Source organism: Diospyros lotus, chromosome 4, assembly GCF_014633365.1.
Source record: "Diospyros lotus cultivar Yz01 chromosome 4, ASM1463336v1, whole genome shotgun sequence".
Classification (NCBI taxonomy): Eukaryota; Viridiplantae; Streptophyta; class Magnoliopsida; order Ericales; family Ebenaceae; genus Diospyros; species Diospyros lotus.
In genome coordinates this window covers 31,394,854-31,539,032 of record NC_068341.1, presented here as the reverse complement: position 1 = coordinate 31,539,032, position 144,179 = coordinate 31,394,854, and the positions used below count along the sequence as shown (strand labels likewise).

General features: G+C 37.9%; 2 protein-coding genes across 3 annotated transcripts; both read right to left on the bottom strand.

Annotated features, from left to right (window-relative positions):
• Nucleotides 1–44,892: 44,892 nt before the first annotated feature.
• Nucleotides 44,893–47,237, bottom strand: LOC127799015 (pentatricopeptide repeat-containing protein At2g13600-like). 2 transcript variants are annotated; one of them, XM_052332693.1, is made up of 2 exons: nucleotides 46,815–47,237; nucleotides 44,893–46,692 (listed from the first exon to the last, which is right to left on the bottom strand). In XM_052332693.1, the coding sequence occupies exons 1-2, from the start codon at nucleotides 46,831–46,833 to the stop codon at nucleotides 45,017–45,019; spliced, it is 1,695 nt and encodes a 564-aa protein (XP_052188653.1). In that variant the 5' UTR covers nucleotides 46,834–47,237; the 3' UTR covers nucleotides 44,893–45,016. The 2 variants fall into 2 exon arrangements, with proteins under 2 accessions (XP_052188653.1, XP_052188652.1); XM_052332692.1 differs by having other exon boundaries at nucleotides 44,893–47,236.
• Nucleotides 47,238–48,300: 1,063 nt separating this feature from the next.
• On the bottom strand, nucleotides 48,301–133,580 carry LOC127799396 (SAL1 phosphatase-like). Its single transcript, XM_052333397.1, has 10 exons — nucleotides 133,368–133,580; nucleotides 107,694–107,769; nucleotides 82,708–82,781; nucleotides 82,113–82,318; nucleotides 57,979–58,189; nucleotides 57,802–57,900; nucleotides 57,581–57,734; nucleotides 48,835–49,009; nucleotides 48,588–48,663; nucleotides 48,301–48,494 (listed from the first exon to the last, which is right to left on the bottom strand). The coding sequence occupies exons 1-8, from the start codon at nucleotides 133,551–133,553 to the stop codon at nucleotides 48,843–48,845; spliced, it is 1,173 nt and encodes a 390-aa protein (XP_052189357.1). The 5' UTR covers nucleotides 133,554–133,580; the 3' UTR covers nucleotides 48,301–48,494; nucleotides 48,588–48,663; nucleotides 48,835–48,842.
• Nucleotides 133,581–144,179: the final 10,599 nt, after the last annotated feature.

The window sequence follows — 144,179 nt, the reverse complement described above, 5'->3', positions numbered from 1 at the left end:
TTCTTGAGAAATGTCTATGTAGAAAGCTTTGTAAATCTTCCTTGTTTATTGGTTGTTCTTGTTGAAGCCTCCTGGATCTTCAAATAGGGTTTCTTGTTAAGGTGTAGATCATGCAAGGGATTTGGTGTGGCTTACATGTGCTATGGTTGAAAATGTGTTGTATGCTTTGCAAAGCATTCTTTTGTTCAACATATGGCTTGAGGTTGTAGATCGTTCTCCCCCAAATGCACCATCGGTCAACAGATGGCTTGGGAGTTGTCCACTAATTGACCAAAAATGGGTGAACTGTCGACCATTTATTGTGGGCTGTTGATTGATGCTGTTATATTTCCACTATAAAAATCAAGTTGTTTCTTAAGTGCTTTCCCTCTTGATTCCACTTATTGGGTAAATGTTTTTAGGGGATAAATGTGCATGCATAGGCATGATAAAGAGCTATTTTTAGGCCATATGAAAGCTTGTGTATGGAAAACATTTCATGAGCATGTTTTATATATAATGTATTATGAATGATATTTGTGTGCAAAGGCTTTGGGTTGAGCTAATAGGCCTCAAGGTTTGTATATTGTATATGGGCATAGTCCTTGAGTTGAGCTAATGGGCCCCAAAGACCTCGTGGCATATGATATGGTAAGACTCTGGGTTGAGATAATGGGCCCCAAGGATCGTATGCTATTTATGGGCACAGGCCTTGGGTTTGAGCTAAAAGGCCCCAAAAGTCACTTGATATGTGCATATATGTGAGTTTTATGTGTTTTCAAAGATTTGCAAATCTTATTCATTGAGCACATGAGGATGGTGCATGGCATGAGTGCATATGATGATGTTAATGGGGTTGTGTTGCGTTGCTCCTCACTGATGAATCTATCCATTATTAGCTTGTGCTATCGTGTATCTCCATTCATTGTTGACTCATACCATCGTGTTTTACATCTATTGTGGACTCATATTGTTGTGTATTTTTATCTTTTGATGACTCCTATGGCTTCAAGTGACTAATGGTTTGGTATCGATTCATTCTATCTAATGCTGAAATTTATGTTCTCATGCCCTTTTACTTCATATTATGCTTGCTGGGCCTTTTGGCTCATTCTTGTTTTACATCATTCTAAGTAAAGACAAGGCTAAGGTGGAGGGTGATTCTAGTGAGGCATGATTCTTTTAAGTTAGATGTGTACGGAGCTCTATTGAACCAAGGATCTTGGGACATTTGTTAGTTTATGCCATGCCAATGGCTATATTTTCATCTTTAGGGCTTAATGTATATCTTCTGAAAAAGTCTAATGGGATGTGAAGAATGATGTGTATTTTGTCTTGAATGGAGAAATGGTTGTGGATTTTATTATCTTGTGTTGAATGAGTGATTGTTCTTAAATGAGTTTTATTCTATATCCACTCTTCTATGAAATCTCCTCTTAGACTTCCTAGTCATAGGGATTCCAAAAGTGGGGTTGCCACACATCTTGAGGGGCACGTTTGCTCTTTGGTTGTGTCTCTGAAAGACCTTCCAATCACAAGTGTTAGTATATAAAAAAATAGGAGTGTCATCCTACTGATGATTGCGCACTAGTTTGTAATCTCTTGAAGTAAGAATTGTGCACTTTGAGTGCCTGCATACCTGTGCACACACATATTCAAAGAAAATTCAACTCCCCAGTATGACTATCTTGGGGATGCTAGTTCATCCCAACTTCTTAGAGAATAAAGCAGTTGTATATGAAAGACTGCATAAGTAACGGATAAACATGTAAATGATGACTTTAATAAATGTACCCCTTGGACATGTTACGAGGTAAAGTGTCCCATTAAAAGTTTGAGGCTAGTGGGGGTATTATTGTTTTAATCACGACTGGGGGGATTGGTCACAACCCGTCTTCCCGGGTTGCCTTTAACTTGCAGATATTGTCATGGTTTACCAGATGTCGCCACTGTTCCTCAGCTTAATCATCGCCGAGGAGCTGGGAATTTGTTTATCCAGTGCGTAGTGCCTAATTCAGAATCGCAAAAACAAAATATGGATTTTCTCTTTGATTGCGGACGTAGACGTTACGTCAAACCGCAAGAATAAAATATTATTATTCTTTAATTGCGAACGTAAGCGTTAAGCCGAACCGCAAAAATAAAATATTATTCTTTAATTGCAGACGTAAGCATTATGCCAAACTGCGAAAATAAAATATTGATATTCTTTTAAAGTGAGAAAGTAGGCGTTATGTCGAACTGCAAAAACAAAATACTCTCGGATTGCGAATGTAGGTGGCATGCTGAATCGCAAAAATAAAATATTATTATTCTTTAATTGTGGACGTAGGCGCTGAGCCAAACCGTGAAAATAAAATATTATTATTCTTTAATTGCGGATGTAGGTGGTATGCCGAACCGCAAAAATAAAATATTAATATTATTTCGAATTACAGATGTCGCCCACATATATTCCAGCAAGCATATACACAAGAAATTGGGGAGCCGCAATATTATGGCAAAAAACAAAAGACCCGTTGCCCTGCTCATAGCCCGGCAACGAGGGAAAAACAACAAGCCCATTGCCCCGTGCATAGCTCGGCAACAAGGGAAAAACAAATCGTTATTCTTCTTATATATAGCTCGATAATAGGGGAAAAGCAAAAGGCCCATTATCTTGCGCATAGTCCAGCAATGAGGAGAAAATAAAACCGTTGTCCTGCGAGTAGCCCGACATCAATGAGGCATAGTCAGTGTACTATTCCCTTTGCCTTGCAGCCAAATGCAAGAGTGGGGAGCAATTGTTGTGTCATAGGTAAAAGGGTCAAGTAAGTCTAAAAGCCTAAAATGTCTTTTTGGGCTAAAATGCATAAATTTCCCATATGCGGGGGTCCCACATAAAGCGTGCAAACATAATAAGTCTGACATTTAAAAATCCTTTTAAATATTCCAAGAAGAGGATAGATAATTATCCATAGCGAATTCTAAATTCTGAAATGGTTATGAAATATTTGGATAAGTATTATCCCTAAGAAATTATATCCCTAAAAAGGATAAGATAAATATCATCTGTCAAGATAAGCATTATCTGTAATTCTGTTACATTTGAAATCATTATATATTTCTCTATAAATAAGGAGTCATTCATTCATGAAAGAGGGGAGGTCTTTGATACTATTTCAATACAGTTTCTTTCATCATATTCAGTGTCTAATTTAAGCGTCGGAGTGTTTGCGCGGGGACCTCCCCGCGCCCTCTGACTGTTTTCTTATTTTTGCAGGCTTATGCGGCTTGAAGACGACGTTTTCATTCTACAAATTTATTGTTGTATCCATGTCACAACACACCCTAACTTCTCTTTTAGACATCCAAGACTTGGGGGGTGTTCTCTGCAAATGATTCAACAGTTCCCCAACTCACTGGCCACTTAACTTTCCAAAATCGAGTTTTGAGACTTCGAGGCCACTTATGATCCATATTGGAATCACAAAAAGTACTTTTTAACTTCTCATAAAAGAATATGTAAATTTAGGGTATTATATATATATATATATATACACAAACATATCTGATCTTAGACTTAAAAACCCTAGTTGAAATGAAAGTTCCCGGCCGATATCACCAACTAATAAATAATTAGAACTACATGTACTATATATATATAAAGAATATATATGTAAATGTAGGGTATTATATATATATAGAATCATATCTCAACGTTATTATTCTTTCCTCGTTGGCCAAGCAGCAAATAGTGGATCCCATTTTGAAGGAGGTTGGGAGCCTAACATGTTATCGCAGTCAATATGGCAAAGATTGGATCTGATTGGTTCCCTTAAATAACTTTAAAGAATGGCACACCAACGTGCCCATCACAACCTTTTGTACATCAAAGTCAATAAGTACATATCTTCTTGACGTACGTGAGAATGCTGAATGCATGGAACTTTACCAATTTTTCTTTTAGTGGAAGTTACCAATTTTTTTGGTCATTGGCTTAGAAAGAAAATAAATTGAAAGAGAACTACAGGAAGTATGAATTTTATTGATCTTTTGGTAATTTTTTGTGAACTATAAATACTTTTGATAGCAACTTTTCTTTCTAAAAGTGATTATATGAAGTAATAACTATATATGTACCAGACCAGGATATATTCAATGCAATGGAGATTTCACATTATCGTGTTGATGTCTTATCATAATTTAATAATAATTTATCATGTGTTTTAAATTCTAAATACATTTCTAGGTGGTGGTTTAAATTTTAAAATAGAATTTATTCTCTTACCACATAATCATATTCATATATTTAAGATTTAAACACATGACAGGTGAATTTTTATTAGATTATCGTACAATAATATGAAATTGTGGTTGGATTGAATATTTTCTAGTACTAATATGTCTTGCAAACTTAGAAAGTCACAAGACCTAAAAGAGTCGCGAGACATGGACATGAAGCTCAAAGGCCCAACGGGTTGTAGAAGATCAATGAAACAAGCTGAAGGAGCAAGAGGTCGAGCCGAGACCAAGTGAGGAGGACCCACTCGGTTATGCCAAGTGGGTATGACACTGCTTTGATTTTTCAGGTATAACTCTCTCATACGAGCTCCAATTGAGTTGATTCAAAGTCCTATGAAAATCCAAGAGAATTATCTACAACTTTTGTGTTTTGAGTTTTGAGAGATTTAAGCTTCATCAAGGCTGAAATTGGACTTTAATTTGATGCACTTGTATTATTAAAGCTCATAGTCAAGTATTGGAGTGAAGATGGATCCAAACAAAGACAAAAGGAAAACGAGGCCCTCAAATCCAAGGGAATGAAGACCCACTCGGCCATGACTGAGTGGGGGGTCACTCGGTCATGACCAAGTGGGCGGCTGACCAATTTCCCCTCACTTTTCGTGACCCACTAGGTTATGCCGAGTGGGTACGACACTACTTTGATTTTAAAGGCATAACTCTCTCATACGAGCTCCAATTGAGCTGATTCAAAGTCCTATGAAAATCTAAGAGAATTATCTACAACTTTCATGTTTTTATTTTTGAGAGATTCAAGCTGAATCAATGTGTAAATTGAGAATAAAGTTGAAGTGCGAGAACTACTCAAAACCGAACCAAGGAAAAGGCAAAAGAAGGCATGACCGAGTGACCCCCCACTTGGTCATGATCGAGTGGGCTTGGGCCAATCTCTCCTCTTTTCCCTCTCGGATGGGCCGCAAAGTCATCGAAATGGACCGCGAGATTCTCGCCCCAATTGTCGCACGTCTCCTCTGTCTCCTCCACTATAAATAAGAGACCATGCTTTCATCACAAGGTACGCACTCTTGGGCCCCTCAACACAATTCCATACTTTTGGCTCTCAAGAACTAACTTAGGCATCGGAGGGTTTGCACACAGGGACCCCCACCCGTGCCCTAATGTTGCTCTCATTTTGTAGGCCACTCAATTATAAAGGGCCACTCGATTATGAGGGCCACTTGGTTATGAAGGGCCATTCGGTTATGAAGGGCCACTCGGTTATCTAGGGCCACTCGATTATCCAAGGCCATTTAGTTATCTTGGGTCACCTGATCATCGGACCCACTAGATCTACCAGATCCACCGGATTATCAGCCCAACCAAGTCATCAGCCCTACCAGACCATTAGCTCTGTTGGATCACCAGATCCGCTCGACTGTCAGATCTAATTGCTAGTCAGATTCTCTTGTTTGCCAAGATTCTCATCATTGAAGGCACAACTCCCAAGACTCTTACATCTGCCCACAATTAAAAATAGATTGTTGTATTTTGGAAACAACAAGTACTATTCATATAACACTGATTCAAATTAAGATATGATATATTTAAGATTAAGATAAAAATCAATTAAAACCAAATAAACCTAAATAGAAAGATAATCTTCATCACCAAGAATAATAATAAAGAATATGATAGGAAGTGATTAAAATAGTTAGCTCTCACTTCGTGCCAACTCTATTATGATGCTCATGTCCCACAACTTTCCTTTCCCATTTTATTTTTCTTTCAATAAAAGAGAAAATGCTACGCATATCCTTAATTCCTCTTTAATTGTTTGGGAGAGGTTATTGGCTACCCATGAGGGTGTGGTTATATCTCCATTTAAAATTTAGTTTGGCACTTGATCATCCATCACTCCTTAGTAAAACTCCTATCAAAGTCTACAATCATAGGCCTTCATCTAATTAAACTTGTAATCCATACCATCAAAGACATTAAATATATGAATTTCAAAGCCATAGTGAGTATGTATTGATGATGCACAAATTCGACCACCAATATATTTATAGAAATAAATGTACCTGATGGCGAGAAACATATTGAAAGGAAACGTCAACACTTGATGATTCATGCAAGAGTTTTAATTGACTTTCAAAACCTTTTCAAAAAACGACAATAAATGGCAACGGAAGAAACAAGATTACTTTGCAAGACCTTGTATCTGATAACTATATGCATCAAAATAAACCATCCATGGGGCATTAGGAATTTATACCTCGCTGGATGATTCGGATGGTGAAGAATGTGCTGAAAATGCAGTTGTAGCAGCTCCTGATCACATCGTATGTTCCAAAACAGTTTCTCAAACAGCCATGGATGCCTCTGAATCTACTTCCTCAAATGAACTAGTCCACCCTCGGTAACATAAGGGACCAAATCAATCCACAGTCCAAGTTACATTGGAATCCTATAAGAAGCTTATGTGCTAGTTCGAGATGATTCATCAAGGACCGATCGACCACCTTTATTCTCTCATCTCAACTTTCACTTAATTGCATTTAAGTCCACCATGAACTCTTAATAGCCATTTCATTAACTCTTAATGAAATCGAGACCCTCTTTAACTCTTAACGGCGTACCTGTTAACTCTTAACAATTGCTCCTGTTAATTAAACCAATTCCGCTAACTCTTAATAGTGTCTTTCATCATTAACCCTTAATGATGATCAATAATTAATTACAACAATACATTGCTAAGACAACGACACACCCAGATTTTTTGTGACATTCTAAGTTCACTATTAAGTAGCAATTGGGACACGTTAACAACTTTGACGTTGATCAAATAATTTGATCTACACGAAAATCTCTCCATCTCCTCGATGCATCCTGAGAGGTCTTGAGTGACAACTAGCATTATGTCAAAATGATACTATCAGTAATAAAGTCATAACTTCAAGTGAGCTTATTAGGGCTTTCGATTCCCGTGTACTATAATCCTTCCATCAAATAACATCCTAATCGAGCGATAGCCATGGAAAGATCAAACTCACAAAACTTGATAACTATGCCAAGATCTATCATGGTGTGATTAAGATAACACTTCAAAACTCTTTCCAACATTGGAAAGTCATTTCCAATCACGTGCACCTTGGACAAGGCACTATAAGAAAATTGTTGTTTAGAGACGGATTTTCGGTTTAAGACGAATTTTGATCCGTCACAAAAATGCTGGTCGAAAAATTTGAGACGAATTTTGAGACATATTTTTTCGTCTCAAATTTGAGAGGAATTTTGAGACAAATCTTCCATTTCAAATTTGAGACGAATTTAGAAACGGATTTTTTTCGTCTCAAATTTGAGACCGATTTTTCTGTCTCGAGATTCATCTCAATTTTGAGAGGGATTTTGAGATGGATTTTTTCGTCTCAAATTTGAGAGGGATTTAGAGATGAATTTTTTCGTCTCAAATTTGAGAGGGATTTAGAAATGGATTTTTCCGTCTCAAATTTGAGAAGGATTTTGAGACAAATTTTTTCTGTCTCAAATTTGATAGGAAATTTGAGACAGATTTTTCCGTCTCTAGATCTATCTCAAATTTAGAGACGGAAAAATTCCTCTGAAATTTGAGACGAAATTTTTCTAGATTTTGAGATGGATTTTTTCGTCTCTAAATCCGTCTCAAATTTAAATATAATTAAAAAAATCAATTTGATTTTCTTTTAAAAAAATTTAAAATTCAACCTGATAAACACATATACAAACTGAAAAAAATCATCCATACCATACAATAAATCCATAGAGTAATACACATTATCCATAAATATTAGAAATACATCGTAAAATCTATTATCCATACTAATAATACGTCCATAAATAGTAAAAATACATAATAAATTCTATCATCCGTACAAATAACGGATCTTTTTAATGATCTGAAGGATCCGGGGCAGTGATGATAAAGATAAAGGCGGGGGAGGCAACCTACCTTCAAGGGCTAACAGGCGATCGTGAAAGGGTTCAATAGCTATCCTAACTGCTTTTTGAATCTGCTCTGCCAATGAGCTCGAAGACGACGACAATGGCGATGGCGATGGTAGGTAGTATGAACTAGGGATGACATATGCTTCTGACCCCATCCCATAGACGCGACTCTTTTTCTTGCCGCCCGCAACCTCCAACCATATTGATCTTTCATCAATAGCTAGTTGCGAGGGCTGGACAATGTCATTATCTTCTGACTGGCCAAATGCCGATGCCTGTGATAATGCCTCGTGTTGTTGCGTTTGGAAGCATCATAGATACAAGAAATAAGTTGTATTATCAAAATGTCAGTTAACCATAATAGAATAATATAAAAAGACACAAATAATGTATACTTACATAAGTATCCTCGGACCTCCTATCAACAAATCCCGAACTATCTATCTTTCTGTGTGTCACGAGAAATAACTCAACCTGTGTGGGTGGGCGACCAAATTGCTTCGACTGCAAAGGAAAAAAAAAAGTGTTCATGCAAAAATTGATGTTTCTTAAAAAGTAATCAAGTAAAATAAAAATAATAAAAAATATCAAATATTATCAATCTTTTCTTATGCTTCGACATAGGAATGGAACCGCAGGTATGCCTACCCCCGACATCTGAAGCTCGATATTTCTTTGCCTTTTCAGACTTGTCCTTGAATTCTATAGAATTTCAGTACTCCTTTAGGGCTTCAAATACAGATGGATACATCCAACCTGGTTTTTTAGTCAAATCTTTACAGACACGAAACAATACGTTCGTCATACGGTTAGAGGCAATCTTTTCAAAATTAGTCCTAATTTGATGTTTCAATTCACTATCCCAAGATTAGTTCTTCTATAATGTTAAGACAAAGTAAAAGTTACAAAAAAAAAAAAAAACAAAAACAAAACAAAATTAAAGCAAGAGTTATTCCATAGTAAGCAAATCACTCATATAATACATGTGCTAAAAAAAATTCTCGAATAGAATATGAAAGACATCTATTTCTAAGCACTGACACAGCCAGACATACAAAAATGGATACAAGAATTAGAAAAAATATTCAAATATTGCACACTACCAACAGTATGAAGATATACCATTAAATCTATACTATTAATGACAAGAGTGTTGTTTTATTGTGAATATGAATAACTTTTTAAAAAGTCATAACCATATCATTCACTTGATTGCAAGTCAAATTAAATTTAGACATTACTAAAGCAAACCATTAATCATAGATATACTAAAGCAACACATTATCTTAAATTCACCAAACCACATTTCTCTGACAGTAGGGTTTGTCTTTTTTCAACTTGGATATAGCCCCTCAAACTTACTTTGGATGATTCGAGAAATATCTCGTTTGCACAAATTATTATCAAACAAGTTAAAATACATGTTTGTGAACTCATGTGCTAAAGTGAATTTTTTTTTGTTGAAGTAAAATTGATTAATAAAATAAAGAATATTTACGAGGAACCCTACTGACGTATCATGTGACGGTTTTGAGGAGTAGCCGTGGGCGTGGAAGAAGGCCTGCCATAGCTAAGGTGGGGTGTTTGTGGGTTAGGAGAATCAAATCTCATCTCGATCGACGAAGATGAATGTCCCCCAACAAAAATAAAAAATAAAAAAATGATTGTGAGAGGTTTGACATGCAAAGTAATAAATAAGCTATAGATAAGGTGTAAGGTGTACCAATGTGGTCCTCACCATCACTCTGTCTGAACTGGTGACATCGCATAGACTAGTCTCTGTGTGTCATATTCTGTCATACAAGACAAAGAATAATAATTTATGTTATATTCATGAACTCGTGTTTAAAGTTAAAGATATAATATTAAATTTCTTCTAATTATTCTATACATATAATATATAAATATATATATAATTAAGAATACTAAGATTAATTAATGCCAGGGTTATGATCTGCATCGGCGTGAGATAGCTATATGTGGGGCCTACTATCATAGATAAAGTTAAAGATTTTTTATCTATGATTAACTATAATAATAAAAGGCTGTATTGCCAGCCCCTCAACCATCCATCAATCACGCCCCCAAACGCACCCCATCTCTAGTTTTTTTATTGGAGATTTTTCTCCTTTATTATTTTTTTATTATTAACTTAATAAAGTAATCGTTTAACATTCATGCTACTGAAATTAGTTAAAATTTAGATAAAAAGAAGAGATTTGTTTTAAATAATCTGACTTATCAGTAAAAAATTATGAATTATTCCTTTTAGGGTAATTTCATGCGATATTTTTGAAATTTAGTAAAATAAATAAATAAATAAATAAAAGGTATTGAATGCTTATGTGTTTTAAAAAATAATACGGATTTCCCTTTAACCATAATGATTTTATAACACTTTTCCTCCGCTATTAGTTTACTATTGTTAAAATTTCTAAACAATAGTAAACTGATTAAATCAATACCTCACAATTACCTCTCGTGGAATTTATTCTTCTCTTTCACTTTGTCATCTTTTCCAAGTAAATGAAGAGTTCAGGAAACAGAGTAGGGTTGATCCATGAGAAAATTTAAAAAATATTATTAATTTTTGCTACTCTAGGCAGAATCTTCCTACGTACTCTAGGCAGAGTAGACTCACTATTCCACCCATTTTTGCTACTTCCCCAGCCAGTTCCTCTCTTTGTCTGCAACTTCATTATGAACCCAAATAGTTATATTAAATAAAAACAAAAAAAAAAAAGAGCTTCAATCTTTTAGCATATATATATATTTGTACAATTTATTATATTCTTGGTCACTAAAAATGCATAGAAGATGGGAGAATTTTAGTAATAGAGACGAATAGGACATAGAAGATGGGGGACATAGAAGAGTACCTGAAAGTTAGCCCGCAAAGTTAGAGGAAGAGGAACAAAGGCCGACCGATCTAGAGACTGAGGCGGATGAGCAAAAGTGAGTTCATATAGAGAAAGAGAAAGTGCGAGGTAGAAGAGGTGAGTGAGTTTCAATTTTTGGACAATGCAATTTGTCTCTCTTTCTCCCCCGCCCGCCCAATGCAATTTGTCCCCCACTTTCACACTTTTTAAAATTTTTAAAATATTTTTAAGAAAAAAAAAATGTGAGTTGGCAGCCCACAACTTAATGCACCATCATCATTAAAATCCATAATGATGATTTTGGCCCTAACAAAGAGGTGGAGAGATTCCTGCCTTTTTCTTATTTTTTATTTAATAATTAAATAAAAAAATATATAATTTATAAAATTAATATTAATAATTCATTAATTGATAAAAATAATATAATTTAAAATTATGATAGTTGACAAAAAAAATAATGATACACTTAATATATATTTTAATTTATAAATTTTTATATATATTAGTTTACATGTATATATACTTTATTTTATATTTGATGCACATGAAATATATTAATTTATATATTTAGAATTTAATTTTTATATCTATGGATAAAAATTTTACATTTTATAAATTAATTTTCATCTCAAATTTGAGATAAAATTTTGAGATAGAAATTAATCCGTCTTAATTTGAGACGGATTTTTTTCCGTCTCTAAATTCATCTATATTTTTTTCAGATCTTTTCCTTTTCTTCTCCTTCTTTTTTTCTTCTTCCCTGCATCTTCTTCTTTCTTACTCATTTGTTGCACCGACTTCCAGATTCACCGGTCGCTCCCGATCGCCGCGCATCATCAGATCTACGCCACTTTCCAAATCCATTGGCACTACCTTCCAGATCTACACCACTGTTGCTGCCTCCCAAATCCGCGCTGACAACCACTCAGGTCCACGCTCGCCGTCACTGTTGTCGCCTCCCAAATCTGCTATAGCAACCACCTAGATCACGGTGAGTTTCTATATTTTTTTGATTCTTTGGTTATTCGTTATTCCCGCCAAATCTATCTAGATCCAGCCTCCAAGTCTGTCCGTCTGTTTATCTGGCTTGATCTAGCCAGATCTATCCAAATTCAATCAGATCTGACCAGATCTACCCAATATTCGAAAAAAAAAACTAGAAGATCATGTCAGGACCAGATCTGCAAAGTCTTGAGAAGAAAATGTACCCAATTATATGTCTTTACCCCTTACTTCTTCCATGAAGAAGGACCTACTGATTTTACAGCCATCTACACGGTTTTTTGTGCCAGTAATGCCTCTAAGCTCAGGCTCAACTTCCAGTAAGTGACCGTTATGTGGATGTCATTACACTATTGTATGAAGCTCAAGCTAGACTTCAAGATCCCATTTACGGCTATGTTTCCTATATGTTTGCCCTCTAACAACAAGTTATCGATTTGCAATTTCATCTAGCTTTATTAAAGGAATTACTATTTGCGAACTCTTATACAAACCCTCATAATGTTCAAAATTGGTTTCACCTAGAAACTAGTTCAAACCCATATTATGACAATAGATCTTTCCTCATGAATGATCCAAACCCTATTTGGAATTTTGAAAACTTAGTCATCCAAGAAGAAAATGTGTCATTTTCTAATTTCCAAGAGGCTAGTTTACAATATTACCTAGTCGAAACTAGCAACAGCCAGTGGCCATTCCCAAGTGATATCAATGAACTTGGATTCGTTATATTCGGCAACCATCATCAGCACTGAGTATCGGCGAAATCCAAAACTATCAACGTGGGTGAATTAGATTATTGCTTTGTAGATTCTGTAATGATATTGTACTCCTCAAATATTCTATGATTACTTTCTCAGATGTTGTTTAATCTTGGATTTGTGGTTGGAATGATTAGAACGTAATTCTTTGACATATGAGCTGCAATCATTATTTCTTTGCCATTCTACATAAACTGATCTTTCATATTTTTATCATATTGTATATGTGGATTATGCTTGGTAAATGTCTCTCACGGGCTCTATTATTTCTTTGCCATTCTAGCTAAACTGATCTTTCATATTTTTATCATATTGTATATGTGAATTACAATGGGTTTTATTGTAAATTACCTAGAACCCATTATAATCTAAGTGTGTATCTAGTTTCCAAAGTGAAATAGTGTAGAAATTTGGTGATTTTGATTTAGTGGAACCCCAATGGTGGTTAGACATTGAGAGAGTGGATTAGGTGTGTGTGGAAACACCGAACCACTATGAATTGCGCTGTGCCTCATATTATTTATTCTTGTTATATTTTGTGACTTGCATTAATTATTAATCTCAAATATAATTTATTATATTTATTAAATATATATTCTTAAATAATTATTAATCAATAATATTTATTAAAATTGAAAAAAATTTAATCACTCAATTCACCCCCTCTCTTGAGTGGCCATACCTTAAGGGACTAACAAGTTTCACCCACAAACTGATCCAAATCCTACTTTAGAATTTGATCCAAACTTTACTGATATTTTTGGACTCATCTCGTATTGTGAAAATTGACCATTATTAAATGAATAAATTTTGCGATGATTAAGAATGTTAATAACTATTACAAATAGTTAATTATTATACACTTAATATATATTTTAATTTATAAATCTTTACATATATTAGTTTACATGTATATATACTTTATTTTATATTTTATGCACATGAAATATATTAATTTGTATATTTAGAATTTAATTTCTATATTTATAGATAAAATTTTACATTTTATAAATTTGAGAAGGAAATTTTTTTTTGTCTCAAATTGAGTTGGTTTAATTTTCGTTTCAAAAATCCGTCTTAAATTGAGATGGATTTTGAGATAAAAAAAATCCATCTCTAATTTGAGACGAAAAATTTTTCGTCTTAAAAATTCATCTCAAATTGAGACGGACATAGAAATGAAAATTAATCCGTCTCTAATTTGATACGGATTAATTTTCGTTTCTAAATCCGTCTCAAATTTGAGATGGATTTTTTAGATGAAAATTTTTTCGTCTCAAATTAAAGATGAATTTTTTTCCATCTTTACATCCATCTCAAATTGAGACGGATTAGTTTCCATCTCTAAATCCATCTCAAATTAGAGACGAATTTTTTTTCTATTTCTAAATCTGTGTAAAAAAATCCATCTAAAAAAATCCATCTCTAAACTGTTGTTTTCTTGTAGTAAGGGTTTAAACAATCACAAACCACAACTGATCACATGGGATGTTCGACTCATGATGGAGATCAATGGATCCCATTAGTAATCATCTGCCTCCATACGTTACTATATAGAGACCGCGCATAAAACATTTCCACCGCAATACTCGGCAATTTCACATAACAGAAAAATTTCTGACACCAACATACAAGACAATTGTGTTACCTACGGTCTAAGAACCAGTAACACAATCGAATCCTATAACAAATTATTAATCATCTCAAGCATATGATATGTTACTTATGTCATACTTAGTAAATGTTTAACTAACATCTACACACATGTCTAAGTATTTATCTTATGAATTATGGCATGTGACTCACCATCTTTTATTATCAACATATCATACTAATCAAAGGTAGTGTTAATGTTGTGTGCCCTTATGCTATATTTGGATGATACATTTGAGAAGCCCCTAGTCAAGAGGATGGATTTCATAAGCCCAAAAATTCAAACGAGGGTAAGGGGACAACAATAAATCTTTCCTAAATCAAAGCCCCAGGACCCGTCCTCTTGACCAGGAGCTCTCTCTATAAAATCCAAATAAGTGAATTCAATGTCCTCGAGGACACCTATTGCCTCTATCCTTTGACAAGCCCCTAGGTCAATTGGCGTGTTTGGCTTTGACACATATGGTTCCATGGACCAGTAGGCTTGTTAAGATCATTCGTTTCTTCTTTCAAAAATTCCTTAAGCAATATCTCATATCTTGTCACCCATGAAGATAGTGCATTTTCTCTACATACTCTCTCGAGCCAAGTAAAATCCATACTTTGTGAATCCTGAAACATATCTTTCTTTCTTCTCATAACACATCCAGGATGATCAGTACTCGTTAACTGTCTCAGCCTTGATGGCCTTAATGCTCATCCCCCCAAGCCGATCAGACAGCTCATCAGCCTTGTTGTAACGCCCAACTTTAAAATAGTATGCATCTTTAAGAGCCCTAGGAAGGTCAAAAACTCATGCCCCTCTACTTGCTGGTGCCCTAGTTGCACCAATCCCTGGTAGATAGGGCCCAAGTTGGGAAATAAGAACATGTGTGCCCTATTCTCTGAAGCCAACACTTTTCTTCCTGATCACTCTATCAATTGTGGAAAAGGTAAGTTGTTGATGACTCGATTTTGGCCATGGTGTTTCTCCAGCTCTGCTTGAACCTCAGCATTCTCCCTAGCTTCACATTGTTCTTGTGCAGCCTTTATAGTCGCTTGGGCCTCTAGTCTCAATGGGAGGGATAGCGAAAGGTCTATGGGAGAAATTGAAAAAATCCTCTGAAAGTGGGTCCATAGAAGTTCCCACCGAGCTAAGACCCTTTCCATCTGTCCTAGCCCTCTTATTCCTTCGGGCTTGTAACGTTTCTTACTCTGTAACACCCCCTCTCCTAGAACTGCTTGAGAAGAGGTGCTGCTGGGGAAAATAAAATAAACTAACTGATAACTGAAATTTGATAACATGACTAAACATCTCAATCAACTGGAATAAAAACTCTGAGTCAATACAGACTGAAAAGTACAAACTCTGTCTAAGGGACAATCCCTCAACTGAAATATAAAATAGATCTAAACTGATAAAACACTATAAACTCAACAGACTCCCAAACATCTTTTATCTTGAGCGACTCCACGTACACACACTATTGAATACTGCTGCAAGGCCCCACATCTGATACTCCCCTGCTAGAACCTGGAGGGGTGAAGAGTACAAGGTGAGCTACAAAGCTCAACAAGTAATAAGTTGGAAAGAATACTGAAGCTGAATTGAAGAATATCGATACTGATAAATAACTCACTGTATAATCACTGTCTGATTGCATTCATAAAAATGTAATGCACATAAACTGTAAACTAAATGCAGGTATGCAACTTTGGCTCATAGGCCCACATAATCTGATAATACATACATGTCTGAACTGAAACCTGCATACATAAAAATTGTAAGCACATACTGTGGGCAATATGCCCCTAGCCCCCTGGTGGCCCTTAGGTGGGCAACTCATAAACTGAGCTGAAACTGAAACTGATGGGATTTCCGCGGACAAGCCGCCTAATGCGCATAATGCAATGCAATGCTCACATAAATGCTGACACACGATATGTAGTGCTCCATATAAAGTCATGCTCAATGCTCATACCAAAATGTATGCACATAATCTCACAAAATAATGCTGATCATGTTATAATAATGCTGAACATGATACGATCTTCATTTATATATTAGAATACAAAGATTCAATGAACTATGATTTAGGGTATGGGTATGATTAACTTGTCATGTTCTGGCTTATGAATTCAATGTTGGAAGGTATTGAGTACATTAATTGAATTAAACTTGAATTAGCACTCATTGGAAGCTAAATTGGATTTCTGGAAAAGTCATCCGAATATCAGGAAAGATATCCGGATATGATGAAAGACATCTGGATATGAAGAAGGCTCATCCGGATACATTGACATTCAAAGCAGAAGCTATTCGGATATGCTGGGATGTATTCGGATATGAACTAGGACATCCGAATATGATTCTGGTCATCCGGATATCTCACTGAGGCATTCGGATGCCACAAGAGACTATTCGAATACGAATTTCAACTTTTGAGGGAGGCATCCGGATATCAGGCGAGACATCCAAATATTATCTTGACCTATCCGGATGTATAAACAAACCATTCGGATATCATACTCGAAGAACTTTAGATACATCCGGATACGATACAAGATATCCGGATATTAGAACTTAAAGGAATAGAACTTGCAATCCAAAATGGATAAGGATTAATGGAACTTGCAATCCAAAATGGATAAAGATTAATAGAATTTGCAATCCAAAATGGATAAGGATTAATGGAACTTGCAATCCAAAATGGATGAGGATTAATAGAACTTGTAATCCAAAATGGAAAAAGATTAATAGAACTTGCAATCCAAAATGGATAAGGATTAATAGAACTTGCAATCTAAAATGGATAAGGATTAATAGAACTTGCAATCCAAAATGGATAAGAATTAATAGAACTGGCAATCTAAAATGGATAAGGAGTAATAGAACATACTCGTAACTTCACTGTTATACGCATATATATATATGCGTCTCTGCTTACTGATATAAATATGAAAACTACAACGAAGAACTAGAATAATTTAAAATCAAAACTGATATGAACCTGTAATGGAAGGGATTACAGGAAGAATACTTGCCTAATAGAACTCTCTGATCGAACCCTGGAGCGATCCTGAAGACTCTAGCAAGCCTCTGCTATCTCTTGGCCTCTTGGTTCTTCACATGGCATGAAGAAAAGCTAAGCTAATGGGCTCTATATATAGACATAAAGCCCTAGATCACACTTCTTCTACAACTTGGATTCCTTCTCCAAATCTAACTAGGAGACTCTCAATCCAAATCCATCTCATACATGGATTCTCATTCTCCTTTAAATACATAATCTCACTTGATTAATAATAATACAAAAATTATTATTAACACTCTCAATTAAAAATAAAACTCCAAAATTACCTTCATGCCCTTGCATTTAATTTCCACAAAATAAATGACATTTAAATGCTATTTAAATACTATTCTCTCAATTAAAAATCTAAATTGCCACCTTAGCAAATTCCTTTAACTCCAACAATAAAAAGAAATAAATGCTATTATTTTCCTTCAAAATCTCTAAATTGCCACATTCAATAATTAATTGGAAAAATTTCTTAATCAAATACTTCAGCAATTAATTAAATAATTTTTGAATAATTACTGGGCCCTCTAACGGGTCGTTACATACTCCCTCAGCCTCTCCCAAAGGAAGGGCTTGGGTGGCCGGTAGCTGTGTCCTTTGAAGGGCCTCTTACACCCGTTGTTTTGATTCCTACTTCCTAGCCCATATCCCTCTCTGAAGACGCCTCATCTCTGCACATTCAATCAAATCATCAGTGCAATTATTGAATATTAATATTCAAAAAGCTTTAACTTGCCAGGTTAAAAGATAAAGAGTCAGGGTGAGCACCCCTAGGGTCTGACTCCTTTTCAAGCATTTCTTCCTCCTCTTCGGCTACATATGAGTCCCCTATAATATCCAACTCTTTGTCATATCCCTCATATTCCTCCTTTCTCTCTCTCTCTCTCTCTCTTTCTCTCTCATTATCATATAAAGAAAATGATGATGGGGACGCGACCGCTTGAGAATTGACTAGTTCTAAAGGACTATCGTCATTGCGCCCTTTAACAACTATCCATCCCATCTCAATAAGACGTGTATCATGAAAATAAAACAAGATCACTATGGGGCAAGTAGCGTAGTTCAAAATTTTTTGAACCTTACCTCGATCCCGGCGATTAGATCAACGTCGAAATTAAATCATTCACATACAAATAAAATAAATCTAACCTTTAGATTTTCGAGTCGTTCGTTGGCAATGAGAGTGGAATAGGAGTGCTGGCTCCTTCTCCTTTTCGCGGCTTGTGTATGGACAGAAAAGAACGCCTAAGTTTCAAATCGATGCTAGAAAGAAATTGGGAAGAGTGAACGGCAATCATTTTTCACTCTTGAAAAACCACATAAAATAATCTCTCTTATGTTTTGGACAACCCATAAAGGGATATTTATAAGGAGCTCTAGGATTTCTTAAACCCTATTGGATATGGGTCGGCTAATTTAATTTAGTCCAATTAGGAACTTAATTAAATGGGTTTATTCTAGTCCAACTAGAAACTTAATTAAGCGGCTCAAATCTAATTATAAGTTTAAATAAAATATTTTGGTTCAAATCTAATTCAAGCCCAAATATAATATTTAATTTAATATTTGACCCAAATTTAATTTAGTCCAAATATAATATTTAATATTTAATGTTTGGCCCAAATCCAATTTAGTTCAAATATAATATTTAATTTAATATTTGGCCCAAATCTAATTTAGTCTAAATATTAATTTAAGCCCAAATATACTTTATTTCCTATTTGCTACTCTAACAAATAGGAAATTTATTAAATTAGAAACTCCTTCCTAATTTATCAAGTGTCATTTTAGGAAACTCTTTTCATTATGACGACCCCTCGTCATATTAAAGTCATTACGTCCCTTTGTTCTTTTTCCGTGAGAACCTACCAGAGCACAATTTCTTATCGAAGTATCTCACTTAATCATACTTTCGCTCTCCTGGTTTAAGTTAGGGACCGTGCCTATTGCGTATAACTCATTAGGCTTCCGAATATGTTGGCAATGTGTCAATATGAACACATAAGACAAGATTGGCCTCTAGCAAGGCGTCATGCCTACCCAATTATTCAGAAGGATTCATAATCCACAAACAACCTTTCACGAGCATGGTTACCGTGTAATTTGATCATCTCGTCAATGTATCTTATGTGATCTCAAGTATGGCGATGTGTTGCTTGATTACAATCACATGAGTTTTTCTTCGGTCATCTAGATATCTTCACTTAATTGAAAGTGAATCAATAACTCATTATTGATCTCTTTCACCATGGCCATGGATTTAAAGTGAATATCCATTGAAGGTGCATTAGATACATCATCCTCTATCAAGAAATAAACGAGTCCTATCTTAGCTATACACCATCTCCATAAGCCTCATGATATGCCCAATGATCGCCCACGTACAGGTTTTATCTAGGCCCATCGAAATAATGTCAAAGCATATTGGTCTTCTTATGAGATGACTGTGACAACCTCAGGTCCAAAGATTAGTTACACCTATCTCGTATGAGAATTCCATCAACATATAACCAAAATAGATTCTCATGGCTAGTCATGTCCAATGATACGTTCTCCAACATTGATCACCTATGTATTTGTCTAGGCATCCACATGCCTATGGGTGTGAGACCCCCATTGTTATCACATAACAAAAACATAGTACATACAAGTCTTACTACAATTGTCAATGTCCATTCTTGACATTGCTATGACTTGGGACATTTAATGTTGTCTAGAAACTGTGATGCATCATCTCACATCTTTATAGATTAATCACAGTATACATCATATGAACTTCTATCTAATTTCATTTAGTCATTACAATAATAACAAGAAACTAATAGAATGACTTCTTGTGAAATTAAATAACTCCTTATTCAATAATAAATATGATTGCAGTTGTCAATGTACAACATGCCCAATCTGATTGGGTTTAGAGCACCTACACTAACATATCATTTATTAAATCTGATAAAACTACCAACCCTTTTTCGGCTAGTTTATTGATATCATCTTGGTGATCCTTTACCAATGAGTCTACTTCCACCCAATCACACCTTGCGCTCCTCCATCTCTCAGTGCGCCAATATCGTGATGACCCCCAATGTCCCACATGTGGTGTGACCACTATCCACCTAGTATAGAAATCATCTACCTTTTAAGGACCACCTCTAAATAGTTTAATCCTAAAATGCATACACTGGAGGGACACAAATTCCTTCTCCTCTCTAATAGTACGAGCGCAATAAAAGTAGTGCAATAAGCACGCCATGGGTTCCATCCTTAGCTTCTTACACAAAACGAAAAATCCTGCCAGCATGGCCCAACCATTCAGATACAACTAGGCCGACACTAATATTTCCTTCCTTAAAATTGCATTTCAAATGGGTGTAAGGGAATCCTAAGTCCTGCTCGCAAGCTATCTAAATGAATCGCTACATCTCCTCCTCTAACGGTAGCGATAAGTTATCCTTTCCTAGGACCACTTGGTTCCAAGACTCAGGGATGTAGAATAATCGTGCAAGGTCTTTAGCGTGTTTTCCCTTTACAACCGAGGGTCTCATTTGTGGGGAGATGATAATATCAATAGGAGATTGATCGAAATCCATTTTACCTCTAGGAGTTGAATTTTTTAGCAAGAGTGACTCTTTCGAAGAAGCAAAAAACTCTGGGGGCTGAGCAATGGTCTTTGGGACTCCAAGAAGTCTTTAGGAGCTCCGAATGACCCAAGCTCTTGGGGGTAAAATTATGGCCCATTTAGGACCACCATCTATTTATTATCACAGCCTTCGGTAAGCCAAATGCCATGATTCCCCTAGAGACTCTTCCCCAGTGAGCCATCAAGCACCCACTTTTATTTTACTTTTCTTTTTTCCTTTCAGCCCAAGGAAAGAGTAGGGAGCTATTGTTGTGGGGTGCCCTAAAATTCTCCTTAGTCTCAAGCAATTTTTGAATTTATTCTTCCCCAGAGAGTCTTCGAGATGGAAGCCTTCTAGACGCCTAATGGGTTCCCCGGGATCGGCCTAGCGTGTATCTTTTTTGCTCAAGTCTAAGGTCACCCTTTGGGGTCTCCCAAACCTAAGCCATCCGGTGGCCCGAAGCCTTCTTCGGGCCCACCTAGAGATAGCTATTGAGGTCCCTCACCCTGAAGACTTCTTTAGGCCCTATGGCCTCCTTAAGGCACTCCCCAGAAGAGTCTTCTGGCTCAACCGCAGGTCCCACCTTTTCATCTATAAATACTCACCTCTTCGATGGCAAATGGATCTGTAACACCCCGTCCCGCCGGGCATGCCACTATACGGAATTTACCAGGATTTTATTTTTCTTCCATACATAAGTTCAACACACGTAGTGTTTCAAAGAACAATCTTCAAATGCTCACAAAACCCCAAAACCCCAGTGTTGGCCCTTTAACTATCAAGATCAATAAACCTAAGCTAAACAAGGCATATCATTACAGAGCGAAAATAATAAACTTATTACCATAGATTACAACAGTTGTTCATACAACTAAATTCAAATCAAATAAAGATTACATGACTTTGAGAAATGAAACTAATGTCTATCATGCTCGTACTCCATCAGCTCTAATTGACCATGTTCTCGCCCCTACCGTAACCCTCGTCTGAAACGTTTGAATGTTCTAAGGGCATAACCCAAACTATATGCTGAATCATCTAAGAGATGGCATAAAAATAGTTTATAAAATGCATGTATGATCATGAGCATGGCATATGCAAATGACACAACACGTCAATTTGAGAAATCTCCCAAGCATACTCAATCTCCCATGGAAAATCCATTCCACACATCATTAGGATTGATCTTGCCGCGACATACTTAATCTTCGGGTGCCCAACAACGTCACCTGATGGCTGAGATTAACCTTGCCCCATTCTCAAAAGACCCCATCCCTTCCCACCAGACATCATAATAATGACATGATTTCAGATATAACAATGTTATGAAAAACCCACACGCCATACATTTAATAAACATAACCAGTTGATGCAATATTCAAGAAACTCGATATACACAATATGCTAATAAATCAAGAGTGATTCCGACAAAACATTTATACAAAACCAAATTAAGATTTTGGGATAGAACCACTCACCTTAACCTAGCCTCACAGGCTTTCTCAGTATCCGTGCCTTGACCTTGAAATGTGTGTCTGAATAATTTCTCAGCTTTGGCATGCTCTTCTAGCCCCAAATAAATTCCCTAGAATTTTATGGATTTTTTGGAGGCTTATTTCTTTTTTTTTCCCTATTTTCTTCCATTTTCTTTTTTCTTCTTTCTTCTTCTTCCTTGTTTCTTCCTCCCTACGCTCGACCTGCACTCACGGCCATGCGACTGTCGCCACTTGGCCCTCTATCGACCTCTCCCTGGCCCTCCACCGGCCACCACAACCTCTCCAAACCACTGCCGCCCTGCTAGGCCATCACCGTGGCCGCTGTTGGCTGTCCCTGCTCATTGCCCAGCCGCAACAGCTTGAGGGCATGGCTACCGTTTGCTGTTGTAGTCCATCCCGGCTGCCTCTGGTCATCCTCATAGCTCCCTCCGGCCACCAACACTACTCCATACTTTCTCTCTCTCGATCCCTCAAGCTCTTGTCTACTCTCTCTCTTGCTGCAACTCTCGACCACTTCTTTCTTTCTCTCCCTATTTTCCTTCAGTCTCTTCACCTACTTATAGCAAACCCACCCCCTCAACTTGCCTTGGCCACCATTCCTTAAAGCCACGTTATCCCCTAAGCTAGCAGAAGCTCCATCTCAAAGCTTAACAGAAGCTCCACCTTGCACACACGCACATGTGTATATATATATAACTATATATTACACTATAAGTTAAAAGAAATTACACATTAACCCCCTAAATTTCCTCTTAATTCCACTTGAAAAATCTCTAATCATAATTATATTCTCAAATCTCAAATTAATTTGCATTATAATACCGAAAACGCAAAATTAATAACTCCAAGATTACTTGATAAGGACGATTTTTTCCCAACGTCCTCACGAAGCTACTGTTTCATCCCGAAACCACCTCAGGGTTGTTCCTTATGAAAAATTGGAGCCCCCTCAAGGTTTCATTGATTTCCTGGAGGTCCCCTACAATGATTCAGTTTTTCAGCCTGAACCGAAGCTATACCAAAAACTGTCTCGATTCTGATTTCTTTTAATACCATAAATCCTATCTCGGAACGCTCGTTAATGAGATATCTTTTTCCTAGGGTATCTAGACTCTAGGGAAATCCTTGTAGTCGATTCAGTACTAATATCTATAAGAAATTATACTGAAGCCCCAAACCTTTTGAAAATTTCACCTATGGCCTAAGTTAAAATTACTCGAGTCCTTTGAAAATTCTCGGGTATTATAGGATCTTTTGGCTCAACTGATCCAATGGACTTTTTTCATACCTTTGCCCCAACACTCTCTCAAACCAGTTGGTCATCACTCAGTCTCTCTCTAGAACCCATCTAGGAACATAAATACCCATTCGAGACATGGAACAGAGATATAAACTTGCATTATACATTATACTTTGGACTATTGTCAGACTTTCACATCAGAGGGCCCACATAAGGGAGTCTCCCTCATGCCTTTTTGACTTCTATTTGTAACTGCAGGATAAGTCCCAACCTAGCTCATTCGAAGGACCAAAAGCCTTGCCTCTTGAAGACCCATCAGGGTTCCTTTCTTCTTAACTCCTCGAAGGCCCATTTGGGTAGCTCATCTGGAAGCCCCTGAGGACCTATCCGGTTACCTGCCTCTTCGGGAGGTATATTCTATCGCTAATTCCATCGCTAAATTTAAAAAAAAAATAAAAAGTTAGTGACAGAATATTCCGTCACAAATCTGTTGCTAAAATTTAGCGATAGAATATCTGTCGCCAAGACGTCTCTAATTAGCGAGGAAAAATTCCGTCGCTAAATCCGTCACTAAAATGTGTTTTTTTTTTTTTGTAGTGGACTCTGCTCTAGCTAAACCTAAGACAAATAAATTTAATTGTTGTAGTTAGGCAACAACAATTGTACCTCCATCTTTTCTGCTTTGTCTCGCCCACCAAAAAGTCCTCTCCACTGTTTATTTTAATCTACAAATTATAGAGAGATTTGCCACTTTTTTCTTTGGACTATTTTATCCTTACACCAATTATTATCATTATTATTAATATTATTATTATTCATTTATTATTTTTGAAAAAATATAGCCACTTGTATTTACTTATTAAAAATATGCTAAAGGGGATGCTTGATAAAATTATGGCACAACAATAGCCCCCCACTCTTTGCTTTGACTTTTAAGTTAAGGGAAGAGTATGATTCAAAGGTGCAACTTGAGATCCCAAAAAATAAAAAAATGATCCATTCGGGGAAAGACATTGGCACGCAGCTGAGGCTTGAAAAAGGAGCTTGAGGAATTATAGATCTTGCTCAAGGCGTGGCATAAGAACAATAGCCAAATGGCTAAAGAGTTGGAAATCCCATGGACATGACAAGGCGTGGGGTGCAAGCAAGGGCATAAATAGAGAGAGATTGGAGATGAGTGCTCAAGGGTCGTTACAACTAAGGAAGTTTACATAAGCGATTTCCCGCGGGCCCTCTGACTGTCTTCTATTTTGTCGACCCTACAGCTTCTATGATACTCTACCCCTCAGCACCCCTGGCCAGTGGGTCAAGCTCCCTTTACTTCTTATCTTCTCTGGTGGTGTCTAGCTTGTGCCTTCTCGCCTGAGCTCTATTTTGGTTGTTTCCAAGACAAATAAATTTAATTATTATAATTTAGTAACAACAGATACTTTAGTATCAAATTCTTAAGGTTCTCAATGCTATGGAATTTAATGGAAGAACATTTAAAGTACTTGTAATGTTGAATGTTTGTTGCTTGATAAGCAAAATCATTCTAGTATTGAATTTAATAGTATTTGATTAAGCTACTGTAAATTCTTAAGTTGTCAAGTGTTTTAAAGTAATAATGATTTCAATTTTAAATGTTTAATAATATGTGTATGATGGAAATCATATATATGCTTTATTTAACTTGTGTGTTTTTGTAAATGATGCTCAAGCAAGTGCATCTTTGTGTTATATGTTGTGTTTTGTTGTTGATTAATATATATTCTTGTAACACCCCGCCTTGCCGGGCATGTCACTATAAGGGTGTAATGCCCTACTTTTCCAAATACACAACAACGTGAAATACAAGCAGACATCACCTAGGGCGTTATGGAAACGCTTGCCAACGGAAGCACTAGATCGAATCTGAAAGCTTAACCAAAACAAAATAAATGGGGTTTCCACTCACTTATCCTTTACATGTACAAGAAACGTATACAACTTTCTTTAAATCCAAAAGACACAACTCACTACTTGTAATTATAACTGCAACTCATGCCCAAGCTAGCGAATAAAACCTCATCATGGTAGCTTCCCCATACAACATTTAAAGTGTGTCATGACCGCCACAACAGTACTGCATACCCCGTATACCCATTAATCTATGGTATTACAAAGGTACATCTTACTGTACATATACATAAGAATAACTGTAGGACACCCACACACACCTCTTACAATCTTGAGTATCCTAGCTACTATTTACAATACATCACTTGGTTTACATGGGTACATAATGAAATAAAGCCAAAGATGGATACAAAACCCAAAGCTAGCCCAACACCGCCTCTTTGCCCTTGCTCAAACTGGAACATGGATCACCGGCATGTTTGATATACTTGGGACGTTGAATGTCCCAGGGGTATGAAACACCTAAGTTAGATAATGACATCTAAGTGGGTGATTTAGAAAAGAAGAGTACGTGCGTGCAAATGCAATAATGCCATTATGAAATCCACCCCTGTGGTAGCAATGCTAAGGTGTTGCAATCGCCCCCACGGTCATCATAGTCACTCTTTGGCTCACCGTAAAAGCACGAGATCACCCATGATGTCCCAACAACTAGCCACAGTCACCAACACAAACATGATATATGACAAAGTAGAAGGAATATGCATAACCAAGGGAAAATATGACATGAAAGCCTTTAAGGCATGATATGCAAGTCAACAACCATGCACAAATGAAGCAACAAATGCTCAAGGTGTCACCGAAACATGCAAGAACCACTCACAAGTGAAGCAACAAATGCTTAAGGTACAAGTGAAGCAACAAATTCTCAAGAAGAAGCAAGAAGCATGCAAAAACCACTCACAAGTGAAGCAACAAATGCTCAAGGTACAAGTGAAGTAACAAATGTTTAAGAGGAAGCAAGAAGCATGCAAGAACCACTCATAAGTGAAGTAACAAATTCTAAAGGTACAAGTGAAGCAACAAATGCCCAAGAGGAATCAAGAAGCATGCAAAAACCACTCACCTTGACCAATTATCTTAGGAAGCATGGTTTACAATGAGCGGGATGGGTTTTCTCGCAGTTTTTCTTACTGTTTGGCATGAACTTTGAGAAAGACCCGATTTTCTCCCTTCTTTTTAGCAGCGTTTCCTCTCTCAAACTCCCTTCCTTTTCCTCCTTGCTTGGTGCCCAAAATGAATAACCCGAAAGCCCTTATTTATAAGAAACTCCGGCGAACCAAATCATGCCACGTGTCATGTTATCATTCCATCCATGAGCATCCAATCAAAATATGCCACGTGCCCCTAGAGATTTGTACCTCCACATGTTTAATTAGATTTTCAACATTCCCATCATTACATCCCACATGGTTAATTGAATTTTCTACATTTCCCATCATAAGACTTCAAATCCTATCTCCAAGTGGTGAATGAATGTTTGCCACATGTCCTTAAGGATAAGCTTTGGAGACTTTAGCAAACTTGGAGGCTAAGTAAGCTTTTCTTGGCTAATCACGCGATGCCACCTCAAGGGGTCATTATCAGCCATCATGTGACCTTATCTTATCTTCCAAGTGGCCAATTGTTGATTGCCATGTGTCCTTGAGGATAAGGTTTGGAGACTTTTGGAGACTAAGTCTTGGATTTCAAAATGATCTAACGATGGATTAAATGTTATTTGAGATCAGCAATCATGACTTAACTATATTGGAATAAGTTTGGAATCCGCAATCATTACTCCCAAATGGTTTAGTTGGCCCAATTCATTATTCCAATGATCTAGCTACAGGTTTCAAGAACTACACCTTAGCCCGAACTTTTCGGGTAATTTGCACTTAGGCCCTTGCAACTTGGTCCCCGGGCCATTTTTAATTACACTTTTTGATCTCCATAAAATGGATAAATTACGCTAATACCCCAAGATTTTTAGGTAAATTACACTTTTATCCGAACTTCAATATTTATGATTTTGCCACTAACTCAGAAACTGAACCTTTGTTTCAAGCCTTCTATAATCCCTTGAAATGATCTATTTCTTCAAGTATTAGAACCTAATAACCTCAGGTATTACATCATATTTGAGTTTAAAAATCTGGGATGTTACAAAGGGTTTACCGGGATTTTTTTTTATATACATAAGTTCGACACGCACAATGTTTCAAAGAACAATCTTCATATGCTCACAAAATCCCAAAATCCTAGTCTTGCCAATTTAGTTAACAAGATCAATAAACTTATGTTAAGTAAGGCGTACCATTATATAGTAGAAATTAATAAGACCTAATGTCATAGATTGTTGTAATTGTTCATACATAGTGTCTTCCAACCATAATAAGGATTATAGGACTTCCAAAATGTAAATAACGACTATCATGCTTGTACTCCATCGGCCCTCAACCAACCACTCCTTTGCCTTTGCTGCAACCCTCTTCTAGAAAATTTGAATATTCCAAGGGCATAACCCAAATTAGATGCTGAATCATCTTAGTGATGACATAAAAATAGTTTTCATAGAATGCATGTATGATCATGAGCATGGCATATATAAACAACATAACATGTCAACCTTGAGAAATCTCCCTAGCATACTCAATCTTTGGGGTGCATATTGACGTTCACTTGTGGAAAATCCATTCCACAACATACTTAATCTTCAGGGTGCACATTGTCATCACCCGAGGAAAATCCATTTCCACATATGGTTGAGATTAACATTGCCCCATTCTCAAGGAGACTCCATCCTACCCCAATAGACAACACAATTACATGAATTCACATATATTAACTCCATGCAAACCACACACCATGCATTTTTACAAAACATTTCTAGTTGATGCATCATGTAATAAATTCAATATGCATAATATGCCTATAAACCAATAGTATTTAGGGAAAACCATTCACATGCCAAAATCATTTGCATGAAACCAAATCAAGTATAGGGTTGAACCACTCACATTCGTATAACAATTCTTATCGTAACCTCGAAATATGTGTTGACCTTGAACGTCGTGCAAATCCTCAAGTCTTATGGCCAAACCACATCTGACCAACAATTTATCTAAGAAAATTAATATTTCTGACTTTCCTAATTTTTTCATAATTTTCTCATATTTTTCATAAATCCCTTTTCCCTTTAAAATTCCACAATAAATATTTTTCAGCTATTTTCACCAAATATTTTCACAGAAATTCCTAAAATAATTTCCTAAAAATAAAAAAAATTAATTTTGGATTTAAAATGTTCCTCACGCGCTAGGTGCGTGTCCTACGAGTAGGATTCGCGCGTGTACTACATGCACATCATCTTCTCTGTGAACACTTCGCCGCCACTGACTGTAACAATCTCCGATGGTCGATTTGATCCCACCACTTTGAAGTACTCTTCAAGCCGATCCTAAGGGTGCCCTTTGTTGCGCAAAAACATCACTGAAAGTGCCCTAAAAGACTGCTTACAGGCTCAGCTCTGGTGACTCTCGATTTTTCGACGATTCCTTTAAAACCCTCTCAAATCTATACCAAACATCTCCAAATTCTTCAGAAATACTCTCCAATACAAAAGGAACAAAAGCCTCTTATCCACAACACTTGAATCACTCTAAAACACCACGAATTGAACTCAAACTTGAATAATAACCCTCAACATTGGATACGCTATTTATAGCCAAATTTTGGCCGAAATCTGTTAAATCTCGAGCTTACTTATTCCCTAAGGTTCAAATCTAGCCATAGTGTTCCTCGAGTAGCCTTCAATCATGCTACAAATCCCTCGATTCTCTGTCCAATTTTTTTGGTCACGTCCGCCATAAATTGCCATCAAATCACAATCGATCTCAGCTAATGGCCAGCACCAATCAACTCTTCATGGCCTGGAGGCTATTCTATAACCCTTGGGTGACCTTCCCAACAGTGGCAGGTGACTGGTCACCTATTATAGTGCAATGGTTGGCATTTTTTAGGTTTCCCACCTGACTTTTAAAAATTACACTTTAGTCCCTCTTTTAATTTTCAATTTCATTTTGGACCTTTTCTCGAAACCCCTAAGTTTCTCAACAATTCCTTTAAGCCCCATGAGTTCTAAACTCTTCATTTCATCCCCAAAGATTTAGAAAAAAAAAAATCTCATTGACCACCCTCGGTCAAGATTAAAATTTACACTTAGGCCCGAATGTATGTAAAATCGCGTTTTGATCCTCATTTCACGAATCCTTTGAGTTTATGAATCCCTAAATTTCTTTCCACATTTTATCCCCCAAGTTTCGTTCTACCACATTCGTTTCACCATTTTCGAGCAAGATTCATAAATTATGCTTTGGCCCTAATGTATGAAAAATTGCGTTTGGCTCGAAAATTCTACAAATTCCAAAACACTCTTAATATAAAATTTTGGGTATTATATATATTGTGCTCAATGTTTTTGCAATCTTCTATAGGTTCTATCTCAGTTAAGTAGCAAGTAAGCTATTTAACTTATGTGCGTTTCATGTGTGTGTATTTGATAAAGTATATGTGAGTGAATAGTTATTTGGATAATTATATTTCTACGAAATATGTTATGTTATGTGCTAAGTAGAATAATTTTTCTTTAATCAAGAAAGAAATATTTTTAGTTGAGTAACGTATATTGTTCTTAAGTTATTATCAAAGCCACATGCTTTAAAAATATCTCATTTATCTTCTAAGGATTTCTATGTAACCAACTGAATGCGATTGGAACTAACTTTCACAAACAACACTTGTGTTTTAAATATTTGAGCTTAATGTTTAAGTTTTTTATTAGATATTGATGTTAATGAGAAATTTGTTTTGATGATATTCAAAACAATATATTAAAGATGATTTTTGATAGACATTTAATCTAGTAAGTCATAGAATTAATCAAGTATATCAAATCCTTAACCGAGTAAGGCTTAAATCCAATCAAGTGTATCAAAGCATTAATCGAGTAAAAATTCTATGTTACTCTAGTAATCTATTGATCTAGATATTTGAGTCTATGATTCCTGAAAGTAAAGAAAAATCACTACAGGGCAAGCATCATTGTTTATAAAATTTTGAACCTTATTCCGATCCTAGCGATTGAATTAATGTTGAAATGAAAACAACTACATACATAATAAAATAAATCTAACATTTAGATTTTTGAGTTGTTTACAAATCTGAGCCGTTCAAGCATCTGGCCTCTAACTTGTGATATGCGGCATGCGTCTATTAGCAAAGAGAGCGGAATGAGAGTGCTAACTCCTTCTTCTTTTCGTAGCTTGTGTATGGACAAAAAGAACCTCTCGTTTCAAATCGATGCCGAAAGAATTAGGAGAGAGTGAATGGTATCAACTCTTGGAAAACCCACAAAAATCATTCGTTAATTTGGGCAACCCATAAAGGGGTATTTATAGAGGAGCAAAGCCTCATAGCATTTTCTAAACCCTAATGGATATGGGTCAGCCCATTTATCCTAGTCCAACTAGGAACTTAATTAAATGGTTTTATCCTAGTTCAACTAGGAATTTAATTAAGCGGCCCAAATCCAATAATATGTTTAAATAAAATATTTGGTTCAAATATAATTTAAGCTCAAATATACTATTTAATTTAATATTTGACCCAAATCCAATTTAGTCAAAATATAATATTTAATTTAATATTTGGTCCAAATTTAATTTAGCCCAAATATAATATTTAATTTAATACTTGACAAAAATACTTTATTTAGCCCAAATATATTTTATTTCCTATTTGCCACTCCAACAAATAAAAAATTGTTAAATTATAAACTCTTTCTTAATTTAATTAATTGTCATTTTAGAAAACTCTTTCCTTTATGACAACCCTTTGTCATATCGACTTTATTATGTCTATTTTTTCTTTTTTTGTAAGAACATATAATGGCACAACTTATTGTCGAAGTGTTCCACTTAACCATACGTCTGCTCTCCTGATTTAAGCTAAGGACCGTAACTATTGTGTATGACTCATTAGGCTTCTAAATATGTTGACAATGTGTCGGTATGAAAACATAAGACAAGATTGGCCTCTAGCAAGGCGTCATACCTACCCAATTATTGAGAAGAATTCATAATCCGCAAACAACCTTTCACGAGTATAGTTACCGTGTAATTCAATCCTCTCGTCAATGTATCTTATATGATCTCAAGTCTGGCAATGTGTTACTTGATTACGATCACATGAGTTTTCTTCGGTCCTTCGGATATCTTCACTCAATAGAAATGAATCAATAACTCCTTATTGATCTCTTTCACCTTGACCATGGATTTAGAGTGAATATTCACCGAAAGCGCCTTAGATACATCATTCTCTATCAAGGGATAAATGAGTCTCATCCTGGTTATGCACCCATCTCCATAAGCCTCACGATATGCCCAAATCACCCATGTGCAGCCTTTATCTAGGCCCATCGAAAAGATGTTAAAACATACCAGTCTTCTTATGAGACGACCGTGTGTTAGAGTTATGCCCCACAAGCCAATCATGTTTTATGTAATTGATCATATTTTTCATTAGGATTCTTTATTTTCAATCAATTATTATTGCAAGACATTATGTTTTTATTTGTCATTGATGGTTATCGTCATTATTTGTTGCAATCCATAATTGACAAAATCCATAGATCAAATAGGATCATGGAATATGGTTGTGCATAGAGATGACGATCATGAAACATACTCCTTTCTACCCTTGATCTTAAATGATCCTAGTCATAGAGTTATTAGGATTGGACACTAATAACTCGGATAGACTAGGACATATGATGCATGCTCAATCAGGAGAATGTCTTTTTTCATGGACATTAGTGTGAGGACACTAGTGCATATATGTGGGTGCTTATTATAAGAATAAGTACAATGAACTAACCCGCTACAAAATTCCTAATGGTAATTGTTTAATGTTGAATTGGAATTCTTGTGTTGCAATAGTGTAGGTTGGTCCTTAGACTTGAGACATCATAGTAGTCTTATATTTGACTAGTTACGCTTTGGTGCTTTCTGGATTCTAATGGAGTCATTGACAAACTATCACTGGGCGTGGCTTTATCACATATGAAGGCTTGTGAATGTCGAAATAGAATTCATGGCTTATCGTCAGGATGAGAGGATGTCCTATGTATTCCGATGATTTCATGACTGAGGAAATCCTTGGCCAAGGTGAGGTGGAAATCAAAACGCGTTTTGATTTCACCTATCAAGTCATAAATCTGGAATGGATACATAGTTATTGAATGATTAGGGTTTTGTCATAAAACCATACCCTAAATTCAATCGGGAACATAGATCGATGAAAGGATTTTACTGCACGGTAATTGCAATTGAAAAGGTCCGTGTTTTTCATCATTGGCTAGGTATCCATGGCATGTTGCTAGACGTTAACCATGATGTACGGTTTTAGAATTAATTTGATTAATTCTAAAACTATTAATTAAATAGTTTAATTAAGAAGCCCATGAGATGTGTTAATTAAAAAGCCCATGAGTTTAATTAAAGAGTTTAATTAATCTAATAAGTTGGGTCTTGATATAGCCCAATAGAATTGGCCCTACAACTAGTCTAATGGTGGACCTAAGGGGTCACATACTTAGATCGAGCCTATTCCACAATTAAAAGGAGAGAACCGACCCAATGTGATTAAGGGCCGGACCTAAAGTGTTTAAGGTTTTTTTTTCTCCATGGAGTGTTTAGGATTTTTATCTCTATATATATGCCGCTTAAGAAGATGGAAAAAAAAAAAAAAACAAGAAATTTCGTGTCTCTCAAAAAGGCGCCCATATCGTGTGCTAGCATGTATATGAGCATTGCATTATAGCATACGCGCTAGGCGGCTAGCCCGTAGATCCCACCAGTTTTAGTTTTAGCTCAATTTATGAGTTGCCCGCCTGATGGCCACCATGGGCTAAGGTCATATTGCCCACAGTATGTGCCTACAGCTTTTATGTTTGCAAGATTTAGATTAGTTAAGTATATATTATAGTTATGTGGGCTTATGAGCCAAACTTGCATACCTACATTTATTTTGCAGTTTATGTGCATTACATCTTCTAAATGCAACCTTACAGTGATTATTATATCTCTCAAATGCAAGGACAAATAGTATTTTTATGAGTATTAATATTTCTCGATTCAGCTTCATTTATTCTTTCCAGCTTATTACTTGCTGAGTTTTGTAGCTCACCTTGTACTCTTCACCATTCCAGGTCCTAGCGGGAGAGTATCAGACGTGAGGTCTAGCAGCAGTGGTTAATAGTGTGTGTATGTGGAGCTGCTCAAGATTAAAGATATCTGAGAGTTTGTTAGTTTATAATATTTGTCAGTTTAGTATTAGTTATATTTCAGTTGAGGGATTTTTCTTTAGACAGACTTTATGGTTTTCAGTTATTTAACTCAGAGTTTTTATTTTAGTTGATTGAAATATTCATTTATAGTATCAGATTTCAGTTTATCAATTAGTTTTATTTTATTTTCTCGTAACACCTCTTCTCGGGTAGTTCTAAGAGAATGAGATGTTACATTACATTATAACCCTAATCTTCTAAAGATTTCACTTACGACCTAAGGTAAATTTACACTTGAGTCCCTTGAACATTCTCAGGTATTACACTAAATAGAGTTTCTTTAACTAGCTTCTTATTCCTCCCCAAGGATGCATTCGTGTCGTCGACACTAACGAGTATCAATTAAAGTTGAACTAGTTGAACTTGGTATTAGGTGACATATACACTTTTGCAATTTAGTTTTTCCACCATTGGGTTAAGTATACAAGTATCCTTTGTTCCCATAGATGATGCCTATTGATGATGTACAAAATCGACTGTTAAGATATCTACAAAAAAAAAAAAAGAACATAGCTAATTGTAAGAAACATATGCTTGGTTGATAGGAACTAGTGAACTACAAAAGAGTCGATGAGATTGTCCCAAGAATGGTCGAGAAAATGACTCCAATGTCTAAGTTGGACGTGGAACAATAGAGAGCAGACAAATGAGGTAGAGGTAGCTTAAGATTAATATATTATAAATTATGTTTGCTGTGTCCATTATCGCATAATATTTTGCCAAGTTAATTGCATTAACACATATTTTGGTACCACTTTAAACTGCAAGTTTTTCTTTCACAGTAAGTAAAATTATATTATTTGAGACTTAAGGTGTGTTTGATTGCATTACTTAGAATTTAATATTGCCTAGAAAATAAAAACCACCTCACCCTCTTGGAAAATAAATTTTATAGAAAGAAGATTTAAATGCTTGTATCATACATATTTTTTCATAGAAAAATTAAAAGTATTTAATTATTTTTCATAAAAAAATGTGTAATAATTATTTATTTTTCATAGAAAATGTGTGCAATCAAACACACTCTTAGGTTGTGTTTGATTGCACTATTTAGAATTTAATTCTAGGTAATATTGCCTAAAAAACAAAAACCATCTCACCCCCTTGAAAAATGAATTTCATGGAAAGAAGATTTAAATGGTTGTACCATACATATTTTTCCATGAAAAAATTAAGAATGTTTGATTGTTTTCCATAAAAAAATGTGTAATAATTACATATTTTTCATGAAAAATGTGTGCAATCAAACACACTCTTAGTGTGAACACAATTCAAGTTTATAAAACTCAAACTCAAAATTATATACCAACTAGCATTATTACCTACCACTAACCTACAACTTAAATTTCTTAAGTGTTGTAGTTTTTAGTCTTTAGCCCTTAATCTGGTCTTATACCTTTCACCTTGTCACTAGCTTAATTTTAGGTTTAAACACTCATTTTGTAACATTTGCCTTTATTTCTGGTAGGATGTTAGTCAAATTCCAACTGCTTATTTTGGTGCAAGTCATGAAAGAAGTAACTTATTTTCAAATAGTGATTTAGGTGGGAATTCATATGTCATGATCAGTATGATACTTATCCATACTTATCGTGGATTTAAATTTTTTTATATTGTTTAGTATAAACTCTTTTTTTTTTTTTTTATAATTTCTTATGTATAAAAAAATTAATTTTTGTGTCTCGGGGCTCCACCCAGGGCAGCTTTAGAAAAAGAAAATAAAAACTTTAGTCTAAAAATTATTGGACAATGTTAACTTTTTAATGTGACTCTTGTCATGTTCAAGGTCAAAGTTTTACACGGCATCATGATGGGTAAATTGCATAAAGCGTTTTTGAACTTTGCAATATGATATAAAAAGAACATTGAATTTTAATTTGTATAAAAAATATTATTGAATTTTAATTTAATATATAATTTTATAATTATTATCAATTATCATTAAAAGAGATTAAAAAATATTAATATTTTTATATTTTAATATAAAATTTAGTGACTTTTTTATTCTTTGGTACACAGTTTAGTGATCTTTTTGTATTTTTATATAAACTTTAGTGATCATTTATGTTGTTTAGCAATCCACGTTGTTAACTACATCATCTCGTAGATTTTTTTAATAGTAATTGACTATAATTATGAAATTGTATACTAAATTAAAATTCAGTAACATTTTTATATTTTAATGCAAAATTCTGCAACTATTTATGTAATTTAACCGAGACTCCCATTAACATTTTTTCAAGCGGAAAATACTGAAAAAATAAACAAAATTTCTTCTTGGGTTATGGGTTGAGCAACACAACACAAGAAGCTCTTACTAGCGATCATGTTAGTCCTGCTCTCTTTTTGTTTCAAGGTGAGGAAGGCTTTGTTTGGGACAAAAAATAAATAAATAAATAAAAACAATAACTAAAGCATTTCTAATGGATGTTGAAGCAACGATTGCTCTCACATTAGATAAAAGTCAGGAACAGATCGCTTAAGAGAGAAGACACTAATCGGGAAGCTACATAGGAGAAAAGCTATAAGCTCCCATCCCATGTAGTTAAGACTATCATCCAGAGTTGACCGACCGACCTAGTGTTTAGCCTCGCCCAAAATATTTTCACGCAGCATGCATGCAGTTGACGGATGCTAAAGATGTTGAAGGGGTGACGTCTTGAGGTCCATGGAAAGATGAAAGCCATCCAAAGTCCAAACGATTTGGATCTACATCAGATTGAATTTTGGGTCCAAGTATGGGGGGGTTACGTTCGAGTATGATGACCTTAAAAAATGGAAGAAAGGATTGCTGAGTTCATTGACAAATAGGTCAAAGGCGATGCTGAATATTTCCAAACCATTAAGTGCTCGGAATCCACATTAAAGATGAAGAAGAAGGGATTCTGAGGCTATCCATCTCCTATGAAAGACTAGCAGACTGCTACTATAAATGAGAGAGAGTTAATCCTCACGCTGCCATGAAACGATGTATCAGAAATCGCCCTTAACACCCACCTCTTCGAGTCTAGTACATCAAAATTAGGGCAGATCATCTAGTGAGCTGTGTTGGCCTATCAGATTCAATTTTTTAGTGTAAAAACAAATTTTAATAGCAGCCCACTCCAAAATTTATGACGTGCAGCTCTCCACTTCTAGTCATAACCTTAATATAAACTTAAAAACAAACCCACTCAAATTCTATCATTAATTTCAAACAAATTCAAATAATAGTTTCCACATTCAATTTAATTCAGCACCAAGAGAGAAACTCAATACTAGTGAAGTGAACCGAATTCAACCACTTCGTAACAAAATAAAGAATGACTTGCTCGCTAATTGTATGATATTTTACATCGAAAAAAAATTTGCTCTCACAATAAATGTAGATTTCATTGTAAATGAACTTTTTATTTCAAAATTTCGTTAATCACAAGTTTAGTGAAAATTTGTTGTATTGACTTTTTAATTACATTAATTTTTTAAAATTTCAACCTCTCCCAACATAAATTCCTTAATCCATCTCTAAAGAGAAACATAAATGTTCCTTGGCTTGCTTTGTATTCTAATCATGGATAAGATTGAAAAAAGTTTCGGGCAAGGATGTAAGCACGAGGAGTTATTCCACACAATCCTGAGTCCTCCAACTGAGCTCAGGCAACCGATCTCGCAAGAACAAAGCCAGTTTGGAGCTGGTTCCAAGAGAAGGGCAGGAGAAAACACTAGAAAGACAAATGGTCATTGAAGTGATAACATTGTTAGCACCAACCCTATCCTTAGCAACATATAGCCTTTCAAAATTAAATGAGATTGGACTTTATCCCCTCAAAAGACACATTGCTCTGTTTGAAAGAAAGATTGAATCAAGACGAAGGTTAGGATGCTCTATTTCTAGCAAAGAATATGTCGGACTGCGAAGATACCATCGAGCTGGTTTGCAAAAACAAGATCCAAAGGGAGGTATGATTATAAACATAACCTCCAAACTCTTTGTTGATCTCCAGATTTAGAGAATAAGTTCCAAAGTGGTGCAAATGACAGAAATGAAAGAAAGTCTGGCTGCATTGGGGACCGACCAACAGCTACTTGCTCAGGATGGTACAAGAAAGGAAGTTAAAAAGCTAGACGAGTCGCTTCCCTCACTATTCTCGATCCCTTTGAATCCAAACAAAAAAAAAAGAGGAGGAAAATATATGATCTGGTTGTGAAAGCTTTACATTAAAACTATTTGGAAGATAAAATGGTCATGATTTTGGATATGCACTATACGGACTAGATGCATCACGCTCACTTGGAAAAGGAGTTGAAGCTTGAAGGAACTCGTGTGGAGTCAATAATGGTTTAGGAAGAAACGGAATTCCAGATGACCCAAGTGGCTATGGCTCGTAATAAAGAATCAGGTACCAGTATTGTACTCGGTTAAGAAGAAAGCATGCAAGCGTTCATTCTGAAAGAAGAAAGGGAAAGTTGTGAGCGGGATGCCCTTTACTGGTTTGTTGTTAATGTGTCCAAGAAAGTGGGCTGAAGCCCAAAAGGAAAGGCCTAAGAAAAGAGCCTAAAAGGACCACTAGGAGACCTTCCCAACAACTCTAAAGCATGAAAATGGCTTGAGACGTCGTTTTGACATTTTCAAATCGTTTCCTATTTCAGAAATGGGAAAGATGGCTTAAAACATTTTTCAAGTCGTTTCTATAATTTGTGAAACGTCTTAGGGAGTTTAGCAAATTACAAAAAATGGCTGGAAAAGCATTTCTAGCGACCGATAAGTTCCAATGTTTAGTCTTCTTTTTCTTTCAATTATTTGCATTTCCGAGTCCCAAAGTTCCTCGTTGTGCATTAATGCTTGTTGCTCTCTCATCATTCTCTCACTTCTAGTCACCGTTGTTTCTTGCTATTCATATATATATGTATGTGTGTGTGTGTGTGAGAGGGGGAAAGAGAGGGATGGAGGCCGAGAGAGATTAATCAAGAAAGAGAGTTGTTGTGTTATTGGACAGACGGAGAAAAATGAAAGAAGAAGCAAAATTGGAGGAGCGGAGAAAGGAGATTAAGGGTGCCAAGACGGTTGTCTTTTCCTTAATATACAATATATTAATAATATAGTATAACATACATAATATATATTTACATGTAAATCTCGGCAGCCAAGAGGAGAACAATTCCCCTTTATCCAATTTCTTCATTGCAGGCAGTAGCCCATCTCCTCCATTGTTTTTTATTCCTTTCAATTTGATTGACAATTTTCAAAAGCACTTTGCAATTAATTAATTAATCCTTATAATACAATATTTGTATAACAATTATACACAAAATATTATACGAGAATTAATTACACACTAAGAACATTTCTCATAATATTAGTTATACATGCAGTACCAAAATAAAATTCTACATTAACTTTAATATTATGTATTTTTACTTAAAATCTCTTAAATAACTATTTTTTTATAATTTTCTATATTAAAAATTATATTGACAAAAAACCCTATATTTTTTCAATTTACACTTTACTCCACATTTCTGTTTCCTATTGTTTTTGAAAAAAAATGTCGTTTCTCTTTTTTTGTTTCGTATTGAAAACGTTTTTCGTTTTCGTGCAATCTAGCCAGACAAGACAATTCGTGATAGACACTATAGCAACCTTTCTTGGGTGACACTAGAAGACCTTTGCAAGGTCTCCCATTAATGCCCCCGAGGGACCCTTCATGGAAGCCTCTCTTCAATATTCTTAGGAGACATTGTTAGGAGCCTCTCTTGAGTCTTAGAGATGTGGTCTCTAGGAGACCTTTCGGACTATGAATTGATGAGAATGTGTCAACTCACCTTAGATATCTATGCCTGAAAGTTTGAAACAAATGATCCTGAAAGCTATGGATGCTCTTCCACCTTTTAACTATAATTTTTATAAATAAAGAGTGATTCCTATGATCGATGTATGACCAAAACTCTACTTAAACTATATTTCTACTATTTCTTATGCTCAAACTGCACACTCTTCTGATTAGACTAACTTAAGTATTGGAGGGTCGCGCTAGAGACACCCTGTGCCCCTCACTTTATTTTGTTTTACAAGATTCCCAAAGACTAGAGACTCAAGGTGAACACTCTCTCACAACTATAAATTCATTGATGTATCTCAATAATAACAATTGACATTGTTTGTGGGAATTAGATTAAGAAGCCAAAACAAATAATCAATGGCATGCGCAAGGAACACCACAAATCGACATGGCTAAGAAGGACTAGAAGTATAGTCCTCTACGAACCCGGCAAAACCTCAAGAGACGCTCCAAGCAGGTCTCCTAGAGACATAGTCACTCAAACACTTTCAAAGGCTCCGTGAGACACTCTCTTTCATTCTCTCAAGGACCTCGAGCTTGACTCCTCTGATAGTGCCCCTTGCTAACTATGAAGCCCTTCGAAGACAACACAAGAAAAGTATGCAAGCTCTTCGGGAGGTGGCAACACTATTGCAAAACATCATACCTCGTGTCTCTTTGTCGCACACCTTGTGGAATCTTGTGCTAGCCCCCAATAACTCTATTGGAAATAACGAAAGAGAGACTTCTCCTAGAGTCACCACACCTAGAGAGACTTTCCCAAGGTTAGCTCTTCTGTAGGAGACTCTATCGAAAATAATCCCATCTCAAGAGAAGGAAAAAGTACACCATAGACCGATAGAGAGCTCTTCCAAAAGAAAAAGAAAAAATTGAAAATGGTGGAAAGTCCAATCACTAGAGAAAGCCTAGGTCCCTCCTAGAGACCAATCGAGGAGGACACAAGAAATTGATAACTTGACATTCAATACTAGGGAAATGTGATGCGAAATCCGGAGCTCTAATACCAACTGATGTGAAATGCAGGTGCTCTGATACGAATTGATATGAACTCGTAAGGGAATGAAACCGAAGGAACCCACAAAAGATTGAAACGAACCCAAAAAAAGCAAAATCGGATATAAGGCAAAGAATTCACGACCCATTGATTCACGAACCAAGAACTTATATTATATTAAAATATAGACTCATTGATATACGGAAACAAGAACAAAGAATTGTGTTGTTGAATGCCACAAAGACTGTTTATGTAGCGACCTGTAAATTGTAATTTAATTTAATTATTCGTTATTGGGGTAATTTAATTTAAAAGGAATATTAATATAACTTGTTGTTATAAATAATAATAAATTATGTGGTTTTAAGGAAATAAGAAATTAGGGTAATTAATTATTTATTCTAGAATATTTTTGGGAATAGGAAAAAAATCGAAATAAATTAAATTGTGTGATTTTTGGAAGTTTTGGGCATAAATCTAAATATATTAGGGGTGTGTGTGAGTATTTTGGAAGATGGGGGGGGCGCTGGTGCGCTTTCGGAAAGAGGGACCAAGGGTCCCTTTATATATTAATGCGCGCGCTATATGTATGAAGGTTGGGCTAGCGTGGGTGGCACGCGGGCGTGCAGAGGCGAGGGTGGACCCAAGGTTCGAGACGCGGGGCATACGCGTGAGGCTGGAGTTTGGCTAATTAAAAATCAGCCTTTAGGCGTCCAAAACGACGCCGTTTCGGTTGAGGCGGTGGCCTCCCAGCAGCTGCCACATGGCTCCCTCTCGTCCTCTCATTTTTGCTTTGAATTTAAGCCCAATTTTGGGCGCTTTTGTTGCAACAGAAGCAACAAACAATTGGAGAAAAAGGCAGTGTGCGTGTGCGAAGAAATTGGGAGATTTTGGTGAGGAAAATCAAGATTAAATCAAGTTTAATCGAAGTTTTAATTAGTCAGGTAAGTAGAGAAGCTAGTAATAAATATTCTATAAGGTCGAAATTTCGTTTAGAGTCCAATTTTGTTAATTTTAGCAAATTATTGGGATGTTACAGTTTGTATAATTTTTATCGCGTTGGGTCAAAACAAGCCTAAGGATATCTTCGTTAAGGCAAGTTCTTTATTCCCTTTGTGATGTTTCATTCGTTGTCAATTTATTTAACCTTCATTCGTTCGTTTCGGTCGTTTAACTAATTATGGAATTTTTAGTTGTTCGATTAAAATTTAAATTATTAAGCTGGCTTCGAGGATTGTATTTGTTGATTGCTTACGGGGGTTTGTGCCACCTCCATGTCTATGGGAATGATGTCATACTCACTCAGGGAGTAGGTTCTTAGATGTTGGGTATAATTACAGTTTCTTGGTTGTTAATAGGCTAGAGCTGTTGGGCAATGGGGGCAAGGGTCGGCTGTTTGGTGACATTAGAGTGACTACTGTACTGTCTTTCGTAGGTTGTCGGTCGGTCACTCCTATTCACTGACTGTTGACCGATGCCAGGTGCTGCTGACTAGCTCTGCCGTTACATGATTATAGCATGACTTGTTACATTTTATTCTTGTTGTATGGTTTGGTGTGCACATGGGTACGGGCTGTATGTTGGGGTTTTCATGATCTGGTTATGCTTGGATACAGACATTCTAGCTTGGTTATGTTGCATCCAGTACGGGTATATGCATCGCGTGTGGTTTACTATGTGAACAGAGCATGACCTGATGCCTGATGTATGGGTGCTAGTGTATCATGTTGATGCTCACTATGCCATTGCATTTTTATGTGCATTGCATGGTTACTGGTAGTTATCAGTTCTCAGACGAGAGGATCGTTCCGAGGGAGCCTATGGCTCGGGTATCGGGAGTACCGATACGGACACACGGGTGACGGGAAGTACCGACCCGGGACAGCGCGCGTAGGTTTGTTGGAGATTTATGTTGCCTCTCAGGGTAGCGGCAAGTTGGTATGGGACTTGGGTGTCAGGTGTCTTGTGTGGGCCCCAAGGACCAATATGTGTTTTTTTTATGCTATGCTGTTATGTTGTAGTGTCTCATGGCTTGTGTGTATGTATGAGACTATGTTTGGGGTGATCTCCTCTTCTATTCACTTTATAGCCTTCATTTTCTTATAATTTGCTGAGTTTTGCGAATTAACTTGCTTTCCATCATTCTAGGTAAGGGTGAAGTGAAAGTTGAGGGCGAGGATCGCGCCACCTAGTAGCCAGCCGTGTGGTAGGGTGTACAAATTGCTTGCCCCCGTTGTCTCTGATATTTTGTTAGGATTTCTGTCTCTCATTTTTTACTGTGCCGGGTTGTTCCTTGTATCTTCTATTTGTTGGCACAGGTGTTGTATATATTTTTATATATTCTGCGACTGCTGTTCCAGCGGAGTACTCGTGGGTATGCATGTGTGTAGTTTTGCTTTCGGTATTTTATTTCTTAAATATGCATGCCAGGGTAATTTTTGTCTTATATTTAATTCTTTTTCCCTTCCGTAAGCGCTTTCGTTCTGATAGACCGGGTGGTTGGGATATTCGAGCGAGGGTGCTTACAGTTTAGATCTTTGATAAGTTCTAGTCTTGAACGCCACAAAGAAATCAATCATTTGATAAGTTCAAAGTTTTATTCATTGAAGAACAAGATATAAAAAGAGAAATCTCTCAAATTCAATTCATAATCTTCTTTTTTCCCCCTTTGTTTATAATGGAAAAGCCTTTAAATAGGTGAAAATAGTTAAATCCTAATTCTACTTGAAAACTAATAAAAATCCTACACTTAATCGTAAACCAAATCCTAAACCTAATAAGTTTAGTTATTCTAATTCAACTACATGTTGGAATAATAAAACTATTAAAAATTTCAAATTACATAGGAAATAAGTAAATAACTTGCTAAACAAGAATCCTAGTAAAAAAGGAATTAGAAGTCATACAATTAGACCTCTAAATTAAAAAGGAAACAAAAAATCTAGAAAAATAATATTTTTTTGCCAAAATAATTAAAGTGCCAATTTGACACCCTAAACGACGAAATTTGGCTAAAAGCTAGTGGGCTCATGGGCCCATGAGTTCTTTTCAATGGCTCATTTTTGTTTGGAAGACATACTATTCATCCAATTCCGACATGGTTGACTGGATTGACCGATCCGATTGTGTCATTATTAGCCGGTCTTCCAAAATTCTCGTGAAAATGACTAATATGAAGAAAATAATAAAAGAGATTTTGGAACAAAAGAAGTTGATGCTTTCACAAGAAGACCAGCCAACGAGAAGAATCCCATTTGCTTTTGAAATAATGGAAAAATCTCTTCCCAAAAAATTTAAAATACCCCAACTAGCTACGTAGTCAAGGAAGGGAGATTCCCACGATCACGTTTAAAACAATAAGTCTCTAATATCGTTGCATGAATAGGAAGATACAATTATGTGTCGAGCTTATACTTTAACATTAATAGATCATGCCCATGCTTGGTTCAATAGTCTTATTGAGGGATCCATCTCCTTAAAGAGAGGAGAAGAAAGAGACGATTTAATTACCAAAAGGGCCCTCATATTTGGAGAAATATCACTAAGGACCTAATAGTAAACTAGTTGTGCATGTTACCTATCCTCTTCATCCAACACCTTTTATTCTTTTAACACTGATCCAACGATCAATGAGCATGTGCACCGATACATCATGTGTACCCTAGAATTTTCCAAAAACATGCAACTATGCAAGAGAGAAAAGAAAACTCCTTAAAGTGATTTTCCAACATCTTTGGTTCATTTTCCAAAAGGGCGGGGTGGAATATGAGCACTCCTTAAAGCGATTTTCTATGGTGACCATGATTAGCAAAATCCTTTATCACTAGTATTTACTTCCAGGGGAACTCCCAATAATAGTTAAAAGGACTTGATTTCTCATAAGCTTTCTAATAGCATTCCAATTGCGTTTCCCAGTAAATGATTTCAAGTATGTTTGAGCAGATCCCCTTGCAATTGCAAATTTGTACATCCAATAAGATCAGGATATTACAACATCTTCAGGAGAAAATACAATGTCATGAAGATATCCAGCACCCTTCATCTGATCTGCTAGTTTGTGAAGTAACTCATATATCTCCCCTATCCTGTAATGGAACCTGTCTTTGGTGACAAAGTGGTGTCTCGTACTCCTCACCTCAATCCAACTATTACCAGCTTCCTTAGTCAAACCCTTCGTCTCCATTAGCACTCTCACTTTCCGAGCATCATCCCATTTTCCTGCAGCGACATATATGTTAGACAGCATAACATGTCTTCCAGCGTTTTTAGGTTCCAACTCCAACAAAGTTGCGCCTGCCCTACAAGCAAGATCCAAATTGCCATGGATCTGACAGGCACTCAAAAGCGCACCCCACATCCCAACCTGATTCAATCCTTTTGGAGCTCTCTCTATTAGCTCCGTTGCCTCCTCAAGTCTGTTTTTCCTTCCAAGCAAATCAATCAACATAGTGTAGTGATCTGATCTTGGGCTTATAGTATAATACCTTTCCATCGATTCCAAAACTTGGAGTCCTTCATCTACCAGACCTGCGTGACTACAGGCAGATAACACGCCAAGAAATGTGACATGATTAGGTTTTATTCCTGCTTCTACCATCTTCTTGAATAGGACAAGTGATTCACGGCCATTCTTGTTTTGAGCAAATCCAGTTATTAGGGAGTTCCAAGAAACAATATCCTTTCTGGGCATCCCCTTGAATAATGTCCAAGCAGATTTCATGTCTCCACACTTGCAGTACATGTCAATTAAAGCATTGAATAGATACAAATTAAACTTGTCTCCACCACTATTACTCCTAATAATGAATCCATGAAGCTGTTTCCCTCTGTCAAGAAATGCAACATCTGCGCAAGCACTCAGAACACTAACATACGTAAAAGCATTAGGCTGGATACTTTCTTCCTGCATTTGGCTGAAGAGATCTAGGGCTTCATCAGGATGCCCATTTTGGGCAAACCCTGCAATCAAAGCAGTCCAAGTAACCGTGCTCTTGACGGGCATTTGATCAAAAACCCTACAAGCATCTGCCAATCTTGATGCCCGGGCATAAGCGACAAGCATGCAAGTCCAAGACACAACATCCCTTTCCACCATCTGACTAAAAATAAAAAACGAGTTATCAGGAATCCCACATTTCCCATAAGCATCAATCAAAGCATTATATACTGCAACATTAAATCTCACACCAATCACCAAAGCAACTCCATGAACTTGGCGCAATAACTGCAATGCACCCAAACATGCACAACTGCCCACTGCACTAACCACCGTGAACTCATCCATAACCACCCCATTATACTCGTTCTGCAGTCTTCTGAAGACAGCTATTGATTCCTTGTAAAACCCATGGTGGCTTAGACTAGAAATCAACGAATTGTAGCTAACAAGGTTTGGCTCAGGCATCTCATCAAACAAGTGGTGTGCTCTATCAAAACGCCCCATCTGAGAGTAAGCCGAGATGATCGTGTTCCATGAATGCGTGTTTTTGGTCGGAAGATCATCAAAAGCCTTCTGGGCACAACCCAAAGACTCGCATTTCGAGTACATGTCTACGAGACGATTGGCCAGGAAGACGTCGAGAGCGAGCGCGGTTTTGATAAGGTATGAGTGCAGGATCTTCCCCAGCCTGAGGTTTCGGGTTCTGATACAGTGTGCTATCAGGGACGCGCAAGGAGGGGTAGGAATAGGATCAATAGAAGAGATGATCATTTGCAGCTGGGTTTCTACGAATTTGAATATACATAAGAGAGAAAAGGCATCAGCTGAAGTCTCTTACCTTTTTTAAGAATTTGCATCAGCTGTAACGATGACAATTAAAATTAAATTAATTCTAATCTCAACAAGAGGATCTGATGCTCCACCTGCAGTGCTCAACCATCAATAGAGAGAGAGAGAGAGAGAGAGAGAGAGAGAGAGAGAGAGAGGTTCTATTCATCCTATCCCGATCATTGGCAACAAAACTTCAAAGGGAAAGGGAGGCTCCACTCAATCTACTTGGTCTGCTGGTTTAGTGATCATTGACAAACTTTAACCGGATGCTCAACTCAAGTCTTTTTCTTGCTAAACCAAAAAATCAAAGATTGCTGGGAAGGAAGAATGGACAAATTCTACTTTGTGTATTATTTTGTATCAATTTCGTTGGTGGCCTCCACTGCAAGTTGTCCTGCCCACCGATGGCAGCTGTAACTATTGAATCTGGCCGATCCTTCTCTTTTTGGGACCAAAAGGTGAAATCCTTCGTCCCGATCAGCTCTTCTCCATTGATAGGTGATGGTGGAAGGAAAATGTAGTGTGAATTACATATACTCCTTATAAGAAAACTAATTCCAACAAAAGTAAAAATATATCACGTGATCATGAGAAAATATTTTTCATAAAAATTTTAACCAATCAAACACCTCAAAAGCTAAAATTTAAGTAAAAAATAAATATTGTCTATAAAAAAAAATAACCAATCAAACAGATCCTTTATGTATTATTTTTTATCAATTATGCTACTAACAAAATTCACCTCAACATACCTTTGAGTTTAAAATATATAGTTTTAGGATAAATAGATCTATCTCTTATGTTCTAAATAAATATTTGAACATTAATTCTTTTAGTGATAATTAAATAAGATTAAATTAAATCTTACATAAACACACACGTAAAATAATATCATAACCACTAACTTATAAATAAAATAAAATATAATAAAAAACCAATCATTACTGTATTTTTCTTCTTGTTAAATTTTAAGAGTATATCCCCATGGGTGTCCTAGAAAGCAATTGTTGTAGTTTACATTCAAATGTCTTTACCAATTGTCTCATGCATTGGGATAGATTTCTAAAATTTCCTTCTTCCAATTGTTTTATTTGAATTCCTAGAAAACAATTTCAGTCACCCATAGTGCTCCTTTTGAATTCTTTTTGCATGCGACTAGCAAACACTTCACACATATTGCTTGTTTATGACGTTGATATGATGATGTGATCAACATATATGGACACATTTTTATCCTTACTTTTTATGTATAATATAATATAACACATGATATGTTACTTTTAGATTATTAATACTTAACAAATGTCGATTATGAACATAAAATTTCAATTTTAAAGCATTTTTTTACTCAAATACCAACCACTACAATGTTACTTTAAAATTAGAATTTTTACTAAATGTGGCAATCTTATCTTCCCAGTAATAAAATTCCCATGAATGACTATCCAGTAATATTATTCCGGCGAAAATAAGAGGGAAAACACCAAACACCATATTGCAAACCTGGAGATAGTAGAAGATGGCATTTAAGCATAAAAATTACAGAGGAAAATGGGTTGGTTTTACAACTTCTCTCAATTTCTCATTCTTAACTTGTTCAAGCCATCTAAGACCACTGCTCACTCTTGTCACTGTGACCATGAGGCCCATGCATATCAGCTTTTGATCCTAATTATTTTGCTTCAATCTGCCAACAAAAAATAAAGAAAAAAGATCGAATAGACCGACAAAGGTGGCACCGGACCGGGAAAAAGAAAAACAAAGAAAAGAGAAAACCTGCCATTTCAGTTCAGCATGGATGAAGAAGACCCCAAAGTTTCTACTCTCCAGCCACCCTGGAATTTTGATTGTCGCAGCTGCATCATGCATCCATCCGTTCAACATAGAAATACAACGGATGGCAAAAAAAAAAAAAAGAAGACATTTTTCCCGACTTGACAGCCAATTTTGTAACAGAAAAAGGCATTGAGAGAATGAAATGTCGACCAAAGGGGGAAGGCAGAAAGCAAAGCTTAACATAATCACACCTTTGAAGTCACAAGGATGAAGAAGCCTTCTCGTCAAGCGATTCTCTCACGGCCTTCAAGAGCGAAGGCATCAATTTTGGATTGGTAACAACTATGCCCGTGTCAAGATCAAGATATCTGCCCTTGGAGAAATCCAAAGGGTTTCCTGCAGCATCGGTGACAACACCCCCAGCTTCTGCAAAATGGGTTGATCGATTAGCTAGGGAACTAATAAATGAAGGCCAACTTCAATCTATAGCGCTGGCTACCATTAACTAGCAAAACAAAGGGTTTAAGACCAATTGGATTGACAAGAAGAGCCGGGACTGACAGAAGAAATTAGGTCCGAAAGGAACACAGATTTAAAAGGGTTCTTTGAGTAACACACGCACAAAACTTAAAAAGGGTATATCCAGGGCATGCATCTAGAACAAAAACAATAGATAACCGCATCCCAAATCTACATCATTGATAAACTAACGATTCCATAAATCTTATATTCATTCATGGCATAAGATTATGAGACAAGAGAACTTATATTGACAGGATTTTAAAGCTATACAGGGAGAATGCTTGGCCACTCAACATAGACTAATGTTCTTAGGCATCCATGTCAAAAACTGGAGAAGAAATGATTCATAAAGAAGCCCAAGAATCAGGTGGTGAGATCTAAAGGTTAAGACAAGTTGTTTTCAAGGAAAAAAAAAGTGTGAGAAAAGGATTTGACTGAGGAGAGAAGCACGGTTGAAATGGCTACACTATTAGAAATATGGCAGAAATGGTTCGAGGAGAATCGAAGGAAAAAATCTCAAGTCAAAAAGAGTCTTTGGGGTGGAATTAAGACATACAAGAAAAAATCAAAACTAAGAGAGCTTACACAAAGCCTTTATATAAATGTCATAATGAAGAAAACCTAAAAAGGAATATTTTGGCTTAAAAAAGAAGCAAAGAAGGTAGAAGTAAAAACACTTACAAAAATTTACACCAACGACTTGACAAAAAAAGATATGTATGCATCCATGCATGCATATATATATATATATATATATAAATAAACACTAAGGGAAGAGGAGAAGAAACGAAGGATTTGAGCCAACTGAAATGCATAAATGACAAAAAAAGGAGATTAGTAAATGGGGGGAAGGGAAGGGGGGGGGGGGGGGGGTGTTGATATTAAGGAGAGGTTTCACAATGTTATTGAATGAAGATGGAGAAATAAGTGTCATGGTGTGGGATATCTTAGTAACTTTAAAGAAGATAAGAATTACATGTTTTATAGACTTATATGTCCAATGAAATAAAGCAAAAACATTGAAAATGGTGAAGATTAGACCAGAAAATATATCCTGGTAGAAGCATGGAAATGCATGGGAGAGTAGAGAATTCTTTTAATTAATGAAAAAAATAAATGTGATCCTTAAATCAAGAAGGATGTTGAATCAATGGACTTAAGTGCCTACTTATACGAATAAAGGAGATGTTCATAGTTGTGAAGATTATAGAGGAATCCACCTAATGAGCAAACATTAAGAAGAGAAATAGTGTCTGAAAACCAATTTGGTTTCATGCTTGGTAGGTCAACAATAGAAGCATATATTAGCTAAGGTGTTTGATAGAAACATATAGCGATAAACAAAAGATCTAAGATGGTGTTTATAGATTTAGAAAAACCTTATAACAAAGTTCCTAAAGAAGTCTTATGAATGGATTTTGAGTAGAAAGGGATTTGTATTTGCATATATACTGGTTATTGAAGACACATTATGGAGAAAAACCCATGTCAGAACATGTGGGGAGAGATATTGAGGTTTTCCAATTACAATTGGACTGCATCAAGTATATACATTTAAACATCATCTCTTTGCCCTAGTAATGGATAAACTCAATAAACCTATCCAAACAAAGGTGCCTTGGTGTATGCTATTTGCAAATGACATTGTTATAGTGGAAGACAAAATAAGGCATCAATACCAACTCAAGATATGGCGATTTTAAGCCAGGCAGATTCAAAATTGAATACATGGAATGCAAGTTTAGACTTTGTTAAAAATACAAGTGGATGATATTATAGCAAAACTTGAAGATCAAGTCACCCAAGATAAGATTAGTTCAATTACCATGCATCAATCATTCAAAAAGATGGAGAAATTAATGAGGATGCTATAATGGAAATGAGGCAGGATAAAAAAGATTCTATTGAGCATAAAAAGAACATTTTATAAGACAATTATAAGACTAACTTTGTTGTGCAACACATAATGTTGGGCAATAAAGCACCAACATTGCAAAATATATAAGCAACAGAGATGAGGATGTCATGATGGATGTCCAACAATATAAGAAAAGATAAAATTAAAAATAAAATTATTTGCAATAAGGTTAGAGCGGCTCCTATTGGAGATACGATAGATGGGACATAATTAAAAAATTGTTTGGTTATGTAAGAAGAAGACCAATCGAGGCTCTTCTAAAGAGAGTGGATAGAATCAAACAAGTCCTTAACAATAGAGGTAGAAGAAGACTAAGAAAGATTTGTAAGAGACTCTTTAGCATGATATGAATCATCAAAGCCTTACAGAAGATAAGGCCATAAATAAAAATAAGTGTGCTATTATTCATGTAGTTGACCCTATACAGTATGATTAAGGCTCGATATGTTGTTTATTCCATGGAAAAATACTATAGGAATTATGAACAGTATGATTTTGGAAAAATAGAAGCTATACAAATTCAATGTAATTGACTTTTTTTTTCCTAGGAAAAGCTAAATAATCCAATCATTATTGCACCAGTCAAACCAAAATTTTCACCATCCATTCCCTTGATATGTTCATTAGAAATTGAAATTATAATGCATTGAATTCTAGAAAGCAAGAAGTTCTCATGTGACAAAGTGTAAAGAGAGGTCATAATCTCCTAGGTATGTGCTCTATAAGATTTATTTCATGAATGGTGGTAAATTCTACCGTATGCTATATTGTTTGAGAATATGTTCTCAAGTTTACAAATTCATTACATTTTGATAAACTAATCTATAACCTAGCCCCTATTTCCTCACTATTTGATCATGTAAAGACCCCAAAAATTTGAAAGAAATTAAAATTTTTGAAATTGAAATTTCATGGATTGAATTGTTAAAAGTGGGGAAAATAAAATGGTAAATTTAAAATTTGAAATCTATTCGATAAAAAAAAAAAGATAAGAAAAAGAAAGGAAATTGGGTTGGTTGAATGTGAAAAAACAGGTTACGATCTACTATGAGGAAGGGCTCGACTTGTGCCTAGTTGGACCACAAGTATGGTATAAATTAAGAGGGAACCTTAGGGTTCTCTCTATTCTTTGTGGGCGCCGCATGGCAACACCAGCATCTCCCTTATCTGATCACTGCAATCCACCATTCACCCCTTATTCCCTTTCACAGAGAAGCCACCACTACAAACCACCAATGCCACCATTTCTCACTGCCATCGCCACACCTCGCTAGCACAAGCCACCATCTCTAGTGCAAGTTGCCTCCTCCTCCTTTCCATTCTTTGGCAATGGTTACTGCCTAGAAACACTGCCTCTGCCATTGCTGCCACTACCTTGCACCTCACACCGCCGTGACCCTCAAACTGCCATTAATTTGGGGTAAATCTCAACTTTAAACCTAGATCTACTAAGATTCAACTACTAGTTCTTTTTGACTTTTGATTATGTGGGTCACTGACATGAGAGGATTCTTATGGTTGGTTCTAATCATCTGAATACTTCATAGGCAATGGCCAACAATGGTTTTATTCAAAAAATGGTAACCTTAACTGAAAAATTAATTTTTAGATCCATTAAAATCTGATCATGGATCGCTTTAATCTTTTGATTGTTAATCACCACAAGTGGGGGATTCCGGTGATCAATTCTGATCACTGAAACCATTGGCCCCTAGCTGGCAATCGACCGTCAGTAGTGATGCCACCATGAAACCTGCCTTTTCTTTGTTTTCAGCTAAGGGGCTATTTGGCTATGTTAATTGAGTTTTGGGCTTCATTTTGAATTTTAAATTGGGCCTTAGTCCTTTTAAGTTAAAATGGGCCGTAAAAGTTTATAAGATTATGACTTGGTCCCTAATTTATAAAAATACGAATTGACCCCTAAGTTCTGAAATTATGATTTGGACCTTAAACTTCTAAAAAATTATAGAATTGGCTCTTAAACAATCACTTGATCTTATTGAATTTATGAACAAATTTTCAAGGAATCCAAATGTAATATGTTACAGGTATATAATAGATATTTAAATGGTAATCTTATTTAGAGTTACAAGCCTAAGCTAAAAGAAAGTTTGGGATATTTTTTGTAAAACTTACTATTTAGTACAAAAGCAATCCTATAAAAGGGGTAAATTTATAATGTTTTAGACTTAGTTATCATAGGCTTATGCAACCTAATTTGGTGCTATTGATTTGATTGTATAGGTGATCCTTAATTTCTAGACTTCAGGTTAACTGAATATAAACCAATACAACAACAACAACAACATATCCAGCCTTTATCCCACTATGTGGGGTCGGTTACATGAATTCTAGACTTCCATGTATTTCTGTCTTTTGTCATATCCTCATTTAGATCCATATATTTCATATCAAATTTTAATATCTCTCCCAAAGTCTTCTTGGGTCTACCTCTACCTCTTTTTGTGACTAATTGTTCTATTTCATCAACTCTCCTCACAGGAGCGTCTCTTAGTCTTCTTCTCACATGACCAAACCATCTTAGTCTAGTCTCTCTCATCTTCTCCTCGATTGGCACTACTCCGACCTTATTACGAATAACTTCATTTCTAATTTTATCATTTCTTGTATGTCCGCACATCCATCTTAACATCCTCATCTCCGCTACACTCGTCTTTTGCTCATGCTAGTATTTGACTGCCCAACATTCTGAGCCATACAGCAAGACTGGTCTTATAGCTGTCCTATAAAATTTTCCTTTCAATTTTAATGAGATTTTACCATCACATAACACCCCCTATGCATTTCTCTATTTTAGCCAACCTGCCTTAATTCTATGTGCAACATCCTCGTGGATTTCTCCATCTTTTTGAATCACTGATCCCAAATATCGAAAATGGTATTTTCTTTGTAAGATTTGGTATTCTAATTTTATTATAACATCATCCACTCTTGCATTTTTACTAAATTTGCATTCCATATATTCTGTTTTCTTTCTACTTAATTTAAATCCCTTAGATTCTAAATTGTTTCTCCACAACTCAAGCTTAGTGTTCACTCCTTCTTTTGTTTCATCTACCAACACTATGTCGTCTGCAAATAGCATACACCATGGCACATCTGTCTGAATATCTTTAGTGAGTTCATCCATTACTAGGGCAAATAAGTATGGACTTAGTGCAGAACCTTGATGCAGTCCTATTGTAGTTGTAAATGGTTCAGTATCCCCTCCGCATGTTTTGACCCTTGTCTCTACACCATGATACATGTCCTTAAGGGCTTGTATATAGGCTATTTTGACTACTTTCTTCTCTAAAACCCTCCATAATACTTCTCTAGAGACCCTATCATAGGCCTTTTCTAGATCTATAAACACCATATGTAGGTCCTTTTGATGATCTCGATACCTTTTCATTAGACGCCTCAGTAAATATATAGCTTCCATTGTTGACCTACCAGGCATGAAACCAAACTGATTTTCTGACACCTTTGTTTCCTTTCTGAGCCTCTGCTCTATTACTCTCTCCCAGAGTTTCATGGTATGACTCATTAACTTAATTCCTCTATAATTTTCACAGTTTTGAACATCTCCTTTGTTCTTATATATAGGAACCAAAGTACTCTTCCTCCACTCATCTGGCATCTTTTTTTATTTAAGGATGGCGTTAAATAGTTGCGTTAGCCAGGAGATGCTCTCTTCTCCCATGCATTTCCATGATTCTATTGGTATATTATCTGGTCCCATTGTCTTATGATTTTTCATCTTTTTTAATGCTTGCCTTATTTCATTTGAACTTATGCGTCGATAGAATGTGTAGCTCACATTCCCTTCGGAGTTACTAAGATGTCCCAACCTAACTTTTGTGTCACCACCATCATTGAATAATTTTGTGAAATACTCCTTCCATCTCTCCTTAATCGCTCCCTCATTTACTAAAACATTTTGATTATCATCTTTTATGCATTTCACTTGATTTAAATCCCGTGTTTTTCTTTCTCTTGCTTTAGCTAATTTATATATATCCCTTTTTCTATCTTTTGTATCAAGTCGTTTATATAGATTCTCATATGCTTTTGACCTTGCTTCACTAACAGCTCTTTTTGTTGCCTTTTTTATTTCTTTATAATTTTTTTGATTTTCTTCATTGTTGCATTGATATACCGCCTTATAGCAAGTTTTCTTATTTTTAATTTTTAATTGTACCTCTTCATTTCACCACCAAGACTTCTTAAGGTTAGGGGCTCTATCATTTGTCTCTCCAAGGACTACCTTTGCCGTGCTTCTCAGAGCATTAGCCATTTCTTTCCACATTTGGTTTGTTTGTCTTTCTCCATTCCATTCCCTTCTACCCCTTAATTTTTCTTTGAAGATTAGTTGTTTCTCCCCTTTTAAATTCCACCATCTGATTTTTGGATTTTGTTTTATGTGATTTTTTCTCTTCCAATTTCTTACTTGGACGTCAAGTACTAGAAGTCTATGTTGAGTAGTCAAACACTCTCCCGGTATCACCTTACAATCCCTACAACATAACCGATCCTCTTGTCTCATGAGGAAGTAATCTATTTGGGTGCTTGAGGTGATATTTTTATATGTGATTAAGTGTTCGTCCCGTTTTTTGAACCTAGTATTGGTTATAATGAGCCCATATGCCATAGCAAAATCTAGGATAGATTTACCCTCATTATTAATTTTCCCGAATCCATACCCTCCATGTACCTCTCTATATCCGTTTCCGTCTCTATCCACGTGCCCATTTAAGTCACCTCCTATAATCACTTTCTCTCCTATAATCACTTTCTAATTATGACCTGGTGTCATCCTGACAATCCCGAAAGATTTGAACAAGATACTAGAGAGCTAACTTAGGTAAGGCTTAGATGGACTAATTGTTCTACCTACCAGGCAAGTACTTTGGACACATGTAAAAGTAATTATGTTCCGACGTGCTATCTACACCATGATACACGAATGCCATGTTCTACCATTATACGTTGTTTATTACATGAAAAATCACGTTATGTCATTTGCATGTGGGATTAGTTTGAAATAACCTTGGATGCTCACAGTAAGGATCTATGAGCCTTGGTGTACCATGTATATGCATCTGCTTAGTCCTAATGGCTGGCGTGTCTACATTTCTATTACCCAATGTTGGGTTTCAATGGCCTGGGGAGCCTAGCATTGGAATCAATATCACTATTGTTTACACATTCATCTGATTTTATTCCATTTTATTTTATTGTCATGACTATTTTTTGATATTGCATTATATTACATTGTTTTATTAACATGCTTGTTTACTATTACAAGATTAATCATTCAGTTTCTGATATTGCATCAAATACTAAAAACCATTACTATAGACTTTTGGGGAATGAGCACCCTGTTTGTGGACTCATAAACAGTTGAAATGACACTGTACTGCCTTAATTGTGATCCTTTCTCTGAAGCTTTTTTTCTTACATGACCTAGTTATTATTGCCTATATTATTATTAAATCATTTATGTTATATCTATATCAAAACTATCTACAGAGTGTCTACATTTCATGGTATTTGCATCCTTTCCAATGGTCATGGCATGCCTTTGTTGCTTGTGGGTCCCTTGTGGGCTCACCGTTGATATTAACATTTTTCAGGTTCTCTTTGACAATGTCGTGCAACTAAACCAGCCTCATCAGTTTTGGGCATATTCTCTTCCTAGACACTTCGTGTGGACAAACTAACACTTAGTCCAACATCAAGTTTTGTATTTCTTTTCTCTTAGCGTGATATGAATTTATGTTTCATATAAAAGAATTAGATTTAATTGTAATTCTGTTACTGGTTATTGGACATAAAAGTGACTGATTGTATTCCATAATTTTATGTTAATTCTATATAAGCAGCTTGTTAGGTCTCAAAGGTTAGGGTTACTTTAGCATTGGGATCAACATCGGTCACGGACCCATTTTTTGAGTCGTGACATGTCTATTAAAGAAATTGAAATTATAATGCATTAAGTTCTAGATAGCAAGAAGTTCTCATGTGACAATGTAAAGAGAGGTCATAATTCTCCTAGCTATGCACTCTACAAGATTTATTTTTTGAAATAATGCTAAATTCCACCATATGTTATATTGTTTGAGAATATGCTCTCAAGTTTACAAATTCATTACATTCTGATAAACTAATATGCTCTCAAGTTTACAAATTCATTACATTCTGATAAACTAATCTGTAGTCTAGCCCCTGTTTCCCCACCATTTAAATCATATTCCTGTTCCTCCTTCAAAAACAATCTCTGTTCCAGGTAAAATAAACTTAAACAACAATAAGATATCACAAACATAAAATCAGTTACCCTATCACAATCACCATTCACCTCTCCCTCTCACTCCTAATAGTTATTACAAAGGGTAGATATACTTCGAACATATTTTTTATCTTTGGTTCACCAAGTAGAACAGATAATTTTCAGAACACTATTTTGAAGAACAAGTGACTTTCTATTCACATGACAACAGTATGGCACAGAATTCCGACACTAGTGTCAGACAACGAGAAGGATTTATTACCTGTCACAACAACAGCTCCTGCTGCATGGTCCCATATCTTTTCACGATATCCTTTGTGAGGAAAACGCAAGTATATTGCTCCATCTCCTCTGGACAGAGCACCGTATTTTGCCTGGCTATCAATTCTGACAGGTGGTGCTTTGACACCCAGTTTCTGTTTTTGCATTAAAATAAGAAACTGTTTTTCTAGAAATTAGTAGACTGATAAAGAGAGGGAGCACCTTTGCAATTGAGCTAGTTAAGTCACGCATAGAATGTGCTGCTTCAAATGATTCAAAGAAAGATGCTTCTTCAGGGTTCTCTGTAGCACTGACATGAACCTGAAGGAATATGTAAATCATCATCTATTAGCGTTACAATTGAATATCAGCTGCCTATTACTGTATGGGAGCATCAACCTTTGCTGGTGAAGAGCCATCTAGAGACTGCATTTCAGTTCCAGCTCCAACTTGAGCAAAGAAAAGACAACCGACTTTGTCATCAGAAGGAGGCTGATCCTGGATACTAACGGGCATTACAGGAAGATTTGGACAAGCAAGGACACCCAACACGACTTTTCCTTCATCTAGCAGTGCCAGTGCTATTGCATATTGGTCTCCTCTCAGAAACCTATACAATACAGAACATCAGGCTACAAGCACGTCCCAAAATAGTACTGAACCTAATCACACACACACACACACAGAAATTTGATCGTGGAAAACTAAATGGAAAAACAACCAGCCATAAACTAAGCAAAAGCACACCATGAATTTCAGGCCCCCAAAATAGAACTGAATTAAAAGAAAAAGAAATAATGTGCAGTTAATTGCAACATGTGTAGTAAGAAGTAAATAGTGCAGAGGGATTCAAAAACAAGCTAGACCATTGACTAGCATTGACTAACGAGTACATGCTCACTATATAGTCACGTAATCTGTTAACAAGCAGCCAGCATCCAGAAAAGGTAAGCATTCCAACGCAATAACTTACACGCAGACCAAATAATTCATAATGTCTCCACCCAAGAGTAGGCCAGTGAGAGACAAGGTGGACCCCGACAAGGAAGAAGCCATTTTGGTCCCTACCCAAACCAGTATCCTAACGTTCAAGAATTCAGTAAATTCTAAAGTAAGCTTATAAAAGAGAACCAGCTGCTCCCAATTCTAGAAAACTCACACAAGAGTAGGCCAGATAAAGACCCTAGGCCTAGCAATATAAAATTTCTGGAAATTTTGCTTTATCGTAATCTCAAATGTTCCAAACTAAGTCAAAAGAGCATTACGACAAAAATCATTCCAAGAATTGCAAGTCTTCAAGGAATGGATCCGTTCAAGTTTTCAAAGCAAAACCATCAACCTGGTACTCCCACCACACCTCAGCAGACCAAATAATTATCCACTTTGCAAGCCTCTCCTCAAAACAATTAAAAATTGATGTCCCATGTTAAAGATGTCCCAGAAATATGATTACAAGAACGATGCAACTTAACCAAATAATTATAATTTTCAGCTTTCATCTTGTTTTTCCATAAAGAAACAGATTCTTAAGCAAGTATAGTAGCTCACACCAGTTGTTTAATCAAATTTATGTACAGAAAGCCCTATATTCAACCACAAAATTCTGAACAGTCTCTTAGTTGCTGAATTCCTTTTGAGCTGCTAAAACATATTGCACATTAATGACATTAGACAACAAGCCTTGTTCTTTTATTGCAAGAGACAATATCAATGTTTTAAGAACCAAACCAGGCATTGAACCAGAAACAAGAGAGGATCAAGGGGTAGTGGTTGGACTGAGGTTAAACCTGTTAAGAGAACTGATATTGGTAAGGTGAAGCATCAAACGGTGCCGTTTGAGCTTGGAGATAGGAAGGCCACGTGTGGCAACCGCAGGTTGCCTTGTGGCACCAGTAGGATGGCCACACGCAACAACCATCCCTCACTCCATCAGGCGCCCGGTTGCCTTTCCGTTGGAATAATTGATCGTGTTGCACGTTCTGATCTCAGCCGCTCATCCTATCTTTATGAGTCTCTATCTCAGTCGTCCAGCACTGATATTTATCTCTTGCCTCAGGATATGAAGAGATAGACAAGAAAAAGGGGGAAAAGGGAGAAAGGGAGAGATTGTTGTCTTCGGCCTAGGGTTTTTGGGGGTTTTCTCTCAGGTTTGCTTTGTAAATGCTCTGTATATGTTTTTCTTTATTCTCTGGTTCGATAGGGATAAACCTCTAATTTGTATTTGTGATTATTGGGCAATTTTGTTAGTGAACTAGTGATGTACAAAGAATGTTTGTGAGTTGATTGTGTGGGTGTAATCTCCGTTTATCATATAGTGCAGTGAGCTCTTCTCACCAGAGCTCAACATGGACGTAGCCCTAAATTTTGAGGTGAACCACGGTAAATCCTCGGCCTCTTCTCTTTCCTTTATACTTTCAGTTTAAGTTTATATTCCAAGTTTGTGTGTAAGCTTCCAGCCAGAAAGGTAAGTTTCTATGATTGAACTTGGTCTGTTTTTTCCCTAGAGTGTTTCGTCTATTTGTAACAAGAACGAATCAAGCGATAAAGAAAACTTGGAACAAAATCACACACACAAGATCGAATTTATGTGGCTCGGCAAAGAATGCCTACGTCCATGGTCACACTAGGTGTTTTTTCACTATTTGAAAATGTTACAATTACAAGAATCATACCCATGTATTTATATACGAAGACTAGGGAAAAAATAAAACTCCTAATTTGGGCCTATTTAGGTCTCAGGCGTATTTAGATTTTGGGCTTGTTTAGGTTTTGAACTTGTACCTGACTCTACATAGGTGTCATAAATTGGATCAGGCTCCACATCTCCAACAATCTCTCACTTGGAAACTGATCTTCAAACAGTAGCAAACGCTTGTGACTTTGCTTCTTCCTTGTAACCCAAATGCTCCTAGTGTGGTGCCTAGTACCTCTTCATCATTAACCATGGAGGTCGGCTAAAGTAATGCATAGCCTCAGCTTATCAATAACCTTGGTTAACATGTTTGTTGGGTTCTTCGATCCAGGAATCTTCTTCAATGGCAATATCCCATCAAATATCAGCCCACGAATATGATGATATCTTAGTTGAATAGCACTTACATGGAACGCTAGATTCTTGGCAAGATGGATAGCACTTTGAATGTCACAGAAAAGAGCACACAGCTATCCTATTTCTTGCCCAACTCTTTCAAGAAATTCTTCAACCAAATCATCTCTTTGCTAGCTTTTGAGATAGCCATATATTATGCTTCGATGGTTGAGAGGGCAACACATTTCTGTAGTCAAGGCATCCAACTAACAGTACCACCCAAGGTACAGACATAGCTAGTAGTACTTTCCCAACAATCCAATTCACCAAGTCTGCATCAGAAAATCATTGTAAAATAACACTACTCTTCTTAAAACAAGGTACCATACCTGAAGAACCTTTCAGATATCCTAAGAGCCACTTTACAGCTTTCAAATACTCCTTTCCTTGCTTTGACATGTATCTGCTAACAACTCCCACTACATGTGCTGTGTCAGGCCTGGTACACACCGTAGCATACATTAAGCTTTCAACAATTGATGCATATGGTACTCAAGACACGTATTCCAATTCCTCATCCATCTTTGGTGAATGCTTCTTAGAGAGATTGAATTGATATCCCAAGAAAGAGCTTCTGATCTTTGCATCTTAAAGACTAAACCTGCTCAACACCTTCTCTATGTACTTCTCTTAAGACAACTTCAGTGTTCCTTCTGATTTGTTTCTTGCGATCCTCATCCCAAGTATATGCTTAGCTGGTCCCAAGTCCATCTCAAATTCCTTTGCCAATTGTTGCTTCACTTTGTTGATCTCCTTCATGCTAGACCCATTACCTTGGAGCCTGTTTCAAGCCATACAAGCTTTTTTGTAACTTGCATACAAGGTTTTCTTTGCCAGGAACTTGAAAATCTTCCGGTTATGCCATGTAGATGTCTTCCTCAAGGTCATCATGTTAGAATGAAATCTTCACATCTACCTGCTTAGATGCAAATTTTCTACAGCCACAATACTGGCACTAATCTAATAGTAGCCAACTTGACTACAGGAGAAAAAATCTTAGTGTAGTCAATTCTTCTTTTCTGTTGGAAACCTTCTGAAGATGATAAGAATATGGAAATTGAATCAAACTTTTATTCAATTAGTTCAAATATCCTTTACATACTCAATCCCTATTTAACATGTACATAGAGAACAAATATGGAAACATAAAATTAAACCCAAATAATCAGCCTAAACATTCTAAATATTGGATCTCATTTTGCCTCAATCTCAATCTCTTACCACAATCTCCTCCAAATCCTCTTCAAATCATTCAGGATTTCAACACTCCCCCTTAAGTTGGATCATAGATGTTGATCATGTCCAACTTGCAAATAAACTCTTCAAAGCTAGACCTCTGTAACCCCTTAGTGAATATATCTGCCAATTGTTCTCTAGTAGGGATATAGGTCACGTAGATTGTCCCTTTCTTAATTTTCTCATTTATAAAATGTCTGTCAACTTCTATATGTTTAGTCCTATCGTGCCAAACAGGATTATGGGAAATACTGATAGCAGCTTTGTTATCGCAGTAGAGTTTGATGAGGAATTCTACTGTGATATGTAGTTCCTCCAAAAGCTTTTGTAACCATAGTCCTTCACACATCCCTTGTGCAACAGCTCTGAATTCAGCTTCGGTACTACTTTTGACTACCACACTCTGCTTCTTACTCCTCCATGTTACTAGATTTCCCCAAACATAGGTACAGTAGCCGGTAGTAGACCTTCTGTCTTCTGCTGAGCCTGCCCAATTTACATCTGTATAGATCTCTATCTTCTTACTGTCTCATTTCTTAAAGAATAGACCTTGCCCTGAAGAGCCTTTCAGATATCTGAGAATCTTATATATCGCTTCTAGGTGACTCTCCTTTGGTGAATGCATATGCTAACTGACCACACTTATAGCGAAAGCAATGTCAAGTCTAGTGTGAGATAGGTAGATCAATCTACCTACTAGCCTCTGATATCTTTCTCTATCCACAGGCCTTCCAACGTCTTCCATTCTTTTCCCTGCCTCGATCGGAGTATTACTTGGCTTGCAACCAAGCATACTAGTCTCAGTCAAGAGATCAAGAACATACTTTTTTTGAGAGACACTAATTCCCATGTTTGATCTGGCGACTTCCACTCCCAGAAAATATCGCATTTGACTTAGGTTTTTTACCTCAAACTCTGTGGCTAAGACCTTCTTCAATCTCTCCACCTCTCCTATGTTATCTCCAGTGAGTATGATGTCATCAACATACACGATCAGAATGGTCCTCTTCCATCATTGGATTGTTTGAAGAACATAGTATGATCTGATTGTCCTTGTTGATATCCTTGATTCTTAATTACCTTCGCAAATCTATCAAACCACGCTCTTGGTAATTGCTTGAGCCCATATAGAGATTTCTTCAACCTACATACTCTGGTTTCTTTTCCTTGTAAAATCTTGGTGGTAGTGTCATGAATACTTCTTCTTCTAGTTCAACATTCAGAAAAGCATTTTTGAGGTCAAACTGATGGAGTGGCCAGTCCAAGTTTGCTTCCAAGGATAAGAGAACCCGTACAACATTCAGCTTTGCTACTGGTGCAAATGTCTCAGTGTAGTCAATGCCGTATGTTTGAGTGAACCCCTTTGCAACTAGGCGGGCTTTGTACCGTTCTACTGTTCCATCCGCCTTGTACTTCACCGTGAACACCCACTTACAGCTCATTGGTTTCTTCCCCCATGGCAACGTCATCTGTTAGTGTAGGTGCTCTAGACCCAATCAGATTGGGCATGTTGTACACTGACAATTGTAATCATGTTTATTATTTAAATAAGGAGTTGTTTAAATTCACAAGAAGTTATTCTATTAGTTTCTTGTTATTATTGTAATAACCGAATGAAACTAGATAGAAGTCCATATGATGTATACTGTGATTAATCTTTAAAGATGTGAGATAGTGCATCACAGTTTCTAGACATCATTAAATGTCCCAAGTCGTAGCAATGTCAAGAATGGACATTGACAATTGCGGTAAGACTTGTTTGTGCTATGTTTTTGCTATGAGATAGCAATGGGGGTCTTACACTCATAGGCATGGAGATGTCTACACAAGTATATAGGTGACCAATGTTGGAGAACGTGTCACTGGACATGACTCACCATGAAAATCATTTTGGTTATATGTTGATGGAATTCTCATACGAGATGGGTGTAACTAATCCTTGGACCTGAGGTTGTCACGGTCATCTCGTAAGAAGACTGATATGCTTTGACATCGTTTCGATGGGCCTAGACAAAGGCTTCACGTGGGCGATCGTTGGGTATATCGTGAGGTTTATGGAGATGGGTGCATAGCCAAGATGGAACTCGTCTATCCCTTGATAGAGGATGATGTATCTAAGGCACCTTCGGTGGACATTCACTTTAAATCCATGGCCATAATGAAAGAGATCAATAAGGAGTTATTGATTCACTTTCTATTAAGTGAGATATCCGAATAACCGAAGAAAAACTTATGTGATCATAATCAAGCAACACATTGCCAACTTGAGATCACATAGGATACATTGACGAGAGGATCGAATTACACGGTAACCATGCTTGTGAAAGGTTATTTGCGGATTATGAATTCTTCTGAATAATTGGGTAGGCATGATACCTTGCTAGAGGCCAATCTTGTCTTATGTGTTTGTACCGACATATTGCCAACATATTCGGAAGTCTAATGAGTCATACGCAATAGGCACGGTCCCTGGCTTAAACCGGGAGAGTGGACGTATGGTTAAGTGGGACACTTCGGCAAGAAGTTGTGCAGTCGTAGGTTCTCACGGAAAAAGAACAAATAGACGTAATGACGTCGATATGACGAGGAGTCGTCATAATGGAAAGAGTTTCCTAAAATGGCAATTGATTAAATTAGGAAAGAGTTTCTAATTTAATAATTTTCTATTTGTTGGAGTGGCAAATAGGAAATAAAATATATTTGGACTAAATTAGATTTGGGCTAAATATTAAAATAAATATTATATTTGGACTAAATTGAATTTGGGCCAAATATTAAATATTATATTTGGACCAAATTAGATTTGGGCTAAATATTAAATATTATATTTGGGCTTGAATTAGATTTGCGCCAAAATATTTTATTTAAACCTATAAAAGGATTTGGGCCATTTAATTATATTTCTAGTTTGACTAGAATAAGCCCTCTTAAGATTCTAATTAAATTAGAATTAATGGGCTAGCCCCATCTATTAGGGTTTTACAAACCCTAGGATATTTCTCTATAAATATCCCTTTATGGGTTACCCAAAATTGTAGTGAGTTTTGGTGTCGTTTTTCAAGAGTTAAAAAACGTATTGCCGTTCACTCTTCCCCGTTTCTTTTTGGCATCAATTTGAAACGTGGGCGTTCTTTTGCCGTTCACTCTTGCCAACGGAAGCGTGCCGCGTATCACGAGTTAGAAGCCGGACGCTTGGACGGCTATAATCCGCGAACGACTCAATAATCTAAAGGTTAGATTTATTTATTTGTATGTGAATGATTTGATTTCGACGTTAATCTAATTGCTGGGATCGAGGTAAGGTTCAAAATTTTGAACTACGCTGCTTGCTCCGTAGCAATCTTGGTTTACTTTCATCATCACCTCCCAAGTTCCATTTTTTTCTAATGCTCTTATTTCTTCCATCACTGCTTCTCTCCATTCTGGAATCCCCGAGGCTTCTTGAATATTCTTAGAAATCTGGATTCTGTCAAGATTAGACGTAAAAGCATGACACTTGACAGAAAGAGCATTGTAATATACAAATTTTGAGATAGGATGGAGAGTACATGAACGAGGTTGTTTCCTAAGAGCAATGGGTAAGTCATCAAGATTTTTTACCTGATCAGGATTGGATTTTGGCTCATGAGTAGTCGGAGCGGTAAATCACACCAAAGATCACTAAACTTTAGTGTGTTTTTCATTTTGGTCACTAAACTTCAATTCTTTTTAATGTGATCACAGAAGTTTAAAAAATTTTGTAATGTGGACCACATATAAGATTTTCTAACTAATATGGCAAATAATAAAAATTATTCTGCAATAACAAACAATCAGAATGTGCCACGTGTCAATATATAATAATATTATATTAAAATATTATTGCATAATATTTTTATTGTTTGCCACATCAGCGCCACGTCACCCACTCCGGCTATAAAGTGGCTGAAAAATCTTATATGTGACCACATTGCAAAACTTTTTAAACTTTTGTGATCACATTGAAAAGAATTAAAGTTTAGTGATCAAAATGAAAAACACACTAAAGTTTAGTGATCTTTGATGTGATTTACCCGTAGTCGGAGCTATCACCGGTTCAAACTCTTTTGGTGCTTCGGATGCGAGAGTCTCATTAGGCTTTGATTTAGGTCTCCTTGAGTAGACAAGTGTCTCCCTGTCTGTTTGTTTTCTCACACCTCCCCCTGAGTTGAAGATTTCTTCTGCGTTGGACAAAGAAGGAGAGGGTGTATTGTAAGGGGTAGACTCAAAGATCGCAACATCGAAATCTGTGTCTGAGGGTCGAGCTTCACTCAAAGACTCCCCCTAAAGCAAGTAGTAGGGAGTATGCTAAAAAAATGTGACATCTAGACTAACATAATTTATGTGAAAAAGAGTCATAACATTTGTAACCCTTCTAAGTAGGGGAGTAACCAAGGAAGACACATTTGAGAGTTCTAGGATCTAGCTTAGTATGTTGGGAGGCGTGAATGTGGACAAACACGATGGACCCAAAAACACGAAGTAGGAGAGATGAACTGAGCCAAGAATCAGGGAAGATCTCCTGGAACTTTTGGAGAGGCGTTGCAAATGAGAGAACTTGACTAGGCATTCGATTGATGAAGAATGCAGAGGTCAGAATGGCATCACCCCAAAAGTTATTTTTCATGTGAGAGGTGAACAGTAGGGCACGAGCTACCTCAAGAATATGTCGGTTCTTCCATTCAACAACCCTATTTTATTGGGGGGTGTGAACGCAAGAACTCTGGTGAATAATACCTTTGTCTTGAAGATAGGGGCTCAAAGAATGATTGAAGTACTCAGTGCCATTATTAGTACAAAGAATTTGGATTTTTGTGTGAAATTGGGTGTAAATCATAGTGTAGAAGTTCATGAAGACAGAACTAACCTCAGATTTATTATGTAGTAAATACACCCAACAGAGACGAGAATGGTCATCAATAAAGGTAATAAACTATTTTGTGTGGGTCCTATTGGGAACTCGTGAAGGCCCCCAAAGGTCACTATGAATCAAAGTAAAGGGCAGTGATGGTTTATAAGGAGATGAGGGAAAAGTAGTGCGAGGATGTTTTGCAAGTTCACAGACTTCACAATGTAAATCCAAGGGAGTTTTATTCGAACAAAGTGAAGGAAACAAATGTTTTAAATATTGAAAACTTGGATGGCCCATTCGTTTGTGCCATAACAAAAGGTCACTATCCCTAGGACTAGATGCAGAATTACAAATAGGAGGATGACACTGTTTACTCATGTGAGCGTCATCAAAGTAGTAGAGTCCCTCGCATTCCTTAGCACTGCCAATCGTCTTCCCAATGATAGGTCCTGGAAGACACAATGGGAAGACAAAAATGTAGCTGAGCAATGAGATTGGTTGGTTAGCTAACTAATAGACAACATATTGCAAGACAGATTAGGAACATAAAGAACAAACGCCAAAGTAAAAAATTCAGAGATACGGATATCCCCCTTGTCAGCTACTGGGGATAAAGTACCATCTGCAATTTTTACTTTCAAGTTACCAGCACAAGATGAGTGTGTGGAAAATAAATGATGAGTATCAGTCATATGGTCGGATGCACCAGAATCAATAATCCAGGGAGTACAGCGCGAAGTAGTACTAAGAGCAGTCAAAAAAGTACCATTGTGGGATAAGGAACCTGATGGCAGAGGAGTAGAAGACTGACTCGAGGCTTGAAAGGTCGAAAAAAGAGCATATAACTTCTCAAGTTGCTCGGGGTTAAAACCCCCAATAGAGGCTAATTGAGTGTGATGGGTTGTTTCTATTTGCTGTTTAGTCAAGGCCTGGTACCCATGGGATTTGTTGGGCTGTCTGGGCTTCCAGTCAGCAGGCTTGCCATGTAAAACCTAGCAAGTATCTTTGGAATTGCCCGATTTTTTGCAATGGTCACAAAATGGGCTTTTTTTTTTTTTTGTCTCAGCCCAGATCTTGTGGGAGGCCCACGGGTTACAAGGGCTAAAGCTTCAAGCCCAGATGCGATTTTCTCCTTCAACATCACCTTCCTTCTACTTTCTTCATGCCGAATTTCGGAGAAAACCTCCCGAATGGAAGGCAATGGCCGGCAACCCAAGACTCGGCTCCTCACATCATCGAGCTCTTTGTTGAGCCCAGCCAAAAACTCGTACACTCTCTCGTTCTCCATTCTCTTCTTGAATCACACACTATCACTCGTGCACTCCCAAGATTCTTCACAACTGAGGTCTAGTTCCTGCCATAAACCCAGCATCTCCGTGTAGTATTCTGTCACCTCTCTTTCTCCTTGCTTTATCTGCCACAGCCGAGTCTTTATCTCGAAGATTTGAGAGGCATTCTCAGCGTCGGAGTAGGTTTCGTGAACAGCTTCCCACGCGTCTTTCGCTGTCGGCAAGATCATGTATGTTTTGCCGATTGCTGGTCGCATGGAGTTGATCAAGTAGGAGGTTATGAGGGAATTCTCAAAACGCCATTTCTGGAAGGCCACGATTTCCTTGGAAGGTGGCTGTTTGATCTCGCCAGTAAGGAAGCCTAGTTTGCCTTTGTCGTCAATGACCAGCTTGATGGATTGGGCCCATTCTCGGTAGTTCTTACCATTCAGCTTTTCTACGGTAAGATAAATTAAGGAATTTTCAAACCCGCTGGTCGAACCCATGGAGGGGATTATCTCTTATTCTCCCTCTTGAGTTACCGACTCGGTAGATTCATGGCTGGTGGCCATGGCTTGCTAGGGTTTTCAGAGTGACCTGTGCTCTGATACCATGAAGACGATGAGAATATGGAAATTGAATCAAACTTTTATTCAATTAGTTCAAATATCCTATACATACTCGGTCCCTATTTAACATGTACATAGAGAACAAATATGGAAACATAAAATTAAACCCAAATAATCAACCTAAACATTCTAAATATTGGATCTCATTATTGCCTCAATCTCAATCTCTTAGCACAATCTCCTCCAAATCCTCTTCAAATCATTCAGGATTTCAACACTTTCACTACTAACCTTACTTTGAATCTTCTGCTACAATCATGCTCTTCTTTGACCCTGTACAGCCATTTGTTCTACAATGCTTTTTTCCTTTTGGTAATTTTGTTAGTGTCCATGTTTTATTCTCCTTGAAAGAGTTCATCTCATCTTTCATGGCTTAACTCCCACTTAACTAAATCTTTCATCTGCATTGCTTCATCAAAGTACTCTGTTTCCCCGACATCAATCAAAAAAGTATAACGAAGGAGAGTACCATTGTGGAGATCTACTTATTATAGTTCTCTATTCTCAGGATTCTCCTAAACCCTTTTAGTCACATCTCTCCAAGATCTCTTCCAGCACAGCCTTTCACATTCTTTTGTTTATTTCCCTACATTGTCAAATTCTGCTCCAAGCTGATCCTTATACATCACATTTTCATTAAAAGTGACATTCATGTGCCTTATGATCTTCCTATTCTGATCATCCCAGAACCAATAACGAAAATTGTTAGAACCATAACCAATGAAGAAACACTTTCTAGCCTTAGGATCAAGCTTATCTCTATCATCAAAACTCACGTGCACATCTGAAACACAACCAAAGGTTCTAAGATGTGAAAAGTTTACCTTCTTCTCGATCCAAACCTCTTCAAGTATCTTGAAGTCCATCAGAACTAAAGGTCCTTGATTTATGAGGTAGATTGCTATGCTAACTACATTTGCCCAAAATGCTTTTGGCAATCCAAAATGTATTCTCAAGCTCCTTGCTCTCTTGTTCGAGGTTCTGTTCATCTGCTCAGCAACACCATTTTATTCTAGTGTTCCAAGAACTGTCTTGATCATTCTAATCCAGTTTTCCGAACAAAATAACTCAAAAATCTCAATTGTCATACTCCCTACTGTTCGACCTCATACACTTGATCTTCAGAACAATTTGATTCTCAACTTTAGCCTTCCACCTTTTAAAAGTACCAAACACATCAGATTTATTTTTTAAAAAATAAACCGATACCTTCCTAGTGGAATCATTAATGAATGTGACATCATAGCATGAGCCTCCAAGGGAATTCACAGGGGTTGGCGCCCATACATTTGTATGCACCAATTCCAGCTTTTCTGCCTTTGATATCCTTCCGGCCTTTGAGAAACTAACTCTTTTCTGCTTCCCATAGATGCAGTCTTCACATTGACCGACATCAACAAACTTTAGGTTTGGCAATTTCCCCTTTGATGCTAACAGCTTCAGTTCTTTGGTGCCACAACGTCGAATCACCATAGTTAGTCACTGCTAGTGTCCTTACTTTCTGTAGTCAAGTACAGAGTTCCCACCTTACTGCCGCATGCCACAACCATATTTCCTTTTGTTATCTTCCATGATTTACTTCCGAATATTGTTGTGTATCCATCATCGTCTATTTGACTCATGGAGATTGGATTCCTCTTGAGGTGTGGAATATATCTAACATTCTGCAATTTCCATTGCATTCTGTGGGCAGTCTTTATGTGAACTTCACCTTGAAGCGAGAGCTTCACAATTGAAAGAAGAAGAACAAGAGATGAAAATACCTCAAGAGATGTTATTGAAAAAAATGAATGAATAATATGACAGTCCACCATCCTTATATACAACAAGCTAATAAAGCTGTCTAACCGCCTAACAAACCATTACAACAGTTATAACTGTTAAAATACATTCGTACTAGATTAGGGTTTGTAATGTAAGAGTGGTGTCATGTTTTATTTCCTGTATTAGTTCTTCTAGGAGGGAATGTTTCTAGAAGGCTGACCGGGTTTTGTTTTAACTACCATTTAGGGGTAGTCGGTGAAGAGGTTTCTCTTGCCTCTATAACTTATAAATAGGGGCCAAGAGGTAGGCTTTTAGTAGAGCTTTCAGTTGTGTTTTACAATCTATTTTGTGCGAATATGTGCTGTGTGAAAGAGGGGATATCTTTCAAGTTTACAACTCTGTATAGTTTTCAAGTTTATGAACTGTGAGAGAGTTGGGTTTGTGGCACATGTAATTGTGTATTGTTATTCAAAGATAGTGGAGAAAGCCAAGGGCAAAGCCAATTTGGATGTAGGTCTCATTCGAGACTGAACCAGGATAGTTTTCTGTTATTGATTATTTTCTTGTTAGGTTTTTGTTCTATTGTTGTGTTGCGGAACAGAGAAATTGCCAGGGAGTGTTTTGGGTGATTTTGTGATCATAGTGAGAGGTGAGATCTAGGCTAACAATAACAAAAATAATCAGCTGCAACTAAGAGCACAATTGCAGCCCGCTACCGACAGCTTATATCCTTCACATTCCCCCTCAACTCAAGCTACATAGATGAGGATGAAATAGATTCTACAGTACTTGTAGGAGGCAGATTTTCTGTTATAATAGCAGAAGGATCAGTGTTAGTGTTAGACATAGGTGACACCCAGCTTGGTACATAAAAACACAAATCTGTCCTTGGATTACCCTTTTGTAAAAATGTCAGCCACTTGATGAAGTGTAGGCACATACCGAATGTCAACATCTCAATTTTCAACCTTTTCTCACAAAATGCACACTCATCTCAATGTGCTTTGTTTTAGAATGAAAAACAGGATTCTCAGCCATACTTTTAGCTGCTAGATTATCACACCAAAGAACTAGAGTTTGAGTACAAGGATAGCCTAACTCTAATAGCAATGATATTAGCCACAAAATCTCGGTCACACCTTGGTCAACTGCCCTATATTCTGCTTCACCTACTGACTTGGCAACTACTGACTGTTTTTCTGGAACCCCAAATTAACATATTGAAGCCAAAGAATACACATAGCCCACTGGTTGATCTCCTGGTCACCTTACACCTTGCATGATCAGCATCAGTGTAGACGGTTAAAGACAGATTCATAGGAGATGGAGTGAATACTAGACTAAGATTAACAATCCCTTTAAGATACCACAACAATCTTTTACAAGCCAGCCAATGTTGTTGTTAGAAAACCGCGACCGTGCAGCCTTTGATCCCGTCTGTTTCCGATCCACAGAGACGCAAGTGCAAACTCCTCTAAGTCAGTCCACACGATCGGTCATTTCCATGATGTCCCAATTTGTGCTAGCAACTTGGACGGTTTTTGAGAGAGAACACGAAAATTTTCTTCTTCTTTCTAAGTGTTTAGAAGCAGCATATTTATAGAGCACAAAACCCTAATCCTGCCATAACAAAACCCTAAACGTTTTAGGGCCGGACCCTAATCATATTAGGGCCAGTTCTCTCCTTTAATTGTGAATTGGGCTCGATCCAACTGTGTGACCCCTTAAGTCCACCATTAGACTAGATGTAGGACCAACTCTATTGGGCTACTTTAGGGCCCAACTTATTGATTTAATTTAAACACATCCCATGGACTTCTTAATTAAACTCTTTAATTAATAGTTTTAGAATTAATTAAATTAATTCTAAAATTGCTACATATCATGGTTAACGCCTAGCAACATGCCATGAATACCTAGTCAATGGTGAAATATACGTGGACCTTTTCAATTGCAATTACCATGAAGTAAAATCCTTTCATCAGTCAATGTCCCGATTGAATTTAGAGTATGGTTTTATGTCGAACCCTAACTATTCAATAATTATGTATCTATTCTAAATTTATGACTTGTTAGGTGAAATCAAAACACCTTTTGATTTCTACCTCACCTTGGCCAATGATTTCTACAGTCATGAAATTATTGGACTGCATAGGACATCCTCTTATTTAGACGATAAGTGATGAATCCTTTATTGACATTCATAAGCCTTTATATGTGATAGGCCATGCCTGGCGATAGTTTCTTAATGATTCCTTTAGAATCCAAATAACACCAAGGCGTAACTAGTTAAATATAAGACTACCATGATATCTTAAGTTTAAGGACCAGTCTGCACAATTGCAAAACAAGAATTCCAATTCGACATTGAACAATAACCATTGGGAATTCTGTAGTGGGTCAATTCAGTGTACTTATTTTTCTAATAAGTACCTACATATATGCACTAGTGTCCTCACACCAATGTCCATGAAACAAGATGTTCTCCTGATTGAGCATGCATCATATGTGCTAGTCTATCCGAGTTATTAGTGTTCATTCCTAATAACTCTATGACTAGAAACATTTAAGATCAAGACTTATAAGGAATATGTTTTATGATCGTCATCTCTATGCACGACCATATTCCATGAGCCTATTTGATCTATGGACTTTGTCAAGTATATATTGCAATAAATAATGATGACAATCATTAATGACAAATAAAACATAATGCCTTTGAAATAACAATTGATTGAATAAAAAAGAATCACAATGAAAAGTACGATCATTTACATAAACTATAATTGGCTTGTGGGGCATATCACCAACAGTTGTTGCTTAGGAGAAGAGAGAAATTGACTTAACTTGTTGACTATAAAAGCTATATATGGCCGAGTGTAGGTTAGGTACTGAAGAGAACCAACAATAGTTTTGTAAAAAGATGGATTCAAAAATATCTCACCCTCATCTATCAAGGATATACCTGAAGTCATAAATGTGTCACATGGTTTACAATCTTGCATCAATGCCTTTTTCAACAAATCCAGTGTGTATTTAGACTGTGCAAGATATATACCAGTAGAATTTTGATATGCTTCAAACCCTAGGAAATAATTAATCGACCCTAGAGTTTTGAGAGCAAAATGTGTGTCTAGATCATGTATGCACCCTTGTAGAGCTAAAGAATATGAACCAGTTATAAAAATGTCAACAACATACACCAAAACAAATAGCACATACTTAGAGGTTCTCTTAATGAAAAGTGAAGCATTAGAAACTGCCTTCTTGAAACCCCAATCTTGTAAGGCTGATTTCAACTTTGTGTACCAGGCTCTAGGAGCTTGTTTAAGTCCATAAAGAGACTTTTTCAATCTACATGTATGTGTGGGAAATTCTGGATTAACAAATCCTTCCGGTTGAGTCATAAAAACTGCTTCATTTAGATCACCATTTAAGAAAGCATTATTTACATCAACTTGTTGAATGTCCCAACCAAAAGAGACAGCTAAGGAGAATAAAACCCTGATGGTAGGAGTCTTTATAACAAGCCTAAATATCTTAGCATAATAAATTCTAAGATTTTGAAGAAAACCCTTAGCTACTAGCCGAGCCTTATGCTTAAGAATGGAGCCATCAGGATTGTATTTAAGTCGAAATACCCACTTGCAATCAATCAAATTCATTTAAGAAGAAAATGGAACCAAGTCCCATATTTTATTTCTTTGGAGCGTTGAATACTCATCATTCATAGCACTAACCCATTTAGAGTCTAAGAAAGCCTCTTGAACAGAATTGGGTTCAGAAGAACTTACTAAGGCATGAGGTGAAGAAACAACCAAATGTTTTGACTTAGATCTGGTACAACAACATAACATATCCAGCCTTTATCCCACTATGTGGGGTTGGCTACATGAATTCTAGACTTCCATGTATTTCTATCTTTTGTCGTATCTTCATTGAGATCCATACACTTTATATCAAACTTTAATGTCTCCCTCAAAGTCTTCTTAGGTCTGCCTCTACCTCTTTTTTTGATTAATTGTTTCATTTCATCAACTCTCCTCACAGGAATGTCTCTTGGTCTCCTTCTCACATGACCAAACCATCTCAGTCTAGTCTCTCTCATCTTCTCCTCTATTGGCACTACTCCTATCTTATTACGAATAACTTCATTTCTAATTTTATCTTTTCTTGTATGACCGCACATCCATCTTAACATCCTCATCTCCGCTACACTCGTCTTTTGCTGATGTTGGTATTTGACTGCCCAACATTCTGAGCCGTACAACAAAACTGGTCTTATAGTTGTCCTATAGAATTTTTCTTTCAATTTTAATGGGATTTTATCATCACATAACACCCCCGATGCATTTCTCCATTTTAGCCAACCTACCTTAATTCTATGTGTAACATCCTCGTGAATTTCTCCATCTTTTTGAATCACTGATCCCAAATATCGAAAATGGCCTTTTCTTTGTCAGATTTGGTCTTCCTATTTTATTATAACATCCACCACTCTTGCATTCTTACTAAATTTACATTCCATATATTCTGTTTTCTTTCTACTTAATTTAAATCCCTTAGATTCTAAATTGTTTCTCCATAACTCAAGCTTAGTGTTCACTCCTTCTTTTGTTTCATCCACCAACACTATGTCGTCTGCAAATAGCATACACCATGACACATCTGTCTGAATATCTTTAGTGAGTTCATCCATTACTAAAGCAAATAAGTATGGACTTAGTGCAGAACCTTGATGCAATCCTATTGTAATTTTAAACGGTTCAGTATCCCCTCCGCATGTTCTGACTCTTGTCTCTGCACCATGATACATGTCCTTAAGGGCTTGTATATAGGCTATTCAGACTCCTTTCTTCTCTAAAACCCTCCATAATACTTCTTTAGGGACCCTATCATAGGCCTTTTCTAGATCTATAAACACCATATGTAGGTCCTTCTGATGATCCCGATACCTTTCCATTAGGCGCCTCAGTAGGTATATAGCTTCCATTGTTGACCTACCGAGCATGAAACCAAACTGATTTTCTGAGACCTCTGTTTCTTTTCTGAGCCTCTGCTCTATTACTCTCTCCCAGAGTTTCATGGTATGGCTCATTAACTTAATTCTTCTGTAATTTTCACAGTTTTAAACATCTCCTTTGTTCTTATATATAGGGACCAAAGTACTCTTCCTCCACTCATCTGGCATCTTTTTTTATTTAAGAATCGCGTTAAATAATTTCGTTAGCCAGGAGATACCCTCTTCTCCCATGCATTTCCATGCTTCTATTGGTATATTATCCGGTCCCACCGCCTTATGATTTTTCATCTTTTTTAATGCTTGCCTTATTTCATTTGGACTTATGCGTCGATAAAATGTATAGCTCACGTTCCCTTCGGAGTTACTAAGATGTCCCAACCTAACTCTTGTGTCGCCATCATCATTGAATAATTTTGTGAAATACTCCTTCCACCTCTCCTTAATCGCTCCCTCATTCACTAATACATTTTGATTTTCATCTTTTATGCATTTCACTTTATTTAAATCCCTTGCTTTTCTTTCTCTTACTTTAGCTAATTTATATATATCCCTTTCTCCATCTTTCGTATCAAGTCGTTTATATAGATTCTCGTATGTTTTTAACCTTGCTTCACTAATAACTTTTTTTGCTGCCTTTTTTTATTCTTTATAATTTTTTTGATTTTCTTCATTGTTGCACTGATATACAGCCTTATAGCAATTTTTCTTATTTTTAATTTTCAATTGCACTTCTTCATTCCACCACCAAGACTCCTTAAGGTTAGGGGCTCTACCATTTGTCTCTCCAAGCACTACCTTTGCTGTGTTTCTCAGAGCATTAGCCATTTCTCTCCACATTTGGTTTGTCTGTCCTTCTCCATTCCATTCTCTTCTACCCCTTAATTTTTCTTTGAAGATTAGTTGTTTCTCCCCTTTTAAATCCCACCACCTGATTCTTGGATTTTGTTTTATGTGATTTTTTCTCTTCCAATTTCTTACTTGGACGTCAAGTACTAGAAGTCTATGTTGAGTAGTCAAACACTCTCCTGGTATCACCTTACAATCCCTACAACATACCCGGTCCTCTTGTCTCATGAGGAAGTAATCTATTTGGGTGCTTGATGTGATATTTTTATATGCGATTAAGTGTTCGTCCCGTTTTTTGAACCTAATATTGGTTATGATGAGCCCATATGCCATTGCAAAATCTAGAATAGACTTACCCTCATTATTAATTTCCCCGAATCCATACTCTCCATGTACCTCTCTATAGCCGTTTCCGTCTCTACCCACGTGACCATTTAAGTCACCTCCTATAATCATTTTCTCTCCTCTTGGTATCATTTGTATGAGTCTCTCTAGGTCCTCCCAGAATTTTGGTTTTATCTCCTCACCTAACCCCGCCTGTCGTGCATATGTACTAAAGATATTCATAGTCATTCTTCCTAGAATAACCTTCACCATAATAATCCTATCCCCTATTCTCTTTACATCCACTACCTCATCTACTAAGCTTTATCCATAATGATCTCCACTCTATTTTTTGCTCGATCATTTCTGTGTACCATATTTTATATCCATTTTCTGACAAAGTTTTTGCTTTTTTCCCTACCCATCTCGTCTCTTGAAGGCACATAATATTAATCTTTCTCCTAATCATCACATCTACCACTTCCATAGCTTTGCCTGTTAATGTTCCTATGTTCCATGACCCAATCCTTAATCTATGATTTTGTTTTCGGCTTTGACTTTGAATTTGATTTTGTTTTCGGTTTTGGTTTTGATTTTGATTTTGTTTTTGGTTTTGATTTTGATTGTGATTTTGATGTTGGACTAACTTCTTTACCCACATCCGTCCAAGCAAATGCGGGAACCCTTGCTCATTTGTCACTACATCCGGGCGCCGATGCAGCGGCCCTAGCTCACTTGACACTACACGCGGAGAGATGATCATGGTAAAGGAAGCAACTTATTAGTGCAATTAGGTATTGAACAATCAACAGTTGTATTTCGAGGAGAGCCAACATGTGAAGAATCATTAGGAGTTAAGAAAGAGGACTGTGCTACTCGAGAGTTGGAAGAACTGCTAGGAAAGGACTAAATAGAACGAAGAACAAAAGTGACTGACCAGAGGATTTTAACTGAGGGGAGTGAGTGGATGAGTTAGGAAACAATTGAGGAAAGGGAAATTCATCGGCATTAAATTGAACATGTCTTGACACATATACCCTTCTCAAAGGATGCAAGCACTAATATCCAGCTTGAACATGGCTATAACCAATAAACACACATTTGGTAGAATGAAATTGAAACTTATGCTTGTTATAAGGTCGAAGAAAAGGAAAATAAGCACATCCAAAATGTTGCAATTGCATGTAATTAGGTTGTTTGTTAAAAAGAGTCTCGAATGGAGACTTAAACTGTAGAGTCGATGTTGGTAAGAGATTTATGATGTAGACAACAGTTTTAAATGCTTCTACCCAGAACTTTAAGGGCATGTGAGCATGAGCTAACAAGGTAAGACCCATTTCAGCTATATATCCATGTTTTCGTTCTGCTACACCATTCTGTTGATGTGTATGAGGGCAAGTGAATCGAGGTTGAATACCACAAGAGGTAAGATAAGGTAAAAAGGCCTTAAATTCACCACCATTGTCAGTTTGAAAGGCCTTGACTTTAGATTGGTATTGCAGTTCGGCAAATGTATGAAAGGTTCTGAAAACAGCTAAGGCATTAGATTTTTGTTTCAACGGATATAACCATGTATATCTAGTGCAAGCATCGACAAAGACTATGTAACACTTATACCCCCTTAGTAGAGAGAACTAGAGCAGGACCTCACAAATCTGAATAGACTAATACTAAGGGAGCATTTGTAGTAATTTGACAATTTGCAAAGGGAAGTTGATGCATTTTTCCTATTTTACAAGAATCACAAAATGATAGATGCAAATTTGAACAAGGAACACTAATTTTATTCAATATCAACTGAAGTACACGAGATGAAGGATGTCCTAACTTGGCAAGCCACTGTTAACCAATTTTATTAACATTTGAAGATACATGAAAGGAAGACAAAGAGGACAAATCTTGTCCTTTACATTTATTTGAAGAGATAACATTTGTAGAACTATTACTAGCAGTTGGTGTTCCTGACTCAACGGAGAAAACAACTCTAGAATCAACATGACCAAATGCTGGAGTGAGCTGATAAAGACCGTCTTTAAGAATCCCTCGAAGTAGCACTTGTCTTGATCTCTTGTCCTTAAGAAAGCAAGAATCAGAGAGAAACTCAATAATTAAATTGTGATCTTTAGTAAGCTGAGAAACACTAATAAGATTCTTTTTCATGTTAGGAACATGAAGAACATTAGGTAAAGAAATGAAAGATTTAGGAGTAGTTTTGAGTATACAATTGACTAAGGCAAATGTTAGAAATAAAAAGTTTTTTACCGTTGCCAACTGCAACCTTGTCACTACCATTGTAAGGAGAGTGGAGAGAAAGATTGCTAAGGTTAGAAGTAATGTGGTTGGTGGCTCCAGAGTCTACAATCCAAGAAGGTTCATTGTGATAAGATGATGTAGAAGAAAATTGAGAAGTTTATGAGGGTTGAGGCAAATAGCCATAGTAAGTTCTTGGATCAGACCCTAGCTCAATCAAGTAGGCTTCATTAGAACCTATGGGATGAGCTATAAATGATTGTGAACCAAATTGCGGCACACCTCCTCCTCTACCAAATTGTGAACCCCCAAAATTCTGCCTGAAAATCTACCACGTCCTCGTCCTCCTCTAGAATTACCTCCTCTACTCAATCCATTCTCATTTTTAGACTAATAAGAGGCTAAATTTACATTTACAAATTCAAGACCAGAAATAGAAGAGTTAGACCTATCATTGGCAGCAAGCCTTTGTTCATGCATCAGTAACAAGTATTGAACCTTTTCTAAGTTGATTTCATCCATTTGATATGTAACAATACTCACAATTGTCTCATAATCACTGTCCAATCTGTGTAATATGGCCATTAGTAACTCTTTTGTCATTTAAAAGTTCTCCAATTGCAACTAAGGCATGTCCTATTGTCTTGATTTTCAGCATATAGTCATTTATCGACAAGTCATTCTTTCTTATAGATCTAAGCTATTGTTTTGATTGAAAAGATTTGGCAACAGTTTGTTGTGAATAAAGATTTTCGAGAACACTCCAAACTTCAGCAGACGTTTCACAATGAATAATTTGTGCCAAAACTTCTTTATCAATAGTAGAAAGCAATTAGCCTAAAAGTAATTGATCTGACTTTATCCAGTTTAGATATTCAAGATTTACAACCTGAGCCTCATGATTGGAATTTCCTAGATCGTTGATGTACTTCAATAGTGCTATAGACTTGTTGATGTATGGCAACAAGTCAAATGCTCTGATCGTGGCCAATATCTGAGCTTTCCAGAACAAATAATTGTCGAATCGAGTTTGATTGGAACATAGTTAAAGGATTTTGCTACCGCAGTAAAGTCGGATTGAGATGCCAATGATAACATAGAAGAGGAGTTAGGTAATGAGGAGGAGGACGAACTGAAATCACGATTTGAAGCCATTGACGCTAGTCGTTAGGCTCTAATACCATGAAGCGAGAGCTTCACAATTGAAAGAAGAAAAACAAGAGATGAAAAACACCTCGAGAGATGTTATTGAAAAAATGAATGAATAATATGACAGTCCACCATCGTGAGAACTAACTGATCCTTATATACAACAAGTTAATAAAGCTGCCTAACTGCCTAACTAACCATTACAACAATTATAACAAAAATAATCAGCTATAACCAAGAGCACAATTGCAACCTGCTACCGACAGCTTATATCCTTCACACACCCTTCCCCTCACCAAAGGTTCATTATCTGCAAGATAGACCTTTCTGACTTCCCAACAACATAGTTATGTAATAACTCTTTGCATGGAGTAGAGTGAAATGACGCACCTAAGTCCAAAATCCAAGATTCAATAGGATTGTCCACATAGCAAATTAGGACATTAGCAATTTATTCAGAGGTTATATTTGCTGACTCATCATCCTAGTGCTGGTTCTTCTTTTTCTTCTTCAATGCCTTACACTGACTCGTGAAGTGGCCTTTCTTATCGCGATTATAGCAAGTGATATCTTAGCGATTCTTAGACTGACCCTATCCTTTTGACTTTAATACTCCATGGCCTTGATTCTAACCTCGTTGATGGCCCCTTCCTCTGCTTTCGATAATTTAAGCATAACCCAAAGCTTTAGTTGACTCTCTTCTGCGAATGTCCTCACCAAGAATCAAATCTCAAACATCATCTAGCTTCAACTTGGTACTCCCTGATGAATTGCTCACTATAATCATCGTTGCTAACCAACTTTCTGGTAGGGACAATAATAGAATTAGTGCTATGACTTCATCATTTAACGTGATCATCACTGAACTCAATTGAGTTGTAATCATGTTGAACTCGTTGATGTGATCTATAACTGATGCACCTTCTCCCATCCTCAGATTGAATAATCGATGCATCAAATAAACCTTGTTCAAGGTGGATGGTTTCTCATACATGTTTGATAATGCCTTCATCGAATATGTTGTGGTCTTCTCATTGGCGATGTTGAACGCCACGTTCTAAGCTAATGTTAACTGAATCACATCTAGTGCCCGGTGATCTAACGAGATCCAATCCTCTAGTTTCATCCCCTCTGGCTTCTTCCCAAGAAGGGTTGGTGTAGCTTCTTCTAGTATAGATAATCTTCAATCTACATCTTCCAAAACCTGAAATATTTGTCATCAAATTTGTCGATCTTGACTTGCCCTTCTTCTGATGCCATCGCTCCCAGTGTTCTTTGCCAACCGAAGCTCTAATACCAGTTGTTTGGAAATGAACCAAGTGATAAAGAAAACTTGGAACAAAATCACACACACAAGATTGAATTTACATGGTTCAATAAAGAATGACTATGTCCGCGACCACACTAGGTGTTTTTTCACTATTTGAGAATGTTACAATTACAAGAATTATACCCACCTATTTGTATATGAAGACTATGGAAAAAATAAAACTCCCAATTCAAGCATATTCAAGTTTTGAGCCCGTATTGGCTCTGCGTAGGTGTCATAAATCAAATCAGGCCCCACATCTCCGACATAATCGAGATGTAATTTTATTAAATATATATCATTAAAGTTATTATCTTAAATGAAAACAAATTAAAAATAATTATACAATTTTTAATATCATTATTTTATATTTGTAATTTTTTTCATCAATTTAGCCCAAAAAATCATCAAATATACACATATATATGTAAAGTATAAACACTCTCCAATGAAGTTATAACTTGTAAGTGCTAAAATAAAAATCAATGAAAATGCAAAAATGAAATAAACTATTGTGTCAAAACAAAATGAGTATGCATACCTACAAAGCGGTTGAACTAGACCTGATTACCCATTTAACTTTCGGTTCGTGGCTAAAATAATCAGTTTTTAATGAAGCCAATTTTAATTATTGACTTGAACCGGTTGGCAACCTAGACCTTAGTTGAACCGGTTTGTCTAGTCTGGTACTAATAAGATTGGACAATATAAGTAAAAATGCCTCATGATCAATGGACTAGTAATGTCAGAAAGAATAATTATGATATTCAAGCTTACCCTTTGGTACCATCTATGGGATCCAAAACCCAATGCTGACCATGAGGTCCTCCTTCAGATTTGCCACTATCAATGGCAGCAAGAACATCTTCTGCAGATAAAGGAGATGAAGAGTATGTTCCATCTGTGGCGAAAGTGCCATTCACAAGCTTTGTAATGCGTTGCAATGTTTCTTGAGCTTCTTCCTTTCGAAGATCTCTTGAATCCTAGAGAGATGAAAAGATATTTAGATTCATTAGATGAGAAAATGAGGAGGTTGATGTCTCAGCAAATTGCACATATCTTCCCTGATGTAGGACAGAATAGTAAATTTTAGGAATTGGTATTGTTTTTTTTTTATTTCTTATTTTAGTTTGTTTCCTAATTTCTTTTAATATCTTTTCGTTTCCTTTAGTTAGTAGAATCCTAATTAATCCATGTTAGGGTAGATTTTATCAATTAATTGTCTATAAATATTTATTTGGATTGTAATTGAAGGTAGCTTTTGATTATTGACATTGATTAATGAAATCAATTTGAGTAAACGAGTTTACTCGTGTTTTGTTTTGGGTACTGCATCATTCACAACTGAAATAAAAACAAGTAAAACATGTACCTCCTCTGCCACTAATGAGAATGACTTGGAAGAAAGTTCCCTTTCTAGGACAATGCTCACCACAGCTTGTGAGCCTGAGGTCACAAATAAGTAAATATCACAAAGAGGTAAGTCTATTTTTATTAACAGAATTGCTGGGAAAAAAAAAAAGAGTGGCAATATTGTTATATGTGAGAATCTGACAGCTAATTGTAGTTTATATCACTACTACTGTGTCTGCGGCAACAAGTAAAACAATAAAAAACAGCACGCCCCACTCTATGCATCTACATGGGCAGGATAAACAACTATAGTGGAAATCAATAATGTAGGTATCTACCAAAGTCCCATCTCAAAACCACCCTTAGATGGTTATCAATATTTGTAGTTCGACATCAAATACATCCAAGGAGAATCAAACTGTCTTCCTGATTTTGTATACAGTAAATATTTCACAGGGCAAACTGATGAAGGATTTTGGACAACAATGCATAAGCCCAAACATACAAAAGATTCTTACACCCCCAAGAGAAAAATATTTTATCAAATATGATAAGTCTTCTCAACCCTCTCTTATTACCTAATGTCTCCTCTTTCTCCATTGTATCAAATGGATCACTTGGTTAGCCCCCTCTTTTCCAAAGTCTGGCCAAAAAAACCCCATCCTACTGCCGTATGAAAAAAGCAGGACAGGTTCAAAAGCACCAAGAATTTCTAGTGACTAAATCTCAATTGTAAACCAAGTTAGATTGAGCCCGTACTAACAAAAAAATGCAAACAATTGTTAAAGAATTACAATATTTGGGATCAAGGAAGGAATCTAATATTGAAGCTTCATCCAATGACGTTTGACAACAAAATGATGTGGATTGTGTTACAGTAGCTAGTTGATTAGTATAAATAATGGTGTAACTGGGCTACTAGAATGTAAATGACCGTTAAGCATAGCTGGGGAAATGTTCCAGCATGCGGAAAACGCGTGAAGCGCACTTAAGCGCAGGCCAAAGCCACTTGTAAGAGCACATGGGCGCGGCCCAATTGCTTTTGGCACCCAAACTAGCTTGATCAGTATATATAACTGATCAAGAGCGCCTAAAGGGATATGTTGAATGAATTTGGAAATCAGTTTCCCTCCATCTCTTCTCTCAATTTGCTCTAATTCTCTCTCTATTCTGATCTCTCTCTCTCTCTCTCCCAATTACTTCTCCTAATACTGTTCTCGATTCCTCGAGACTCCACTGTAAATCTAACAAATTAGTATCAGAGCAAGCTCCTGCCTGATTGTACGAGATGAGCGAATCAATGGCGGATGTAACTAGGATGCGTCAGATGGAGATGCAACTTCAACAAGTAACGACGACAGTATCCGAGATGCAAGGAAGGGTAGAAACGGTGGAAGAAAGAATAGGATCGGTAGTGGATAGGAAATTAGAGGCTCTAGCCGATCAACTCAGGGGGGATATGTGCCTGCAAATCCGTGAGGAATTACAAGAAGTTCGAGATCAAGGAAATTTGATGCGGGATCAATTGCAGCAATTTGTGATGATGTTCACAAATCAACCACAGGTAAGGATTTCCCTTGATTTTTCATCGAGGGAACGAACAGAGCCAATTCTACAGGGAATTGGTATCCCACACTGTAATGCAAGAATAATTGAATCGAAAGGAGAGCCAACGGTAGGCGATGAACCGGTAACTGAGAGGAGACGAGGATTTCCAATGCCTAAATTGGAACTTCCAATCTTCGAGGGTACTCAGCCGCGATGGTGGTTGAGAAGATGTGAGAAATTGTTCGAAATCCACCGAGTACCTAAGAACCAGAGAGTGGCCCTGGCGGTAGCATATCTTCATGATGAAGGAGATGTGTGGTTCCAAGGGTGGTCTAAGGTAAGAGAGAACTATAATTGGGATGATTTCACCAGAGACCTTAATGAAAGATTCGGGGAACGAGGCCGGTTGGATGTAGTGCAGGAGTTTAATTGTTTGAGGCAGGAAGGTTCAATAATGGACTATCAAGCAAAATTCGAGGAACTCAAGTTCCTGATGCTTAACCGGAACCCGGCCTTATTGAAGATTATTTTGTATTGAGTTTCATAGGAAGACTAAATGAGGAGCTACGATCAGCAGTACCAGTGCTCTGACCAAGGACGGTCCTAGAAGCAGTGGAGGGGGCTTATCTACAGGAAATGAAGTTTGACGCTTTGCTAAGGAAATAGAAGGGACATATTAGAGGAGCACAAGGAGGGATGATATACCAAAGAGGAAGGCCATCGGGAAGAGAGATAATGAGGACGGGGCCTAACGTCAAGTATCCCACATTACCTACACCCCCTCTGAATACGCAGAGCAGAGACAAGATGATGGAACAAAGGAGGTTGGTGGGACTGTGTTTCAGGTGTGGTGAAAAGTACACACTGGGGCATCAGTGTAGGAAACAACTTCTGTTATTGGATAGAGAAGAAGAAGGGGACGGAACAGAAAAGCTGGTAGTGACAGAAGAAGAGGAGGAAGAAGGTAGTGGAGCCATATCATTACACGCCATAAAGGGGTGGCTAACAACAAAGTTATTAAGGTGGAAGGGAAGGTGCATGATAGTTCTCTCATGGTGTTAATCGATAGTGGAAGTACCCATAGTTTCATTGATGAAACCACGTCTAAAAGGATGGGGTGCCCAACAGCTAGAACACAACCATTAGCAGTCACGGTAGCTAATGGGGATAGGGCAATCAACAAATCAGCTTGCATGCGATTTTGCTGGGAGATGCAAGGGAAAGAATTCCAAGCTTATCTCAGACTACTCAGGTTGGGGGGCTACCATATTGTATTGGGGGTGGACTGGATGTGAGAGGTTAGTCCCATTAGTTTTGACTTCAATAATATGGAAGTAACGTTGGAAAGGAAAGGGAAGAGAGTGGTTCTACAAGGCCATATGGAGGTAGGGGCATGCAAACTGATGAAGGGCAAGAAGTTGCAAAGGATGCTTAGAAAGAAATGGGCACAGGTGGCTCATTTATTTTCCATTGAGTCCAGTGATCAGCGAGAAGAGAATTCTCATACAGGAAGCCCAGAATCACCACGACAGGTACACAAACTGACCCTTTTAGATTCACTGCTGAATGAATATCAGGATCTCTTCGTAGAACATAAGGCCTTACCTCCTAAACGCTCACTGGACCACACTATACCTCTCCTACCCCAAGCTGAACCTATTAACATCCATTCTTACCAGTACCCACCTAAACTCAAATCGGAAATCGAGAAAATGGTCAAAGAATGTTAGACCAATCCATTGTTCGTCCAAGCCACAGCCCTTTCGCTTCCCCTATCCTATTAGTCAAAAAGAAAGATCGTACTTGGTGCTTTTGTGTTGATTATAGACAGTTTAATGCCATTACCATTAAGGACAAATTTCTTATTCCCATCATTGATGACCTACTTGATGAACTTAAACATGCAACCATATTCACAAAATTGGACTTAAGGGCAGGATACCATCAAATTAGAGTTCATCCTAAGGACATCTTCAAGACAGCCTTCAAAACACATCATGGGCATTTTGAGTTTACAATCATGCCATTTGGCCTCACAAATGCCCCAACTACATTCCACTATTAGGAACCGGACAACCGTGTAGCTTCGATTCTGCCTTCTTTGATCCGTAGAGTTGCAAGCGCAAACTCCTCCAAGTCGGTCCACACGATCGAGCCTTTTCCACGACGCCTCGAGTAGTGCTAGCAAACCCAAAGCGCCTACAAGAGAGATCCGAATTTCCCTTTTTTCCTTCTTTTTTTTTTCAGCTTCTTAAGTGGCCTTTTATAGAGTAACCCTAATTATGCCTTTGAAAAAAAAAAAAAAACCCTAAACAATTTAGGTCTGGCCCATAATCATATTGGGTCGTATCTCTCTTTTAAATTATGGAACGGGCTCGACCTAAGTGTGTAACCCCTTAGGTCCACCATTGGGCTAGATGTAGGCCAACTCTATTGGGCTATATGAAGGCCCAACTCATTAGATTAATTAAACTATTTAATTAAACTCTTTAATTAATAGTTTTAGAATTAATCAAATTAATTCTAAAACCCTACATATCATGGTTAACGTCTAGCAACATGCCATGAATACCTAGCCAACGATGAAAAAAACACGGACCTTTTCAATTGCAAATACCGTGCAGTAAAATCCTTTCATCAATCTATGTCCCGATTAAATTTAGGGTATGGTTTTATGACGAAACCCTAATCATTCAATAACTATGTATCCATTCCAGATTTATGACTTGATAGGTGAAATCAAAACACCTTTTGATTTCCACCTCACCTTGGCCAAAGATTTCCTCAGTCATGAAATCATCGGAATACACAGGACATCTTCTCATCTTATCGATAAGTGATGAATTCTATTTCGACATCCACAAACCTTCATATGTGATAAGGTTACACCCAGTGATAATTTGTTAATGACTCCATTGGAATCCAAAAAAGAACCAAAGCGTAACCAGTCAAATATAAAACTACCGTGATGTCTCAAGTCTAAGGACCAATCTGCACTATTACAACACAGAAATTTCAATTCGACAATAAACAATTACCATTAGGAATTCTATAGCGGGTCAGTTCAGTGTACTTATTCTTGTAATAAGCACCCACATATATGCACTAGTGTCCACACACCAATGTCTATAAAACAAGACATTCTCCTAATTGAGCATGCATCATATATGCTAGTCTATCCGAGTTATTAGTGTCCAATCCTAATAACTCTATGACTAGGAACATTTAAGATCAAGGCTTATGAGAAATATGTTTCATGATCGTCATCTCTATGCACAACCATATTCCATAAGCCTATTTGATCTATGGACTTTGTCAAGAATGGAAATAATAAAGACAACTATCAATAACAAATAAAACATAATGCCTTACAATAATAATTGATTGAAGATAAAGAGTCACAATGAAAAAAAATATGATCAATTACATGTAAATATAATTGGCTTATGGGGCATAACTCTAACATCCACGCCCTCATGAACCAAATTTTTGAACCCCGCCTCAGAAAATTTGTGCTGTTTTTTTTTATGACATGCTAGTCTACAACCCTTCTTATGATCAACACCTTATCCATCTTAGGGCTACATTTGAGATCCTGCAATTTAATCAGCTATGTATCAAGCGGTCAAAATGTACCTTTGCACAACAAGTAGAATATCTTGGGCATGTTATTTTAGGGGCTAGCGTGGGGACTGACCCCAAGAAGATAGAAGTTGTTATGGCTTAGCCTAAATCTGCTAACATCCGGGCCTTAAGGGGCTTCTTCGGGCTTACTGGCTACTACTGGAAATTTGTGAAGAACTATGGCACCATAACCAAGCTTTTGACAGAAATGCTTAAAAAAAATGGATTCCAATGGAATACCAAGGCAGAAAAAGCATTCGAGCAATTAAAAGCAACCTTGGGTAGTGTGCCTACATTAGGCCTTCCTGACTTTGATAAGCCCTTCACTTTGGAAACAGGTGCGAGCAAAACTGGCACAAGAGCGGTATTGACTCAAGAAGGAAGACCTTTAGCCTTTCTCAGCCAAGCTTTAGCCCCAAGACATCAAGGCCTTAGCATCTACAAGAAAGAACTGATGGTAGTACTAATGGCTGTGGACAGGTGGCGCCATTATCTAGAAGAAGGAAAGTTTGTAATCAAAACAGACCATGAAAGTTTAAAATTCATCCTACAATAGAGGCTACACAACCAACTACAGAAAAAATGTATGTTTAAACTCAAGGGCTTATACTATGTGATCCAATTCAGGAAAGGAAAAGAGAATGTTGCAACAGATGCTTTATCTTGCTGCCATGAGGAAGGAATGGTTGTAGCTATCTCTACAATAGTGCCCAATTGGCTTCAAGAAATTACTGACAACTACCACAAGGATGGATGGGCCAAAGATCTCCTAGAGCAGTTAACCGTTAATGCTGCCAGCAAAGTAGGGTACTCGCTTACCAATGGAGTAATAAGATACAAAGGAAGAATGGTGATCGACGATTGTAAGGAATTGAAGGACAGAATAATTCATGCGTTGCATGGATCTCCCATAGGAAGGCACTCCGGTATCCAAAACACATACCACAAAGTCAGACAGTTATTCTTTTGGCCACAACAAAGGAAGTACGGATGGGAATATGTCTTGAGTTGTGAGGTATGTCGAAGATGCAAGCATGAAACAGTGGCTCACCCCGGCCTACTTCAGCCTCTAGAAATTCTTGATCGTGCTTGGACTAATGTCACTATGGACTTTATCAAGGGCCTATGAAAATCGGAAGGGAAGGATTGTATATTGGTAATAGTCGATAGGTTCACCAAATTTAGCCACTTCATAGGCCTAACTCATCCGTTTATAGCATAGGAAGTGGCTAGAACCTACTTGGATAATGTGGTCAAGCTACACGACATCCCAAGGTCAATTGTCCCTGATCGAGACAAAATATTTACTAGCCTTTTTTAGAAGGAACTTACGAAGAGCCTAGGAACCAAACTCTTAATGTCTACAGCATACCATCCAGAAACGGATGGCCAAATTGAACGCGTTAACTAGTGCCTGGAAGGGTACCTAAGATGCTTAAGTTTTGTGCAACCAAGGGGATGGCATAAGTGGTTAGCAATGGCGCAGTGGTGGTACAATTCGAGCTTTCACAGTTTAATCAAGATGACACCGTTCGAGGCCCTTTATGGTTACAAACCAGATTTACTTCCTGCCCTAGGAAGTCACACAACGATCACAACGGTTGAAGCTTACCTCCAACAGAGGCAAGAAGTGTTAAGAATGATAAAAGCAAAATTGGCCAAGGCGAGAAACCAGATGAAACAACAAGCAGATCGATAGAGGAGTGAACGAGAATTTTCGGTGGGAGATAAAGTATACTTAAAGCTCAATCAGCAACATTACAAAGCATTGACCAAACAAACCATTTCGAAGTTGAACCCCAAGTTTTATGGTCCGTTCAAGATTGTGGAGAAGATTGGAGCAATGGCTTATCGACTGGAGCTACCTGTAGATGCAAGGATACACCCGGTCTTTCACATCTCTCTTCTAAAGAAAGCCGTGGGCAGCCAAAGCTCTACCCCAAACTTACCTCCTATGGTGGGAGAAGCACCTCTAGACGCAATGCCAATTGCCATTGTGGACAAACGAGTGACACACCACAATGGCATTCCTATGATCCAAGTGTTGGTGCAATGGTCCTCCCTTCATTCTGACAACAACACTTGGAAGTACTTGCCAGAACTCCTGCAACAATTTCCCAACATGGCAAGCTTACTACATATTTCCTGCGGAGAAGAAATATTTTAAGGGGCCAGGACTGTTACAGTAGCTAGCTAATTAGTATAAATAATGGTGTAATTGGGCTACTAGAATGTAAATGACCGTTAAGCATAGCTGGGGAAATGTCCTAGCATGCGGAAAACGCGTGAAGTGCACTTAAGCGCAAGCCGAAGACACTTGTAAGTGCACATGGGCGCGGCCCAACTACTTTTGGCGCCCAAACTAGCTTGATCAGTATATATAACTACTCAAGAGCGCCTAAAGGGATATGTTGAATGAATTTGGAAATCAGTTTCCCTCCATCTCTTCTCTCAATTCGCTCTAATTCTCTCTCTATTCTAATCTCTCTCTCTCTCTCTCTCTCTCCCAATTACTTCTCCTAATACCGTTCTCGATTCCTCGAGACTCCACTATCAAATTTGAGAATCTGATAGATTGTTATGGTACTTTTTTAACAAATTTAAGATAGAAGATAACACAACTTCATCAAGCAACAATGATATTCTTTGATCAAGCAGATTCTTTTGGCAATAATATTACTATATAACAAAACCTCTTTTGACAAAGCATCACATGATTATAAATTCAGTGTTATTAAAGGTTTGGCACCTTGAATGCTCCCAAGCAGGCGCAGATTAGCAAGGCGCGCTTAGGCCCACCAGGCTCTCAAGTGCAATCTTAGGCTTAGGCATGCTTGGCTTTTTTTAACTGTTTTTAGGGTTTATATTTATTATTTATTACTTTATTTAATTTTTTATTATTTAAGATTTATATTTATTGCTGTAACTTTTTTAAAAATTAACCTAATGAGAAAAGAAAACTTTGAGATTCCAATTCCAATTATTACTAAATAAACAATAAATCAAAAGAAAAAAAACAACATACGAGCCTGTCACATGCTAAGGGTAGCTAATGTAATTTTTTCTTTTCTTTCTGTTATATTTCTATTATAGAGAATTGTCTAGTAGCTAAAGGTGGTTACATTTATGTTATATTGCACATGGGTGCATGTGGATGGTTGTGAGGCTATATATAGTGTCGCGGCCTGAGGATGGGATTCAGTAATGAATTACTTGAATCATTCCCTCTGAATTCTCTCTCCCTCCCTCCCTCTCTCTCAATTTCTCTTCTAGCAATTTCCATTAATTAAAAAAAATTACCTCTCGAACCCTCTTCCAGATCCAGTGCTTTGACAATTGGTATCACATTAGAGCCCAACGATTCCCAGCCAATCAACTCAAACATTCTGGTGAGCAACAGATTCCGAGTAATCGGAATTTTGGGCAGTGTCGAACAGAAGCATACACCAATTAGGATCAGTGAGTTGGAAATCACCTGAGCAAAGATGATTGACTACCTCCGTCAACTTTTCTAGCAAGTTGGGTAACAAGCAAACCCAATGATGGCAAACCTAGGGACATAAGCCTCGATGGTGGATCAAGCGGTGTGAGAAATTGTTTGGAATCCACCAAGTGGCAGAGAATCAAATGGTGGCCCTGGCATCTACATATCTCAATGATGTTGGGGATGTGTGGTTACAAGGGTGGTCCAAAGTGAGAACTATAATTGGGATGAATTTGCCAAAGGGTTGTGCGAGAGGTTCAACAAGAGAGGCATGATGGATATAGTAGAAGGGTTCAATCGCCTAAGACAAGAGGGAACAATGATGGAATATCAGATGAAATTTGAGGAGCTAAAAACCCTGATGCTGAGCAGAAACCCTTACATGACAGAGGAGTACTTTGTGTCCAGTTTTGTGGGGGGATTGAGTGATGAATTGAGATCAGCTGTGAAGGTGCTTAAACCAAAAATAGTGCAGGAGGTAGCAGAGGGAGCCTCTCTACAAGAGTTGACGTTTGAAGCATTGATGAAGAAACAAAGGGGGGAAGAATAGAGGAGGACTGCAAGGAGTGATGCAATATGGGGGAAAACTAACCGAGAGGGAACCCCTGAAAATCGTAGCTGAGGTCAGGTATCAAGTATTGCCACCGATAGCCCAAAATGTACAGGTTAGGGACAAGCTTATAGAACAGAGGAGGGAAGCAGGGTTGTGCTTCAAATGCGGGAATAAATATTCCCTAGGGCATCAGTGTAGAAAATAGTTGTTGCTATTAGAAGAAGAAGAGGGAGGAAGGCCTAACATTGATAGAAGATTTGGGGGAAGAGGATAATGGAGCAATCTCTTTGCATGCCATTAAAGGAATGGCTAGTAGTAAAATAATTAAAGTGGAAGGGAGAGTACAAGAAGGCACCCTAATGGTATTGATCTATAGTAGGAGTACCCAGAGTTTTATTAATGAGAGTACTGCCAAAAGAATGAAGTATCCACTAGCCAACACGCAACCACTTTCAATGACTGCAGCTAACAGGAATAGGGTGATGAGGAAGTCAGCTTGCTTGGGATTTTGCATGTTTGAAGCTAATTTGAGATTATTGAAGTTGGGTGGACGTCACATAGTTTTGGGGGTAGATTGGATAAAGGGGGTGAGTCCAACCAATTTTGATGTTAATAAAATGGAAGTGTCCCCAGAAAAAGAAGGAAGAAGGATGATTCTCCAAGGGAATATGCAGATAGGGACCTGCAAACTAATAAAAGGGAAGAAGTTGCATCAATTGTTCCGAAAGAAAATGTCCCAAGTGGAACAGTTCTTTTCAATTGAGGCCAAGAAGGAATGGGAGAACAAGGGGAAAACAAACAGGAACAACTCAAAATCTAGCCACAATCAACCACAAGCTACATGGCAGGTATCTGATTTGACTTTGCTTGATTTATTATTAGTTGAATATCAAAACCTATTTGTAGAACCTAAGTCTCTTCCACCCGAGAGACCTTTAGACCATTCTATACGTACCCCTCCAACCAAACACTAAACCTGTCAATATCAAGTCCTATAGATACCCTCCTAAATTGAAAACAGAGATTGAAAGATTGGTTAGGGACATGCTTTCCCAATCAATTATCAAGCCAAGCCATAGCCCTTTCGCTTCTCCTATCCTCTTGGTAAAAAAAAAAGATGGAACATGGCGTTTTTGTGTTGATTATAGACAATTAAATACCATTACCATCAAAGAAAAATTTCCAATACCTATTATTGAAGACCTGCTTGATGAGCTCAAACATGCCTCCATTTTTTCTAAACTAAACTTACGATCAGGCTACCATCAGATAAAAATGAACCCATCTAACATCCCAAAAACTGCTTTCAAGACACACTATGGCCATTATGAATTCACTATCATGCCTTTTGGCCTTATTAACGCCCCTGCTACATTTCAAGCACTTATGAACCAAATTTTTGAACCCTATCTCAGAAAATTTGTCCTAGTTTTCTTTGATGAAATTTTGATATACAGTTCTTCCTTTGACCAACACCTGGAGCACCTTAGGACTATTTTTAAGGTCTTGCAATTCAACCGGTTATATCTCAAAAGGTCTAAAAGGTCAAAGCGTGCCTTTTCATAGACTCAAATTAAATACCTGGGACATGTTATATCTAGGGGAGAAGTGGGAACTGACCCTAAGAAGATTGATGCCATTACAGCCTGGCCTAAGCCCACCAACATCAAAGCACTAAGGGGGTTCCTGGGACTTATAGGGTACTATAGGAAGTTTGTGAAAAACTATGGGTTGATTAGTAAACCATTAACTGACCAACTAAAGAAGTATGGATTCAAATGGGATGAAAGGGTTAAGAAAGCATTTGAGCAACTCAAGAGGGCCATGAGTGAGGTACCAGTGCTGGGGCCGCCAGATTTCAGCAAGCCTTTTACACTAGAAACTAATGCCAGTGGGGCGGGCATAGGGGCATTCCTATCTCAGGAAGGTAGGCCTTTAGCCTTACTTAACTAGGCCTTGAGCCCTAGGCACCAAGGGCTCAGCATCTATGACAAGGAACTACTAGCAGTTTTAATGGTAGTGGAGAAGTGGAGGCACTACTTAAAAGGGGGGAAGGTTCATTATTAAAATTGACCATGAGAGCCTCAAATTTCTTTTACAATAGAAGCTACATTCTCATCTATAGAAAAAAGGCATGGCAAAATTAATGGGGTTGGATTACGTGATACAGTTTAGGAGGGGAAAGGAGAATGTGGTTGTGGATGCCTTATCTCGTTGCTATGAAGGAAATGAGTAGCTGCTATTACCTCAGTGGTACCTGATTAGTTTCAAGAGGGAACTGAGAGTTATCAACAAGGGTTATGGGTAAAAGAGTTACTAGAGTAGCTAAGTGTTAATGGAAATTGCAAATTGGGCTATGTTTTGTCAAATGAGTTGATTAGGTACAAGGGCATATTAGTGATTGGGGAGAGTGTGGCATTAAAGAACGAGATCCTACAGACACTCCATAGCTTCCCATTGGGAGGACACTCAGGGGCTACTACTACCATTAAACATACTAGAACAAGCATGGGAGCAAATCTCCATGGACTTCGTGGAAGGATTACCTAAGTTGGAGGAGAAGGATGTAATTCTTGTGGTGGTGGACAGGTCAACCAAGTTTATCCATTTCATGAGCTTAGCACATCCCTTCACGGCCTCAAAAGTAGCTAGAGGGTTGTTAGATTCGGTTGTTAAGTTACACGGACTGCCTCTATCCATTGTTTCAAATAGGGATAAGATCTTCACTAGTAACTTTTGGAAAGAATTATTCAAGAGTTTGGAGGTGAAATTGTATATGTCTACAGCATATCACCCAGAAACGGATGGACAAACGGAAAGAGTAAATTAATGTTTGGAGTCTTACCTATGGTGTGTTTGTTGTACCAAACCAAAGAGTTGGAACTTGGAACAAATGGCTACCCTAGCCTAATAGTGGTACAACACCAACTTCCACAGTTCATTGAAGAGGACCCCATTTGAAGCTTTGTTAGGTTACAAGCCCCCTATACTACCTGTTGTTATGTAGTACTTGAGCATGGAGATAGCAGTAGATCAGTACTTACAGTAGAGGCAGGAGGCTTTGTAGATGACTAAAAGGGAATTAACTATAGCACAAAATAGAATGAAAGAGATGGTTGTAGGTGACTAAAAGTGAATTAACTACAACACAAAATAGAATGAAACAGATGGCAAACAAGGGGAGGAGTGAGAGATCATCTAAGTTGGAAGATATGGTATACTTGAAGGTCAAAAGGTTCCAACAACAATGCTTCTCTAACAATCCTAACTCAAAGCTAAATCCCAAGTACTACAGTCATTTTCCCATAGTAGCAAAGGTGGAAAAGTGGGAAAGGTGACCTACCATTTACAGTTGCCAAAGGGAGTGTCAATTCACCCTGTTTTCCATGTTTCTCTACTAAAGAAATCCATTGAACCTGCGGACAACCCCAATGTGGATATTCCCTTACAGTCGAAAGACATAGTAGTTAATATGGAGCCCTTAGCAGTGTTGGAAAAAATGGTGATCTACCAAGATTCCCTACCTTTGACTCAAGTCTTAATGCAATGGACTCACCTACATCCCGATCATATAACATCAGAGTATCTTCCAGACCTTCTCAAGCAGTTCCCCCGAGTGGCCCAGATGTTATGATTTCTTGAGGACAAGAAATGTTTCGGGGGGAGAGTGGTTATTTGTCACGTGCTAAGGGTAGCTATTGTAATTTTGTCTTTTCTTTCTGTTATAGAGAATTGTCCAGTAGCTAGAGGTGGTTACATTTATGTTATATTGCACATGGGTGCATGTGGATGGTTGTGAGGGTATATATAGAGCCACGGCAACCTCGGCTTGAGGATGGGATTCAACAATGAATTACTTGAATCTTTCCCTCTAAATTCTCTCTCTCACTCAATTTCTCTTCTAGCAATTTCCATTAGTTTTTGGAAAATTACCTCCAGAACCCATTGTCAAATCCAATGATCTGACAAAGCCAACAGCTGTAAAAAAAAAAAAAAAAAAAAAAGAAAAAGAAAACTGAAGAGACTTTCAAATCAGCAACACAAGAACTAAAGAGACTCTCCCTTCTTCAACTAGCACAATCTCCTTCAAACTTACACCATCTCCCTTCTCCAAATGGAACAAAGGGAAAACAACACCAACATTTCTATGTATGTTTGATGTCTCCTCTTTATATTTATTTTCTAGTTTCACTTTTCTGTTTTTTTCTTTTCCATGCTTTAGTGGTATTGTCAAATTGAATGAAAAGCGTATATATTTCATTCACATACAGCCCTAGTTATAGGGTTGGATAATTTATAGCTTTTGGAAAGATTACAAGATAACACATTAGGAAAGTATCCTAATTTGAATTTAGGAAACTATCCTAAGCAAGATGTAGAAACTTTCTAAAACCTTCAGCATTCTAGAAACAGCCACAATTGGCTTCTTTCCTTTCTCTTGAATCTCCTTACGCCAACACTCCCCCTCAAACTGGTGAATGAATATCCATCATTCTCAACTTGCATACTAGGTCTTCAAATCTCCTAATTACCAATCCTTTTGTTAGAAGGCCAGCCACATGTTTCTTAGATGGAACATACGATATTTGAATTATACATTTCTCAAGGTTTTCCTTTATAAAGTGCCTATCAATCTCAATGTACTTAGTCCTATCATACTGTACAGGATTATGAGCAATGCTTATGGCTGATTGGTTATCACAAAATAACCTAATTGATTCATTAACAGCAATCTTCAAGTCTGCTAGCACAATCCTTAGCCATAGCAATTCACATAGGCTGAGTGTAATAGCCCTAAATTTAGCTTCCGCGCTTGATCTAGCCATTATGTTTTGCTTCTTACTTCGCCAAGAGACCAAATTCCCACCTAAAAACATGCAATATCCAATAGTAGACCTCCTATCAATTAGTGTTCCAGCATAGTCTACATTTGTATAGCCTTGTATATCCAAAGAACCACCTGCTTTGAATGGGATTCCTTCGCCCAAGGTTGTTTTCAGGTAACACAATATCCTTCTCACAGTTTGCATATGACTCTCAATAGGATAATGCATAAATTGACTTACTAAACTCACTGCATAGGCTATATCTGGCCTAGTGTGTGACAAGTAAATCGACCACCCTACTAGCCTCTGATACCTTCCTTTGTCCACTGGTGGACTACTGGTGTCTCCCCCTAATTTAGCATCAAGTTCCATTGGAGTGCACACTCCTTTTCCTCCCAGCAAATCTATTTCCTTTAAGAGATCCAATATATACTTGAGTTGGGATAGAAAGATACCTTCTTTGGAGTAGGCTACCTCTATTCTCAAGAAGTACTTGAGTGATCCCAGGTCCTTAATCTCAAAGTTCTGAACCAGCTTGCTTCTTAGAACCTGTTGTTCATCCATGTCATCTCTTGTTACAATAATATCATCCACATAGACTAATAATGTAGTCACCTTTCCCTTCCCTGAGTGCTTAAAAAAGAGTGTGTGGTCTCCCCTACTCTACTGGTATCCCATAAGCTTCATGGCTTTGGAGAACCTATCAAACTAGGTTCTCAATGATTGCTTGAGGCCATAGAAGGCCTTTTTAAGTCTACAAACTTCACCTTCTTTTCCTTCCTTGAATCCTGGTGGCTACTCCATGCATACCTCTACTTCTAAATCACCATAAAGAAATGCATTCTTCTCATCTAGTTGTTGTAGTTGCCATCCACAGTGAGCTGCTAGGGATAAGAGAATCCTTATAGTGGTCATATTGGCTACCGGAGCAAAAGTCTCCAAGTAGTCAATCCCATATGTTTGGGTGTAGCCTTTGGCCACCAATCGAGCCTTATACCTTTCCAAAGATCCATTTGCATTGTATTTAAGTTGAAAACCCATCCGCAACCCACTGGAACCACTCCCTTTGGCTTAGGCACCAGATCCCATGTGTTATTCTTCTTTAATGCTCTCATTTCCTTCTGCATGGCTAGCTTCCATTTCTAATCCTTTAAGGCCTCATCTGTCGATTTAGGGATAACAATGGTGTCTAGGGAAGTTAGGAAGCTTTTATGTTTTTGGGACAACCTGTGGTAAGAAAGATAGTTGGCTAGAGGATGCTGAGTGCATCTCCTAACTTGTTTTCTAATAGCAATAGGGATATCCAACTTAGTAGAGAAAGAATGAACAGGATTAAGGGAGAAAACCATTTCAATACCTGGTTGGGAACCAGATGTTGACCCTTGCTGAGGGTGAGACATAGGCTGTTGTTTTTTGTGGTACACAAAAGGGGAGCCCTTGAACCTTACTGGGGATGAGGTCTCTGTTTGGCCTACATGTTCAGGGTTGTGGTAATCACTTGAAATAGCTAAGTGATGATCATTATCAGAGGAGAGGTTTAAAGTAGTAGATGGAACAGGATTAGGGTGATTAGGATTTGATTCAGTAGATCCCATTGGTTCTGATGTCTTGAGAGGGATTAAGTCCAGACTAGGAAGAGCTGAACTTTGGTCACCAATCAATTGATTCTCCCCCTAGAGACCAAAGTTAGTAGGACCAAAAAAGGGTTGAGATTCAACAAAGGTCATATCCTTCGAAACAAAAAAATTTCTAGTAGAAGGATGATAGCATTTGTAGCCTTTTTAGGTAAGGAAATAGCCGAGGAAGAGACATCTAAGAGCCCTGGGGTCCAACTTGTCTCAAGCTTGTTTAGGAATGTGAACTGTTATTCTTTTTTTTTTTTTTCTGTAAGTGAAAGATTCATAGAACACAAACCAAAACCGAAACGGCTACAAGCCAAAGTCAAGGCATACCTCGGACCGAACAAAAACTAGAGGCATGAACAAAACAACAATCACCTACTGGGCCAAAAGAAGAAAAATAAGCTAAAAATAAGAAAAACATAGGAAGAAGCAAAATGAAAGACAAAATGTACAAAAAATAAACAAAAGCCTGGAAGTGATCGAAAGCAACAATCCATCACAAAAGAACAAGCCTGATGTACTAATCATGAGCAGGAAAACTGCAAACATAGCAAGCCCCAACTGGAGAGGTAGCATCGAACACCAGGCACCGAAGGCACTGGCACTGAACAAGATCACAAAAGCTAGCCTCCAACAACAAGCAAGCAGCAACTCAATGGGGAGGGAGAACCTGGTCTCTCGAAAGATGCCAAATATGACAAAGAGCATAACTCTGAATAGAAGGTCTGAGTCGAAGAGTCATCAAACGGGCCTACACAGCGCACTGAATCTGATGAGCCAACTGAAAGGAAAATCTCTCCTGATCACGGAAGCACCTGTTATTGCGCTCCCTCCAAATGAAATACACCACAGCATGAAGCAACAGTCTATTCGCCACCTGCCACAAACCCTTGCCACTCCATCTCGTAGCAGCCCAAAGCACTCCAGAATACCACCGACGCCAAGGCCAATTGAATTTATTTCATCTGCAGAAGAATGTCATCACCTCTCTGGAATAAGGGCACTCGAAGAAAAGGTAACTATGTATCTCCACATTCATCCTGCAAAGGAAACATCTATTCGGAAAAGACAAAAAATGATTAATACAGTCAAGTGTAGAAAGACGCTCCTGAATTACTAACCACAGGATAAAAGAATGAGCTAGAATACACTCCCACGACCACACGAGTCTATGCCAATGGACCCGGGGGCGCTGATCCTGGAAGTCCTTAAGAGCATCCCTAACCGAAAAAACACCATTCGCAGCTGGGAGCTAAAAGTTCTCATCCCAGCGTTAAACGCGGGGGAGACTAGGAAGATGATTCCTAATAAGATCGTAAGCCGGACAGGGGAAAAGGTCAGGCCAATTCCAAGAGCCACTCTCGATGAAATCAAAGACCTTGGCCAAGGTATGGATGCCTAATTGCCGAGGCAATTGGCGAAAGAAACGATCGATAAGCACACCCAAAGGGTGCCGTTGATCATGCCAAAGGAACACGCTACGACCATCACCAATTTTCCACCCCACTCTAGATCGCACAACTCCCCTGAAGGAGAGCAACTTCCTCTAGTACCATGGACAAGCGTATGGCACTTTAAAGAGCCAGAAGCACGCCCCCTTAACGTGATAGGTATGCACCCACTTCACCCAGAACGACTCCCCATTGCCTGAGAGCAAGCGCCAAATAAGCTTGGCGACAAGGGCTTGATTCCAGACATAGAGAGACTTGAGACCCAAACCCCCTTGCGCCTTGGGGTAACAGATCTCCCGCCAAGCCACTTTAGCTCTATGGGAGTCAGGGTCAACACCACTCCATAAGAAATTACGAATTAATTGCTCAATCTTATGGATCATCTGTTTCGGAAAAATGAACACAAAGGTCGAGTACACATAAATAGTGGAAAGAACAAACTGAGCTAACTGAAGGCGACCCCCAAAGGAGAGCAACCGACTCCGCCAAGAACAAATCTTATTCTTAACCTTATCAATGATAGGCCAACAATCCCCATAAGATAACTTGGTGGAAAGAAGAGGCATCCCCAGGTATCGTATAGGTAGCACACCTATCTAGAAACCAGCAACAGTCACAATATTTTCCCCTAAGGACTCATCTTTGCAAGAGACGAAGCAACTGCTTTTTAAGGCATTGGCCTTGAGGCCAGACAAGCTAGAGGATCTCTCCAAGCAAGATTTCAAGATACCCACCGAAGCAGGATCGCCATGGGAGAACAAAAGGAGATCGTCTGCAAACATGAGCATCACCAGCCAAGTCTGCTCACATTTCCAGTGAAACTGACAATCTAGAGACCTTGTCTGATGGCTAACAATGCCATGCAGGATCTGCATCACAAGGATGAAGAGATAAGGAGATAGAGGGTCCCCTTGCCTAAGGCCTCGACCACTAGGGAAGAATCCGTTTAACTGCCCATTGATTTTAATGGAATAACGAGGAGTAGTGACACACTCGCAGATCCAGCTACAAAACTGTGGAGAAAAATTCAAAAGATGAAGGACAGTCAAGAGAAAGTCCCACTCCACAATGTCATAAGCTTTAGCTAGGTCTACTTTCATCACACATTGAGGAGGCCCCTTGTGAAGGTGATATTGGAACACGAGCACTTGAGAGGGAAAGAATTTGTTATTACTTCTAACATAATTCCCATCCTCTACACTTAGCCTATTTATAAACTCTTTACCTTTTAGTTTTAATGTCTAACTGAAAAGGTACAATCGTCTACAGCACCAACAAAGTACAACACAGCTTAATTAATTAGTAGTACAATGATTAAGATACCCCTGGGGTCATGACAGGGTGCTGGAAGAAAGGACCTCTCTCCCACAAAACTAGATTGCCTTCTCCCTAGAAGGAGAAAACCCTGAAGTAAAGAAGCCCAGCCATCACAAATCCTACTTCCACAAAGGAGCCTCCACCATTCTACAAAAGTTTCCCTTCAACAGATCTAGCCCTTTCCAGCTACCTAGATGTTCTATTGTTTTTGGATTGGGATAGATATGTAGAAGGCAAAGCATGCCACCACAGTTCCTCATCCCAAAGTTCCATCACTCCTCCAATACCGATTCCTTAATGATACAAACATCTCTCTCTCACACACACACACGCACACAACTTACACCACTAGTTGTCCTAGATATTGCTTCAAATTTCTTGGAAAGAGCCATCTCTAGAGCTGAACTACTGAGCTTCATATAGAGTGCCTATGTCATCCCCACGCTTGTCAATTTGCTTTTCCTTTTACCGTGGCAGTAAAACGTCACCTTCCTAATTTAAGGAAACAGTAAATTGCATCCAAATCCCATGTCATTCAAGCCATTTATATAAAGGCCCCTTGTGGATTAAAATTGTCCTTGGAGATCCTTTTGGTTTACTGTTTTTGGTCTGACAGCCTTCTATTAGTTTTTCACATAGATGGCATCAATTCTGGTTTAAATGGACATAGTCTTCTTTTTTTTTTTTTTATCAAATTGGTAAATATGAATAAATGATCAAATGTACAAGCAATCACTGGGCATACCCAGGAAACATAGCTAACAACCAAAACCTATAGGCCGACAACAAGGCCTTCAAAATGGTCCAAAACATAAGGATACATAGTAAACATTACTTTGTATACAAAGGTTTTGATCCTATGAATTAGCCCCTCCACTGAAGGCTGAACAAAATAAAAAATTAAACGATTCCTAGCTACCCAAATTTGGTAGACCGAACAGGCCAAGGCAATTTTCTTAGCCTTGCATATCCAAGAGGATCCTCTAGCTTCTTTATTCAGCCATTTGAGGGCGTTGGGGACCAAAGTCATGGCTCTAGAGATGCCTATCCATGTTCTTATATGCTCCCAGGTTGCCAAGCTGAATGGGCATTGGAAAAATAGATGGCCAGCAGTCTCCTCAGCCCCATTACACAAGGGGCAGGCGTGGTCAATATCCAGAAATAAGAGCTTATCACGAGTTAGGATGTTGGATCTGGCACATAACCATAATATGAAGGCATGCTTAGGAACAAGGCAGGAATGCCAAACAGTCTTCGCCCACACCTTAACTTGTCCCTTCGGCCGAAAGAACTCATAGGCAGCTTGCACATCAAACCGAGGACCATTGGCCCAGCTCTCGAGCAGGCTCATCGCCACCTCCACTAAACCTCACGCCTCACACATGGAATCCCTTATAAGCATCATCCTCTTCATCAGAGGGGAGTCATCATTCCGAACCTGCCTCTGCCAAATGGAGACTGAGTGCAAGAATTCATGATGGATCCATTGAACCCACAATGTGTCCTTTTTGCGATAAATGTCCCATAAGTTCTTAACAAGCAGACCAGAGTTCCAACTTTTAAGATCCTTAAGCCCCAAGCCGCCTTCACATTTAGGCAAACAAACATCTTTCCAGGCGACAAGGGAGACCTTGGAGTTCCAGAGGAAGCGCCTGCATAGGCTATAAATTTGGTCGATGACAGTAGCTCAAACAGGAAGAATGGAGCACAAAAAACAAACTAGTCCTTGGATCACAGCACGGATAAGTTCCAGCCGCCCTGCATATGAAAAGGAAGCTGCTTGCCAAGCTTTAATATAGTCCGAGATCTTTGAAATAAGCGGCTCATAGTGACTGACCCTAAGCTTAACCGCTGCCAAAGGGATACCAAGATAGCGAAAAGGCATAACCCCTTTGGGAAAACCAGCCACGTCCAGAATACATTGAAGATGTTGTCCCTCAATACCAGCTATTTAGATGCTAGACTTGAGAGCATTAGCCTGCAGCCCCAATTTAGTTTCAAAATGCTTGAGGCAGTTCATAATGATACGAATAGATGTTCCGTCCCCTTTGGCAAACAACATAAGATCATCAGCAAAAGCCAAATGAGACAACTTAAGCTTATTACACTTGGGGTGAAAATTGAAGTCAGAACCATCTGTAGCCAAATTAAGGGCCCAAGATAGGTATTCCAGGCATAACACGAACAAAAAAGGAGACGGGGGGTCTCCTTGCCGCAAGCTTCTCTGGCCTTTGAAGAACCCACGCATATTACCATTAATGACCAAAGAATAGGATGTGGAAGCCACACATTCAATGATCCACTTAATAAACAAGGATGGGAAGCCCAAACCTTCCAAGACCTGTTGCAGGAAATGCCAACTTACAGTATCGTAGGCTTTGCAAAGATCCACCTTAATGAGGCACCATGGAGAAATTCTTTTTCGAGCATACTTATGCAGCAGCTCTTGCGCAAGCTGAACATTTTCGGCCATACTCCTGCCTTGGATGACCGCAAACTGGGCCTTATCTATAATAGAGTCCAGCACAGGCGCTAACCGAGAGGACAAAATTTTAGCTATAATCTTGTAAAATTCATTGCAACAAGCTATAGGCCGAAAGTCTCCCACCGAATTGGCTGAGCTAGACTTGGGCATGAGGACAATAGCCAAATGGTTAATCTGCTTTAGAAGATTTCCTGCGGAGAAAAACTCCAACACAGCTTGGCACAGCTAATCACCCACAATACTCCAGGACTTCTTGAAGAAGAGAGCAGTATAGCCATCAAGACCCAGGGCCTTGTCATCCCCAATATCAAACAAAGCCTCTTTAATCTCCTGCACACTGACCTCATGAACCAATCTGTCAGCTTGATCTCTAGAAATTGAAGGCCCCAAGCTAAGAATAGTTGGATCAATAGGATCACAGGCAACCCTGGTGCCAAGCAACTTACGATAAAACCAGATGAATTCATCAGTTACCTGATCCTGAGGGGATGTAAAGGTCCCATCCTCCCTAGCCACAGCAACAATGTAGTTACCTTTGCATTTCTCTTGGCCATCGAATGAAAGAACTTGGTGCTCTTGTCACTGTTCTTTAGATGTGCACATTTAGCCTTCTGGAGGAAAAATAGTCTCTCAGCTTCTTTAAGAAACAAGGCCCTCTTCCTTAAATCAGCCACTTTATCATGGAGCTTCATACAATCAGGCTGAATCTGCAGGGAAGATTGAGCCTCAAGAAGCTCATGACCAGCATTCTCTGCTCTACTAGAGATGTGGCTAAAATGCATCCAATTAAAAGACCGCAGGGGCTGCTTGAGCCGAAGAAGCTTCCCACAAAACTCAAATTGCTTGTTCCTTGCAATACAGAGCTGCCATTCCGATTCAACCAACCTGAAGAAATCCTCATGACAGGCCCACATATTAAAAAATTTAAACACATTAAGCTTTGGTCTTGGAGGCCAAAGGATGGATACAATGCTAGGGGAATGATCAAATAGGCACCCTGAGTGCAAAAAGTCCGCCTGACCATAAATCCCATCCGTTGGCCATGGCCGTATCAAGCTTAGACATCACCTGATTATTGGACCATGCAAAGAAGCACCCCATGGAAGGCAGATCCGAAAGCCCCAAATCAACACAGCATTCATAAAGGTCTTTGGTTTCATACTCAGAGACTGGAAGCCCATTGCATCTCTCCTCCTCCCTCAAAACACAGTTAAAATCACACGACAAAATCCACGAGCCTGAGCAACGAGTGCTGAACTCCCTGAGATTAAGCCATAGAGGCCTCCTGCCCACCACCGAGTTATACGCATACACAAAGCTTATATGGAAAGAGATAAATGATACCTTACAGCTAACTTTGCAGTGGATCACTTGAGGAGACATATCAACAAGCTCCACCTACACTTTGTTTGGATCCCAAAGGATTAAAATCCTTCCTGCATCATGCAAATGGAAGTTATCAACATCCAGCCTGCCCTTAAATTTGCTTTTCATAATCGAGACAATCTTGGACTGAGAGAGCTTCGATTCAAGAATACCCATGATATCAACCTGCTTAAGGTGCATGAGGCTAGCCACCCCATTTTGCTTCAGGGGTCTATTTAAACCCCTGATATTCCAGCAACCAATCTTCATGGAGGGCAAGGAAGGGTCTACCCTTCATCCTATCCTTTTTCGATTGAAGAGTAGCCTTCTGCACATTAGGGCCTTTAAGCTTTGGGACCCCTGTATTCGTAAGAGACAAGTTACCTTCCAATACCTCCAATCGAGGTTTATGGCCCGCATCTGGTAGATCCTCCAAGACCTCATTACCTTTACCACCTTTGTTCCTCTTGTATGTGACCAACTGAAAAGGGCCATCCGGGTCCACCTCTTTAAAGCCTGAGGCAACATTATGCGTACTCATTGTGCCTCCTCTATCTGCACCCACCTGACCAGCATCAACATTCCCAGCAACAACCTTATCAACACCATCCTGATTAGAGTCCCCGGGGACTTCAAGATGGGAAATACCCAAGGCATCTGGAGAAACACCTATGGGCTTATCCTAGGGGGGGGGGGGGGCATAGACTTTGAGGACTCTCTAATGGTGCTCGAGTCAAGAGCCTGATTCTTGACTCCTAGATGAGGACCACGCGCGATCAATCCAGCAGCACCCCTGGACTGCACAAGGATGCCATTCTTCTTACAACTCACTGCCAGATGCCCAAGAACGTTACACATAGAGCAATATTTCGATTCATTCTCATAAACCACTTTCTAATGCCTTGTTTTCCCATAAGACATCTGAATTTCCACAACCCGAGCCAACTCCTTCGTTGGGTCAATTTCAACCAAAACCCGAGCAAAAAAGATCCGTTCCTTTGTGGCTGTTAACTTATCAGAGGTAATGGGCCTACCAACAATGGAAGCAATTTTGCCCAGGGCCCTTGCACTCCAACAAACAAAGGGGCAAGTTCGGAAAAGAGACCCAAACTAGAATCAAAAGAGGAATCTTTTCATCAAAATCAAAATCCGGAGGCATAATTTTTAGCAACAAGGGACTCCCAAAGACAAAGAATGGGCCCTTCTACAGCACGAGGGTTAAAGCTAGGGCCAAAAAAACAAGGAATTGTTTCCCTTTCTTCAGCAAAGCAATGAGTAAGTGGGTTAAATCTAATTCATAAAAATTTAACATTCAAAAACAAAGAGAAATTGTAGAGAAAAACATGACACACAGCACTATCACACAAGCAAAATACGAATTTTTGAGCACCATAGCCCCCCTTAACCTTCCTCCACACACCCTTTTGTATGGTTTCTAACTTGAAACCGATCAAGTGAAGCATTGGAAGAAGACCTATACTAAATCTAGCCCAGGTCTACCAAACTTAAGATAGTGGCATGTCGATGACATCATTGCCAATGATCTCCAAAGACGCAAAACACCATTTGGTACCAAAACAAAAACCCAACTGGGAAAATTGCTCGATTTACCATTTCACCAAAAAATCAACCCAAAAAACATGAATCTCAACCATAGAAAAATTTAAGTTCAATAAATTGAAAAAAAAAATTGATAGTTCTCTTCAAAAAGAGGAGAATTTGAAGTACAATCCAAGGAGGCCAAAGGGTGTGAACTGCGAATAAATACATGGAATTGAGTGGATCCACGAAGGCACAATCCACATCCAACTCTTTTTAATCACTTTTCGTTTTTTAGCAGTATTTTGAGGAAAGGAAAAGGAAAGGAAAATTATCGACATAGATTTAAGTTCATTTGAGAAAGAGAAACCCACAATTTTCTATTTTCATTTTTTGACTAGCTTTAACCCAAGCAAGTTAAATGTGGTTAGGATAAAAGCAAACTATGTTGTCTAAATCTCAACCTAATGCCGTCTTTGTGAAAAATTAACAGAAGCGTGTAGCAAAAATAGTTAACCATAGGGACCTTTAGGGACAATTTTAAACCACAGGGGTATCCATGCAAATGGCCGAAACCATAGAAAGTCTGGATGCAATTTACCTTAAGGAAATAAGTTTTGAACCCTAATTATTGATACTCTTGAAGTCCTTGCATCCGCTAGCTGGAATTTTTACTTAGAAATAGGAGAAGAAAAGAAAACCTACTTCTATCAGACAAGAATGAGTTAATGTCATCCCACTATGGTTGAACAAATAAGATCGTATTTACTTTATCCTATGCCAGGATTACAATAGACCACCAGAAAAACATTCTTGGAAGTATATATCATGCATTTGGACAAGACCTGATTTGATTTTAGCATTCGTAGAGATTGGAAATGGACAAGCAGAAAAACGTTTCTAAGGGCTAGTAATATTTCAAAACATGCAAATAATCTTCCAAACAGATATCCCAAACAGTCGAAATATGACATATCCAATTTGCTGCAATGAGGTACAAGGTACAAGAATTCCTATGGAAAACTTCACACACATAAAAAAGAAATCAGTTGTAAATGGAAACTGTTGTCAAGCTACTTAAAAGAAATATGCCTCTTTTCTGTATCAACACTACCTCTTTCAATTAATAAGGGTTATAATAAACAAAATACAGATGAAATGAGTACTTAATAGGAGGGCATCATAACAAACCATAATCTGCTACAGTGACAGGACTTTTATCTGATTTTGATTGGACATCCGATTGCACAAGCGCATTTTGCACCCTCTGAAGAAAACAAGAATGACCATACACACAAATTTAGCTTCACATAACAAGTGCTGATACAAAACATGAAAGGAAACATCTAACTCTCATATGCATGTTTGTACTAAAAGGTTTGTGATTAGTGTCCATTTGACCTACTGGGCAGTAAAGGTATGAAAGTGTGTGCTAGAAACAAGATTTACAAAAATGAACCTCTCTGTTTCAACAAAGACAAACAGTGCCGGATATAGCAAGATTCAGAAGTACCACATATGCTAATAACAGTTAGCAGACTGTGATAGATAGGAATGAAATAATATTTTTTAGAATCTTCTTCTTTCTGGTAAGTAATATTAATAAAGAAAGCAGTTAATAAGGATGAACCCTGTAAAAAATAGGTCAACCCTGTAGAAGTGTACCTAAAACAAAAAACATCCATGTTGTGCTTTCTTCAATAATCACAGGAGTCCTCTTTTAACCACAGAAATAAGGGAAGCAAGAAGTGTTTCCTTCAAAAATTGAATTGGGCTTTCTTCACCCTCAAAAGCTCTTCTCTTTATTTCATGCCTTGGGCTCCAAAGAGAGAATAAATCTTCCAAACTCTTAAACTTGCAGAATTACATGACCAAATGCTTAAGAGGTCATACAAGGAACTCCAGAAAGTTACAAATAAGAACCCATAACTGGTGAGCCAGTGTCATGACCCTAGGGGCACTACTGTAATTGAGCTGCAAATATATTGTTATGATTCTGTTAGATGCACATGGGTGCTGTTAGGTGCACATGGTTGCTGTTATTCTAGCATATGCCTTCAGTTACGATAGCCAGCCTATGCCTATAAAAGGCTACTTGTAAGAGAATGGGGATTATGTGAATGATAATTGAATCCTTCCCTCTATTTCTCTGTTCTCTCCTCCTCTCTCGAACCCTCTGTTCTTCCCTCATTCTTGCTGTTCTCCCTCTTCAGTCTGATTCTCCCTCCAAATTTCTCTCTAATTCTCAAGTTCTTCCCTAAACAGCCACTGCCAGATCTTAGGATCTGACACACAGTTAGTCTAAAAAAAGGTGATCCACTAACCTGTTATCATTCTTAAACATATAACACCAATTGGCCAAAAAAAAGCCTTATCGATAATAAAGATGGAGCCAAGGGAAGCAATTCAAATTAACAAAGCTACCCTAGCTGGTGCTCTCAAGCTCCATATAGTTTTCGAAGGAAAGCCTACCTCACAGCCATCACAAAGCACATCAGAGAAAGACCAAACAGGAGGTCCCTATCCTCCCCAAACTGCAAACAAATCCATCAGCCATGACTCTTCTCCTAACAAACCTCCATAACAATTTACCAAGCAAAGCTTTGTTAAATAAACCAAGTTCTTTCATCCCAAGTCCTCCCCTAGCATGCGGACAACAAGCTTTGTTCCAGTTAACAAAATGATAATGGAAGCATCTTCTACACCACCCCAGAAATAAGATAAAAAAAGGTACACCTTACTCATTGAATAAGACTCATCACACTCATCTAAAGATTTCCTGAGTCTAGTGACTCGGATTGGACCATGGGATGTGGCAGGCGGCGACCACGCTAACACAATGCTAAGATAAAGGCATGGGAATAGCGCACCCTAAGACGGAGAGACAACGTGTCACAGTTAGCCTCATTTCTCTAGAGGTTTGTCCAGAATTCATCTCTATCAAGAGTTTTATTACTAAATGCTTAAAGAAGAATGATTTGAAGTGGCCAAATTCAACCCCATCTTTAATGTTTCTAGCTTGCTTCCTTTTGAGGGGCTTGATGGTGAACCAAATACAATCAAAGATCAAGTGCAACACTTACCAACAGTGTAGCAAGATGATACTCAAGATGTGCTAGATGCCAAGGAAATGAAGTCAAGGAGGAGCAATCAATACAAAAGATTTCTAGTAAAATGGTTGGTAAACCAGCTAGTGAAATACTAGGATTAGGATCAAGAACCTTATGCTGAAGTTTGCAAAGATTTTTCGTTGTTGATGAGTTTCTTTCTAACCTGGGGAGATATTGCAAGAGCATATTCTTTGGGTTATTAGTATGTTTATTTTTCTTATTTGTTTAGCTTAGGGTTAATATTTATATTATTAACTTTAATAATTAGTATGACTAACATGTGACTCTTAGATGGATGGCTAACATTAAAAGGATTTCTTTGTAATCCAGGATTAGGTTCTATGGTTAATACAGCCCTAGGATAAATAGTCTTTTAAGGCACTTTACAGGAGGCAAAATTATCCTAATTCAATGTTCCAGGTTTATTAAACCTTGAATATCATATTTTTCTCTAGCTTTTATCCTACATTGCTTTTAGCCTCATTATGCAATTGTTTGTTGTTTTCTCATCACATCTTACATCAAATAGCTAAGAAACGTGGGGACGAAAAGGAGGGAAAATCACATCTTTAATTGATTCCCACCCCTTTTGCTTTGAACTACACAACTCCAAAGCATAAGTGGCGCAATCAAATGCTGGTGAGGGCTCAAAAAGAGTGGGCACAGTAATCAAAGAGTTCCTCCTACATTAAACTCACTCCATGTTAGAGTTATGTCCCACAAGCCAATTATATTTACATGTAATTGATCATACTTTACATTTTAATTCTTTATCTTCAATCAATTGTTAATGCAAGGCATTATGTTTTTATTTGCCAATGATGGTTGTCATCATTATTTATTATAATCCATACTTGACAAAGTCCAAAGATCAAATAGGCTTATGGAATATAGTCATGCATAGAGATGACGATGATGAAACATATTCCTTTCAAGCCTTGATCTTAAATGTTCCTAGTCATAGAGTTATTAGGATTGAACACTAATAACTCGAATAGACTAGCACATATGATGCATGCTCAATTAGGAGAATGTCTTGTTTCACAGACATTGGTGCGAGGACACTAGTGCATATATATGGGTGCTTATTATAAGAATAAGTACACTGAACTGACCTGTTACAGAATTCCTATTGGTTATTATTTAATGTCGAATTGGAATTCCTGTGTTGCAATAGTGCAGATTGATCCTTAAACTTGAGACATCATAGTAGTCTTATATTTGACTGGTTACGCTTTGGTTCTTTTTTGGATTCTAATGGAGTCATTAACAAATTATCATTGGGCGTAACCTTATCACATATGAAGGCTTATGAATGTCGAAATAGAATTCATCATTTATCGATAAGATGAGAAGATGTCATATGTATTCCGATGATTTCATGACTGAGAAAATCCTTGGCCAAGGTGAGGTGGAAATCAAAGGTGTTTTGATTTCACCTATCAAGTCATAAATCTGGAATGGATACATAGTTATTGAATGATTAGGGTTTCGTCATAAAACCATACCCTAAATTCAATCGGGACATAGATTGATGAACGGATTTTACTGCACGGTAATTGCAATTGAAAAGATCTGTGTTTTTTCATCGTTGGCTAGGTATTCATGGCATGTTGTTAAACGTTAACCATGATATGTAGGGTTTTAGAATTAATTTGATTAATTCTAAAATTATTAATTAAAGAGTTTAATTAAGAAGCCCATGAGATGTGTTAATTAAGAGGCCCATAAGTTTAATTAAAGAGTTTAATTAATCTAACAAGTTAGGCCTTCAAATAGCCCAATGGAATTAGCCCTACATCTAGGCCAATGGTGGACCTAAGGGGTCACACACTTAGGTCAAGCCCGTTCCACAATTTAAAAAAGAGATTCGGCCCAATGTGATTAAGGGCTGGGCCTAAATTGTTTAGGGGTTTTCCAAGGCACTATTAGGGTTTTTAACTCTATAAATATGTCGCTTAAGAAGCTGAAAAAATGAAGAGAAATTCGGATCTCTCTCAAGAGACGCCTAGGGTTGCTAGCACTACTCGAGGCGTTCGTGGAAAGGGTCGACTGTGTGGACTGAGTTGGAGGAGTTCGCGCTTGTGACTCTACGGATTGAATAAGGCAGAATCGAAGCTACGCGGTTGGCTGGTTTCCTAACACTCCCATCATAAACAAATGACTTTGCAGCATCACCTCCTCCTAACACAACTCCATTGAATAGTTGGTCATTCTCTAAAATGGAGCTACTATGCCTTATAGACCACAATAGTTGTCCATTGGCTTGACTCACTTGGTTGGTTATGCAAGGAGTTGTTGGGCTTCATAGGTAGCCAGTCAAGCTTCAACCTAGCGTTGGGCATTCTTACAAAAGTGTCTAGCCCCTTTCTTGTTAAAAGTGGCTATCCTTGAGTCAAGCCTCTCAGAGTTAGCCCCACTTGCATGTCAGGTTCCTAGACCTAATCTAGGGTTTCTTTAGGAATGTAGGAAGAAAATGAGAATGAGAGAAGTTAAGGGAGAGAAAACAAAAAGAACTGAGAAAGAGAGGAAAAGGACACAGAATTTTAAAGGGAAAAGATTCTGTTATTTCTCATAATGAATCCCCATCCTCCAATAGATTGCCTTTTTATAGGCTATCTAACTTTCAGTTGTAGTTGTAACTGAAAGGTACACGTTTGTATCAGCAGCAAAAAATACAAGAAAAAAAAATACAAGTAAGCTATATTTACTGCTTTAACCCTTGGATCTTGACATTTCCCCCTCCTTAAGATATTTATTGTCCCTAAGAAATCACAATAACTGAGCCAATCATGGAAATTGCTTAAGTAAATCCGAAAAATATTCCCAAGTGGTGTGATCTGGGTGTAGATGTGACCACTGCACCAAAACTTGAGTGATAGGCAGTGTATTCTAATAGATGACCCGCTTCTCCAAGACCACCAAGTGCTCAATGTCCATTGTCAGATCTTCATCTGTTGAAGAAAGATCAGTACTAGCAATTTCAGGATGTCCTACTAATTTTTTAAGTAGAGAAACATGAAAAACAGGGTGAATTTGCACATCATCTGGCAGCAACAAATGGTAAGCTACCTTTCCCACCTTAGCCACTACTAAAAAAGGGCCACAGGACTTGGGGCTTAATTTAGAGGTAGGAGAATTAGAAAAGGAATGCTACTGAAAACATTTCACCCGTAAGTAAACCATATCTCCAATTTCAAATGCTCTTTCACTCCTTTTATTAGCAAACTGTTTCATTCGATTTTGAGTTGTAGTCAATTCCTTCTTAATCAACTGCAACATCTCCTGTCGTTGCTGTAAATATTGATCTACCATTACTTCAGAATTAGAATACTGCATCACAGCAAGCAAGAGAGGGGGTTTGTACCCAAATAAAGCCTCATCCCTTTCAGTGAACCATGAAAGCTGGAATTGTACCACCACTAAGCCAAAGACAAACCATTTGTTCTAGCTCTTAGATTTTGAAAAACATATACATCTTATATAAGTTTCCAAACATTGATTCACCTTTTTAGTCTGTCTATCTGTCTTCAAATGGAAGACTGTGTGTAATGACCCGTTTATTTATGAATTAATGTAAATTTGTGTGTGAGGTATTGGGTAGAAGAAATTAAAATTAATGTATTTTTTACTAAGGGGGTATTGGCAAATATTCAAAAATTTGGGGGTTGAGTGTAATTTCAAAAACTGGTGGCTATATCATCTTAAATATAAAACGTGCACAATATTAATTGAGTGATGTGGTAAAGCGGATGGCACGCGCGCAAGATGAGGCTAAGGGCGGTCGCGGGTTTGATTCCAAAGGCAGGCGCGCAGCTGGGAGGGAAATGCTAGTTTTTTCCAGCAAAAAAAATGCCAAAACGGCGTCGTTTTGGGAGGCAGGCCACACGCGCGTGCACACGGCCATGCGGCCAAGTGCAAACCTGCATGGCCCTGCCGCACCATGCAGCTGCCAACTACTGCCACCTAGTGCTATACCCGCTGCCACTTGGTGCAATTGACCTGCCACGTGTCCCATGCCCTTTTTGCCACTAGAAATTGATAACCCCTTGCTGCCACGATGTTCTTTCAACATTCCTTCTTGGCTTATATATATATTGTAGAGATTTAAGGAAAAAGAGAGAATTTTGGAAAGAAATTGGGAAAATTTCGGTGGCATGGGCTTGAGTTGTGACGTCAGCGACCCTGGTAAGTTGCAAAAGTTAAAGGGAAATATCTAAGACAAGTTCTCCTCCTTTTCTTGCAAATTCTTTCATGTTCCTTTAATCTTGCAAGCTCTTTAACACTCTATTGCCCATACTACTATGATGCCTTGATTTCTTAAGTTGGATTATATAAACCCTAGATTGTGGAAGGATTGGCTTGCATGTGGCCTATGTGGTTATTCTGATAACCCTTTCATGGTTCTCATTTATACCTATTGAATCTCAAATAAGGTTTTGTATCACCCTATTTTCCTTTGGGAATGATGTTTTATTGAGGACATGCAAGGGTTCGATGTTGTCTTGCATGAGTTTTTCCCTCTTGTGTATGTTGCTTTGAGTAATCGTGTGTCAGTTATATATGAGAAGTCATTACAAACATGCATGGTTGTGCTAATGCATGGAGCATGTGCATGAAAAGGGTTTTAAAATGTCTAAAAACTTCATGATACGCGCAGTGGACAGGTTCCGTAGGATATATCCGTAGAGACAACTTTAGCTCAGAGGTGGACTTGGGTCCCATGGTTATGGTTTCAAAAGATTGCATATGAGAATGAATGCATGTTTCATCTTGTTATCATGTAGAGTGATGGAATGAGGTGTGGCGTGAATACCTTAAATGTTATTCATGACTCTTATTGCTTCTTGATACTCGTGATTCTCATGCACACTTTCGTTCAATTATACTTGATGGGCCTTATGGGTCATTTTTGTTTGCATCATTCCAGGTAAGGGTAAGGCCAAAGAGGTGGGCGACTCAAGTGAAGTTTGAGCCGTGGGGTAGAAATGTGTACAGAGCTGTCTCAACCGGAAGGTCCTTGGGGGTGTTTTGAAATGTGTAATACTAAGTTACATTTTATGTATGGTCTAGGTTGTACCCCTAATGTGTATATGTCTATGAGTAATAACGTATGAGTATGGCTACTATTGTTAATAACAAGGAATATGCATGATATTTCTATTTGAGATTTGCGTATGTGCCATCCTTTCTGACGTTTCCTTCTCGGATTCCTCAATTGTGGGGTCTCCGGTGTTGGGGACGTTATAAATATCAGAGCTTATTTAAAAGAGAAATTGAGGGAAATTTAGGGGTGTTACACTGTGGACATGGGTAAACCAACTCCCAAACTTCAGAACAACTCTTGCCAAAAACTACTGGTGAAAATCTTATCTCTGTCAAACACAATGGAAGGTGATAGCCCATGAAATTTGATTCAGAATCCAAGAGTAATCAAGCAACCTCTGGAGCAGTAAAAGGGTGGCCCAAACTCAAAAAATGTGCAACCTGTCAACTATTACCAGGATAACATCTTTGCCTTTTGACTTAGGCAATCCTTCCACAAAATCTATAGAAATTAGTTCCCAAGCCTGCTTCGGAATGTCTAATGGTTGCAGTAAACCAAGGTAAGCAACCTATTCAAGTTTGCAATGTTGACAAACTGCACAAGCTAACCCAAAAGTAATCAGATCCTTCTGAAGACCTAGCCAAAAGAACAACTGTCTCACCCTATGATAGGTAACTCTTAAACCTGAGTGTCCCCCCAAAGGAGAGCTAAGCAAGGACTATAAGATCATGTCCTTAAGTTGTCTATCATCCCCAACCACTAGTCTTCCTCTAAACTTGATTAAACCAGCAGGTAAAGTGTAACCAGGTTTACTAGTCGATTGAACTGCCAACTGAGCTAAGAGATCCTTAGACCAATCATATCCTCATAACTTGCAGAAATGTCTTTCACCCAATCCAGAATGACTGCAGATATGGCCTAACAATTTCCTTTCTCTTCTCTTCTAGAAAGTGCATCAGCCACCACATTTTCTTTGCCCTTTCAATAATAAATTTTATAATCCAAACCCAATAATTTGGACATTCCCTTCTTCTGTAACTGAGTATGTAACTCTGTTGCAGTAGAAACTTGAGGCTTTCATGATCAATTTTAATGATAAACTGATTTCCCTCCAAATAATGCTTCCATTTATCCACAACTACAAATACTGCAATTAACTCCTTGTCATAGACACTTAGTCCCAAGTGCTTTGGGGCTAGAGCTTGATAGATATAGGCCAATGGTCTTCCCTCCTTGCATTAACACAGCTCTAACTCCTAAATCACAAGCATCTATCTCAAGTACAAAGGGCTTAGAAAAGTCAGGTAAAGCCAAAATAGGAGCCTGAGTCATAGCTATTTTCAATGCTTGAAAAGTAGCTTTTGCTCTCGGATTCCAATTGAGATTATCCTTCTTGAGCAATTCAGTTAAGAGGCTTACTTATTACCCCATAGTTTTGTATAAACTGCCTATAATACCCTCAATTCTTTAACAGTTTCTGGGCTTGGCCACTCAACCATTGCAACTATTTTCTTTGAATCAGTACTTATTCCCGCGCTTGAAATAATGTGGCCCAAATATTCTACCTATCCCGTAGCAAAGGTACATGTAAACAATTTTACATAACAATTGATTTAATCTTAGGACTTCAAATGTTGTCCTTAGGTGGGCCAAAAGTTGATCAAAGGCAAGACTGTATATAAGGATATCATTGAAGAAAACAAGGATGAATTTCCTCAAATATGGACTGAAAGTGTGGTTCATTAAGGCCTGAAAGGTTGCAGGGGCATTAGTTAAACCAAAGGGCATAACCATGAACTCATAAAGACCTTGATGAGTCCTAAAAACAATCTTGGGAATATCAGCAAGTTTCATCAGAATTCGATGATATCCTGCTCTAAGGTCCAATTTAGAAAAAACAATGGCTCCGGTCAATTCATCAAGAAGGTCTTCAAAGATAGGAATTGGAAAATTGTTTTTAATGGTAAGGGCATTTAATTGATGATAATCAACACAAAATCCCTAGGTCCCATCTTTCTTTTTAATAACGACAAAGGATGCAAAGGAACTTTGGCTTTGCTCTATAATAGAATTAGCCAAGATTTCTTTCACTAATTTTTCTATTTCATGGGAGGATACCCATAAGACTGAATGTTTACAGGTTCTGAATTAGGTTTAAGATGGATGGAATGGTCAAAAAATCAGGTTGGAGGCCTTGAGTGATCTTAGCCGCCACAAATGCATCACTGTTATCTTCCACCACTCTCCATTCTCCTAGTTCAACAGCATGTATGGAATACATCTAAGCCACTGGAGGCCCATTTTGTTGAAACATCTTTTGTAATTAATTACCCGTAATCATCCTGCATTCACCAATTTCTAAATTTCCAATCAATGTCAACTTCTTTCCATCCAAATCAAATGTCACTTCTAATTTGTTAAAATCAAGATTAAAGGGCTAATTGTCTTCATCCAATTGACTCCCAGGACTATGTCACAACCTCCCAATTTCAAAATTTGTAAATCTGCTGTAAACTGTGTCTTCGCATTATCCATTTAAAATTTTGGCATTTGGATTTGCTAAACATCTTGCTTCCATTGGCAAAGGTCACTAATAAAGGAAAAGTGGCTGATAGTTTACACAGCAACTCCTTAGTTGTAGCTTCATCTAGAAAGCTATGAATGTTGCCACTATCTATTAACACCATCTGTCACGCACATAGGCCATGGCGCGACATCGGTTATTTTTCTGTTTTAACGTTCTTTGTGTTTTGTGTTATGCTTTTATGTTTTCATTTACTTAAAGCTCTCGTACTTGTTGGGTGAGGGCAGCTGTACGCTGAGGAGTGTCCTAAGGGAATATCCTACGTGTAAAGGGGGCTTAGGAAAAGACAAAATAGTTAGTTAGGAGGGGTGGACTCTGCTGAGGCAGCATCTAGACCAGAGGATGTATATATATCCTCTAGTACCCGCCTGTAAGGGTATGAAAAATCAAAAGAATACCATTCTCCTTTCTGTTGTCTCTCTCTCTCTCCCTCTCGAATCTCTCTTTCTCGTTGCTGAATTTCTCCCTAAGAATCCCTTCTGACCTTCTCATTCGTATCGAATTAGAAGGTTGCATACTTGTAACTGCCACGTCGTGACAATCTGATATCAGAGCACTAGTTCTGGTCTTTACGATAGAAGAAAAGATAGCAGATGGAACTCGCATGAAGAATTTTGAAACGCAACAGCAACATGTCAACTCTACAATGACCGAGCTCCAAAATAGGATGGGCTAGATGGAGGCCGGAGGAACCCAGAACCGAGAGGCGATTCGAGCCATGGATAGCAGGATGGAAGGAGCCTTGGAAGGATTGGGTCAAAGATTGGAAGGTATGGAGCAGAGGCTGGATGGGTCCATGGCTAGGCTACGAAAAGACATGCAACAATTCATGTTAATGTTCACGCGGCAAAACTAGGTGAGAATGGCTGAAAACTTTCCCCCTAAAGATAGAAATGAGCCTATATTGCAGAGAGATGATGAGAATAGGGGTCGTGTCAATGTGGGAGTAGAGGCTGACCCAGAAGAAATGCTAGAAGGAGTGGTGGGTAACGATAGGAATGGTAATGATCGGAATGGTGTGCATAACGTGCAGCACCAGGGGTTCACTATGCCACGAATGGAGATTCCTACCTTTGAAGGGATCAACCCCCGGTGGTGGGTAAGGAAATGTGAGATGGTGTTCGAATGGAATAATATCCCAATGAGGCAGCAAGCAACAATCATTGTAGCCTATTTTAATGAGGCTATCGATGCCTGATTCCAGGGATGGGTAAGTGTGCAAAATGCATTTACCCGGGAGGAATTTGTGACCAAATTGTGTGAAAGGCTTCGAGAAAGAAACATGGTGGATACCATTGAAGAGTTTAACAAACTGAGGCAGACTAAGGTTTGAGGATTTGCGGTCCTTTATGACTCAACAGAACCCGCACCTCACTAAAGCTTATTTCGTGTCAAGCTTCTTGAGTGGGCTGAGTGAGGACATAAGGCTAGTGGTAAAGATGATTAGGCCCCAGTCAATGGAGCAAGCAGCTAAGAGTGCAAGATTACAGGAAATGACCATAGAAGCGCTTATGAGAAAGCAGCGACAACAACACAAGGGGTTATCGACAGGGCCAACCCACGGGAGAGGCAAGAGTGGTGGCACGAAACAAGGGGCAGGACCCAGTACAGTGCCTTATGGGGAGCAATTGAGGGAACAAAGAAGGTAGTTGACCTCTGTTTTAGATGTGGAGATAAGTACCACTTTGGGCACCAATGTAAGAGACAAATTCTCTTGCTGGAAGGGGGAGAATAGGAAGAGGCCGAAGGTCCCAAAGAGGAAGTAAGGGAGGAGGGTGAATCGGAAGAGGAAAACAATGGAGAAATCTCATTGCATGCCCTCAAAGGGGTGACCAACAACAAGATCATTAAGGTAGCCAGGAGTAGGAGAAATTAGGGCCTATTGATTTTAATTGACAGTGGTAGCACACATAGCTTCCTTGATGAAGGAATAGCTAAGAGGCTAAAATGTCCACTACAAGGGACCCAACCCCTAAGTGTGACAGTCGCAAACGGCAACAGGGTAATCAACAAGTCAGCATGCAATCGGTTCACATGGGAAATGCAGGGAGAGGAGTTTGAGGCAGACTTGAGGCTACTACAGTTGGGGGGGTGTGACGTGGTGTTGGGGGTAGACTAGATGAAAGAGATAAGCCCCATCAGCTTCAACTTCAACAGGAAGGAGGTATCTTTTGACAAAGAAGGAAAGAAAATGACGTTATCAGGGAAGAGAGAATCCGGATCTTGCAAGATGATTTCAATGAGGAAATTACACAAGATGCTGAAGAACAAATGGTGCCAACTATCCCGGCTATTCTCATTGATGGCTGTGGGGGAAGGATCACTTGTGGCAGTGGCAGGAGAGCCCGAAACAAAGATCAATGGGGGAGCACAAGTGACGAACATGACTCAACCCAAGAAGATCGACCAGGTACACACCCAACACCTAATTAATGAGCTGTTGGATAGCTACGAGGACCTATTTGTTGAACCCACAACCTTACCTCTAACCCGAACCTTAGATCATTCAATAAACTTGAAGCCCAATGCAGAACCCATCAATATCAGATCCTATAGGTACTCTCCTACCCAAAAACGAAAATAGAGAAGATGGTGAAGGATATGTTAAACCAATCCTTCATAAGACATAGCCAAAGCTCATTTGCCTCGCCAGTCCTCCTAGTTAAAAAGAAGGATGGATCATGGCGTTTTTGTGTTGACTATCGCAAGTTAAACTCCTTAACCATCAAAGATAAATTCCCCATACCCCTCGTTGAGGATCTGTTGGATGAACTGCATGATGCCCATTTCTTTTCAAAGCTGGACCTTAGGTCTAGTTACCATCAAATCAAAATGAAGCCTGAAGACATACCCAAAACCGCTTTTAGGACACACTACGGGTATTTTGAATTTTTGGTGATACTATTCGGGCTCACCAACGCCCCATCAACTTTTCAGCCCTTAATGAACCAAATTTTTGAGCCATATCTAAGGAAATTTGTCCTAGTCTTCTTTGATGACATCTTGGTATATAGTCCCACCTTGGACCAACACATCTCTCACCTCAAAACCACCCTAGAGGTTCTTCGAGCTAACCAACTTTTCATTAAAAGGTCAACGTGTGCATTTGGGCAAAATCAAGTAGAGTATTTGGGGCATTTAATTTCAAGGGCAGGGTGAGCACTGATCCTAAAAAGGTTGAAGCAATGTTGGCATGGCCAAAACCCACAACCGTGAGAGCCTTGAGGGGATTCCTTGGGTTAACCGAATACTACCAGCTATTTGTCAAGGGATATGGGACTATAAGTAAACCTCTAACAAGACTATTGAAGAAGGGAGGATTCAATTGGAGGCGAGAGGCCGACATAGCGTTTGAAAGACTGAAGAAAGCAATGAGTGAAGTGTCGGTTTTGGGACTACCCGATTTTAGCAAGCCCTTTGTAGTGGAGATAGATGCTTGTGAGAGTGGTATTGGGGCAGTACTATCTCAAAAGGGAAGACCCCTAGCCTTCTTAAGTCGAGCCCTAAGTGGTAGACATGAGGGCTTAAGCATATATGAGAAAGAATTCTTGGCGGTGCTAATGGCTATGGAGAGATGGCGCCATTACTTGGAAGGAAGTAAATTTATAATCCAAACCAATCATGAGAGCTTGAAGTTCTTGCTACAACAAAAGTTGCAAACTCAGCTACAAAAGAAGGGAATGGCTAAATTAATGGGGTTAGACTATTCCATACAATACCGCAAAGGTAAGGAGAACGTGGCAACGGACGCCCTCTCAAGATGTTATGAAGATGGAGAATTGACGGCTATTACTATGATAGTGCCAAATTGGTGCAAGGAGGTGGTGGACAACTATGTAGGGGATGATCAAGTACAGGAACTCATGCAAGAAGTGGCGGTAAGGCCCCAAGGGACTGGAGGTTACACTCTTAAAGAGGGGCTGCTGCAACTACAAAATAGGGTGGTCATAGACAAACAGGGGGACCTGAGGAAAAAAACACTACAATCGTTGCATGAGTCTACCCTAGGGGGACATTCGAGAGTCCAAAACACCTATCTGAGGATCAAGTAGCTATTCCATTGGCCAAGGTTAAAGGCTAACATGAAAGAGTTTGCATCAGCTTGTGATACTTACAAGAGGTGCGAATACAAAAATGTGGCTTACCCCGGGTTACTCAAGCCCTTACTAGTACCAGAACAAGCTTGGACTAGTGTATCCATGGATTTCATGGAAGGATTACCTAAGTCAGAGGGGAAGGATAGTGTGCTAGTGGTGGTTGACAGATTCACCACAACACCCTTAAAATGTCACCCTTTGAAGCCAATTACGGGTATAAACCCCCAATATTACCCGCCATTGGGGGGCAGACTTCAGTTGCTTCAGTGGAAGAGTATTTGCAGCAAAGGAGGATGGTACTGAGACAGCTCAAGCAAGAATTGGCCTCGGCCCAGAACAGAATGAAGCAGAAGGCAGATCGAAAAAGGAGTGACAAAGAATTGGAGGTCGGAGAGAAGGTTTATCTGAGGTTGAATCAGCCCCATCTGAAGTCTCTTGTGCAAGGGCCAGTTACTAAACTAACCCCCCGGTATTTTGGCCCATTCACTATCCTAGCTAAGGTGGGAAAGGTGGCCTACCATTTGCAACTCCCTGAAGGATCCCGAATGCACCCCATCTTCCATGTGTCCCTCTTGAAAAGGTCATCAAGAAAGGAGCAGGTCAATCCCGAACTGCCACCCTTGCCTAAAGAAAGGGAAAGGATGGAGGAACCCGAAGCAATATTGGATAGAAGGGTGATCAATAACTAAGGGGTCCCTCTCATTCAAGTGCTGGTGAAATGGCAGGGCAAAGACAAAGGAAGTAACAGCTGGGAATATTAGCCAGGCCTCCTTCAGCGATTCCCTAGAGCAGCCAACCTCCTCAGCATTTCTTGAGGACAAGAAATCTTTTAAAGGAGGGGCAATTGTCATGCACATAGGCCATGGTGCGACATCAGCTATTTTTCTGTTTTAACGTTCTTTGTGTTTTGTGTTTTGTGTTATGCTTTTATGTTTTCATTTACTTAAAGCTCTCGTACCCATTGGGTGAGGGCAGCTATACGCTAAGGAGTGTCCTAAGGGGATATCCTACGTGTAAAGGGGGCCTAGGAAAAGTCAAAATAGTTAGTTAGGAGGGCTGGAATCTGCTGAAGCAGCACCTAGACCAGAGGATGTATATATATCCTCTAGTAAGGGTATGAAAAATCAGAAGAATATCATTCTCCTTTTTGTTGTCTCTCTCTCTCTCTCCCTCTCGAATCTCTCTTTCTCGTTGCTGAATTTCTCCCTAAGAATCCCTTCTGACCTTCTCATTCGTATCAAATTAGAAGGTTGCATACTTGTCACTGCCACGTCGTGACACCATCAACCCCTTTTTTTCCAACCATTCCCTTCACCTTTATAATTTTTCCAGTAGGACAGCCTTGTAAAGCATACAAGAAAATTTCTCCTCCTTCCTCTCCTAATATTCCTTCCTTGATAATTTTTTTATCTTCTACAATGTCCTCCTCTTCTTCTATTTCTTCATCCAATCCTTCCATTTGCAATAGCTACCTTTTGTACTGATGACCTGGACTGTACTTCTCTCCACATTTGAAACATAGTCCTAGCTACCTTCATTGCTCCATAGTGAGTGGCTTAACCGAATTTAAATTTGGTTAAGCCTTAGGATTCAAATTTCCTCTATACATCCCTGGATTGGCAGTCTTTGTAAGGAAAACCAGCCGACCGCGTAGCTTCAATTCTGCCTTATTCAATCCGTAGAGTCGCAAGCGTGAACTCCTCCAAGTCGGTCCACACGATCGACTCTTTCCACGAACGCCTCGAGTAGTGCTAGCAACCCTAGGCGCCTCTTGAGAGAGATCCGAATTTCTTCCCCTTTTTTTTCAGCTTCTTAAGCGGCATATTTATAGAGTTAAAAATCCTAATAGTGCCTTGGAAAACCCCTAAACAATTTAGGCCTGGCCCTCAATCACATTGGGCCGAATCTCTCTTTTAAATTGTGGAACGGGCTCGACCTAAGTGTGTGACCCCTTATCATTCAATAACTATGTATCCATTCCAGAATTATGACTTGATAGGTGAAATCAAAACACCTTTTGATTTCCACCTCACCTTAGCCAAGGATTTCCTCAGTCATAAAATCATCGGAATACATAGGACATCTTCTCATCTTATCGATAAGTGATGAATCATATTTCGACATTCACAAGCCTTCATATGTGATAAGGTTACGCCCAGTGATAATTTGTTAATGACTCAATTAAATCCAAAAAAGAACCAAAGCGTAACCAGTCAAATATAAGACAACCATGATGTCTCAAGTCTAAAGATCAATCTGCACTATTGCAACACAGGAATTCCAATTCGACATTAAATAATAACCCATAGGAATTCTGTAGCGGCTCAGTTCAATGTACTTATTCTTATAATAAGCACCCACATATATGCACTAATGTCCCCACACCAATGTCCATGAAACGAGACATTCTCCTAATTGAGCATGCATCATATGTACTAGTCTATCCGAGTTATTAGTGTCCAATCCTAATAACTCTATGGCTAGGAACATTTAAGATCAAGGCTTGAAAGGAATATGTTTCATGATCGTCATCTCTATGCACGACCATATTCCATAAGCTTATTTGATCTATGGACTTTGTCAAGTATGGATTACAATAAATAATGATGACAACCATTAATGACAAATAAAAATATAATGCCTTACAATAACAATTGATTGAAGATAAAGAATCAAAATGTAAAGTATGATCAATTACATGTAAATATAATTGGCTTGTGGGGCATAACTCTAACAGTCTTATGATTTCCTCCAAACTCTTAACCAATCAAAGGATAGCTTTTACATTGAACCTTATGCTTCCTAAAGATCGCTTCCAACGCTAACTCTTATAATCTAGCTTTCTCAGCAACTTGCTTAACGGTTGCAATCTACATCATTTTCACTATTGGCCTCAGCTATTCATTTAAGCCACTGATTAAACTTGATACAAAATAAGGCTCATTTAAATTTGGATGAGAAATAAGCAACAAAGACTTCAATTCTTCAAATCGGATCCACCACCGAACCTTCCTACTTCAATTTATTGAATTCCTCTATCACATCGACCATATATCTCTCACCAAATCTATCACAGAAGTCCTCCACAAATTCAATCCAATTAAGTTCAGCTCTCATTCTATTCCATCCTTGATACCAAGTATTAGCCATATCATTGAGATAAGTTGCTACTAGGTTAACTTTCTAGCACTCAGCCACATTATAATACTGGAAGAATTGTTTTCATCTCCTAATCCACCACCTCCGTTTAACACCTTCAAAAATCGAAATTTCTAGCCTTGGCATTGTTTGTGGTGGTGAGCTTGATAGGATCCCCTAACCTAAAATACCTAATCCAATTTAGGTCGTTCCTTAGCTTCCTATAAGTCAAAAATATGAGGAAGCATTCCAACTCCTACTAGAATCAGATCTACAGTGGATCTTAGAGGATAATCCACTGGTAGGCTGGCCTGAGGCATCTTGAAAACATGTTCCAAAATCCATCCAGCCTTTGGCCAAAACTAGAGAACTTTTCCTGGACTCCTTTCTATCACAGGCCAGGGGTAATCTTGTAATCAGTATATGATTAGTAGGAGGGAGTATACGATTAGAGGCTATGTGTAGGAGATTAGAGCCAAGGGCACATGGCCACTTGAGCTGCTCTTCTAGAAACTATAATAACCGCCCCACACAAATAAGAGAATACCAATGAGGATGGGGATAATGTGAGGATTTTCCATTGATCTTTTCCATCCTAATTCTCTCTCTCTCCCTCTATCCTTTTCCCTCCAAATTCTCTTCTCTCCGTCTCTTTCTTTCCCGCTCGTTCTCCGTTCTTCAAATTACCGAAGAACCTATCAGTTAGATTGAAGGTCTAGCACTTTCTCCAATGTCTACACGATCTCCATGGTTGTAGCATTCTCGATCCTGCCTTAACTCTCCTCCTCTTGAGTCTAGTGAAAACCGAACTCCATAGTGTTCAGCCTTGCCTCCAATTGTTTCATCTGAGTGCCTTCTATCATCTCTACAAATCACTTCTTTGGAATTTTGCCTCTTGAGAACAGCCTCCAAGAATCGTCTTGCTCTGATACCAAATGTCAGGTTCCTAGACCTAATCTAGGGTTTCTTTAGGTATGTAGGAAGAAATTGAGAATGAGCAAAGTTGAGGGAGAGAAAACAAAAAGAACCACGAGAGAGAAAAAGGATAGAGAGAGAATTTTAGAGGGAAAGATTCTATTATTTCTCATAAGGAATCCACATCCTCCAATAGATTGCCTTTTATAGGCTATCAACCTTTCAATTGTAATTGTAATTGAAAGGTACAAGTTGTATCAGAAGAAAAAATGCAAGAAGAAAAATACAAGTAAGCTATATTTACTACTTTAACCCTTGAATCTTGACATTGCAATCCTCATCTTTTAGATGAACCCACAAAAGGAAAAGGATTCGAGTCTTCTATACTCTAGACAAGAGTGTTTGACTTTAGCCTTGCAGTCAACCCTTTAGGAGGGCATCCCAAGCTCCCTATCCTCAAGCACAGTTGTGCTACTTTCCTTGTGTGTATTCAACCTACAAACTTCTTGCAATTTGGCTACCAAATCTTTTACGTATCTAAACTTTAGACATGCCCCTATCTCTAGCCAAGTTTGCAACTCAATCCCCTCATACCTAACCCCAAGCTTGATTCTCACTAATCAATAACCTTCATTCTAACCCAATAAATGGGTCTTCTTCTTCTTAGAATCTTCATTAATCTCCACAAAACCTACAAGTGATCAAGAATTTCTTGAAACCATTATTATCCCAGAATCCTAATCCAAACATCTTTAAGTTCATGATTTGTTATTCTACAATTTCTAGTTGTGGACCATCTATCAAGATGAAGTTTTTGGTTTACAAAAGACCATTAAAGACTCATTCTATCTACCTTAGCTTCAGAAGGGAGGTAAAAGTGGTAGTACATTCCATTAATGTCACACACTCTTGTGCCTTAAGGAACATGCCATTTATCGTCTACCCATCTCTCTATCAGCATTGGGTACTCCCAAACCAAAACCTTCTAACCAACCACAAGATAGCACTTTAAGGAAGAAGAATCGAAATCCCATGAGGAGATATTTCAATTATACTATTGGCATTGATATCCGACATGAATAAATCATGCAACCTATTACTGACTCTAGCCACTTGCAAAAACGACCCTGCATAAACAACACTTCGACAGTCATTGACCAACAACCATCCAACTCAAAAGTCAGATCTAGAATCTTCACAACCTTTGAAAAATTAGGGTTTTTAACTTAACCTCTACAAAGAAACCATCTCTATAGTGCAAAAGTCTTCCCTCCACAAATCTGTCATCCTTGAGACGACCTAAATAACAATTGGGTCTCAAATAACAGGAAATTAGAGAAAGTTATATTGCAAGGAACTTCAACTCCTTCCCTACAATAGCACTCTCCTATGATCATTTGTACTACCACTCTTAATGATACAAACTCCAACCAAACTATAAAGGAGCTATCTTCTCTATATCATCACTTTTCTCTCTTCGCCAAAATACTTTGCTTGAAGAAAAACTTCATCTCAGAACAATCAAATCAAAGATCTAAACCATGTTAACCTTAGGACTTTTAGATTATACCCTTAGGGGGCGTTTGTTAAAATGAGCAAAATAAGAAGTATCAAGATAAGGTTGGAATCTATTCTGGATCAAGATATAGAATGATTAATATAAGGCTGGAAAGTATTCCAAGATTTCTATCAGAATGTTTGTTAAATTTTTTGGAATCCACTGATAATTGTATTTTTTTTTTCTTTTTATGTGTTTGTTAATACATATGATAAGCACCAAAATAAGAGTTTTTTTATCAAAATATCCCTATTACCAAATTTAATATTAAAATACTATTTTATGATTAATATGAATTGTCAAAAAAATAAAATTAAAAATAATATTTTATTTTCTAAATTCATGTTCAAAAATAAATTTAAAAGGAGTTAAAAAGTAGAAATAATTATTGTTAGAATTACAATAATTCCACCTAGATAATTAAAAATGGCCAAAACATATTTTCATAATAGATAATAAAATATAAAATTAAATAAAATAATTTAAAAATGGTGAAAGGAATTATATTAGTTAATAAAATATATAGAGAGAGAAATTTAAATTTTAAAAATCAATGAAATGAATAATGTCATTTAAATTTTAAAAATTGTCAAAACATATAACAATTTTAAAATGTATTAAATAATAATTATAAGACTTAAATAAATAAGTTTTTTTAATAAATTTAAATCTTTAAAATGCATTAAATGGCATTAACTATTCTACAATGGCATTAACTATTCTACAAGAGGCATATAAGTAATTGAGCCTTATCTTGAAAGAGCCAGATAAATTTATCCAAGGGGAGAGGTCGGATAAATTTATCTTAAAAGGGGGAGATAAAAGGTCACGTGAGGACTTTTCCGGAAATGATCAGATAAGCTTAACAAACACGTTGGAAAGACCAAACATCCGAAATGCTTCCCATATCTGACATTTTCTCCTTCTTATCTTGATTAACAAACACCCCTTTAGACGAGAAAACCCTCACATAAACCCTCCCTAACACTCTCGAATGCAGTGTAAATGTAAGAACAGAAAACATGAACAACAGAAAAGAAAATAAGCAAAATTAAAAAGATCAAACCATAAAGGAAAAAGCAGATTTATCTTAGTTCAAGCCAATTTAATTAGCTATACATCCAGCAGTCCAACACCCCAATCGAGCAGCTTTTATTGAGAAGAAACTGATCAATACAAAACCCAAGCCCTCTCTCAATCCTATCGCTCAAGTACAACCCTTGTTCACTCTAAAAAAGCCCAAGAACTCAATACACAAGCCTCACTTTCTCTGGAACAAAAATACTCACAATAGTAACCGAGAACTTGACAAGAGAGAAGATATCCTAGACTGCCGCCTTGCCCTCTTATTTATAGAGGAGGCGAAACCCCCCATATAACTAATAACTATAGGGTATTTACAATTAGACCCCCAAAGTTTACATTAATTACACTTTGGCTTAAGAAACCCTAATTGTCTAATAACTTCCAGCCGAGAACCATCAATGCTACACTGATCTTCTAATCAGAAAACTCTAGGCAAACCTCAACAAATCTCCATCATTTGCCTTGAGTTCTTCACCCGATAGCCAAAAATCCTGCTGTCCATATGAGTGATGGACAACAAACCTGATCAAATCAAACACGAACTCATCAAAGAAAAAATAAATCAATGCTGTAAAACATAACAATGGACCACCTTTGGATAAAATTCCAACTACAATAACTAAACCTGCAACTCTTATTAGATATTATCCTCCTCAAGGGCTTTCCTAATGAATAACTTTTCCTAATATCAATATGATTGATATACTCCATGGTGGGACTAAATACTAAGCCAAATGGACTGCCCATTGGTTGTTTCAACTCCTCCTACCTAGACTATATTTTAGGGTTCCTGCTGCATACAAAATGCAACATATACACCCTAAATGCATAATTTCCAGCTAGGCACACTCCACCATAAACCAAATCCATACATGATGATAGTCATTAATCCCAAAGTGTCCAAACTTTTACATAGCATCACATCAACAGTGAACCTCACCCGGATTGGCCTTTCCACTGCTAGATTTTATTCCTAGCTCCCCAAAACCGGTCCTATTAGGCTTTACCACTGACTTTCCTTCTTATGCCTGCTTGGAAAAAAAAAAAAAAAAAACTCAGAAAACTGCTCGACCTCTATTTCCAGCTTAACAAAGGTATGCTTAAGATTTGGGTATTCCTAGGCTACCATGAGCTGTCCTATTCCTATTCCAACCTCTATGCCTTATCTTTCCAGCTTCTCCTCCTTCCAACAATCTCAAATACTAAACTACAACCTCAGCTACACCTTGAGATTCCCATTGGATAACTATCATTTGAGCTGCCTTACTTTTCCTAGGCATACCATTGAAATTGACACAGCTTCCTCATGCACTCAATTTACCCCTTGGACTATCACAATCTTATATCTTACCGAGGGAAATATAATCACACCTAGAGAGACCTTCTAAGCAACCAAACCTTGCTTACCTTTCCCTCTAGCTTATTATCCCTTGGCTACACTATAAGATTACTTTTCCCTTAGTTTCCTCATGGATAATTAGCTGTTTGCGATACCTACACAGCACTCTACCCATTTAATCTAAGGGATCTTCCACCTAAGTCCAACATTCTCCCCAAATTTACATGGCTCCATGTCATTCATTTGGACATGAGTGCAGCCCTCTTTCTTATACAAGGGACTCTATATTCCAGCCTATCCTTAGCACTCAAGGCAGTGCATAAGTATCTTATAAACTCAAATTTCCATACCTCACTGGAACCTAACTTAAGACCTATCACTACCCATCCTAGGCAGCACTCTATACCTTCTATTCCCTTGCTCATTTCCTACAAGATGATTCTCCTTCCCTTTCCTTGCTTAATCTGAACTTTTGATTAATAATGGCTACACCATACAAGGACACACTTGCACACACCATTTCTCCTCACTGTTCACAAGGACCCTCACTGCAAGAGCCAAAGCTATCTCAAACACTAGCTTCCTCCCTCTCACAATCTAGCCCGAGCTTACACAATGAATATGACCGAAACATTTTCCGGATTTCCCTATTGCTATACCCTGGTTCATAGGTTAGTTTCGGATATCCCAAAGGATTCTCCTTGCTGGCCAGGATTCCAAATTTCATCCCTTGGCCTTGGAATCAACTAATTCCATGTCTTATTATTAGAGTTTTCCCTCATAGGTACGAACCCTAGCTTTTGAAAGACCTAGGCATAGCTATTCCACAACTCTACTACACCTAACCTTTCACACCAGAAGCAATTTCCAGCAAGCTTCCTAAATTCCAGCAAGCTCATATGCGCTTGGGAATTCCTTAGGAACACACCATCACCACTAGGTTCACCTCACCTAGCTCCACCATGAGACAGGGCCTAGATAGGTTCCCAAAACATCCTAGAAACTTATTTCTAATGGGATTTACTGATTTTGGAGACTTCTACATCTGGAGACCTAGTCAAAACTACATGGATTCTATTCCTATACACCTGTAAATTTTCCCCTCCCCTAATATCCCTAGCCTTAGATACCTTTCCCAGTCCTTTCTCACCATTGTGAGCCATCCTCAACAAATGACACAGCCTAACCTTATCATAGGCTATCCTTTAATAGCTGCAGCTTATCCACATATAAATGCAAGCATGCACCACATAACCTCCATTCTTGAGGGTTGCTACCATCTCTCTAAGAGATCCTTGCAACTTCTTAGGACTCCAATTCTCACTATCTAATTATTCCTAAGGACATTAGGCTTTCTATTAAAACAGGGACATATTTTACAGCTTCTAATATTCTGGAACAGCTCCACCATGCTTCCTATTCTCACATCTCCAATTATCTTGGCCTTAGATTGATGCCTAGACAAACCATTTCCCCCTCCACCATGTCTCTATGGGTAAATACCCATTTCTTATGAGAAGTACACCCTAACCCTAGGACCTATGCTAATTTTACTGCATACCTAGAAAAACTATAGCGCATCCGTACTCTCATAGCCAAAACCACACATGGTGCTAGAGCATCTGGGGCTGGTTTTCTCTTGGGATTCCTTTTTCTTGTTTGGGCAATTCCTCTTAATATGGCCCTCTTCATGACACAAGAAACACCTAACAGATCTCCTACTATTTTTAGACTTAGATCTTCCCCTACCCCTATTTCTTTGATCCCCCTTTTCTGGCCTAGACCTAGCTACTAGGGCATCTCCAAGAGAACTATTTAGCTCTACTTTTTGTTGCAATTCCTTGGAGTTTAAAGCTCCAATTACATCATCTAATGAAAGGTTTTCCCTACCATGCTTTAGTATGTCAACAAAGGTCTCATAGGTCTTAGGCAAAGAATGCAAGAGGACGAGGGCCTTGTCCTCATCATCATACTTAATATCTATGTTCTCTAGGTCCAAACACAGCTTTATAAAATCATCAATATGGTCATGCAATTTCTAACCTTCTCCCATTCTAAATGAGGAGAAGCGGGTTTTCAAGAACGACTGAGTAGAAAAGGTCTTGGTTAGATATAGAGTCTCTAACCTATTCCATAGGGATAGGACGGTGGTCATCTTGGATACTTCTCTTAAAACCTTATCACCAAGGCTAAGAATCAGCATGTTATAGGCCTTCTCATCTATTTCCTCCTTCTGTTTTAACCTTTCTTGTTTTTGTTCTGCCAAGAGGGTTTTAGGTAATTTTTCTTCCTCTTCTAAGGCTGATTTCAATCCTAAGTTCCCTAGCAAAGCTTTCATTTTAATCCTCCAAAGGCCAAAATCATTATGGCCAATGAATTTCTCTACATCATATCTCGTTGTAGCCATGGCCGAAGACAATAGGTAGATTAAATCAACAAGAAATATAAAGAAACCTTGCAAGAAAGCAGTTATTGATCCTAGGGGAGGCTCTGATACCAAATTGTTAACCTTAGGACTCTTAGATTATACCCTTAAGCAAGAAAACCCTCACATAAACCCTCTCCAACACTCTCGGATGCAGTGTAAATGTAAGAACAGAAAACATGAACAACAGAAAATAAAATAAGCAGAATTGAAAAGATCAAACCATAAAGGAGACAACAGATTTATTCTGGTTCAAGGCAATTGGCTCTACATCCTGCAGTCTAACACCCCAATCAAGCAGCTTTTATTGAGAAGAAACTGATCAGTACAAAACCCAAGCCCTCTCTCAATCCTATCGCTCAAGTACAACCCTTGTTCACTCCAAGAAAGTCTAAGAACTCAATACACAATCCTCACTTTTTCTAGAACAAAAATACTCACAATAGTAAACGAGAACTTGACAAGAGAGAAGATATCCTAGACTACCGCCTTGCCCTCTTATTTATAAAGGAGGCGGAACCCCCCATATAACTAATAACTATAGGGTATTTATAGTTAGACCCCCAAAGTTTACATTAATTATACTTTGGCTTAAGAAACCCTAACTGTCTAATAACTTCTAGCCAAGAACCATCAACGCTGCACTGATCTTCTAATCAAAAAACTCTAGGCAAACCTCAACAAACCACCTTTCAACTTCATTAAAGAAATCAATTGCCAAAAACAAGAAGAATGAGAAGAAAATGATGGTGAAGTTGGCAAACAGCATTGTAAAGGCTTTATCATACCCCAAAGACAAAGAAACCTCCATTAGTTATTCTAGTCTAGATCTCCCATTCATCATTGAGAATCTCCTCGATGATTATCAGTCCTAGAACTCAAAGATCTATTCCTCCTAGCCCCCCCCCCCCCCTCTCCTTGCAATTATTTTGAAAATCTCTTTGGATAGTAACAAATGGCTCCGAATTACCAACAGTTACAATCTAGAATTCAAGAATAAATGCAAAGACTTTTGCCTGGTGTATATATATCGCTTATTTAATGCATAACTTACCCAAAGGCTAGAATCACTATGCATTATGTGCCCGAAACCATCTCCCCCACAAAACTTGTTATTACATAAGTTAGTTCTGAAACTTCATCCCAGCTTCTATCAGCAAAGATTTCATAGCACAGCAGGTTTTGGCTTTAACCAACAAAAATCCTTTTGGAGACAATCCAAACATAAATGAACGCTTTGAATGGAGAGACGTAAAACAATGTTTGGCATTAGTCAGCAAATGCAGATATATTTGGCTCGCTAGTAACACGAAATTCATTTAAAGCGGTGCAAAACTCGCCCTAATGAAACAGATACTTAGAGATTAGCTCATTCATTAAGCTACTAGCTTCAGACCTAGTATACCCACCTCTAGTCAAGGAAATCTCAGAGAATGAGATGATTGCAACTCTAATTAATAAACCAGATTTGAAAAGTACATGGGTATTTCTCAAAAGTGAACTTTAGGTTCTGGGATATGTTCCAATTAGGGATATATATATATGAGAGAGAGAGAGAGAGAGTGCCTGGCAAAGTCGAGCAGCGAGAGAAGCAGCTTTCTTGGCAGCGGCGAGTTGCTCATTATACGAAGACATTGAAGCGAATGGAGATGTTCTGAGACTGAGACAGAAAGGGGGCTTTGTGGTTTTGGGCTTTGAAGGGCATAGAGAGAGGACTCGTGTCAAAGAACTTGCAAATGATCCGCTACTCATCTCTCTCTCTCTCTCTCTCTCTCTCTCTCTCTCTGCTGCGGTGTTTTATTTTTCTAATCTCTGCCGTCACAAAACTACAATTCTTGAATGTTAGATTATTGTGAAAATATAACTTATTTACAAGATTGTTCATCAAATAAAGTTAATTCTTGAATATAAAAAGTTACATCTTTAATGAGTGTAAAAAATAAACAAAGAATTAAATGAGAAATTTATTCTATTGTTGTTATTAAACTTTTTAGTTTTAGTTACATATAAAAGTCACCGTCATATAGAATTAAATGAGAAATTTATTCTATTGTTGTTATTAAACTTTTTAATTTTAATTACATATAAAAGTCACCGTCTTATTTTTATTTAAGAAATGAAAACATAAATTTAAAATAATAACAGTAAAGCAAGTATTCTATTGTTATATAAAGTGATGTCGTGTTTTAAAAATATTAATTAATTTATTATTAGCATAAAATAATACTATTTGTACATGATATGGCTAATATTATATAATTTTAGTTACAATGATTTATGGATAATATTAGGGTAACGGTGGAATACTTAAGGGGCGTTTGGTATAATAAATATTTTAAGATTGCTGAAAATATTAGATTGGGAATTTATATTCCCATTTGATATAATTTTTTCATAAAAAGAATTCTAAAAAATAGAATTTTCAAAAATAATTTTTAAGCAACTTACTAACAAAAAGATTTTCAGGAAGGAGTTGGGAATCCCAGTTTTCTATGAACTTGAGAATATTTTTAACAAAGAAAAAAACTAAAACACATCTTATCTTTTTATAACCTCATACAAATATATTTTATATATATTATAATTATATAAATATATATTATATATATACATAATGAGCGAAAGAAATAACTTTTTTTGACTTCCTAAATATGTTGTGGGTCTCAATATTTTATATAGTAGAAGTAATTTATCATTTTTAGACAAAAATTCAAATAAGATAATTTTGAAAAAAAAACACGAATTTTCAAGAATATTATATTTAAACCAAACATAGGAATGTAAGATTTTCAAAAAAAATACTCAACATTACTGGGAATATTTAAATCTAACTAAACATAGAATTGTATAAATCCTGGAAATCAAAAATTTCCAAGAACATTCCCAAAAATCATGAATTCTAGGAATTTAAAAACTTCTCTCATACCAAACGCCTCCTAAAAGAAATTTTCTTTCTACCAAACTTGTCATCACACTCATTTGGCTAAATATATATTTTAACTCTTGTAATTATATATTTTTTTCATTTAAACATTTAAATTTTTTATTATTTTAATTACATCTTTAAATTATGCAATTTCAAGTAAATTATATCATTAAACTTTTTGTTGTTTCAATTATACTATCGAACTATATAATTTTAAATTAATTGCACACCTTAACAAATTTATCAGGGGTAATGAGTTAAGCATAGTTCATGTTGGAAGATACGCACGACGGTATAGGTAAATTTAAAATTTTTGCACAATAGACATGTACAGCGAAAGCCATAAATACATACACCATACACAACTTGTGTAAAGCCCCCACCCAGGTCCCCAAAGAACCAGAACGAGTGCCCTACTAAAATAGAGACAACCTGATCTAGAAAAACCTACCCTGCATGCCACTGATAAATACCAAGAGAAAACTTGCCATCCTGGCATATATAACAAAACCTCAACTTGCTACACAATAACTGATCTCTAGGCTTACGTAGCTCAGGCACGCATAACATACAACACTAGCACACCGGCCACAAAATAAAGCATAATCCATACAGACCCAATAGACTGAATTAAAATGCAATCTGGAAGCGACAAAATGCATAAAAATAAACCCCCAGGTTAACAACGGCTAGGTCTGCATAGCCCTGTACACCGTCTAACCCAGAAGCTGGGACCCACTAGACTCGCCCACAACTGGGTCCTTGCCTTTACCTGGAATGAAGAGAAAACAAGCTGAGTCCAAATGATTCAGCAAGCTCATAAAAAAAGGAATGATGGATAAAGTAGGTGTTAAGAGTAACCCTACATCTCAAACGCATAACAAATCAAAACTCATGCATAACATGCTATGCAATCTCATAAACTATCACAGGTACAAATTGCATAAGTGTAATACCCCATATCAGTGTGAGGTCATCGCGTAATTTGGGCAAGTTTAAAATACCGAAAAGTGGGTTTAATAGTAAAATAGATCACGGGATCGATCGAAGGAAGTGGCTCGGACCCTAGATAATTAAGAAAATGGTATAGTATCATCGAGTAAAATAAATTATGATTTTTGGTAATGAAAGAAATTGGATCGGGAACAATTTTCGGTACAGCTATCGACCGGGCTGAGAAAACTAAATCGATGTAGGAGACGTCCAAAAAGTCAATGGAGCATGTCAAGGACTAGTATTTTATGTATAGAACAACCCTTAAGTGATTCCAAATTGAATTGAGTGGATTTAAGGTCAAAACGATCAATCGGCCCTAAGTGCAATTTTCTAAATTTGCCCGAGAGAGGTTAAAATGGTAATTTTTTGAAAGTTTCAAGGGAGAAATGAGAATTACTAATCTTGAGGGTCATAGTGATGGTGCTGGGAAGATCAGGGGCTTGAGGATAAGGACCAAAATGCAAAAGAAAATTTCAAGAGGGCTAAATTGTAATTTTCAAAAAATTTGCTCAGAAATGGCAGATCTAGCCGCGATTTGTAGTCAAAAAATCTGGAGATTTGGGCAGCAAATCTAGTCAAGGATTTGGCCAAGGGTAGTCTAGGAGGCGTATGGGAGAAGGCATAGCCGAAAATTGGCCACGTGGGGGTGGATTTTGGCCTATAAATAGCCAAGGGTTTTGGCTGAATTTGGAGCATCAAATTGCTCTGTTTTGAGGGTGAATCGAGGGAAGCCAATAAGGGGATTTTGATCCTTGAGGCGAGATGAGCGTTTCTAGAAAGTTTGGTGAATTTTCGAGGTGGTTTGAAGGGGTTTCGAGGGTCGCCGGAAAGTCGCGGGCGATGCTCGGACCAAGCCTGATTTTGCTCGATTTAGAGGCCCTCCGGTGGTTGTTTCGGGCTCCCAAGGGTGCCATCGTGATCGAATTGAAGAAGGCTTTCAGGTGGTGTGATCGGGGAAGAATTCCGGCCCCGGCCGGTGAGCTGCTCACTGGAGAAGATGATGCGCGTGCAGTGCGGTCTTCACTCGCAGAGATGCGCCTAGGCGTGTGGGGGCGCGTGCCACATAGGTATTTTCTGATTTTTTTTTTCAAAATTCTTGGTAAATTATTTTATGTATAGTTATGTAAAAATATTTGAGAAAATGGTTGTGTAGATAATTATTTTGGATTATTAGTGATAAAAAAAAAAGTAGAAAATGAGAAAATATGAGAAAATTAAGGAGAAAATTATATTTTGATGGTTATTGGATGATTAGGGTACCTTGTGGCTTGAGGTGAAGTGACTCGTGCGAAGTTCGAGGTGGGCACGCAAATTGAGGCATATCGCGTTTTTCAAGAAAAATTTGAATTACATTTAAAGGTGAGTGGTTCTACCGAAAAAGCTTGAGTTGTTCAAACCAATTCTTGTGCATATTCTTGTTACTTTGATCACTTTGATTTATCGTGAGCAACTGGTTTCATGCAATGGTTCGTCTAAACAATTATTTACACATGCATTGAATTTCGTACGGTAAATTGCATATATTGAAATGTTGATTTTATGTCATGCATGTTATGATTTTCGGCATTGGCATGTTATGTGTTGTCCATGTGAGACGTGGGTTGTTAACCTGTGACGTAGCCCTCGAGTGTCAGCACTCGGGATACGTGCCAAGGGTTAATGCTATGTGACCCACTTGGGACGGGGCTGAGATGGACTTCACCCTATGGTACTCAAGTGGTGGGGCTAAGAGTGGACACCACCCCAGGTTCCTTTGAGCAATAGCATTAATACCGAGGTGTCATTGATTCTGGGAATAGTACTGATGTGACACTCTTGGGGTTAGGGTTGCATTGGGTTTTGGGAACGCTTTTGAGTAGGAGCGCAATGCCTAACAATGACAATGGGGTGATTCCCGGGTTCATATGTTGAGGTTGTCCCTCTTAAGCAGGATTGTGTTTGCCAATGGGTCGATGTGGTCGTGTCGCCTTTAGAGAGATTGCATTTTCCTCAGTTAGGGCTAAGTGCTATGTGGGGTTCTCTTAGGCTGGGGCATGTCAGGATTTGTCGGTTTTATATATGATTTTGCATATCTTCATGAAAATATTTTTGAACTCTCACTTAGATGATTCAGCATCTAATTTGGACTATATCCTTGGAATATTCAAACGTTCCAGGTGAAAGCAGTGGCGCTCAGGGAAAGGATATCGTCAAGATGTAGCTGCTATGTTTAGTTTTCGTAGGTTTTTGTTTATGATTACGATGTCCAAAAGTTATGTAATATTTTGATATTTTCATGTGAAACATCGATTTGGTCATTTAACTGTGAAAGGAATTATTAGTTATATATCATTTAGGTTTCGATCTTGCTTCCACTGATGTGATTGATAATACCTGTCTTAGTCTATTAATTTTTAAATTTTGATATGCTGAGAAGGTACAATCGGGATTGTCGGGAAATGATTATAATAAAGGTATGTATATCGAGAGGTTTATGATGTGTGTATGATATTGAAAAAAAAAATATTCCCGAAATCTCGAGGTAATACGTATTTTGGGAAAACAGGGCGTTACAATAAGTAACAATGCACATATACAAGATCTTGGGACCCAAATAAAGAATGCACTAGCACCTAAGTCCTTATCACAAACTACTACTGCCTTAAAGGCAGATTATACCTGTACTATGAGTCGAAGCTCGCCTGGGTGGGAGTGATCACACCATTTGGCTTGCATAAGCGACCAAAATAAAAAGCTAGGCACGCCGGAGCGTCCTTAAATAACTCAATTTGAAAAACCCGACACCGTACAGTTGTATCTCAATACTAGCGAGCATGACTCATGCAAATGCAACAAATAAGGGGGTGGCGTAGTAGACTAGATAGGATAGGATACAAAGCCCCCATAAGCCAAGCATCTTGCCAAGCCTCGCCCAACTAGTAAATCACACTCCAAATGCAAATGTTTGTGCTTAACAACTAGTAAGCAATTATCATAGTCGTGTGACAAGCACTCAAGTCACATTTATTCCCCAATGCATATCCCAAGCTTTTCCATGCATATGAACTGACCATGAACTGGAAATAAAAGGAAAAATACTCAAATACTCTTAGCCATAGCAACCTCTGTGAGAACCTACCCATACAACCTAGCTTCATTCCACAACAATTAAAAGGGAGAATTGAGCCCTTCAAAGCTCACAACAATAGACCGCTCCAGTGTTGGCCAAATGGGTTGGATTCCATACCAAAATGAAGCCTTTCGAGTGTAATTTACAATGCTTTAAATGGATCTTAATTCCGATATTAGCATAAAAAGTTATGACTCAAAGTGTACAACATGCACAAAATCTGAAGCTCATGATCCTATCACGGAATGCATGCCACGGTAGGAATGGGTCATTGGGGCTCATGGGTCTGCCGCGACAAGCATGCCACGGTAAGACCATGGTTCGTCTCAAACCTCACCATTCTTGCAAAATACATCACATTTCTTGCCCAATCCAAACCCTAACCAATAAATACATCATTCCTTGAGGATTATAGGGTGAAACACACCCTATTTGAAGCTCCAATGGAATTTAACAAGATCAAACAAAGAAAAAGAGTGATTTACAAATTACTCTACATAGATACAAGAAAACCCTCATTTTGCAAAACAAAGAGATTTACTTATGGAGCATCCTTAAGATTCTTACATTCATGAGCTTAGAAGTGAAAGAGATGATTGGAACTTGCATTTAGAAGAAAAGAAGGGAGAGAACTTGCATCCAACAAAAAAAAGAAAGGAAGAAGAACAAGAAGGAGCTTGCCTTTGCTTCAATGGGTGCTTTAAGTGGAGAAGAAAAAGATGCTCAAGCTAAGCCACCAATACCAAACAAAAACCCTTTAATTTGCTCCACCAAATCTCTTCTTGGAACTTAAATTCAAAGAAGATGGAACTTGAAGAAGGCAAGAAGAAGAGAAGAACGAGAGTGAAGAGATTGGAAACAAGCTTGCTTATATACCCCTCAATTCTCCCTATTTTGCCCTTGCTCTTGCACTATTTCACAACTTTGCCATTTCCTTTTTCTATCCATTTCAATAAATGAAACAAAAATTATATATATATTTTCACCAAACTGAAATAGATATTAAATGGCATAAACCAAATAATGGGTCGTTACTCGAATAGTTGTGGATGATCACGCCACATCTCTTCCTCTAATTCCCATGTAGTTTCTTTAGGGCCGTGTCGCTGCCACTGGATTTTCACATAGGGAATATAGTGATTTCTAAACACTTTCTCCTTTCTGTCTACAATACAAACCGGCAATTCCATGTATGAGGCATTCTCTTCCACTTGGAGGGGATGATAGTTTATAACTTGACTAGGATCCGCGATACATTTGCGTAGCATAGAGACATGAAAAACGTCATATACGAGAGCTAACTGCGACGACAAAGCTAAACGGTATGCTAACGGCCCAACACGCTCTAAAATCTAGAATGGACTCATGTAACGCGAACTGAGCTTGCTTGAAACCCCAAAACATTGAATACCCTTCATAGGCATGACACAAAGAAATATGTGGTCTCCAACTGAAAATTCCAAGTCCCGACGCCTCCTGTCCACATAACTCTTCTGATGATCCTGGGCGATCTTTATTCGAGCTTTTATCAACTTGATCTTGTCCATAGTTTCTGTCACAATGTTTGGCCGTAATATGGAACTGTCACCAACCTTAGCCCAACACAGTGGAGATCTACAGGGTCTGCCATACAATGCCTCAAAAGGTGCCATCTGAATGCTAGACTGGTAGCTGTTATTATAGGCAAATTAGATCAAAGACAGGTGCTCTTCCCAGCTACCATTAATTCTTAGGCAAGGCATAAGGAAGCCAAGATGCAACAGGAACATAGGCAACAAGGCGTTTCACGCAGGGCTTAGCCCTAGCATCTGAACGCAAGGTAGCAAACGTGGCTTGTGTAAGTGAGGCTTAAGCAGAAGGATCCCGTGCACCCGTATCTATTCTAGATCTGAGTAGGGAGTATTAATTTTTTATTTATTTATTTTTATGAATTTTATTAAATCTGTTATGAATTAATTTTATTTATTAGGATTTTGATGAAATTTGAATCGCTCACAATTGATATTTATTTAAATTAATTTTCTTTATCTATGTAAATAGTTTCTTATTGTTATTAAAGTTATTAAATATCTGACTAATATTTAATTGATTTATTGTCATAGAATGAGATTAGAAGAACAGTTTTATGATTTAACTTAGGTAAAAAAATCGATAAGAAAATAGTTGGAATGAAAGTAAAACTTGACTTGTGAGGAATTAAATTGAATATGACTCGGGAGAGAATATCAATTACTTTAGGGTTATTCAACTATTGCATAGATAATTAGAATTAGATTATCACTTAAATAAATAAAATAAGATTGATTTAAGTGAATTCAAAATATCATAGTGATAAATTAATATTGATTTTTCTTGCTATTCCTTGATTCATCAAAATTAAATTAATTAGTTTTTTTTATTTAGTTTTAGTTTAATTGTAGCTTTTCTCAATAGTTTAAATAATAATAGGGTTACAAATTTTGGTAATTAATATACAATCTATGTGGAAATGATATCTTATTCACTACTTTATTACTTGAACGATTTATTCACTACTTTATTAATATACAACTTCCGTTGGACTTGGGTGTCATGTACTCACTACTAATATGGGTAGTAGTAGTACCTTGTTCAAAGTAGTTATAGGCAGTGAGTAGTTCCAAAGGGTAGTTAGTGCAGAAAACTCTTGTACTTAAATAATGGTTTAGGTGGATGTACTTTCTAGAATGTTGGCGCTACATGGGTTTGTTGGATTAGTATAAAAACAACTGATCACACTCATTTGAGATTATCGAATAAGAATTGAGATTTTTTTTTATCACCTAAACATCTCTCTCTCTCTCTCTCTCTCTTTCTTTATATATATATATATATACATACACATATTCTCTCGATGCTTCTCCCTCATTATCTTTTCTTCTAATTCTCCCTCATATTCTTCCAAATTCTCATCACAACTAGTGAGAACAAATTGTTAGAATTTTGTTTTTGACATTCTGGTATCAGAGTAGCGATCTGGATGACGATTTCCTTCAACGAATTCTCCACAATAGTCAATGGAATGAGAATGAAGTAGATGGAATCCCAATTGCAACAACTAACAACAATCATGGTGAATATTTAGATCCAAATGGGAACTCTAGAAGCGTCAGTAGAATTAGTTGTAGAAAGAAGGATCGATGGAGCTATGCATAGGTGGTGTGAGGAGAATCAAGAACAGAACAACCAATTGCATGACCAAATGCTTAATCAGATGCAACAATTCATGAGAATGTTTACTAGCCAACACATGGTAAGACTCTCTCCTGAATTTCCCCTAGAAAGATATCTGACCTGATACTTCCCAAGTAGGGAACTAGCCACCAGCTAGTGGGATCCTCAGAGTTTGAGATGAATCCAAAGATTATGGTAGAAAATACATTAGAGAGGAGACAAAAAAACCCCAATTGTCCGTAATCAGCCATATTTTTTTATGCCAAAACTGGAGATGCAATTGTTTGAGGGTGAGAATCCAAGATGGTGTGTTAAACGATGCAAACAGATGTTTAGCATGCATAATTGTAATACCCGAGAATGTTGGGTTATATTAGAAATGAATATTTTATTAGAAAAATGAGATTTGAGGAAAATATGTATCAGAATAGCCCGAGAAATTGATCAAATCGACTGCAGGGAGTACCCTGGAGTCGAGATGCCTAAAGAAAATGAGATGGCAATATCGAGTACTTCGAGATATGATTTATGGCATCGAAAGAATTTGGATCGGGAATAATTTTCGGTACAACAAAAAATACAGTTATGGAATAGGCTGTAAAACCGAATATTCGTAGGAGACTCCCGGAATGAAAATGGAAGCCTAGGGAAGCTTCAATTCATCGAGTAGAGCAAACCCTTCAATGAGTTTTGGAAGAAACAGATGGATTTGGGGCCGAAATGGAAATTCAGGCCTAAGTGTAATTTTTCAAAGTTATCCGAGGGGGGTCAAAATAGCATTTTTATGAAAGTTTCTAGGGAGAGATGGAAATATTGGAACTTGAGGGACTCATTGGAAGTTATCAAAAGTCTAGGGGCTAAGTGGAAAATGGCCAAAGTGAGAATACCAAAATCTGGAGGGCCAAAATGCAAATAAGCAAAAATGGCAGCCATGGAATTCGACCAACACATGGGAGGTCGCCAACCGGCCGTTTCTTCCATGGGGAAGGCATGAGGGATGGCGAGGTTACTTTAGGGGAGCGCTTGCGACCAAGTTTGGGCCAACATCAACCTCTGACATGGCCGGATTTTGAGCAAGAGCCGACCAGAAAGTTTGATCGCTTGGTCGAGGCTCTGTAAATCACTTTTTAGTAAAGGGAGGAAGCATTTAGGTCTATCTAGGGCAGGGCCAAACGCCTAAGGGCTTGGATTGAGTGGCCAAGGGCGGTTGAAGCTTCGGTTTTGCCTATAAATAGGAGCTCGAAGTAACGAAATTTCAGAGCATTGAGCTTCAAATCGGCCACTATATCGAACAAATTTGGAGTTCAAAGCATGGGGCTTTTGTTTCCCATGGCCTAACGATCATTTCAGGGGAATTTCAAGCATTTTGGTGGCGATTTGAAGGAGAAATCGAAGCTCGCCGGAAACCTAGGCGGTCCGCTAGTCGAGGCTTCAAGCCTCCGATTGAGGGCCTTCCGGCCATCGTTTTGAGCAGCAAGAAGCACCATTAGGATCGAGTGGACCTGGGCTTCATTGAGGTAGAGAAAACTAGCATTGCCGACTAACCAGCGCCGGAGAAGACGACCGGCGCGTGAAGGTCATGCGCCAGTCTCACTCGCTTCCCTACTTGCGGCGCGTGGAGGCGCGTTCCAAGTCAAAAAAATTTGGAAAATTTTCCATAAATCCTGGAAAATTATGTTCTCGGTCCCTGTGCAATTAGTTTTGAAGTTGGGATTTTCGTTCTCTCGATTTTAGCATCAAAGAGCCTCGTTTTGCATGAAAACGCACCATCCGAGTAAGTCCAGTATTTTTCTTTTTAAGTTCATAGCTTCTTATGATTTGTTGTGAAGAAAGATTGGAGAAAATAGCTTTGGAGGAGGATTTATTTGGATTTTTAGAGGCAAAAATAAGAGAAAAATTGAGGAAAATAAGGAAATTATGAGATAAATCAGATTTATGATATTTAAATTATGTTTAGGGTGCTTTGAGGCTAGGGTTGAGTGTGTGTGGTGCAACTTTTGAGGTTGGCATGAAAAACGAGATCGGGCACACAAATCGAGACAATGCGCGCTTTTTGAGGTACTTTGGATTTCGTCAAAGGTGAGTAGTTCTAACCCCAAAAATTCATTTGTTCATGTTATTCTCTTCTTATAAACTTGATTTGATCCATGCAAAT

Excerpts from the sequence above, each read along its gene's own strand:
- LOC127799396 (XM_052333397.1), bottom strand. The coding sequence starts at position 133,553 with ATGAGTAGCGGATCATTTGCAAGTTCTTTGACACGAGTCCTCTCTCTA. Across the intron at positions 82,319-82,707 it reads TCTCATTAGTGGCAGAGGAG|GATTCAAGAGATCTTCGAAA; the intron begins GTACATGTTTTA and ends TCATCTCTCTAG. Across the intron at positions 57,901-57,978 it reads ATGGCTCTTCACCAGCAAAG|GTTCATGTCAGTGCTACAGA; the intron begins GTTGATGCTCCC and ends ATATTCCTTCAG.
- LOC127799015 (XM_052332692.1), bottom strand. The coding sequence starts at position 46,747 with ATGATCATCTCTTCTATTGATCCTATTCCTACCCCTCCTTGCGCGTCC.